Genomic DNA, 130,214 nt, shown 5'->3' on the forward strand with positions numbered 1-130,214 from the left:
GTTCCCATAGCCAACCCATATTAACTCTGGTTCCCATAGAAACCCATATTAACTCTGGTTCCCATAGGAACCCATATTAACTCTGGTTCCCATGGCCAACCCATATTAACTCTGGTTCCCATGGCCAACCCATATTAACTCTGGTTCCCATAGCACCCCATATTAACTCTGGTTCCCATGGCCAACCCATATTAACTCTGGTTCCCATAGCACCCCATATTAACTCTGGTTCCCATAGAAACCCATATTAACCCTGGTTCCCATAGGAGCCCATATTAACTCTGATTTCCATAGCCAACCCATATTAACTCTGGTTCCCATAGAAACCCATATTAACTCTGGTTCCCACAGAAACCCATATTAACTCTGGTTCCCATAGCAACCCATATTAACCCTGGTTCCCATAGCCAACCCATATTAACCCTGGCTCCCATAGAAACCCATATTAACTCTTGCTCCCATAGCAACCCATATTAACTCTGGTTCCCATGGCCAACACATATTAACTCTGGTTCCCATAGAAACCCATATTAACTCTGGTTCCCATAGCCAACCCATATTAACTCTGGTTCCCATAGAAACCCATATTAACTCTGGTTCCCATAGCCAACCCATATTAACTCTGGTTCCCATAGAAACCCATATTAACTCTGGTTCCCATAGAAACCCATATTAACTCTGGTTCCCATAGAAACCCATATTAACTCTGGTTCCCATAGCAACCCATATTAATTATGGTTCCTATAGCAACCCATATTAACTCTGGCTCCCATAGAAACCCATATTAACTCTGGCTCCCACAGAAAGCCATATTAACTCTGGTTCCCATAGCAACCCATATTAACTCTGGCTCCCATAGAAACCCATATTAACTCTGGTTCCCATAGAAACCCATATTAACTCTGGTTCCCATAGCAACCCATATTAATTATGGTTCCTATAGCAACTCGTATTAACTCTGGCTCCCATAGAAACCCATATTAACTCTTGCTCCCACAGAAACCCATATGAACTGTGGTTCCCATAGCAACCCATATTAACTCTGGTTCCCATAGAAACCCATATTAACCCTGGTTCCCATAGGAACCCATATTAACTCTGGTTCCCATAGCCAACACATATTAACTCTGGTTCCCATAGAAACCCATATGAACTCTGGTTCCCATAGCAACCCATATTAACTCTGGTTCCCATGGCCAACCCATATTAACTCTGGTTCCCCTAGCACCCCATATTAACTCTGGTTCCCATAGAAACCCATATTAACCCTGGTTCCCATAGGAAGCCATATTAACTCTGGTTCCCATAGCCAATCCATATTAACTCTGGTTCCCATAGAAACCCATATTAACTCTGGTTCCCATAGCCAACCCATATTAACTCTGGTTCCCATAGAAACCCATATTAACTCTGGTTCCAGTAGAAACCCATATTAACTCTGGTTCCCATAGAAACCCATATTAACTCTGGGTCCCATAGCCAACCCATATTAACTCTGGTTCCCATAGAAACCCATATTAACTCTGGTTCCCATAGCAACCCATATAAATTATGGTTCCTATAGCAACCCATATTTACTCTGGCTCCAATAGAAACACATATTAACTCTGGCTTCCACAGAAACCCATATTAACTCTGGTTCCCATAGAAACCCATATGAACTCTGGTTCCCATAGCAACCCATATTAACTCTGGTTCCCATGGCCAACCCATATTAACTCTGGTTCCCCTAGCACCCCATATTAACTCTGGTTCCCATAGAAACCCATATTAACCCTGGTTCCCATAGGAAGCCATATTAACTCTGGTTCCCATAGCCAATCCATATTAACTCTGGTTCCCATAGAAACCCATATTAACTCTGGTTCCCATAGCCAACCCATATTAACTCTGGTTCCCATAGAAACCCATATTAACTCTGGTTCCAGTAGAAACCCATATTAACTCTGGTTCCCATAGAAACCCATATTAACTCTGGGTCCCATAGCCAACCCATATTAACTCTGGTTCCCATAGAAACCCATATTAACTCTGGTTCCCATAGCAACCCATATAAATTATGGTTCCTATAGCAACCCATATTTACTCTGGCTCCAATAGAAACACATATTAACTCTGGCTTCCACAGAAACCCATATTAACTCTGTTTCCCATAGCAACCCATATAAACTCTGGTTCCCATTGCACCCCATATTAACTCTGGTTCCCATAGCCAACCCATATTAACCCTGGTTCCCATAGGAACCCATATTAACTCTGGTTCCCATAGCACCCCATATTAACTCTGGTTCCCATGGCCAACCCATATTAACTCTGGTTCCCATAGCACCCCATATTAACTCTGGTTCCCATAGAAACCCATATTAACCCTGGTTCCCATAGGAGCCCATATTAACTCTGATTTCCATAGCCAACCCATATTAACTCTGGTTCCCATAGAAACCCATATTAACTCTGGTTCCCACAGAAACCCATATTAACTCTGGTTCCCATAGCAACCCATATTAACCCTGGTTCCCATAGCCAACCCATATTAACCCTGGCTCCCATAGAAACCCATATTAACTCTGGTTCCCATAGCCGACCCATATTAACTCTGGTTCCCATAGAAACCCATATTAACTCTGGTTCCCATAGCCAACCCATATTAACTCTGGTTCCCATAGAAACCCATATTAACTCTGGTTCCCATAGAAACCCATATTAACTCTTGTTCCCATAGAAACCCATATTAACTCTGGTTCCCATAGCAACCCATATTAATTATGGTTCCTATAGCAACCCATATTAACTCTGGCTCCCATAGAAACCCATATTAACTCTGGCTCCCACAGAAAGCCATATTAACTCTGGTTCCCATAGCAACCCATATTAACTCTGGTTCCCATAGCCAACCCATATTAACTCTGGTTCCCATAGAAACCCATATTAACTCTGGTTCCCATAGGAACCCATATTAACTCTGGTTCCCATGGCCAACCCATATTAACTCTGGTTCCCATGGCCAACCCATATTAACTCTGGTTCCCATAGCACCCCATATTAACTCTGGTTCCCATGGCCACCCCATATTAACTCTGGTTCCCATAGCACCCCATATTAACTCTGGTTCCCATAGAAACCCATATTAACCCTGGTTCCCATAGGAGCCCATATTAACTCTGATTTCCATAGCCAACCCATATTAACTCTGGTTCCCATAGAAACCCATATTAACTCTGGTTCCCACAGAAACCCATATTAACTCTGGTTCCCATAGCAACCCATATTAACCCTGGTTCCCATAGCCAACCCATATTAACCCTGGCTCCCATAGAAACCCATATTAACTCTTGCTCCCATAGCAACCCATATTAACTCTGGTTCCCATGGCCAACACATATTAACTCTGGTTCCCATAGAAACCCATATTAACTCTGGTTCCCATAGCCAACCCATATTAACTCTGGTTCCCATAGAAACCCATATTAACTCTGGTTCCCATAGCCAACCCATATTAACTCTGGTTCCCATAGAAACCCATATTAACTCTGGTTCCCATAGAAACCCATATTAACTCTGGTTCCCATAGAAACCCATATTAACTCTGGTTCCCATAGCAACCCATATTAATTATGGTTCCTATAGCAACCCATATTAACTCTGGCTCCCATAGAAACCCATATTAACTCTGGCTCCCACAGAAAGCCATATTAACTCTGGTTCCCATAGCAACCCATATTAACTCTGGCTCCCATAGAAACCCATATTAACTCTGGTTCCCATAGAAACCCATATTAACTCTGGTTCCCATAGCAACCCATATTAATTATGGTTCCTATAGCAACTCGTATTAACTCTGGCTCCCATAGAAACCCATATTAACTCTTGCTCCCACAGAAACCCATATGAACTGTGGTTCCCATAGCAACCCATATTAACTCTGGTTCCCATAGAAACCCATATTAACCCTGGTTCCCATAGGAACCCATATTAACTCTGGTTCCCATAGCCAACACATATTAACTCTGGTTCCCATAGAAACCCATATGAACTCTGGTTCCCATAGCAACCCATATTAACTCTGGTTCCCATGGCCAACCCATATTAACTCTGGTTCCCCTAGCACCCCATATTAACTCTGGTTCCCATAGAAACCCATATTAACCCTGGTTCCCATAGGAAGCCATATTAACTCTGGTTCCCATAGCCAATCCATATTAACTCTGGTTCCCATAGAAACCCATATTAACTCTGGTTCCCATAGCCAACCCATATTAACTCTGGTTCCCATAGAAACCCATATTAACTCTGGTTCCAGTAGAAACCCATATTAACTCTGGTTCCCATAGAAACCCATATTAACTCTGGGTCCCATAGCCAACCCATATTAACTCTGGTTCCCATAGAAACCCATATTAACTCTGGTTCCCATAGCAACCCATATAAATTATGGTTCCTATAGCAACCCATATTTACTCTGGCTCCAATAGAAACACATATTAACTCTGGCTTCCACAGAAACCCATATTAACTCTGGTTCCCATAGAAACCCATATGAACTCTGGTTCCCATAGCAACCCATATTAACTCTGGTTCCCATGGCCAACCCATATTAACTCTGGTTCCCCTAGCACCCCATATTAACTCTGGTTCCCATAGAAACCCATATTAACCCTGGTTCCCATAGGAAGCCATATTAACTCTGGTTCCCATAGCCAATCCATATTAACTCTGGTTCCCATAGAAACCCATATTAACTCTGGTTCCCATAGCCAACCCATATTAACTCTGGTTCCCATAGAAACCCATATTAACTCTGGTTCCAGTAGAAACCCATATTAACTCTGGTTCCCATAGAAACCCATATTAACTCTGGGTCCCATAGCCAACCCATATTAACTCTGGTTCCCATAGAAACCCATATTAACTCTGGTTCCCATAGCAACCCATATAAATTATGGTTCCTATAGCAACCCATATTTACTCTGGCTCCAATAGAAACACATATTAACTCTGGCTTCCACAGAAACCCATATTAACTCTGTTTCCCATAGCAACCCATATAAACTCTGGTTCCCATTGCACCCCATATTAACTCTGGTTCCCATAGCCAACCCATATTAACCCTGGTTCCCATAGGAACCCATATTAACTCTGGTTCCCATAGCACCCCATATTAACTCTGGTTCCCATGGCCAACCCATATTAACTCTGGTTCCCATAGCACCCCATATTAACTCTGGTTCCCATAGAAACCCATATTAACCCTGGTTCCCATAGGAGCCCATATTAACTCTGATTTCCATAGCCAACCCATATTAACTCTGGTTCCCATAGAAACCCATATTAACTCTGGTTCCCACAGAAACCCATATTAACTCTGGTTCCCATAGCAACCCATATTAACCCTGGTTCCCATAGCCAACCCATATTAACCCTGGCTCCCATAGAAACCCATATTAACTCTGGTTCCCATAGCCAACCCATATTAACTCTGGTTCCCATAGAAACCCATATTAACTCTGGTTCCCATAGCCAACCCATATTAACTCTGGTTCCCATAGAAACCCATATTAACTCTGGTTCCCATAGAAACCCATATTAACTCTGGTTCCCATAGAAACCCATATTAACTCTGGTTCCCATAGCAACCCATATTAATTATGGTTCCTATAGCAACCCATATTAACTCTGGCTCCCATAGAAACCCATATTAACTCTGGCTCCCACAGAAAGCCATATTAACTCTGGTTCCCATAGCAACCCATATTAACTCTGGTTCCCATAGCCAACCCATATTAACTCTGGTTCCCATAGAAACCCATATTAACTCTGGTTCCCATAGGAACCCATATTAACTCTGGTTCCCATGGCCAACCCATATTAACTCTGGTTCCCATGGCCAACCCATATTAACTCTGGTTCCCATAGCACCCCATATTAATTCTGGTTCCCATGGCCAACCCATATTAACTCTGGTTCCCATAGCACCCCATATTAACTCTGGTTCCCATAGAAACCCATATTAACCCTGGTTCCCATAGGAGCCCATATTAACTCTGATTTCCATAGCCAACCCATATTAACTCTGGTTCCCATAGAAACCCATATTAACTCTGGTTCCCACAGAAACCCATATTAACTCTGGTTCCCATAGCAACCCATATTAACCCTGGTTCCCATAGCCAACCCATATTAACCCTGGCTCCCATAGAAACCCATATTAACTCTTGCTCCCATAGCAACCCATATTAACTCTGGTTCCCATGGCCAACACATATTAACTCTGGTTCCCATAGAAACCCATATTAACTCTGGTTCCCATAGCCAACCCATATTAACTCTGGTTCCCATAGAAACCCATATTAACTCTGGTTCCCATAGCCAACCCATATTAACTCTGGTTCCCATAGAAACCCATATTAACTCTGGTTCCCATAGAAACCCATATTAACTCTGGTTCCCATAGAAACCCATATTAACTCTGGTTCCCATAGCAACCCATATTAATTATGGTTCCTATAGCAACCCATATTAACTCTGGCTCCCATAGAAACCCATATTAACTCTGGATCCCACAGAAAGCCATATTAACTCTGGTTCCCAAAGCAACCCATATTAACTCTGGCTCCCATAGAAACCCATATTAACTCTGGTTCCCATAGAAACCCATATTAACTCTGGTTCCCATAGCAACCCATATTAATTATGGTTCCTATAGCAACTCGTATTAACTCTGGCTCCCATAGAAACCCATATTAACTCTTGCTCCCACAGAAACCCATATGAACTGTGGTTCCCATAGCAACCCATATTCACTCTGGTTCCCATAGAAACCCATATTAACCCTGGTTCCCATAGGAACCCATATTAACTCTGGTTCCCATAGCCAACACATATTAACTCTGGTTCCCATAGAAACCCATATGAACTCTGGTTCCCATAGCAACCCATATTAACTCTGGTTCCCATGGCCAACCCATATTAACTCTGGTTCCCCTAGCACCACATATTAACTCTGGTTCCCATAGAAACCCATATTAACCCTGGTTCCCATAGGAAGCCATATTAACTCTGGTTCCCATTGCCAATCCATATTAACTCTGGTTCCCATAGAAACCCATATTAACTCTGGTTCCAGTAGAAACCCATATTAACTCTGGTTCCCATAGAAACCCATATTAACTCTGGGTCCCATAGCCAACCCATATTAACTCTGGTTCCCATAGAAACCCATATTAACTCTGGTTCCCATAGCAACCCATATAAATTATGGTTCCTATAGCAACCCATATTTACTCTGGCTCCAATAGAAACCCATATTAACTCTGGCTTCCACAGAAACCCATATTAACTCTGGTTCCCATAGCAACCCATATAAACTCTGGTTCCCATTGCACCCCATATTAACTCTGGTTCCCATAGCCAACCCATATTAACCCTGGTTCCCATAGGAACCCATATTAACTCTGGTTCCCATGGCCAACCCATATTAACTGTGGTTCCCATAGAAACCCATGTTAACTCTGGTTCCCATAGCACCCCATATTAACTCTGGTTCCCATGGCCAACCTATATTAACTCTGGTTCCCATAGCACCCCATATTAACTCTGGTTCCCATTGAAACCCATATTAACCCTGGTTCCCATAGCAACCCATATAAACTCTGGTTCCCATTGCACCCCATATTAACTCTGGTTCCCATAGCCAACCCATATTAACCCTGGTTCCCATAGGAACCCATATTAACTCTGGTTCCCATGGCCAACCCATATTAACTGTGGTTCCCATAGAAACCCATGTTAACTCTGGTTCCCATAGCACCCCATATTAACTCTGGTTCCCATGGCCAACCTATATTAACTCTGGTTCCCATAGCACCCCATATTAACTTTGGCTCCCATAGCAACCCATATTAACTCTGGTTCCCATAGAAACCCATATTAACCCTGGTTCCCATAGGAAGCCATATTAACTCTGGTTCCCATAGCCAACACATATTAACTCTGGTTCCCATAGAAACCCATATGAACTCTGGTTCCCATAGCAACCCATATTAACTCTGGTTCCCATAGAAGCCCACATTAACTCTGGTTCCCATAGCCAACCCATATTAACTCTGGTTCCCATAGAAACCCACATTAACTCTGGTTCCCATAGCCAACCCATATTAACTCTGGTTCCCATAGAAACCCATATTAACTCTGGTTCCCATAGAAACCCATATTAACTCTGGTTCCCATAGAAACCCATATTAACTCTGGTTCCCATAGAAACCCATATTAACTCTGGTTCCCATAGGAACCCATATTAACTCTGGTTCCCATGGCCAACCCATATTAACTCTGGTTCCCATAGAAACCCATATTAACTCTGGTTCCCATAGCACCCCATATTAACTCTGGTTCCCATGGCCAACCCATATTAACTCTGGTTCCCATAGCACCCCATATTAACTCTGGTTCCCATGGCCAACCCACATTAACTCTGGTTCCCATAGCACCCCATATTAACTCTGGTTCCCATAGAAATCCATATTAACCCTGGTTCCCATAAGAGCCCATATTAACTCTGATTTCCATAGCCAACCCATATTAACTCTGGTTCCCATAGAAACCCATATTAACTCTGGTTCCCACAGAAACCCATATTAACTCTGGTTCCCATAGCAACCCATATTAACCCTGGTTCCCATAGCCAACCCATATTAACCCTGGTTCCCATAGCCAACCCATATTAACTCTGGTTCCCATAGCAACCGATATTAATTATGGTTCCTATAGCAACCCATATTAACTTTGGCTCCCATAGAAACCCATGTTAACTCTTGCTCCCATAGCAACCCATATTAACTCTGGTTCCCATGGCCAACCCATATTAACTCTGGTTCCCATAGAAACCCATATTAACTCTGGTTCCCATAGCAACCCATATGAACTCTGGTTCCCATAGAAACCCATATTAACTCTGGTTCCCATAGAAACCCACATTAACTCTGGTTCCCATAGCCAACCCATATTAACTCTGGTTCCCATAGAAACCCATATTAACTCTGGTTCCCATAGCCAACCCATATTAACTCTGGTTCCCATAGAAACCCATATTAACTCTGGTTCCCATAGAAACCCATATTAACCCTGGTTCCCATAGGAACCCATATTAACTCTGATTTCCATAGCCAACCCATATTAACTCTGGTTCCCATAGAAACCCATATTAACTCTGGTTCCCACCGAAACCCATATTAACTCTGGTTCCCATAGCAACCCATATTAACCCTGGTTCCCATTGCCAACCCATATTAACTCTGGTTCCCATAGCAACCCATATTAACTCTGGTTCCCATGGCCAACACATATTAACTCTGGTTCCCATAGAAACCCATATTAACTCTGGTTCCCATAGCCAACCCATATTAACTCTGGTTCCCATAGAAACCCATATTAACTCTGGTTCCCATAGGAACCCATATTAACTCTGGTTCCCATGGCCAACCCATATTAACTCTGGTTCCCATAGAAACCCATATTAACTCTGGTTCCCATAGCACCCCATATTAACTCTGGTTCCCATGTCCAACCCATATTAACTCTGGTTCCCATAGCACCCCATATTAACTCTGGTTCCCATGGCCAACCCATATTAACTCTGGTTCCCATAGCACCCCATATTAACTCTGGTTCCCATAGAAACCCATATTAACCCTGGTTCCCATAGGAGCCCATATTAACTCTGATTTCCATAGCCAACCCATATTAACTCTGGTTCCCATAGAAACCCATATTAACTCTGGTTCCCACAGAAACCCATATTAACTCTGGTTCCCATAGCAACCCATATTAACCCTGGTTCCCATAGCCAACCCATATTAACCCTGGCTCCCATAGAAACCCATATTAACTCTTGCTCCGATAGCAACCCATATTAACTCTGGTTCCCATGGCCAACACATATTAACTCTGGTTCCCATAGAAACCCATATTAACTCTGGTTCCCATAGCCAACCCATATTAACTCTGGTTCCCATAGAAACCCATATTAACTCTGGTTCCCATAGCCAACCCATATTAACTCTGGTTCCCATAGAAACCCATATTAACTCTGGTTCCCATAGAAACCCATATTAACTCTGGTTCCCATAGAAACCCATATTAACTCTGGTTCCCATAGCAACCCATATTAATTATGGTTCCTATAGCAACCCATATTAACTCTGGCTCCCATAGAAACCCATATTAACTCTGGCTCCCATAGAAACCCATATTAACTCTGGCTCCCACAGAAAGCCATATTAACTCTGGCTCCCATAGAAACCCATATTAACTCTGGTTCCCATAGAAACCCATATTAACTCTGGTTCCCATAGCAACCCATATTAATTATGGTTCCTATAGCAACTCGTATTAACTCTGGCTCCCATAGAAACCCATATTAACTCTTGCTCCCACAGAAACCCATATGAACTGTGGTTCCCATAGCAACCCATATTAACTCTGGTTCCCATAGAAACCCATATTAACCCTGGTTCCCATAGGAACCCATATTAACTCTGGTTCCCATAGCCAACACATATTAACTCTGGTTCCCATAGAAACCCATATGAACTCTGGTTCCCATAGCAACCCATATTAACTCTGGTTCCCATGGCCAACCCATATTAACTCTGGTTCCCCTAGCACCCCATATTAACTCTGGTTCCCATAGAAACCCATATTAACCCTGGTTCCCATAGGAAGCCATATTAACTCTGGTTCCCATAGCCAATCCATATTAACTCTGGTTCCCATAGAAACCCATATTAACTCTGGTTCCCATAGCCAACCCATATTAACTCTGGTTCCCATAGAAACCCATATTAACTCTGGTTCCAGTAGAAACCCATATTAACTCTGGTTCCCATAGAAACCCATATTAACTCTGGGTCCCATAGCCAACCCATATTAACTCTGGTTCCCATAGAAACCCATATTAACTCTGGTTCCCATAGCAACCCATATAAATTATGGTTCCTATAGCAACCCATATTTACTCTGGCTCCAATAGAAACCCATATTAACTCTGGCTTCCACAGAAACCCATATTAACTCTGGTTCCCATAGCAACCCATATAAACTCTGGTTCCCATTGCACCCCATATTAACTCTGGTTCCCATAGCCAACCCATATTAACCCTGGTTCCCATAGGAACCCATATTAACTCTGGTTCCCATGGCCAACCCATATTAACTGTGGTTCCCATAGAAACCCATGTTAACTCTGGTTCCCATAGCACCCCATATTAACTCTGGTTCCCATGGCCAACCTATATTAACTCTGGTTCCCATAGCACCCCATATTAACTCTGGTTCCCATAGAAACCCATATTAACCCTGGTTCCCATAGGAACCCATATAAACTCTGATTTCCATAGCCAACCCATATTAACTCTGGTTCCCATAGAAACCCATATTAACTCTGGTTCCCACAGAAACCCATATTAACTCTGGTTCCCATAGCAACCCATATTAACCCTGGTTCCCATAGAAACCCATATTAACTCTGGTTCCCATAGCAACCCATATTAATTATGGTTCCTATAGCAACTCGTATTAACTCTGGCTCCCATAGAAACCCATATTAACTCTTGCTCCCACAGAAACCCATATTAACTTTGGCTCCCATAGCAACCCATATTAACTCTGGTTCCCATAGAAACCCATATTAACCCTGGTTCCTATAGGAACCCATATTAACTCTGGTTCCCATAGCCAACACATATTAACTCTGGTTCCCATAGAAACCCATATGAACTCTGGTTCCCATAGAAACCCACATTAACTCTGGTTCCCATAGCCAACCCATATTAACTCTGGTTCCCATAGCCAACCCATATTAACTCTGGTTCCCATAGAAACCCACATTAACTCTGGTTCCCATAGCCAACCCATATGAACTCTGGTTCCCATAGCAACCCATATTAACTCTGGTTCCCATGGCCAACCCATATTAACTCTGGTTCCCCTAGCACCCCATATTAACTCTGGTTCCCATAGAAACCCATATTAACTCTGGTTCCCATAGGAACCCATATTAACTCTGGTTCCCATGGCCAACCCATATTAACTCTGGTTCCCATAGAAACCCATATTAACTCTGGTTCCCATAGCCAACCCATATTAACTCTGGTTCCCATAGAAACCCATATTAACTCTGGTTCCCATAGAAACCCATATTAACTCTGGTTCCCATAGGAACCCATATTAACTCTGGTTCCCATGGCCAACCCATATTAACTCTGGTTCCCATAGAAACCCATATTAACTCTGGTTCCCATAGCACCCCATATTAACTCTGGTTCCCATGGCCAACCCATATTAACTCTGGTTCCCATAGCACCCCATATTAACTCTGGTTCCCATGGCCAACCCATATTAACTCTGGTTCCCATAGCACCCCATATTAACTCTGGTTCCCATAGAAACCCATATTAACCCTGGTTCCCATAGGAGCCCATATTAACTCTGATTTCCATAGCCAACCCATATTAACTCTGGTTCCCATAGAAACCCATATTAACTCTGGTTCCCACAGAAACCCATATTAACTCTGGTTCCCATAGCAACCCATATTAACCCTGGTTCCCATAGCCAACCCATATTAACCCTGGCTCCCATAGAAACCCATATTAACTCTTGCTCCCATAGCAACCCATATTAACTCTGGTTCCCATGGCCAACACATATTAACTCTGGTTCCCATAGAAACCCATATTAACTCTGGTTCCCATAGCCAACCCATATTAACTCTGGTTCCCATAGAAACCCATATTAACTCTGGTTCCCATAGCCAACCCATATTAACTCTGGTTCCCATAGAAACCCATATTAACTCTGGTTCCCATAGAAACCCATATTAACTCTGGTTCCCATAGAAACCCATATTAACTCTGGTTCCCATAGCAACCCATATTAATTATGGTTCCTATAGCAACCCATATTAACTCTGGCTCCCATAGAAACCCATATTAACTCTGGCTCCCACAGAAAGACATATTAACTCTGGTTCCCATAGCAACCCATATTAACTCTGGTTCCCATAGCCAACCCATATTAACTCTGGTTCCCATAGAAACCCATATTAACCCTGGTTCCCATAGGAACCCATATTAACTCTGGTTCCCATGGCCAACCCATATTAACTCTGGTTCCCATGGCCAACCCATATTAACTCTGGTTCCCATAGCACCCCATATTAACTCTGGTTCCCATGGCCAACCCATATTAACTCTGGTTCCCATAGCACCCCATATTAACTCTGGTTCCCATAGAAACCCATATTAACCCTGGTTCCCATAGGAGCCCATATTAACTCTGATTTCCATAGCCAACCCATATTAACTCTGGTTCCCATAGAAACCCATATTAACTCTGGTTCCCACAGAAACCCATATTAACTCTGGTTCCCATAGCAACCCATATTAACCCTGGTTCCCATAGCCAACCCATATTAACCCTGGCTCCCATAGAAACCCATATTAACTCTTGCTCCCATGGCCAACCCATATTAACTCTGGTTCCCATGGCCAACACATATTAACTCTGGTTCCCATAGAAACCCATATTAACTCTGGTTCCCATAGCCAACCCATATTAACTCTGGTTCCCATAGAAACCCATATTAACTCTGGTTCCCATAGCCAACCCATATTAACTCTGGTTCCCATAGAAACCCATATTAACTCTGGTTCCCATAGAAACCCATATTAACTCTGGTTCCCATAGAAACCCATATTAACTCTGGTTCCCATAGCAACCCATATTAATTATGGTTCCTATAGCAACCCATATTAACTCTGGCTCCCATAGAAACCCATATTAACTCTGGCTCCCACAGAAAGCCATATTAACTCTGGTTCCCATAGCAACCCATATTAACTCTGGCTCCCATAGAAACCCATATTAACTCTGGTTCCCATAGAAACCCATATTAACTCTGGTTCCCATAGCAACCCATATTAATTATGGTTCCTATAGCAACTCGTATTAACTCTGGCTCCCATAGAAACCCATATTAACTCTTGCTCCCACAGAAACCCATATGAACTGTGGTTCCCATAGCAACCCATATTAACTCTGGTTCCCATAGAAACCCATATTAACCCTGGTTCCCATAGGAACCCATATTAACTCTGGTTCCCATAGCCAACACATATTAACTCTGGTTCCCATAGAAACCCATATGAACTCTGGTTCCCATAGCAACCCATATTAACTCTGGTTCCCATGGCCAACCCATATTAACTCTGGTTCCCCTAGCACCCCATATTAACTCTGGTTCCCATAGAAACCCATATTAACCCTGGTTCCCATAGGAAGCCATATTAACTCTGGTTCCCATAGCCAATCCATATTAACTCTGGTTCCCATAGAAACCCATATTAACTCTGGTTCCCATAGCCAACCCATATTAACTCTGGTTCCCATAGAAACCCATATTAACTCTGGTTCCAGTAGAAACCCATATTAACTCTGGTTCCCATAGAAACCCATATTAACTCTGGGTCCCATAGCCAACCCATATTAACTCTGGTTCCCATAGAAACCCATATTAACTCTGGTTCCCATAGCAACCCATATAAATTATGGTTCCTATAGCAACCCATATTTACTCTGGCTCCAATAGAAACCCATATTAACTCTGGCTTCCACAGAAACCCATATTAACTCTGGTTCCCATAGCAACCCATATAAACTCTGGTTCCCATTGCACCCCATATTAACTCTGGTTCCCATAGCCAACCCATATTAACCCTGGTTCCCATAGGAACCCATATTAACTCTGGTTCCCATAGCACCCCATATTAACTCTGGTTCCCATGGCCAACCCATATTAACTCTGGTTCCCATAGCACCCCATATTAACTCTGGTTCCCATAGAAACCCATATTAACCCTGGTTCCCATAGGAGCCCATATTAACTCTGATTTCCATAGCCAACCCATATTAACTCTGGTTCCCATAGAAACCCATATTAACTCTGGTTCCCACAGAAACCCATATTAACTCTGGTTCCCATAGCAACCCATATTAACCCTGGTTCCCATAGCCAACCCATATTAACCCTGGCTCCCATAGAAACCCATATTAACTCTTGCTCCCATAGCAACCCATATTAACTCTGGTTCCCATGGCCAACACATATTAACTCTGGTTCCCATAGAAACCCATATTAACTCTGGTTCCCATAGCCAACCCATATTAACTCTGGTTCCCATAGAAACCCATATTAACTCTGGTTCCCATAGCCAACCCATATTAACTCTGGTTCCCATAGAAACCCATATTAACTCTGGTTCCCATAGAAACCCATATTAACTCTGGTTCCCATAGAAACCCATATTAACTCTGGTTCCCATAGCAACCCATATTAATTATGGTTCCTATAGCAACCCATATTAACTCTGGCTCCCATAGAAACCCATATTAACTCTGGCTCCCACAGAAAGCCATATTAACTCTGGTTCCCATAGCAACCCATATTAACTCTGGTTCCCATAGCCAACCCATATTAACTCTGGTTCCCATAGAAACCCATATTAACTCTGGTTCCCATAGGAACCCATATTAACTCTGGTTCCCATGGCCAACCCATATTAACTCTGGTTCCCATGGCCAACCCATATTAACTCTGGTTCCCATAGCACCCCATATTAACTCTGGTTCCCATGGCCAACCCATATTAACTCTGGTTCCCATAGCACCCCATATTAACTCTGGTTCCCATAGAAACCCATATTAACCCTGGTTCCCATAGGAGCCCATATTAACTCTGATTTCCATAGCCAACCCATATTAACTCTGGTTCCCATAGAAACCCATATTAACTCTGGTTCCCACAGAAACCCATATTAACTCTGGTTCCCATAGCAACCCATATTAACCCTGGTTCCCATAGCCAACCCATATTAACCCTGGCTCCCATAGAAACCCATATTAACTCTTGCTCCCATAGCAACCCATATTAACTCTGGTTCCCATGGCCAACACATATTAACTCTGGTTCCCATAGAAACCCATATTAACTCTGGTTCCCATAGCCAACCCATATTAACTCTGGTTCCCATAGAAACCCATATTAACTCTGGTTCCCATAGCCAACCCATATTAACTCTGGTTCCCATAGAAACCCATATTAACTCTGGTTCCCATAGAAACCCATATTAACTCTGGTTCCCATAGAAACCCATATTAACTCTGGTTCCCATAGCAACCCATATTAATTATGGTTCCTATAGCAACCCATATTAACTCTGGCTCCCATAGAAACCCATATTAACTCTGGCTCCCACAGAAAGCCATATTAACTCTGGTTCCCATAGCAACCCATATTAACTCTGGCTCCCATAGAAACCCATATTAACTCTGGTTCCCATAGAAACCCATATTAACTCTGGTTCCCATAGCAACCCATATTAATTATGGTTCCTATAGCAACTCGTATTAACTCTGGCTCCCATAGAAACCCATATTAACTCTTGCTCCCACAGAAACCCATATGAACTGTGGTTCCCATAGCAACCCATATTAACTCTGGTTCCCATAGAAACCCATATTAACCCTGGTTCCCATAGGAACCCATATTAACTCTGGTTCCCATAGCCAACACATATTAACTCTGGTTCCCATAGAAACCCATATGAACTCTGGTTCCAGTAGAAACCCATATTAACTCTGGTTCCCATAGAAACCCATATTAACTCTGGTTCCCATAGCCAACCCATATTAACTCTGGTTCCCATAGAAACCCATATTAACTCTGGTTCCAGTAGAAACCCATATTAACTCTGGTTCCCATAGAAACCCATATTAACTCTGGGTCCCATAGCCAACCCATATTAACTCTGGTTCCCATAGAAACCCATATTAACTCTGGTTCCCATAGCAACCCATATAAATTATGGTTCCTATAGCAACCCATATTTACTCTGGCTCCAATAGAAACCCATATTAACTCTGGCTTCCACAGAAACCCATATTAACTCTGGTTCCCATAGCAACCCATATAAACTCTGGTTCCCATTGCACCCCATATTAACTCTGGTTCCCATAGCCAACCCATATTAACCCTGGTTCCCATAGGAACCCATATTAACTCTGGTTCCCATGGCCAACCCATATTAACTGTGGTTCCCATAGAAACCCATGTTAACTCTGGTTCCCATAGCACCCCATATTAACTCTGGTTCCCATGGCCAACCTATATTAACTCTGGTTCCCATAGCACCCCATATTAACTCTGGTTCCCATAGAAACCCATATTAACCCTGGTTCCCATAGGAACCCATATAAACTCTGATTTCCATAGCCAACCCATATTAACTCTGGTTCCCATAGAAACCCATATTAACTCTGGTTCCCACAGAAACCCATATTAACTCTGGTTCCCATAGCAACCCATATTAACCCTGGTTCCCATAGAAACCCATATTAACTCTGGTTCCCATAGAAACCCATATTAACTCTGGGTCCCATAGCCAACCCATATTAACTCTGGTTCCCATAGAAACCCATATTAACTCTGGTTCCCATAGCAACCCATATAAATTATGGTTCCTATAGCAACCCATATTTACTCTGGCTCCAATAGAAACCCATATTAACTCTGGCTTCCACAGAAACCCATATTAACTCTGGTTCCCATAGCAACCCATATAAACTCTGGTTCCCATTGCACCCCATATTAACTCTGGTTCCCATAGCCAACCCATATTAACCCTGGTTCCCATAGGAACCCATATTAACTCTGGTTCCCATGGCCAACCCATATTAACTGTGGTTCCCATAGAAACCCATGTTAACTCTGGTTCCCATAGCACCCCATATTAACTCTGGTTCCCATGGCCAACCTATATTAACTCTGGTTCCCATAGCACCCCATATTAACTCTGGTTCCCATAGAAACCCATATTAACCCTGGTTCCCATAGGAACCCATATAAACTCTGATTTCCATAGCCAACCCATATTAACTCTGGTTCCCATAGAAACCCATATTAACTCTGGTTCCCACAGAAACCCATATTAACTCTGGTTCCCATAGCAACCCATATTAACCCTGGTTCCCATAGAAACCCATATTAACTCTGGTTCCCATAGCAACCCATATTAATTATGGTTCCTATAGCAACTCGTATTAACTCTGGCTCCCATAGAAACCCATATTAACTCTTGCTCCCACAGAAACCCATATTAACTTTGGCTCCCATAGCAACCCATATTAACTCTGGTTCCCATAGAAACCCATATTAACCCTGGTTCCCATAGGAACCCATATTAACTCTGGTTCCCATAGCCAACACACATTAACTCTGGTTCCCATAGAAACCCATATGAACTCTGGTTCCCATAGCAACCCATATTAACTCTGGTTCCCATAGAAGCCCACATTAACTCTGGTTCCCATAGCCAACCCATATTAACTCTGGTTCCCATAGAAACCCACATTAACTCTGGTTCCCATAGCCAACCCATATTAACTCTGGTTCCCATAGAAACCCATATTAACTCTGGTTCCCATAGAAACCCATATTAACTCTGGTTCCCATAGAAACCCATATTAACTCTGGTTCCCATAGAAACCCATATTAACTCTGGTTCCCATAGGAACCCATATTAACTCTGGTTCCCATGGCCAACCCATATTAACTCTGGTTCCCATAGAAACCCATATTAACTCTGGTTCCCATAGCACCCCATATTAACTCTGGTTCCCATGGCCAACCCATATTAACTCTGGTTCCCATAGCACCCCATATTAACTCTGGTTCCCATGGCCAACCCACATTAACTCTGGTTCCCATAGCACCCCATATTAACTCTGGTTCCCATAGAAATCCATATTAACCCTGGTTCCCATAAGAGCCCATATTAACTCTGATTTCCATAGCCAACCCATATTAACTCTGGTTCCCATAGCAACCCATATTAACCCTGGTTCCCATAGCCAACCCATATTAACCCTGGTTCCCATAGCCAACCCATATTAACTCTGGTTCCCATAGCAACCGATATTAATTATGGTTCCTATAGCAACCCATATTAACTTTGGCTCCCATAGAAACCCATGTTAACTCTTGCTCCCATAGCAACCCATATTAACTCTGGTTCCCATGGCCAACCCATATTAACTCTGGTTCCCATAGAAACCCATATTAACTCTGGTTCCCATAGCAACCCATATGAACTCTGGTTCCCATAGAAACCCATATTAACTCTGGTTCCCATAGAAACCCACATTAACTCTGGTTCCCATAGCCAACCCATATTAACTCTGGTTCCCATAGAAACCCATATTAACTCTGGTTCCCATAGCCAACCCATATTAACTCTGGTTCCCATAGAAACCCATATTAACCCTGGTTCCCATAGGAACCCATATTAACTCTGATTTCCATAGCCAACCCATATTAACTCTGGTTCCCATAGAAACCCATATTAACTCTGGTTCCCACCGAAACCCATATTAACTCTGGTTCCCATAGCAACCCATATTAACCCTGGTTCCCATTGCCAACCCATATTAACTCTGGTTCCCATAGCAACCCATATTAACTCTGGTTCCCATGGCCAACACATATTAACTCTGATTTCCATAGCCAACCCATATTAACTCTGGTTCCCATAGCAACCCATATTAACCCTGGTTCCCATAGCCAACCCATATTAACCCTGGCTCCCATAGAAACCCATATTAACTCTTGCTCCCATAGCAGCCCATATTAACTCTGGTTCCCATGGCCAACACATATTAACTCTGGTTCCCATAGAAACCCATATTAACTCTGGTTCCCATAGCCAACCCAAATTAACTCTGGTTCCCATAGAAACCCATATTAACTCTGGTTCCCATAGCCAACCCATATTAACTCTGGTTCCCATAGAAACCCATATTAACTCTGGTTCCCATAGAAACCCATATTAACTCTGGTTCCCATAGAAACCCATATTAACTCTGGTTCCCATAGCAACCCATATTAATTATGGTTCCTATAGCAACCCATATTAACTCTGGCTCCCATAGAAACCCATATTAACTCTGGCTCCCACAGAAAGCCATATTAACTCTGGTTCCCATAGCAACCCATATTAACTCTGGCTCCCATAGAAACCCATATTAACTCTGGTTCCCATAGAAACCCATATTAACTCTGGTTCCCATAGCAACCCATATTAATTATGGTTCCTATAACAACTCGTATTAACTCTGGCTCCCATAGAAACCCATATTAACTCTTGCTCCCACAGAAACACATATGAACTGTGGTTCCCATAGCAACCCATATTAACTCTGGTTCCCATAGAAACCCATATTAACCCTGGTTCCCATAGGAACCCATATTAACTCTGGTTCCCATAGCCAACACATATTAACTCTGGTTCCCATAGAAACCCATATGAACTCTGGTTCCCATAGCAACCCATATTAACTCTGGTTCCCATGGCCAACCCATATTAACTCTGGTTCCCCTAGCACCCCATATTAACTCTGGTTCCCATAGAAACCCATATTAACCCTGGTTCCCATAGGAAGCCATATTAACTCTGGTTCCCATAGCCAATCCATATTAACTCTGGTTCCCATAGAAACCCATATTAACTCTGGTTCCCATAGCCAACCCATATTAACTCTGGTTCCCATAGAAACCCATATTAACTCTGGTTCCAGTAGAAACCCATATTAACTCTGGTTCCCATAGAAACCCATATTAACTCTGGGTCCCATAGCCAACCCATATTAACTCTGGTTCCCATAGAAACCCATATTAACTCTGGTTCCCATAGCAACCCATATAAATTATGGTTCCTATAGCAACCCATATTTACTCTGGCTCCAATAGAAACCCATATTAACTCTGGCTTCCACAGAAACCCATATTAACTCTGGTTCCCATAGCAACCCATATAAACTCTGGTTCCCATTGCACCCCATATTAACTCTGGTTCCCATAGCCAACCCATATTAACCCTGGTTCCCATAGGAACCCATATTAACTCTGGTTCCCATGGCCAACCCATATTAACTGTGGTTCCCATAGAAACCCATGTTAACTCTGGTTCCCATAGCACCCCATATTAACTCTGGTTCCCATGGCCAACCTATATTAACTCTGGTTCCCATAGCAACCCATATAAATTATGGTTCCTATAGCAACCCATATTTACTCTGGCTCCAATAGAAACCCATATTAACTCTGGCTTCCACAGAAACCCATATTAACTCTTGCTCCCACAGAAACCCATATTAACTTTGGCTCCCATAGCAACCCATATTAACTCTGGTTCCCATAGAAACCCATATTAACCCTGGTTCCCATAGGAACCCATATTAACTCTGGTTCCCATAGCCAACACATATTAACTCTGGTTCCCATAGAAACCCATATGAACTCTGGTTCCCATAGCAACCCATATTAACTCTGGTTCCCATAGAAGCCCACATTAACTCTGGTTCCCATAGCCAACCCATATTAACTCTGGTTCCCATAGCCAACCCATATTAACTCTGGTTCCCATAGAAACCCATATTAACTCTGGTTCCCATAGAAACCCATATTAACTCTGGTTCCCATAGAAACCCATATTAACTCTGGTTCCCATAGAAAGCCATATTAACTCTGGTTCCCATAGAAACCCATATGAACTCTGGTTCCCATAGCAACCCATATTAACTCTGGTTCCCATAGAAGCCCACATTAACTCTGGTTCCCATAGCCAACCCATATTAACTCTGGTTCCCATAGCCAACCCATATTAACTCTGGTTCCCATAGAAACCCATATTAACTCTGGTTCCCATAGAAACCCATATTAACTCTGGTTCCCATAGAAACCCATATTAACTCTGGTTCCCATAGAAACCCATATTAACTCTGGTTCCCATAGGAACCCATATTAACTCTGGTTCCCATGGCCAACCCATATTAACTCTGGTTCCCATAGAAACCCATATTAACTCTGGTTCCCATAGCACCCCATATTAACTCTGGTTCCCATGGCCAACCCATATTAACTCTGGTTCCCATAGCACCCCATATTAACTCTGGTTCCCATGGCCAACCCACATTAACTCTGGTTCCCATAGCACCCCATATTAACTCTGGTTCCCATAGAAATCCATATTAACCCTGGTTCCCATAAGAGCCCATATTAACTCTGATTTCCATAGCCAACCCATATTAACTCTGGTTCCCATAGAAACCCATATTAACTCTGGTTCCCACAGAAACCCATATTAACTCTGGTTCCCATAGCAACCCATATTAACCCTGGTTCCCATAGCCAACCCATATTAACCCTGGTTCCCATAGCCAACCCATATTAACTCTGGTTCCCATAGCAACCGATATTAATTATGGTTCCTATAGCAACCCATATTAACTTTGGCTCCCATAGAAACCCATGTTAACTCTTGCTCCCATAGCAACCCATATTAACTCTGGTTCCCATGGCCAACCCATATTAACTCTGGTTCCCATAGAAACCCATATTAACTCTGGTTCCCATAGCAACCCATATGAACTCTGGTTCCCATAGAAACCCATATTAACTCTGGTTCCCATAGAAACCCACATTAACTCTGGTTCCCATAGCCAACCCATATTAACTCTGGTTCCCATAGAAACCCATATTAACTCTGGTTCCCATAGCCAACCCATATTAACTCTGGTTCCCATAGAAACCCATATTAACTCTGGTTCCCATAGAAACCCATATTAACCCTGGTTCCCATAGGAACCCATATTAACTCTGATTTCCATAGCCAACCCATATTAACTCTGGTTCCCATAGAAACCCATATTAACTCTGGTTCCCACCGAAACCCATATTAACTCTGGTTCCCATAGCAACCCATATTAACCCTGGTTCCCATTGCCAACCCATATTAACTCTGGTTCCCATAGCAACCCATATTAACTCTGGTTCCCATGGCCAACACATATTAACTCTGGTTCCCATAGAAACCCATATTAACTCTGGTTCCCATAGCCAACCCATATTAACTCTGGTTCCCATAGAAACCCATATTAACTCTGGTTCCCATAGCCAACCCATATTAACTCTGGTTCCCATAGAAACCCATATTAACTCTGGTTCCCATAGAAACCCATATTAACTCTGGTTCCCATAGAAACCCATATTAACTCTGGTTCCCATAGCAACCCATATTAATTATGGTACCTATAGCAACCCATATTAACTCTGGCTCCCATAGAAACCCATATTAACTCTGGCTCCCACAGAAAGCCATATTAACTCTGGTTCCCATAGCAACCCATATTAACTCTGGTTCCCATAGCCAACCCATATTAACTCTGGTTCCCTTAGAAACCCATATTAACTCTGGTTCCCATAGCAACCCATATTAACTCTGGTTCCCATAGCCAACCCATATTAACTCTGGTTCCCATAGAAACCCATATTAACTCTGGTTCCCATAGAAACCCATATTAACGCTGGTTCCCATAGCAACCCATATTATCTCTGGTTCCCATAGAAACCCATATTAACTCTGGTTCCCATAGCAACCCATATTAACTCTGGTTCCCATAGCCAACCCATATGAACTCTGGTTCCCATAGAAACCCATATTAACTCTGGTTCCCATAGCCAACCCATATTAACTCTGGTTCCCATAGAAACCCATATTAACTCTGGTTCCCATACATTCCATTGTACTTTTCTATTGTTTTGTTTCTGACTGATAGGTCCTGTGAGGGGCACTTGTTTCGAAACATCTCCTCCACATAACAGAGAATACATTCCAAATGACACCCCATCTCCTAGTGGATTACTTGTGATCAGAGCCCTATGGTCCCTGGTCAAAAGTAGTGCACAATATAGAGAATGGGGTGCCATTTGGGACACAAGCACACAGAGAGAGTTCTTGCGGTCTGACTAAATGAAGTCTCTGGGTAATTTACTGGGTTGTAGTGCGAGGCTGAGGTTTGGCACTGGGCTAATAATGTGGATGTGTCTACGGGTTGCCTCCTTGAGCCCCGGAGAGCACATCCTGTTTGTCCTGCTGGTTGTCTGTATGTCTCTCCCTGCACTTCCTGTTTGTCCTGCTGATTGTCTGTATCTCTCTCCCTGCACTTCCTGTTTGTCCTGCTGGTTGCCTGTAAGTCTCTCCCCCCTCTCTCTCTGTCTCTCTCTCCCCCCTCCTCTCCCCTCTCTCTCTCCATCTCTCTCTCCCCCCTCTCCCCCACTCTTCTCTCCATCTCTCCCCCCCTCTCTCTCTCCCCTCTCCTTTCCCTCCCCTCTCCCTCTCCCTCTCCCCTCTCTCTCGCTCTCCATCTCTCTCTCCCCCCTCCTCTCTCTCTCTCTCTCTCTCCATCTCTCCCCCCTCCTCTCTCTCTCTCTCTCCATCTTTCCCCCCTCCTCTCTCTCTCCCTCTCCATCTCCATCTGGTTCTGCTGCAGCTCCCAGTCTGGAAGTCATTTTTCCAAATAGTCCTTCTATATACAGGTAACTGCCAAAATAAAGGAAACACCAACACCAAGTGTCTTCATAGGGAGATGGCCCACCAGCAGCTAGAACAGCTTCCGTGCACCTTAGCATTCAATCTACAAGTGTCTGGAACTCTATTGGAGGGATGTGACACCATTCTTCAACTAGAAGTCCCATCACTTGGTGGTTTGTTGATGGTGGTGGAAAACACTGTCGCCACTCCAGAATCTCCCATACGTGTTCAATTGGGTTCTTGTGGCTACGAGATGGCATATGGTTTACATCATTTTCATGTTCATCAAACCATTCAGTGACCTGTGGGTGGGGGCATTATCACCCTATGGGGGCATAGCCATCGTAGCCAAAATAATGGCCTAACCAGCATTATGGGATACATGGGATGTTAATTGCTTACTTATCTCAGGAACCACACTTATGTGGAAGCACCTGCTTTCGATATACTCTCGATATATTCCCGAGTGGCGCAGGGGTCTAAGGCACTGCATCTCAGCGCTTGAGGCGTCACTACAGACACCTTGGTTTGATTCCAGGCTATATCTTAACTGGCCGTGATTGGGAGTCCCATAAGGCGGCGCACAATTGGCCGGGCATCATCCGGGTTTGGCTGGTGTAGGCTGTCATTGTAATTAAGAATTTGTTCTTAACTGATTTGCCAGGTTAAATAAAGGTTACATTTTTTTTTTTTTTTTATTTAAAAAAAATGTACTCAAGTGTTTCCTTTATTTTGGCAGTTACCTGGACACAGTGCATTCGGAAAGTATTCAGACCCCTTCCCTTTGTCCACATGTTGTTACATTACAGACTTATTCTAAAATGGATTAAATACATGTGTTTCATCATCAATCCACAAACAATACCCCATAATGACAAAGCGAAAACAGGTTTTAATAATTTTTTGCAATGTTAGTACAAATAAAAAACAGAAATACCTTATTTACATAAGTATTCAAACCCTTCGCTATGAGACTCGAAAATGAGCTCAGGTACATCTTGTTTCCACTGAATATATTTTATGTTTTTACAACTTTAAAAAATAAAATTAATTGGACATGATTTGGAAAGGCACACACCTGTCTATATAAGGTCCCACAGTTGGCAGTGCATGTCAGAGCAAAAAACAAGCCATGAGGTCGAAGGAATTGTCCGTCGAGCTCCAAGACAGGATTGTGTTGAGTCACAGATCTGGAGAAGGGTACCAAAAAAGTTCTGCAACATTGAAAGTTCTCAAGAACAAAGTGGCTTCAATCATTCTTATTAAATGGATGAAGTTTGGAACCACCAAGACTCTTCCTAGAGCTGGCCGCCCGGCCAAACTGAGCAATCGGGGAGAAGAGCCTTGGTCAGGGAGGTGACCAAGAACCTTTGATGGTCATTCTGACAGAGTTCTGGAGTTCCTCTGTGGAGATGGGAGAACCTTCCAGAAGGATAACCATCTTCGGCCTGAATGTCAAGCATCACGTTTGGAGGAAACCTGTCACCATCCCTACGCAAAGTACAGAGAGATCCTTGATGAAAATTTTATGAAAGTTATGAATACATTCCAGAGGCTGTGTGTGTGTGCGTGTGTGCGTGTGTGTGTGCGTGCGTGCGGGCGGTACCAGTCCAAAGTCTCATCCAAGGGTTGTTCTTTATTTGTACTATTTTCTATATTGTAGAATAATAGTGAAGACATCACAACTATGAAATAACACATATGGAGTCATGTAGTAACCAAAAAAAGTCTTAAACAAATCAAAATATATTTTATATTTGAGCTTCTTCAAAGTAGCCACCCTTTGCCTTGACGACAGCTCTGCACACTCTTGGAATTCTCTCAACCAGCTTCATGAGGTAGTCACCTGAAATGCATTTAAATTAACAGGTGTGCCTTGTTAAAAGTTAATTTATGGAATTTCTTTCCTTCTCAATGTGTTTGAGCCAATCAGTTGTGTTGTGACAAGGTAGGGGTGGTATACAGAAGATAGTGCTATTTAGTAAAAGACCAAGTCCATATTATGGCAAGAACAGTTCAAATAAGCAAAGACAAACGACAGTCCATCAATACTTTAAGACATGAAGGTCAGTCAATACGGAAAAATGGTTGAATTACTGCAAAGAAACCACTACAAAAGGACACCAATAATAAGAAGAGACTTGCTTGGGCCAAGAAACACAAGCAATGGACATTAGACCGGTAGAAATCTGTCCTTTGGTCTGATGAGTCCAAATTTGAGATTTTTGGTTCCAACAGCCGTGTCTTTGTGAGACACGGAGTAGGTGAACAGATGATCTCCGCATGTGTGGTTCCCACCGTGAAGGATGGAGGAGGAGGTGTGATGGTGCCTTGCGGGTGACACTGTCAGTGATTTATTTATAATTCAAGGCACACTTAACCAGCATGGCTACCACAGCATTCTGCAGCGATACGCCATCCCATCTGGTTTGCGCTTAGTGGGACTATCATCTGTTTTTCAACAGGACAATGATGACACCTCCAAGCTGTGTAAGGGCTATTTGACCAAGAAGGAGAGTAATGGAGTGCTCCATTAGATGACCTGCCTTCCACAATCACCTGACCTCAACCCAATTGAGATGACTTGGGATGAGTTGGACCACAGAGTGAAGGAAAAGCATCCAACAAGTGCTCAGCATATGTGGGAACTCCTTCAAGACTGTTGAAAAAGCATTCCAGGTGAAGCTGGTTGAGAGAATGCCAAGAGTGTGCAAAGCTGTCGTCAAGGCAAAAGGTGGCTACTTTGAAGAATATGAAATATATCAAATATTTTGATTTTGTTTTACACTATTTTGGTTACTACATGATTCCATATGTGTTATTTCATAGTTTTTGATGTCTTCACTATTATTCTACAATGTATAAAATAATACAAATAAAGGGAAAACCCTGGAATGGGTAGGTGTCCAAACTTTTGACTGGTACTGTATATATATCATTTGTATTTATTTATCAAATATTCTGTATATTAACCAGATGTATTGCAGTGACTACAGGGAAAAACAGACAAAGGCCATAGAAACGGGCTCACTGACACTTCAATCTGTCTCTTATACACATTTAATTGTTCGGTCACTACTACCACCTGTGAGTTGAATTGATACACAACTCTCACTCACGGGTGCAACAAAATTGTTGTATTTTTCAAGGCGTGCTTTAAAACATTGTAATAAATCAGAAACAACAACACTGTGCACCCACTAGTGGTCAAAAGGTTTTTGGCGCTCCAGATTTACCGTACTTACTGCATTCCCTGGAGTCGAATTACGCTCCCATTTGGAAACCAATGAAACCAAGGTTTCATTGGAACTGACGGTAATCATTCACCAGTTACATCTAAAATCTCCCAGAGTGCATTGCGAAATGCAGCAATTTACTGTAAATAATGAATATGTTACATTGCTGTTATTTTTATTGTATATGAAAAACAAGATTTTAGCCCCAAGCAACAGTACCATATCTTTGGAGCACCAAAAACCTTTTGACCACTAGTGGTATTGGTATTATTGTTTCTGGCTCATTGTCATATTTTAAGGCGTGCCTTGTAAAAAGCAACCATTTTATGGGGCCTGTGAATAAGAGTTTGGGTATCAATGCAATTTATAGGTGGTATTAGTGCCCCAAAGATGAAATGCCTATGGTCAGCCTGGAGAGGTAGCACATTTACCATGTCCTTGGTGTGTTTTGCCTGTCGTCACTGCAAGTTTGGAAGCCTTTGTTAAGGCCTCTCGAAGTGCAGGTGATTCATACCTATTCAGTGTATATACAGTATATAATTGATATCCATCATGTGAACAGGTTTTATCCTCCTATCTCCCTCCCTTTAATAGGACACATGTTCTGCTCTTTCTGGGCATCATTATTTTTTAACCTTTATTTAACTAGGCAAGTCAGTTAAGAACTAATTCTTATGTTCAATGACGGCCTAGGAACAGTGGGTTAACTGGCCTAGGAACAGTGGGTTAACTGCCTTGTTCAGGGGGCAGAACGAAAAGATCTTTACCTTGTCAGCTCGAGAATTTGATCTTGCAACCTTTCAGTTATTAGTCCAACCGCTTTAACCACTAGACTACCTGCCGCCTCTGATAATAATAGCCTATAGTATATCATATTTGGTTGTTTCAATTATGTTGTTTATTGAGCTACACCCAGAACGAAATGTTACTAGCCTTAGCCCAAGAAGTCTGACTGTGACGACATAATGTTAGGTTATTGAGTCCTAATATATAAAGAAAACAATGAAACAAAACCCACCTGTGATTTGTTTATAATAGGTTATAAACAATAATGTTCTACAAAAACGCCATAGAAGCTCTCTCTTTATTTATTCTCAACATCAAGCTGATGCAGTTCTATGAACATGTGATACTAGTTATCCATTTGCATCAGTATCCTAGAGCCCCCTCGGACTGCTGTTCATTGCGGATGTATACAACCCGTATTGTCTGAGTGCCGTGCCTGGTCCGTTAATGACGCAAGCCCGACTGGCGACAGTCAGTCTAGAAGTTTGACATTTTCACAGTTTACAGCAACTGCTGTGGAACTTAACAATACTTCCAATTTTAAGCGCATCCATTTCGAGAAAGATCCTCTCGAACCATATTTGTCGGGACTCTGATGGATCGTGTCCAGAGCGTAGTGTGGAAAAGTAGTCAGGAGACCTGTCACACTGGTTGAATCAATGTTGTTTCCACTCATTTCAATGAAATGAAATTGAACCAACGTGGAATATACGTTTAATTGACGTCTGTGCAGAGTGGGCCGTGACTCAAGGTACCTACATCCAACCCGCTCACGGAGAAGCGCTAAGCACGCAGTGAATGTGTGTTTCTATCATCCCCAGTATCAAACAGTTCACAAATATTTCTGGTCCTTCCTCATCCCTCTTTTGCGTAGAAACAAGGCTATTTAAGATTCAAATTGGGTACAGAAGTACACTGACTAATAAACTGACTAGGCTAAACCAATCCTTTCAGACACTTGTAGAATACATGAGAAAGCACATTGAAGCTGTTCTGGTGGTTCGTGGTGGCCCAACCCCCTATTAAGACTCTTTATGTTGGTGTTCCCTTCGTTTTTGCAGTTACCTGTATACCATATACATAGAGCGGTAAGAGTACCGGGTTTATCTTCTGGATTCAGGTTCACTCAAACATCGTTTTAAGCTTTGTTTTAATATTGAAAGTCACGGCTGATTTCTTGCATTTATATCGATTTGTTCTCCTTAAATATGATGTATTCGTTTCAGTGTCTGAATTTCTTTAATCAAACCGTTTGCCGACAGCTCCCGAGATCCAGGCATAAAAACTACAATCTGTCCTGAATTAGCATAGTTCGCATGTGCGCCGAGCTATATCCTGTCCCCGGTTTTCCTTGGCAAAAGTAGTTGGCTAGCTGAACTATGCTCGTTTTCGTCCTCATTGCCTAACTTCATAAATACTCCACCCTCAACTTCCAAACCCATTTGCTAGTTATACAATAATTTAACTAAGAAATTCACTTGAAAATGTGTTGTTTTTATTGAACAGTCATGACTGGTTCGAGCTATCTGTCACTCGTGTCATAAGACAAAAGTGGCAAATTATTTTATTTATGTTTTTATTCAACTAGGCAAGCCAGTTAAACAAGAACAAATTCTTATTTACTATGATGGCCGAACCAAGATGACACTGGGCCAATTGTGTGCCACCACTACGGGACTCCCAATCACAGCCTGTTGTGATACAGCAGAGGATTGAACCAGGGTGTCTGTAATGACTCCTGTAGCACTGAGATGCAGTGCCTTAGACCGCTGTGATACAGCCTGGATTTGAACCAGGGTGTCTGTAGTGAGATGCAGTGCCTTAGACCGCTGGATTTGAACCAGGGTGTCTCTAGTGACGCCTCTAGCACTGAGATGCAAAGCCTTAGACCGCTGTGATACAGCCTGGATTTGAACCAGGGTGTCTGTAGTGAGATGCAGTGCCTTAGACCGCTGCACCACACAGGAAGGAGCCTAAGTGTTAAGGATTCAAGTTCAGTTTTGAGATTCACAGGCGTTGCTGGACGTTTCTAGTCGTTTGACTCAATAGGACATGTAGTGATTTTGACAACACAGCCAGATACAGTGCATGACCAAAAGTATGTGGACACCTGCTCATCGAACATCTCATTCCAAAATCATGGGCATTAATATGGAGTTGGTCCCCCCCTTTTGCTGCTATAACAGCCTCTACTCTTCTGGGAAGGCTTTCCACTAGATGTTGGAACATTGCTGCGGGGACTTGCTTCCATTCAGCCACAAGCATTAGTGAGGTCGGGCACTGATGTTGGGTGATTAGGCCTGGCTCACAGTCGGCTTTCCAATTCATCCCAAAGGTGTTTGATGGGGGTTGAGTTCAGGCTCTGTGCAGGCCAGTCAAGTTCTTCAACACCGATCTCGACAAACTATTTCTGTATGGACCTCGCTTTGTGCACGCGGGCATTGTCATGCTGAAACAGGAAAGGGCCTTCCCCCAAACTGTTGCCACAAAGTTGGAAGCACAGAATTGTCTAGAATGTCATTGTATGCTGTAGTGTTAAGATTCCCTTCATTGGAATTAAGGGGCCAAACCCGAACCATGAAAAACAGCCCCAGCTTTGTGTGGCCTACCACTTTGCGGCTGTGACGTTGTTGCTCCTAGACGTTTCCACTTCACAATAACAGCACTTACAGTTGACCGGGGGCAGCTCTAGCAGGGCAGAAATTTGATCTAACTGACTTGTTGGAAAGGTGGCATCCTATGACAGTTTCAACATTGAGAGTCACTGAGATCTTCTACTGCCAATGTTTAGTCTATGGAGATGACATGGCTGCGTGCTCGATTGTATACACCTGTCAGCAACAGGGTGTGGCTGAAATAGCGGAATCCACTCATTTTAGGGGGTGTCCACATACTTTTGTAAATATAGAGTATGTACATTCCTGTACCCTTTAACCTTCTTAGTTGTTGATTAAATCTGACTTTATCGATTGACAATAGAAAACTCAATGAAAATAGAAACTCTACAGGAGGCCAATGGCTACAATGAATGACTAAATAACTTCTTTGTCTAGTTAAATAAAGGTAAAATAAATAAAAAATTACTGTAAAGAAAACACTGCATTTTTGAGAATTTTCTTTTTTTACAGGAGGATTCCAATTACACTTAAATAGCCATATTTGACCCATAATGCAATGCAATCTACAACATTAATTCTATGGTACCCATTTAAGGTATTTTTACTGTTGAAATGAAAGTGTTTCCAGTGCACACATGCTGTGGTGCTCTCTAGCCAACACCTTCTATTTATTTTACCTTTATTTAACTGGGCAAGTCGGTTAAGAAGAAAAACGTATTTTAAATGACGGCCTAGGAACAGTGGGTTAACTGGTCTAGGAACAGTGGGTTAACTGGTCTAGGAACAGTGGGTTAACTGGTCTAGGAACAGTGGGTTAACTGGTCTAGGAACAGTGGGTTAACTGGTCTAGGAACAGTGGGTTAACTGGTCTAGGAACAGTGGGTTAACTGGTCTAGGAACAGTGGGTTAACTGGTCTAGGAACAGTGGGTTAACTGGTCTAGGAACAGTGGGTTTAACTGATCTAGGAACAGTGGGTTAACTGGTCTAGGAACAGTGGGTTAACTGGTCTAGGAACAGTGGGTTAACTGGTCTAGGCACAGTGGGTTAACTGATCTAGGAACAGTGGGTTAACTGGTCTAGGAACAGTGGGTTAACTGATCTAGGAACAGTGGGTTAACTGGTCTAGGAACAGTGGGTTAACTGGTCTAGGAACAGTGAGTTTAACTGATCTAGGAACAGTAGGTTAACTGGTCTAGGAACAGTGGGTTAACTGGTCTAGGAACAGTGGGTTTAACTGATCTAGGAACAGTGGGTTAACTGGTCTAGGAACAGTGGGTTTAACTGATCTAGGAACAGTAGGTTAACTGGTCTAGGAACAGTGGGTTAACTGGTCTAGGAACAGTGGGTTTAACTGATCTAGGAACAGTGGGTTAACTGGTCTAGGAACAGTGGGTTAACTGGTCTAGGAACAGTGGGTTAACTGGTCTAGGAACAGTGGGTTAACTGGTCTAGGAACAGTGGGTTAACTGGTCTAGGAACAGTGGGTTAACTGGTCTAGGAACAGTGGGTTAACTGGTCTAGGAACAGTGGGTTAACTGGCCTAGGAACAGTGGGTTAACTGGTCTAGGAACAGTGGGTTAACTGGTCTAGGAACAGTGGGTTAACTGGTCTAGGAACAGTGGGTTAACTGGTCTAGGAACAGTGGGTTAACTGTTCTAGGAACAGTGGGTTAACTGATCTAGGAACAGTGGGTTAACTGGTCTAGGAACAGTGGGTTAACTGGTCTAGGAACAGTGGGTTTACTGGTCTAGGAACAGTGGGTTTACTGGTCTAGGAACAGTGGGTTAACTGGTCTAGGAACAGTGGGTTAACTGGTCTAGGAACAGTGGGTTAATTGCCTTGTTCAGGGGCAGAACAACAGATTGTTTTACCTTGTCAGCTCAGGGATTCGATCTTGCAACCCTTTGGCTACTAGTCCAACACTCTAACCACTAGGCTACCTGCCTCTAACCACTAGGCTACCTGCCTCTAACCACTAGGCTACCTGCCTCTAACCACTAGGCTACCTGCCTCTAACCACTAGGCTACGTGCCTCTAACCACTAGGCTACCTGCCTCTAACCACTAGGCTACATGCCTCTAACCACTAGGCTACGTGCCTCTAACCACTAGGCTACCTGCCTCTAACCACTAGGCTACATGCCTCTAACCACTAGGCTACCTGCCTCTAACCACTAGGCTACCTGCCTCTAACCACTAGGCTACGTGCCTCTAACCACTAGGCTACATGCCTCTAACCACTAGGCTACATGCCTTGACCCACTAGGCTACCTGCCTCTAACCACTAGGCTACATGCCTCTAACCACTAGGCTACGTGCCTCTAACCACTAGGCTACCTGCCTCGAACCACTAGGCTACCTGCCTCTAACCACTAGGCTACCTGCCTCTAACCACTAGGCTACATGCCTCTAACCACTAGGCTACATGCCTTGACCCACTAGGCTACCTGCCTCTAAGCACTAGGCTACATGCCTTGACCCACTAGGCTACCTGCCTCTAACCACTAGGCTACCTGCCTCTAACCACTAGGCTACATGCCTCTAACCACTAGGCTACATGCCTCTAACCACTAGGCTACATGCCTCGAACCACTAGGCTACCTGCCTCTAAGCACTAGGCTACATGCCTTGACCCACTAGGCTACCTGCCTCTAACCACTAGGCTACCTGCCTCTAACCACTAGGCTACATGCCTCTAACCACTAGGCTACATGCCTTGACCCACTAGGCTACCTGCCTCTAACCACTAGGCTACCTGCCTCTAACCACTAGGCTACATGCCTCTAACCACTAGGCTACGTGCCTCTAACCACTAGGCTACCTGCCTCTAACCACTAGGCTACCTGCCTCTAACCACTAGGCTACCTGCCTCTAACCACTAGGCTACATGCCTCTAACCACTAGGCTACATGCCTTGACCCACTAGGCTACCTGCCTCTAAGCACTAGGCTACATGCCTTGACCCACTAGGCTACCTGCCTCTAACCACTAGGCTACCTGCCTCTAACCACTAGGCTACATGCCTCTAACCACTAGGCTACATGCCTCTAACCACTAGGCTACATGCCTCGAACCACTAGGCTACCTGCCTCTAAGCACTAGGCTACATGCCTTGACCCACTAGGCTACCTGCCTCTAACCACTAGGCTACCTGCCTCTAACCACTAGGCTACATGCCTCTAACCACTAGGCTACATGCCTTGACCCACTAGGCTACCTGCCTCTAACCACTAGGCTACCTGCCTCTAACCACTAGGCTACATGCCTCTAACCACTAGGCTACATGCCTCTAACCACTAGGCTACATGCCTCGAACCACTAGGCTACCTGCCTCTAAGCACTAGGCTACATGCCTTGACCCACTAGGCTACCTGCCTCTAACCACTAGGCTACCTGCCTCTAACCACTAGGCTACATGCCTCTAACCACTAGGCTACATGCCTCGAACCACTAGGCTACCTGCCTCTAACCACTAGGCTACCTGCCTCTAACCACTAGGCTACCTGCCTCTAACCACTAGGCTACCTGCCTCTAACCACTAGGCTACATGCCTCTAACCACTAGGCTACATGCCTCTAACCACTAGGCTACCTGCCTCTAACCACTAGGCTACCTGCCTCTAACCACTAGGCTACCTGCCTCTAACCACTAGGCTACCTGCCTCTAACCACTAGGCTACCTGCCTCTAACCACTAGGCTACATGCCTCTAACCACTAGGCTACATGCCTTGACCCACTAGGCTACCTGCCTCTAACCACTAGGCTACCTGCCTCTAACCACTAGGCTACATGCCTCTAACCACTAGCCTACATGCCTTGACCCACTAGGCTACCTGCCTCTAAGCACTAGGCTACATGCCTTGACCCACTAGGCTACCTGCCTCTAACCACTAGGCTACCTGCCTCTAACCACTAGGCTACATGCCTCTAACCACTAGGCTACATGCCTCTAACCACTAGGCTACATGCCTCTAACCACTAGGCTACATGCCTCGAACCACTAGGCTACCTGCCTCTAAGCACTAGGCTACATGCCTTGACCCACTAGGCTACCTGCCTCTAACCACTAGGCTACCTGCCTCTAACCACTAGGCTACATGCCTCTAACCACTAGGCTACATGCCTTGACCCACTAGGCTACCTGCCTCTAACCACTAGGCTACCTGCCTCTAACCACTAGGCTACATGCCTCTAACCACTAGGCTACATGCCTCTAACCACTAGGCTACCTGCCTCTAACCACTAGGCTACCTGCCTCTAACCACTAGGCTACCTGCCTCTAACCACTAGGCTACCTGCCTCTAACCACTAGGCTACCTGCCTCTAACCACTAGGCTACATGCCTCTAACCACTAGGCTACATGCCTTGACCCACTAGGCTACCTGCCTCTAACCACTAGGCTACCTGCCTCTAACCACTAGGCTACATGCCTCTAACCACTAGGCTACATGCCTCTAACCACTAGGCTACATGCCTTGACCCACTAGGCTACCTGCCTTGACCCACTAGGCTACATGCCTTGACCCACTAGGCTACCTGCCTCTAACCACTAGGCTACCTGCCTCTAACCACTAGGCTACATGCCTCTAACCACTAGGCTACATGCCTTGACCCACTAGGCTACCTGCCTCTAACCACTAGGCTACCTGCCTCTAACCACTAGGCTACATGCCTCTAACCACTAGGCTACATGCCTCTAACCACTAGGCTACATGCCTCGAACCACTAGGCTACCTGCCTCTAAGCACTAGGCTACATGCCTTGACCCACTAGGCTACCTGCCTCTAACCACTAGGCTACCTGCCTCTAACCACTAGGCTACATGCCTCTAACCACTAGGCTACATGCCTCGAACCACTAGGCTACCTGCCTCTAACCACTAGGCTACCTGCCTCTAACCACTAGGCTACCTGCCTCTAACCACTAGGCTACCTGCCTCTAACCACTAGGCTACCTGCCTCTATCCACTAGGCTACATGCCTCTAACCACTAGGCTACATGCCTTGACCCACTAGGCTACCTGCCTCTAACCACTAGGCTACATGCCTCGAACCACTAGGCTACCTGCCTCGAACCACTAGGCTACCTGCCTCGAACCACTAGGCTACCTGCCTCTAACCACTAGGCTACCTGCCTCGAACCACTAGGCTACCTGCCTCGAACCACTAGGCTACCTGCCTCGAACCACTAGTCTACCTGCCTCGAACCACTAGGCTACCTGCCTTGACCCACTAGGCTACCTGCCTCGAACCACTAGGCTACCTGCCTTGACCCACTAGGCTACCTGCCTTGACACACTAGGCTACCTGCCTCGAACCACTAGGCTACCTGCCTTTACCCACTAGGCTACATGGCTCGAACCACTAGGCTACCTGCCGCCCCACTAGGCTACCTGCCTCTAACCACTAGGCTACCTGTCTCTAAACACTAGGCTACCTGCCGCCCCTCCACTCTAACCACTAGGCTACCTGCCGCCCCACTAGGCTACCTGCCTCTAACCACTAGGCTACCTTTCTCTAACCACTAGGCTACCTGCCGCCCCTCCACTCTAACCACTAGGCTACCTGCCGCCCCACTAGGCTACCTGCCGCCCAACTAGGCTACCTGCCGCCCCACTAGGCTACCTGCCGCCCCACTAGGCTACCTGCCGCCCCACTAGGCTACCTGCCGCCCCTCTCCTAATAACCTGAAGTAGAATAATAGGATATGAAGTTGTTATGTTGTGCATTTCAGACATCAACATTACACGACATAGAGTGACAGATATTTGAAAAGTGGAAAAATAATGTTTTGAAACATTTTCATAATTCTGAGCCGATCAATGTCAGTTAAATGAAGGTTAAATAAATAAAAAAATATCCTCCTACCTTATACTCAGCCTACCCAACCATACATATTCACTCTGCTAGGTTCATTCATTCATGTATTCATAGTGGGGCTATTAATTCTGTAAGAGCAATATAATTCCAAATAGTTTTGCAGTGTTGTCAATCATGACTTTAGGATGAGCTGCAAACAGAGACCGAGAGAGACAGAGAGAGACAGAGAGAGAGAGAGACAGAGAGAGAGAGAGAGAGACAGAGAGAGTCACCACTGTGACTGACCCAAAATTAAGGAAAGCTTTGACTATGTACAGACTCAGTGAGCATAGCCTTGCTATTGAGAAAGGCCGCCGTAGGCAGACATGGCTCTCATGAGAAGACAGGCTATGTGCACACTGCCCACAAAATGAGGTGGAAACTGAGCTGCACTTCCTAACCTCCTGCCCAATGTATGACCATATTAGAGAGACATATTTCCCTCAGATCACACAGATCCACAAAGAATTCGAAAACAAATCCAATTTTGATAAACTCCAATATCTACTGGGTGAAATTCCACAGTGTGCCATCACAGCAGCAAGATTTGTGACCTGTTGCCACGAGAAAAGGGCAACCAGTGAAGAACACACACCATTGTAAATACAACCCATATTTATGCTTATTTATTTTATCTTGTGTCCTTTAACCATTTGTACATTGTTAAAACACTGTATATATATATATATAATATGACATTTGTAATGTCTTTACTGTTTTGAAACCTCTGTATGTGTAATGTTTACTGTTAATTTTTGTTGTTTTTCACTTTATATATTCACTTTGTATGTTGTCTATCTCACTTGCTTTGGCAATGTTAACACATGTTTCCCATGCCAATAAAGCCCTTGAATTGAATTGGAAAAAAATTGAGAGAGACAGAGAGAGAGCACACCGCTGCTGTCTGTCTGAATCTTTCTCGAATCCTGGGAAAGTTCCAGGGGCAGGCTGGCTGGCGGAGGGATCTGGCACGCAGGCACTGCGGCTCCAGCCTGGCTGACGCCGGAGTTGTGGCGCTCCGCTCGGCTCGTGGAGGCTCAAGGGCTCCTAGCAAACACGCTCCCCACCTTGCTCTATCCGCGCCACGCTCAACTGGGCAGCCAGACATCACACGCAGGAACAGAGGGACAGGAATTGCCCTCGTCTTTCACAACAGTGAAGCGCTGTAGTGAATGGACATCACACAGCAGAGGTGAGAGATTAAAAATGTACCTTTTTTAAAGGATATTAATAACTTTGTGTGGGTCTTCTAGGGGGTTATTGTAGGCTATCACTTACATGTTGTTTAAGGGTACAGTGTAATGGAAAATGGTAAATGATACGGTCATTTTGGGTATTATCAACAGTAAAATACTCTCAAACGTTTTACTGCGGCATACTGTACATTATGGTGCATTGTGGGAAAATGTTGTGGGTGGGAATGGAATTGCTGTATTTTGAACAGTACTGTAATTCCACCCCGCAGAATACAGTACCATACTGTATTTTTGGAGTGACAAAAACCTTTTGACCACTAGTGGGTGCACGGTATTGTTGATTCTGGCTCATTAACATATCTAGAGGCGTGCTCTACATGTTGCACCCCTGAGTGAGAATGCTGTACCAATTTAACTCCTATATGCTTATAGAGCCCCTTCAATGTGTGTAGGAGACCAATTGTAGTCGCAGCAAGTCTTAAACCTTAAAAGGGTTGAGCATTTTTACCATGTAGTCACTGCCAGTTTGGAAGCATTTGTTAAAGGCCTTTAGAAGTGCCACTGATATAAAACACCAAAAATATGAATTAATATACGTTAATACGGCTCGCAACAATCATATGTCATTATTACAGTATAAGACGTGGGAAATAAAACCCCTCACCTCAATAAATTTCAAACATCCATTAATTCATTCAGATTACTGAAGAATGTTTTTACTGTATTTTACTGTGTGTACTTGCTTTGATACTGTATTAATCTGACAGAAGGTGTGCTGTAATATGAAATACAGCATTTTACTGTATTTGCCTGTAAGCTGCTGTCAAATTCACAGTAACCCTTTTACAGTGTAGGTATGTGAAATAATATCAGCATGAGGACTGTTGAACAGCATGACAAACATTTTCAAATGTCTGATTAGCTTTATTTTATCTCAAACTTTTTTTATTTCACCTTATATTTAATAATGATCTTAGGTTATTGTGTGTTCATAGGAAGTTAATGTGCCGTTTAAAAGCGTGGTTGGCTTTTTGGCTATAGTGGGAAACAACATTGTGAAATAGTAGGAAGAAATTGTCATGCATATGTAACCTACGACTTTGCGGAAAGCGGTTACCTTGTCGCTCTGTGATAGTGTGTAACTGTGCAGAGGGCTGGGGAGGGGACCTCGTCCTCAACATGTCATGTACAAAAGAAAAAAAAACGTTCTCGTAGTAAAGGGAAACTGGTGTGTTTACCTTCGGGGTTGTGTGCTGATGATAAAGCATTAGGTAATTAAGCCTATCTCAGCCCGTAGACTGAGTGACGCCAGCTTCAGAAAGGAGTCAACGCAGGCAGAGCGGAACAGACGCGCTGGTGCCGCGCTGCCGCATTCAAGTGCAGTGGGCGTTGAGCGCCTGTAGTGCGCACCACATTTAGCCAAAATACAAACCTACGCTGTTATTATAGGCTACTTTTCCAACTAACATATAAACTAAATATGTGGTGTCAGATGATTGAATTTCTTAATTGACCGTGACTGACTGAACTGAAGAACAGATAAGAGTTTCTGTCCTGTAGCCGATCGAACTGAGTGCTGCGCGTCGGCACAGCATAACTCACGTGTCTGCTGCTGAATTATAGTGATGCTTGCTCACGGCATGTTTGGCATTCCTATGTTCCCCAGGCTAGTACATTATTTATATGTGGTATGGATTTTAATCCAGATATATCATGATTATAACAATACATTCGTTTTGTTGTCATCTCAGTCCAAGAGAGGTTCATGGTTCATGAAGAGCAACAGATCATAAACAGTAGGCAGGGTTTTTCAGGAGAAAACGTAGGACTGAAAATCACAAGAATCACTCTTTTACAAGGCCACATAAACGACTCAACTACCGGACTACTCTGTGTAGGTTTCCTTAGACTGTTTTACAATGGAATAAATATCCCCTCTTTTTGTATGGGAGAAGGAGAGAGAGAGAGAAAGGATGCTGTCACATTAAAGTTGTTTATTTAAAGCAAATATTTGAGTTCTTCCATCTACCAGTACAGTAGCTTATGAATAGCACATTAGGTAATGTTGTAGTCAGCCTGACTACAAGACAGAGAGAGGGAGCTAGAGAGAGAGAGAGAGAGAGCAAGCTAGAGAGAGAGAGAGAGAGCAAGCTAGAGAGAGAGAGAGAGAGAGAGAGCTAGAGAGAGAGAGAGAAAGCAAGCTAGAGAGAGAGAGAGAGAGAGAGCAAGCTAGAGAGAGAGAAAGCTAGAGAGAGAGAGAGAGAGAGAGAGAGAGCAAGCTAGAGAGAGAGAGAGAGAGCAAGCTAGAGAGAGAGAGAGAGAGAGAGCTAGAGAGAGAGCAAGCTAGAGAGAGAGAGAGAGAGCAAGCTAGAGAGAGAGAGAGAGAGAAAGCTAGAGAGAGAGAGAGAGAAAGCATGCCTGTCTGGATCCGAATGTTTCCGTTTCCATGCCGTCTGTCTGTCTGTCCATCTGTGAGTGGTGTGACCTATGCTGTCTGTCCGTCCATCTGTGAGTGGTGTGACCTATGCTGGCCAGACTGTGGGGCTCCTCGCTATGAGACAGAGGGATGTACACTGAGTCCAAACTTTGTAGAAGCACCTTTGGCGGCGATTACAGCTGTGAGTCTTTTTTTTGGTTGAGTCTCTTGAGAGCTTTGCACATCTGGATTGTACAATATTTGCCCATTATTCTTTAAAGAATTCTTCAAGCTCTGTCAAGTTGGTTGTTGATCATTGCGAGACATCCATTTTTATGTCTTGCCATAGATTCTCAAGCTGATTTCACTCAAAACTGTAACTAGGCCACTCAGGAACATTCAATGTATTCTTGGTAAGCAACTCCAGGGAAGATTTGGCCTTGTGTTTTAAGTTATTGTCTTGCTGAAAGGTGAATTAGTCTCCCAGTGTCTGGTGGAAAGTAGACCAGGTTTTCCTCTGGGACTTTGACCTGTGCTTATAGCTGTATTCGGTTTCTATTTGTCCTTAAAAACTCCCCTTGTCCTTGCCGATGACAAGCAGACCCATAACATGATGCAGCCACCACCATGCTTGAAAATATGAAGAGTGGCACTCAGTGATGTGTTGTTTTGGATTTGCCCCAAATATAATGGTTAGTATTTTGGACAAAAAGTTTATTTCTTAGCCACATTTTTGCAGTATTACCTAAGTGACTTGTTGCAAACAGGATGCATGTTTATATATTTTATTGTATACAAGCTTCTTTTCACTCTGTAAATTAGATTAGTATTGTGGAGTAACTAGAATGTTGTTGATCCAACCTCAGTTTTCTCCTATCACAGCCATTAAACTCTGTAACTGTTTTAAAGTCACCATTGGCCTCGTCAAATCAAATCAAAGTTTATTTGTCACGTGCACAGAATACAACAAGTGTAGACCTTACAGTGACATGCTTACTTACAGGCTCCAACCAATAGTGCAAAAAGGTATTAGGTGAACAATAGGTAAGTAAAGAAATAAAACAACAGTAAAAAGACAGGCTATATGCAGTAGAGATGCTATAAAAGTAGCGAGGCTACATACAGACACTGGTTAGTCAGGTTGGTTGAGGTAGTATGTACATGTACATATGGTTAAAGTTACTATGCATATATGATGAACAGAGAGTAGCAGTAGCGTAAATGAGGGGTTGGCGGGTGGTGGGACACAATGTAGATAGAAATCCCTGAGCAGTTTCCTGCCTCTCCGGCAACTTCTAAAAACATGTTTTCACTTTGTCACTATGGGGTATTGTGATGTCATTATGGGGTATTTTGACGTCATTATGGGGTATTGTGGCGTCATTATGGGGTATTGTGACGTCATTATGGGGTATTGTGACGTCATTATGGGTCATTGTGTGTAGATGGGTGAGAGAGTAAAAAATCAATTGAATTCAGGCTAATGTGGAATTTGTCAAATGGGTATGAAGACTTTCTGAAGGTCATATACATCCCTATAGTCCCCATAGACTTGATTCAGTGTCCTAGTCCTAATTCTCTCCTAAGTCTTCTGTTGTATTTAACCTCTGGTTCATATGACTCACAGCCCTGCTGAACAGCTCTTTGTTTCTGTTAAATCAGCGCCTAATTTCATCTCTCTCTTCTCTGGTCAGATGACTGAAAGCTGACCTGCACGAGGAATAACATTCATGACCGGAGGCTACCATTCTGACCAGACCGTATTTCTGCTGAGAGAGAGAGGGAGAAAGAGAAAAATAAGATATTTGGGATTATTCCAACATTCCCACCTCCGTTCCAGACCTTCCTCCCTACTCCTGGTCTCTTCAGGAAGCACCAACGGAACTAATGAACCCCAGTTTCTGTTTACATAGACTCCTCACACTCCTCTTCGAGCTCCATCCCTGATCCCTCGTTCTTGCTCTCCTTTAGCCATCTGGGAAACAATCCATCCATCACGCTCCTCTTCTATCTCTCTGTCCCACCCCTCTCTCTCACCTCCTCTCATCACATTCCCTCCCTCTTTCACCCGAAGTGGTGGTTCTCCTCCCTCCCTCCATCCATCTCTATCTCTACATAGCACCATCCCTCCCTCCATCCATCTCTACATAGCATCATCCATCCCTCTATCCATCTCTACATAGCACCCTCCCTCCCTCTATCCATCTCTACATAGCACCATCCCTCCCTCCATCCATCTCTACATAGCATCATCCATCCCTCTATCCATCTCTACATAGCACCCTCCCTCCCTCTATCCATCTCTACATAGCACCATCCCTCCCTCCATCCATCTCTACATAGCACCATCCCTCCCTCCATCCATCTCTACATAGCACCCTCCCTCCCTCTATCCATCTCTACATAGCACCATCCCTCCCTCCATCCATCTCTACATAGCACCCTCCCTCCCTCTATCCATCTCTACATAGCACCATCCCTCCCTCCATCCATCTCTACATAGCACCATCCCTCCCTCCATCCATCTCTACATAGCACCATCCCTCCCTCCATCCATCTCTACATAGCACCATCCCTCCCTCCATCCATCTCTACATAGCACCCTCCCTCCCTCTATCCATCTCTACATAGCACCATCCCTCCCTCCATCCATCTCTACATAGCACCATCCCTCCCTCCATCCATCTCTACATAGCACCATCCCTCCCTCCATCCATCTCTACATAGCACCATCCCTCCCTCCATCCATCTCTACATAGCACCATCCCTCCCTCCATCCATCTCTACATAGCACCCTCCCTCCCTCTATCCATCTCTACATAGCACCATCCCTCCCTCCATCCATCTCTACATAGCACCCTCCCTCCCTCTATCCATCTCTACATAGCACCATCCCTCCCTCCATCCATCTCTACATAGCACCCTCCCTCCCTCTATCCATCTCTACATAGCACCATCCCTCCCTCCATCCATCTCTACATAGCATCATCCATCTCTACATAGCACCCTCCCTCCCTCATCATGCATTCCTCCACCTCCATCACGTCCCTCTTCTCCTTCACCAGCCCTGCAGTGAAGAGGCTTCTGGGATGGAAACAAGGGGATGAAGAGGAGAAGTGGGCAGAGAAGGCTGTGGACTCTCTGGTCAAGAAACTAAAGAAGAAGAAGGGAGCGATGGAGGAGCTGGAGAAGGCCCTCAGCTGTCCCGGACAGCCCAGTGAGTAACCCCGTCTGATCAAATCACACTTTATTTGTCACATGCGTTGGTGTAGACTAACAGTGAAATGCTTACTTACTCAGGGCCTTTCCCAACAATGCAGAGAGAAAGAAAATAGAGACACAATAGAAAAGAAATAACAGGGAAAAAATAAATTCACAATGAGTAACGATAACTTGGCTGTATACACGGGGTACCAGTACTGAGTCAATGATAACTAGGTTATATACAGGAAGTAGCAGGTAATAACTTGGCTGTATACACGGGGTACCAGTACTGAGTCAATGATAACTAGGTTATATACAGGAAGTACCAGGTAATAACTTGGCTATATACACGGAGTACCAGTACTGAGTCAATGATAAGTAGGTTATATACAGGAAGTACCAGGTAATAACTTGGCTACATACCCAGGGTACCAGTACCTAGTCGATGTGCAGGGGTATGAGGTAAGTGAGGTAGATATGAACATAATATTTATGTTATAGGAATAAAGTTAGCGATAGTAAACAGTAGCAGTAGCGTATGTGATCAGTCAAAAAGGTTAGTGGGTAGTTAGTTATTGGTTAACTATTTAACTAAATATACTGAACAAAAATATAAACGCAACATGTAAAGTGTTGGTCCCATGTTTCATGAGCTGAAATAAAAGATCCCAGAAATGTTCCATATGTGAAAAAAGTTTATTTCTCTCAAATGCTGTAAACACAAATTTGTTTACATCCATGTTAGTGAGCATTTCTCCACTGCCAAGATAATCCATCCACCTGACAGGTGTGGCATATGAAGAATCTGATTAAACAGCATGACCATTACAGAGGTGCACCTTGTGCTGGGGACAATAAAAGGCCACTCTAAAATGTGAAGTTTTGTCACACAACACAATGCCACAGATGTCTCAAGTTTTGAGGAAGCGTGCAATTGGCATGCTGACTACAGGAATGTCCACCAGAGCTGGAGAAAAATCCACCAGGGGAAAATTAATGTTCATTTCTCTACCAAACAATACAGTAAGCCACCTCCAACGTCGTTTTAGAGAATATGGCAGCACTTCCAACAGGCCTCACAACCTCAGACCACATGTAACCACGCCAGCCCAGAACCTCAACATCCGGCTTCTTCACCTGTTAGATTGTCTGAAACCAGCCACCTGGGCAGCTGATGAAACAGGAGTATTTCTGTCTGTAATAAAGCCCTTTTGTGGGGAAAAACTCATTCTGATTGGTTGGGCCTGGCACCCTAGTGGGTGGGCCTATGCCCTACCAGGCCCACCTATGACTGAGTGAAATCCAAGATTAGGGCCTAATGCATTTATTTCAATTGACTGATTTCCTTATTTCCTTACTGAAGCTTTGTAAAATCGTTGAAAAACTTGCATGTTGCATTTATATTTTTGTTCAGTATATTTAGAAGGCTTATGGCTTGGGGGGGTAGAAGCTGTTCAGGGTCTTGATAGTTCCAGACTTGGTGCGTTGGTACCGCTTTCCGTGCTGTAGCAGAGAGAAAGGTCTATGAATGGGGTGGCTGGAGTCTTTGACCATTCTTAGGGCCTTCCTCTGACACCGCCTGGTATAGAGGTCCTGGATGGCAGGGAGCTCAGCCTCAGTGATGTACTGGGACGTACGCACTACCTTCTGTTGCACCTTGCGGTCGGATGCCAAGCAGTTGCCATACCAACCAGTGATGCAGCCAGTCAAGATGCTCTCGATGGTGCCGCTGTAAAACATTTTGAGGATCTGAGGGGCCCCATGCCAAATCTTTTCAGCTTCCTGAGGGGGGAGAGGCTTTGTCGTGCCCTCTTCACTGCTGTGTTGGTGTGTTCGGACCATGTTAGATCCTTAGTAATGTGGACACAGAGAAACTTCAAGCTCTCGACTCGCTCCACTACAGCCCTGTCGATGTAAATGGGGGTCTGCTCGACCCCTTGTTTCCTGTAGTCCACGATCAGCTCCTTGGTCTTGCTGACGTTGAGGGAGAGGTTGTTATCCGGGCACCACACTACTAGGTCTCTGACCTCCTCCCTATAGGTTGTCTCATCACCGTCGGTGATCAGGCCTACCACTGTTATGTCGTCAACAGACTTAATGATGGTGTTGGAGTTGTGCTTGGCCACGCAGTCGTGGGTAAACAGTGAGTACAGGAGGGGACTGAGCACTCACCCCTGAGAGGCCTCTGTGTTAAGGGTCAGTGTGGCGGATGTGTTGTTACCTACCTTTACTACCTGGGGGCTTCCCGACAGGATATCCATGATCCAGTTGCAGAGGGAGGTGTTCAGTCCCAGGGTCCTTAGCTTGGTGATGAGCTTGGAGGGCACTGTGGTGTTGTATGCTGAGCTGTAGTCAGTCAATGAATAGCATTCTCAGGTAGGTGTTCCTTTTGTCCAAGTGGGAAAGGGCAGTGTGGAGGGCGATTGAGATTGGATCAGTTGGGGCGGAATGTGAGTTGGAGTGAGTCCAGTGCGTCTGGGATTGTGGTGTTGATGTGAACCAGGATCAGCTTTTCAAAGCATTTCATGGCCACAGATGTGAGCACTACGGGGCGTTAGTCATTTAGACAGGTTACCTTGGTGTTCTTGGGCAGAGGGGCTATGGTGGTTTGCTTGCAACATGTTGGTATTACAGACTGGGGTCAGGGAGAGGTTGAAAATGTCAGTGAAGACACTTGCCAGCTGGTCAGCGCATGCTCTGAGTACTCATCCTGGTAATCTGTCTGGTCCTGCGGTCTTGTGAACGTTGACCTGTTTAAAGGTCTTACTCACATCGGCCACGGAGAGTGTGACCACACAGTCGTCCTAAACAGCTGGTGCCTTCAAGCATGGTTCAGTGTTGCTTGCCTCTAACTGAGCATAGAATACATTTAGCTCGTCTGGTAGGCTTGTGTCACTGGGCAGCTCGCGTCTGGGTTTCCCTTTGTAACCCGTAACAGTTTTCGAGCCCTGCCACATCCAACAGGTGTCAGAGCCGGTGTAGTAGGATTCAATCTTAGTCCTGTATTGATGTTTTGTATGTCTTATAAACATCCGGGTTCGTGTCCCACTCTTTGAAAGCGACAGGTCTAGCCTTTACCTCAGTACGAATGTTGCCTGTAATCCATGGCTTCTGGTTGGGATATGTACGTACGGTCACTGTGGGGATGACTCCGTCGATACACTTATTACTGAAGCCAGTAATTGATGTGCCTGTTTGAGTTTTTGCTTGTCTGTATGAATCAGGAGGATAGAGTTATGGTCAGTTATGCCAAATGGAGGGCGAGTGAGAGCTTTGTATGCATCTCTGTTTTTGGAGCAAAGGTTTTTTTCGCCTCCAGTTGCACAGGTGACATGCTGGTAGAAATGAGGTAAGACGGATTTCAGTTTTCCTGCATTGAAATCACCGGCCACTAGGAGAACGGCCTCTGGATGGGCATTTTCTTGTTTGTTTATGGTCCTATACAGCTCGTTGAGTGCCGTCTTAGTGCCAGAATCGGTTTTGGTGGTAAATCAACAGCTACGAAAAATATAGATGAGAACTCTCTTGGTAAATAGCATAGTCTACAGCTTATCAATGAGGTATTCTGTCTGAGGTGAGCAGAGATCCTTCATGTTAGAGATGTTAGACCTCCACCCTTGTAATAATGCCGTTCTGTCCTACCGATGCACAGGAAAAAAAAACAGCTAGATGTATATTATCCAAGTCCTTGTTTAGCCACGACTCCCAGGAAGCGTAGGATGTTACAATTCTTCAGGTCCAGTTCATAGGATGGTCTCGAACGGATCAGTTCGACGCGTCGTCGTAGTTTCATCAGGGCGGCCGCACGTCGGCCTCTATGTCGCCCATCTCTTTTCGCTTCCGGGTCTCGGGGATTTTAGGGCCTGGATTAGGATGAGCAGGAAGTCCTGCGTTGTCGACCTGTTGAAAGTAGAAATGTTCAACCAAACCGAGATTAGTGATCTCTGTTCTGATGTCCAGAAGATCTTTTCATCACAGGAAACGATGACGGGAACATTATGTAAGAAAAAAAAAAAAACGACTTAAAAGTTATGAGGAGCTCAAAAAATATCAGAACTGGTCAGGAGCACGTAAAACAGCCGCTAAACAATTCAGCGCCATTACACACGTGAGTGTATGTGTGTGTGTGTGTGTGTGTGTGTGTGTGTGTGTGTGTGTGTGTGTGTGTGTGTTTCTGTGTGTGTGTGTGTTTCTGTGTGTGTGTGTGTGTGTGTGTGTGTGTGTGTGTGTGTTTCTGTGTGTGTGTGTGTGTGTGTGTGTGTGTGACTAGATAAAGAGTGTTTATCCAGAGATTATGTCACAACTAGGACCAGGAAACACGCCACTCCCCAGTGTCCATAACAGACAGGAAGTACACATCCATGGGATCCAACCTGTTCCTAAACTGTTCCCTTCACCTTTTTTGTAGCTTATTCTGAAACACCTCTGATCCAATCTCTCTCTCTACCTCCTCCAACAGGTAAGTGTGTGACCATCCCTCGGTCTCTGGACGGTCGTCTCCAGGTGTCTCACAGGAAGGGTCTCCCCCACGTTATCTACTGCAGAGTGTGGAGGTGGCCCGACCTACAGTCTCATCACGAACTCAAGGCCTTGGAGTGCTGCGAATTCGCCTTCGGATCCAAACAGAAAGACATCTGTATCAACCCCTACCACTACAGACGGGTAGAGACACCAGGTATGAAGATATATTAACCTCTACAGACACCAGGTATGAAGCTATATTAACCTCTACAGACGGGTAGAGACACCAGGTATGAAGCTATATTAACCCCTACAGACACCAGGTATGAAGCTATATTAACCCCTACAGACACCAGGTATGAAGCTATATTAACCCCTACAGACGGGTAGAGACACCAGGTATGAAGCTATATTAACCCCTACAGACGGGTAGAGACACCAGGTATGAAGCTATATTAACCCCTACAGACGGGTAGAGACACCAGGTATGAAGCTATATTAACCCCTACAGACGGGTAGAGACACCAGGTATGAAGCTATATTAACCCCTACAGACGGGTAGAGACACCAGGTATGAAGCTATATTAACCCCTACAGACACCAGGTATGAAGCTATATTAATCCCTACAGACGGGTAGAGACACCAGGTATGAAGCTATATTAACCCCTACAGACGGGTAGAGACACCAGGTATGAAGCTATATTAACCCCTACAGACGGGTAGAGACACCAGGTATGAAGCTATATTAACCCCTACAGACACCAGGTATGAAGCTATGTTAACCCCTACAGACACCAGGTATGAAGCTATATTAACCCCTACAGACGGGTAGAGACACCAGGTATGAAGCTATATTAACCCCTACAGACACCAGGTATGAAGCTATATTAACCCCTACAGACACCAGGTATGAAGCTATATTAATCCCTACAGACACCAGGTATGAGGCTATATTAACCCCTACAGACGGGTAGAGACACCAGGTATGAAGCTATATTAACCCCTACAGACACCAGGTATGAAGCTATGTTAACCCCTACAGACACCAGGTATGAAGCTATATTAACCCCTACAGACGGGTAGAGACACCAGGTATGAAGCTATATTAACCCCTACAGACACCAGGTATGAAGCTATATTAATCCCTACAGACACCAGGTATGAGGCTATATTAACCCCTACAGACGGGTAGAGACACCAGGTATGAAGCTATATTAACCTCTACAGACACCAGGTATGAAGCTATATTAACCCCTACAGACACCAGGTATGAAGCTATATTAATCCCTACAGACACCAGGTATGAAGCTATATTAACCCCTACAGACACCAGGTATGAAGCTATATTAACCCCTACAGACACCAGGTATGAAGCTATATTAACCCCTACAGACACCAGGTATGAAGCTATATTAATCCCTACAGACACCAGGTATGAGGCTATATTAACCCCTACAGACGGGTAGAGACACCAGGTATGAAGCTATATTAACCTCTACAGACACCAGGTATGAAGCTATATTAACCCCTACAGACACCAGGTATGAAGCTATATTAATCCCTACAGACACCAGGTATGAAGCTATATTAACCCCTACAGACACCAGGTATGAGGCTATATTAACCCTTACAGACACCAGGTATGAAGCTATATTAACCCCTACAGACACCAGGTATGAAGCTATATTAATCCCTACAGACACCAGGTATGAAGCTATGTTAACCCCTACAGACACCAGGTATGAAGATATATTAACCTCTACAGACACCAGGTATGAATCTATATTAACCACTACAGACACCAGGTATGAGGCTATATTAACCCTTACAGACACCAGGTATGAAGCTATATTAACCACTACAGACACCAGGTATGAAGCTATATTAACCCCTACAGACACTAGGTATGAAGCTATATTAACCTCTACAGACACCAGGTATGAGGCTATATTAACCTCTACAGACACCAGGTATGAAGCTATATTAACCACTACAGACGGGTAGAGACACCAGGTATGAAGCTATATTAACCACTACAGACACCAGATATGAAGCTATATTAACCCCTACAGACACCAGGTATGAAGCTATATTAACCCCTACAGACACCAGGTATGAAGCTATATTAACCCCTACAGACACCAGGTATGAAGCTATGTTAACCCCTACAGACACCCGGTATGAAGCTATGTTAACCCCTACAGACACCAGGTATGAAGCTATATTAACCACTACAGACACCAGGTATGAAGCTATATTAACCCCTACAGACACCAGGTATGAAGCTATATTAACCCCTACCACTACAGACGGGTAGAGACACCAGGTAAGAAGCTATGTTAACCCCTACAGACTCCAGGTATGAAGCTATATTAACCACTACAGACACCAGGTATGAAGCTATATTAACCCCTACAGACACCAGGTATGAAGCTATATTAACCCCTACAGACACCAGGTATGAAGCTATATTAACCCCTACCACTACAGACGGGTAGAGACACCAGGTATGAAGCTATGTTAACCCCTACAGACTCCAGGTATGAAGCTATATTAACCACTACAGACACCAGGTATGAAGCTATATTAACCCCTACAGACACCAGGTATGAAGCTATATTAACCCCTACAGACACCAGGTATGAAGCTATATTAACCCCTACAGACACCAGGTATGAAGCTATATTAACCCCTACAGACACCAGGTATGAAGCTATATTAACCACTACAGACACCAGGTATGAAGCTATATTAACCCCTACAGACACCAGGTATGAAGCTATATTAACCCCTACAGACACCAGGTATGAAGCTATGTTAACCCCTACAGACACAAGGTATGAAGCTATATTAACCCCTACAGACACCAGGTATGAAGCTATATTAACCCCTACAGACACCAGGTATGAAGCTATATTAACCCCTACAGACACCAGGTATGAAGCTATATTAACCCCTACAGACACCAGGTATGAAGCTATATTAACCCCTACAGACACCAGGTATGAAGCTATGTTAACCCCTACAGACACCAGGTATGAAGCTATATTAACCCCTACAGACACCAGGTATGAAGCTATATTAACCACTACAGACACCAGGTATGAAGCTATATTAACCCCTACAGATAGGTACAGACACCAGGTATGAAGCTATATTAACCCCTACAGACGGGTAGAGACACCAGGTATGAAGCTATATTAACCCCTACAGACACCAGGTATGAAGCTATATTAACCACTACAGACACCAGGTATGAAGCTATATTAACCCCTACAGACACCAGGTATGAAGCTATATTAACCCCTACAGACACCAGGTATGAAGCTATATTAACCCCTACAGACACCAGGTATGAAGCTATATTAACCCCTACAGACACCAGGTATGAAGCTATATTAACCACTACAGACACCAGGTATGAAGCTATATTAACCCCTACAGACACCAGGTATGAAGCTATATTAACCCCTACAGACACCAGGTATGAAGCTATATTAACCACTACAGACACCAGGTATGAGGCTATATTAACCCCTACAGACACCAGGTATGAGGCTATATTAACCTCTACAGACACCAGGTATGAAGCTATATTAACCCCTACAGACACCAGGTATGAGGCTATATTAACCCCTACAGACGGGTAGAGACACCAGGTATGAAGCTATATTAACCCCTACAGACACCAGGTATGAAGCTATATTAACCCCTACAGACACCAGGTATGAAGCTATATTAACCCCTACAGACACCAGGTATGAAGCTATATTAACCCCTACAGACACCAGGTATGAAGCTATATTAACCCCTACAGACACCAGGTATGAAGCTATATTAACCACTACAGACACCAGGTATGAGGCTATATTAACCCCTACAGACGGGTAGAGACACCAGGTATGAAGCTATATTAACCCCTACAGACACCAGGTATGAAGCTATATTAACCACTACAGACAGGTAGAGACACCAGGTGTATTACAATACGGGATGATATCATACTAGACTCTTCTAACCTTTTACTGATTGCATACCTTTTTTTACTATGTACAGTATGTAAATCAGAGATGGAAATCAGAGATGGGACTCAGTGGACAGTCCTGTGTTATCTAACCCAGTCTTGAGTCATGATTGGCACCCTATTCAATAAATAGTGCACTACTGTTGACCAAGGCCCTCATAGGGAATAGGGTGCCATTTCAGACACATCTCGGGTGGTCTGTCTGTCTCTCTATTGTTCCTGTGTTTTAATTATCTGAGATAAAGGTCAGTAGAGGGATGTGGGACGAAACCTGATCTCAGCCGTACTGTGTTCTGTTCAGAGACAAACTGGATTTACAGTTATTTGATATGAGAAGAACTGTACTGACTGATCAATCTCTCTGTCTCTGTCTCTCTCTTTCTCCGTCTCTCTCTCTCCCTCTCTCTCCCCTCTCTCTGTCTCTGTCTCTCTCTTTCTCTGTCTCTCTCTGTCTTTGTCTCTCTCTCCCTCTCTCTGTTTCTCTCCTCTCTCTCTCTGTTTGTCTCTCTCCTCTCCCCTCTCTGTTTCTCTCCTCTCTCTCTCTCTTTGTCTCCCTCTCTCTCCCCTCTCTCTGTTTCTCTCCTCTCTCCTCCTCTCTTTGTCTCTCTCCTCTCCCTCTCTCTCCCCTCTCTCTGTTTCTCTCCTCTCTCTCCTCTCTCTGTTTCTCTCCTCTCTCTCTCTGTCTCTCTCCTCTCGCTCCTCTCTCTCTCTCTGTCTCTCTCCTCTCCCTCCTCTCTCTCTTGCTCTCTCTGTCTCTGTCTGTCTGTTTGTCTCTCCCTCGCTCTCCCCCATTCTCTGCCTGTCTGTCCATTTCACTGTCGATCTCTCTCTCTTTTTCTCTCTCTCCACCTTTCTCTGTCTCTCCCTTTCTTTGTCTCTCCCTTTCTCTGTCTTGTCTGTCTCTCTGTCTGTCCCCTCCCCCTGTCAGTGCTTCCCCCAGTGTTGGTCCCCCGTCACAGTGAGTTTAACCCACAGCACAGTCTACTGGCTAAATTCCGGAACGCCTCGCTCCACAACGAGCCCCTGATGCCCCAGAACGCTACATACCCGGACTCCTTCCCTCCTCTCCCCTGCGCCTCCTTTTCCTCCCCCTCCTCATCCTCTCTCAACCAGTCCCCCACCTCCGCCAGCTACCCCAACTCTCCCAGCAGCTCAGCCGAACCTACCAGCCCCTACCACATCACAGGTACACCTAATAAATGCATACGTATACTTAAAACTACAAAACTACTACTACTACAGTCCCATACCACATTATAGGTAGAAATGCGATGACTGTATTGCTTTAGGCTGCTATTATCTCTATTGAGCTTATTACTGCAATGTAGCCCAAATGCCAGCAGGTGGCGATATTGAGTTATTTCCATCTTACCATGCAAATGGCCGGCAATGCACTCTTATCTCCCTTGTACCGGTTCATACCTGAAACATTCTCAATTCAGGCTGCAAAGGCGTCGATTTCACCCTAAACTAGATTTAATTGGTGACAAGGCTGGGGGAAAAAACGCTGAAAAATATGCGTTCTTTCTCTTATGAAACACAATTTTTCACCACCTTGTCTAGGAAATGGCTAATGGCTAATGTCTAGGAAATGCTAGTCCTAGTTTGTTGTTTACCCCTGTCTGAACGCAGGGTGCAACATCAGGAAGTAGCGTTAACCACTAACATGGTGATGCGAAACAGTGTTTCATGAAGAAAGTACGCATATTTTCCCTGTTCCCCCCCCCCCACCTTCATCCCATTAAATTTAGTTCAGGGGGAAATCAACGCCTTTGCAGCCTGAATGGAGAATGCTGTAGTTAAGTACCGGTACAAGGGTATTGCCGACTGGACGGTAAGATGGAGCCATCGATACCAGAACAATATTTAGGCTAACTTCAATGGCACTAGTACTACTACTAATATTGTAATACAGTACTACTACTAATATTGTAATACAGTACTACTACTGATAGTGTAATACAGTACTACTACTAATATTGTAATACAGTACTACTACTAATATTGTAATACAGTACTACTACTGGTAGTGTAATACAGTACTACTACTGGTAGTGTAATACAGTACTACTACTGGTAGTGTAATACAGTACTACTACTAATATTGTAATACAGTACTACTACTGGTAGTGTAATACAGTACTACTACTGGTAGTGTAATACAGTACTACTACTAATATTGTAATACAGTACTACTACTGGTAGTGTAATACAGTACTACTACTGGTAGTGTAATACAGTACTACTACTAATATTGTAATACAGTACTACTACTGGTAGTGTAATACAGTACTACTACTAATATTGTAATACAGTACTACTACTGGTAGTGTAATACAGTACTACTACTAATATTGTAATACAGTACTACTACTGGTAGTGTAATACAGTACTACTACTAATATTGTAATACAGTACTACTACTGATAGTGTAATACAGTACTACTACTAATATTGTAATACAGTACTACTACTAATATTGTAATACAGTACTACTACTGGTAGTGTAATACAGTACTACTACTGGTAGTGTAATACAGTACTACTACTGGTAGTGTAATACAGTACTACTACTAATATTGTAATACAGTACTACTACTGGTAGTGTAATACAGTACTACTACTGGTAGTGTAATACAGTACTACTACTAATATTGTAATACAGTACTACTACTGGTAGTGTAATACAGTACTACTACTGGTAGTGTAATACAGTACTACTACTAATATTGTAATACAGTACTACTACTGGTAGTGTAATACAGTACTACTACTAATATTGTAATACAGTACTACTACTGGTAGTGTAATACAGTACTACTACTAATATTGTAATACAGTACTACTACTGGTAGTGTAATACAGTACTACTACTAATATTGTAATACAGTACTACTACTGGTAGTGTAATACAGTACTACTACTAATATTGTAATACAGTACTACTACTGGTAGTTTAATACAGTACTACTAATAATATTGTAATACAGTACTACTACTACTGGTTGTGTAATACAGTACAACTACTAATATTGTAATACAGTACTACTACTGGTAGTGTAATACAGTACTACTACTGGTAGTGTAATACAGTACTACTACTGGTAGTGTAATACAGTACTACTACTGGTAGTGTACTACAGTACTACTACTGGTAGTGTAATACAGTACTACTACTAATATTGTAATACAGTACTACTAATAATATTGTAATACAGTACTACTACTAATATTGTAATATAGTACTACTACTGGTAGTGTAATACAGTACTACTACTAATATTGTAATACAGTACTACTACTGGTAGTGTAATACAGTACTAGTACTGGTACTGTAATACAGTACTACTACTAATATTGTAATACAGTACTACTACTGGTACTGTAATACAGTACCATTGCAGTAATCATCTTAATAAAGATCAAATAGTAATTTGTCCTATTAGTATAATCCTTTTGTTGCTATGTATATATTTTTTTACTTTTGATGTGTTGTAATTTCTCTTCCTCCCCCCTCTGCTCCCTCCTCCCCCTTCTGTTCCCCTCCGCCCCCCCTCTGTTCCCCTCTGCCCCCCCTCTGTTCCCCTCCGCCCCTCTCTATTCCCCTCCACCCCTCTACTCCCCCTCTGTTCCCCTCCACCCCTCTACTCCCCCTCCATGTTCCCCTCCACCCCTCTATTCCCCCTCCATGTTCCCCTCCACCCCTCTACTCCCCCCTCTGTTCCCCTCCACCCCACTACTCCCCCCTCTGTTCCCCTCCACCCCACTACTCCCCCCTCTGTTCCCCTCCACCCATCTACTCCCTCCATGTACCCCTCCACCCCCTCTGTTCCGCTCCACCCCTCTGCTCCCTCCTCCCCCTCTGTTCTTCTCCGCCCCCCTCTGTACCCCTCCACCCCTCTACTCCCCCCTCTGTTCCCCTCCACCCCACTACTCCCCCCTCTGTTCCCCTCCACCCCACTACTCCCCCCTCTGTTCCCCTCCACCCATCTACTCCCTCCATGTACCCCTCCACCCCCGCTGTTCCGCTCCACCCCTCTGCTCCCTCCTCCCCCTCTGTTCTTCTCCGCCCCCCTCTGTACCCCTCCACCCCTCTACTCCCCCCTCTGTTCCCCTCCACCCCTCTACTCCCCCTCCATGTCTCTACTCCCCCCTCTGTTCCCCTCCCCCCCATGTTCCCTTCCTCCCAGCAGAGACCCCACCTCCCCCTTATAGCATGATGGAGACAATTCCAACTGAGGATGTCAAGCCTGGAGACTCCACACACAAGCTCACCTTCTCAGCTCCGCACATAGGTAAAAAAAATAATATATATATATATCCTTAAACTAATCCTAGCACTTGTCTTTTCCTACTACTACTGGCTCTGCTGATATCGTCTTTATTGAAGAAACATGTACTTACTATGACTGTGAAATGTGGTTGTCCCACCGAGTGCATTCGGAAAGTATTCAGACCCCTTGACTTTTTACACATTTTGTTACATTACAGCCTTATTCTAAAATTGATTAAATTGTTTTTTTCCCCCCTAATAATTATAGACACAATACCCCATAATGACATCACAATACCCCATAATGACATCACAATACCCCATAATGACATCACAATACCCCATAATGACAAAGCATAAACAGGTTTTTAGACAATTTTGCAAATGTATTCAAAATAAAAAAACTGAAATATGACATTTACATAACTATTCTTACCGTTTCCTCTGTACTTTGTTGAAGCACATTTGGCAGTGATTACAGCCTTGAGTCTTCTTGGGTATGTCGCTACAAGCTTGGCACACCTGTATTTGGAGAGTTTCTCCCATTCTTCTCTGCAGATCCTCTCAAGCTCTGTCAGGTTGGATGGGGAGCGTCGCTGCACAGCTATTTTCAGTCCGGGCTCTGGCTGGGCCACTCAAAGACATTCAGTGACTTGTCCCAAAGCCACTCCTGCGTTGTCTTGGCTTTGTGCTTACGGTCGTTGTCAATTTGGAAAGTGAACCTTCGCCCCAGTCTGAGGTCCTGTGTGCTCAGGAGCAGGTTTTCATTAAGGATCTCTCTGTACTTTGCTCCGTTCATCTTTCCCTCGACCCTGACTAATCTCCTAGTCCCTGCTGCTGAAAAACATTCCCAATGGGGAATGCTGCCACCACCATGCTTCCCCGTAGGGATGGTGCCAGGTTTCCTCCAGACATGATGCTGCCACCACCATGCTTCACTGTAGGGATGGTGCCAGGTTTCCTCCATGACATGATGCTGCCACCAACATGCTTCACCGTAGGGATGGTGCCAGGTTTCCTCCAGACATGATGCTGCCACCACCATGCTTCACCGTAGGGATGGTGCCAGGTTTCCTCCAGACATGATGCTGCCACCACCATGCTTCACCTTAGGGATGGTGCCATGTTTCCTCCAGACATGATGCTGCCACCACCATGCTTCACCGTAGGGATGGTGCCAGGTTTCCTCCAGAAGTGACGTATGGTATTCAGGCCAAAGAGTGGAGTCTTGGTTTCATCATACCAGAGAATCTTGTTTCCTTGAGTCCTTGTTTTGGTACCCTTCCCCAGATCTGTGCCTCGACACAATCCTGTCTCTGAGCTCTACGGACAATTCCTTCAACCTCAAGGCTTGGTTTTTGCTCTGACATGCACTGTCAACTGTGGGACCTTATATAGACAGGTGTGTGCTTTTCCAAATCATGTCCAGTCAATTAAATATACCACAGGTGGACTCCAATCAAATTGTAGAAACATCTCAAGGATGATCAATGGAAACAGGATGCACCTGAGCTCAATTTCGAGTCATAGCAAAGGGTCTGAATACCTGTTTCAGTCAGCATGCTTCAGTCAGCATGCCTCAGTCAGCATGCTTCAGTCAGCATGCCTCAGTCAGCATGCTTCAGTCAGCATGCCTCAGTCAGCATGCCTCAGTCAGCATGCCTCAGTCAGCATGCCTCAGTCAGCATGCCTCAGTCAGCATGCCTCAGTCAGCATGCTTCAGTCAGCATGCCTCAGTCAGCATGCTTCAGTCAGCATGCCTCAGTCAGCATGCCTCAGTCAGCATGCCTCAGTCAGCATGCCTCAGTCAGCATGCTTCAGTTCGGCTGCCGAACCGAACAAGTGTACTCGCATACTCCCTTAAAAAACGAGAAAAAACGCGCGGCAATAGTACTGTTTGTCCATCTTGAGACGCCGTAGCCAGTATACACTTCCTAGTCATACTTAATCAAAGATAACTCAAGAAATATGTCGTTAATGTTGATGTTTTTTTTTTTTGCCGTGGAGATCTTAGTCACACAATTGTACATCTAACTAAGAGATTTGGTGCATAATTTTTCAACTGTTTGGTCCTGGAAGCATGTGGACGCCTTAACCCTTTCCTCTCTGTATAGATCTGCGGCCTGTGTGTTATGAGGAGCCAGAGTACTGGTGTTCAGTGGCGTACTACGAGCTGAATAATCGTGTTGGAGAGACGTTCCACGCCTCGTCCCGTAGCGTCCTGGTGGACGGCTTCACCGACCCCTCCAACAACAAGAACCGCTTCTGTCTCGGCCTGTTGTCTAACGTCAACCGCAACTCAACCATCGAACACACACGCAGGCACATAGGAAAAGGTGAGAAGGCACACGCAAAGGCGGAAAGCACACACACACACACACACATACAGAGGCACACAGGCAAAGGAACATAGTGAAAATGACCCATTTTAAATAAAGTGTTCATTCATTATGAGTGTTTGTTTCACAATGTAAACAACTAGTCATCTGCCACTGTGCCTCCCCAATGGTACTCAATTCCTTATATAGTGTATTCCTTTTGACCCAGAGACCTCTGGGAGCCATAGGAAGTGATAGGGAGCCAGTTGAAGCCATAGGAAGTGATAGGGAGCCATTTGAAGCCATATGAAGTCATAGGGAGCCATAGGAAGCGATATGGAGCCAGTTGAAGCTATAGGGAGCGATATGGAGCCAGTTGAAGCTATAGGGAGCGATATGGAGCCATTTGAAGCCATAGGAAGTGATAGGGAGCCAGTTGAAGCTATAGGGAGCGATATGGAGCCATTTGAAGATATAGGGAGCGATAGGGAGCCATAGGAAGCTATAGGAAGTCATAGGGAGCCATAGGAAGCGATATGGAGCCATTTGAAGCCATAGGAAGCGATATGGAGCCAATTGAAGCCATAGGAAGCGATATGGAGCCATTTGAAGCTATAGGGAGCGATAGGGAGCCATAGGAAGCTATAGGAAGTCATAGGGAGCCATAGGAAGCGATATGGAGCCATTTGAAGCCATAGGAAGCGATATGGAGCCAATTGAAGCCATAGGAAGCGATATGGAGCCATTTGAAGCTATAGGAAGTCATAGGGAGCCATAGGAAGCCATTTGCAATGCAGACATTGTAACATGTCTTCTTCTTTTATTAAAGAGAGTTCAGTAACAGAGGAAAAGTCCTGCTGGTCTCTCACTTAGACTGGCGACAAACCATGTACCTTGGCTGTTGTAGGTCTCTCTCTGTGTGTGTGTGTGCGTGTGTGTGTGTGTGAAGTGTGTGCGTGTGTGTGTGCGTGTGTGTATGTGTGTGTTAGTGAAAGAGGCCCATATGACCTGGGACAGCCTGGCCTTTTGGCTTTTCTCATGGTGTCAGATCGTAGGTGCCGTGCCAACATTGGATAAAGATAAAACGTTGCCATGGGCTGCTGTCAAAAACATGTGTGGTGTGGTGTTGGGAACTGGGAGAGGTCGGAGGGGTGGGAGAGGAGGGAGAGGAGCCAAGTTTGGGCCTCCTCCCACATCCCTCAGTCCCCCTATTACACACACACACACACACACACACACACACACGCACACGCACACGCACACGCACACGGGATCAGACACAAGTGAAGTGAATCTATCCAGACACGATAGATTAGCTTTGGAGACATTACACTAAGAAACTCTGCTAGGAACCAGGGAGTGAACCATAAATATAGTCCGTTTTCAAAGACGCAAACTGTTATTGTAGGCTACTGCTAGAAAATAATGATATTATTGGAGTGATTTTATTTTCTACTTATTCGTGTCTCTCCGTACGGCCACTTCTCTGCCAAGACGATAGCAGATAGCAATGAGCTCAAGGAGTTTAACCCTTCTGGCTCTCTCCTCCCCCCTCCAGGTGTCCATCTCTACTACGTGGGTGGTGAGGTGTATGCCGAGTGTCTCAGTGACAGCAGTATCTTCGTCCAGACTCCTAACTCTCCTCTCTCTCTCTCTCTCTCTCCCCCTCTCTCTCCCTCCCTCCCCCTCCAGGTGTCCATCTCTACTACGTGGGTGGTGAGGTGTATGCCGAGTGTCTGAGTGACAGCAGTATCTTCGTCCAGACTCCTAACTCTCTCTCTCTCTCTCTCTCTCTCTCTCTCTCTCTCTCTCTCCCCCTCTCTCTCCCTCCCTCCCCCTCCAGGTGTCCATCTCTACTACGTGGGTGGTGAGGTGTATGCCGAGTGTCTGAGTGACAGCAGTATCTTCGTCCAGACTCCTAACTCTCTCTCTCTCTCTCTCTCTCTCTCTATCTCTATCTCTCCCCCTCTCTCTCTCCTCCCCCCTCCAGGTGTCCATCTCTACTACGTGGGTGGTGAGGTGTACGCCGAGTGTCTGAGTGACAGCAGTATCTTCGTCCAGAGTCGTAACTGTAACTATCAGCATGGTTTCCATGCCACCACCGTGTGTAAGATCCCCAGCGGCTGTAGTCTGAAGATCTTCAACAACCAGCTGTTCGCCGAGCTGCTCTCTCAGTCCGTCAACCACGGCTTCGAGGTGGTCTACGAACTCACCAAGATGTGTACTATACGCATGAGCTTTGTCAAGGTAACTGGGGTTAGAGGTCAGATGGTGAAGGGTCAGGTATTAGAGGGTGGGGTTAGAGGTCAGGGGTGAAGGGTCAGGTGTTAAGAGGGTGGGGTTATGAGAGAGTCTGCATGGGCAGTGAATGTAGCACTGAAACTCACATTTAAACAGATGTCTGTGAGCGAAGAGACGAGAACTGAGATGTCTACGTTGTTTCCACGGTAACTCAACACCATGTTATTCTGATACTTGGCTCTGTAGAAACGACATTGTTTAGGAGCTTCAAGGAAGAATGATGTAATAGTTAACAGCCTACAAACTTCAGATGGCATTCAATATCTTTTTTTTATGTTTGCCAAATATTTCTAAATGGTTTTATGATTTGTACAAATTTGAAAGAAGTCATTATGTTGAAAGCGTTGTTTCCACGGTAACTCAACACCATGTTGTTCTGATATTTGGCTCCCGCCTGGAGTGAGAGTGTTCCAAGACCACTACACACACACATATTGGTCACGGTCGTATCTTGTTACACACACGTACACCAACACACACATATTGGTCACGGTTGTATCTGGTTACACACACACACACCCGTACCTGCACGTATATACGCAAATGTGTACACAAGATTCTCAAGTTGCCACACATACACACATCAAAGTCATAATCACTACGCACCAAACAGAAGAAAACGGACAGGGGGGGGAGACTACAGGGGGAACACAGGGAGGAACTACAGGGAGGAACTACAGGGAGGGACTACAGGGAGGAACTACAGGGGGGGGACTACAGGGGGGGGGGGGGGCTACAGGGAGGAACTACAGGGAGGGACTACAGGGAGGAACTACAGGGAGGAACACAGGGAGGAACTACAGGGAGGAACTACAGGGAGGGACTACAGGGAGGGACTACAGGGGGGACTACAGGGAGGGACTACAGGAGGGGACTACAGGGAGGGACTACAGGGAGGAACTACAGGGGGGGACTACAGGGAGGAACTACAGGGAGGAACACAGGGAGGAACTACAGGGAGGAACTACAGGGAGGAACTACAGGGGGGAACTACAGGGAGGGACTACAGGGAGGAACTACAGGGAGGGACTACAGGGGGAACTACAGGGAGGAACTACAGGGAGGGACTACAGGAAGGAACTACAGGGAGGGACTACAGGGGGGAACTACAGGGAGGAACTACAGGGAGGGACTACAGGGAGGGACTACAGGGGGGACTACAGGGAGGGACTGCAGGAGGGGACTACATGGGGGGACTACAGGGGGGGACTACATGGGGGAACTACAGGGGGGAACTACAGGGAGGGACTACAGGAGGAACTACAGGGGGGGACTACAGGGGGAACTACAAGGGGAACTACAGGGGGGAACTACAGGGGGGAACTACAAGGGAGACTACAGGGGGGACTACAGGGGTGGACTACAGGGGGGAACTACAGGGGGGACTACAGGGAGGAACTACAGGGAGGGACTACAGGAAGGAACTACAGGGAGGGACTACAGGGAGGGACTACAGGGAGGGACTACAGGGGGGGACTACAGGGAGGGACTACATGGGGGGACTACAGGGGGGAACTACAGGGGGGGACTACAGGGAGGGACTACAGGGGGGAACTACAAGGGGAACTACAGGGAGGGACTACAGGGGGAACTACAGGGAGGGACTACAGGGAGGGACTACAGGGGGGACTACAGGGAGAACTACAGGGGGGGACTACAGGGGGGAACTACAGGGGGGGACTACAGGGGGAACTACAGGGAGGGACTACAGGGGGAACTACAAGAGGGGAACTACAGGGGTAACTACAGGGGTGGACTACAGGGGGGAACTACAGGGAGGGACTACAGGGGGGACTACAGGGGGGGACTACAGGGGGGAACTACAGGCAGGGACTACAGGGGGGAACTACAGGGAGGGACTACAGGGGGAACTACAGGGGGAACTACAGGGAGGGACTACAGGGGGAACTACAGGGGGGACTACAGGCAGGGACTACAGGGGGGAACTACAGGGAGGGACTACAGGGGGAACTACAGGGGGAACTACAGGGAGGGACTACAGGGAGGAACTACAAGTGGAACTACAGGGAGGAACTACAGGGAGGGACTACAGGGAGGAACTACAAGTGGAACTACAGGGAGGAACTACCTGAACTTGTTCAATAAGAAACTTTTTTCGTTTTCTGTTGCCAAACCCTTGTGCGATGTTTTGCTACAGTGTGCACTAATCTATACGACCCATCTGGGCCACATTCAATTGCCAAACGTTATCGAATGTTGCACATAGAAATTCCATGAATAGAGCAGATGTGATACTTGGTCTGAGAGGCATGTTTGTTCTACATAACATATTTCTATCCGAACGTTCCAAAACGTCCGGGTTGAACACGTCTCTGAAAACGTTGTGTTTACTTCCTCTTCTTCTATGCAGGGCTGGGGTGCAGAGTACCACCGTCAGGATGTCACCAGCACCCCCTGCTGGATAGAGGTGCACCTGCACGGCCCTCTGCAGTGGCTGGACAAAGTCCTCACACAGATGGGCTCTCCTCATAACCCCATCTCCTCCGTGTCCTAACACATACACACACACACAGATGGGCTCTCCTCATAACTCCATCTCCTCCGTGTCCTAACACATACACACACACACAGATGGGCTCTCCTCATAACCCCATCTCCTCCGTGTCCTAACACATACACACACACACACAGATGGGCTCTCCTCATAACCCCATCTCCTCCGTGTCCTAACACATACATACACACACACACACACACACACACACACACAGATGGGCTCTCCTCATAACCCCATCTCCTCCGTGTCCTAACACATACATACATACACACACACACACACACAGATGGGCTTTCCTCATAACCCCATCTCCTCCGTGTCCTAACACATACATACACACACACAGATGGGCTCTCCTCATAACCCCATCTCCTCCGTGTCCTAACACATACATACACACACACACAGATGTGGTCTGTCCTAAAACACACACACACACACACACACACATATCCTCTGTATCCTGACACACACACATCTTAATGGATCTATGCTTATCTCGACTGACGCTATTGAAATAGCAGCTTTTTCTTCCCGACAGGAATCAACCGCCATTTAACATTACGAATGTTATTGAAGTTGATGTCAATCAATCAATCAATAAATCAATCAATCATACAGAAGTTACTGTAGCTTTCAGTTAGTCAATGTACAATGTGTCAGTGAGACAGATGCATATTGTATTGTTTTAGCTACTCTGCTGTCTAGTTTTACTGTAAGGGACAGTCGCTATCCAGCGACAACGGACATCGCAATATCCGTTTGATTGTGTTTTTATTTGTTTAGGTGATGTCAGAGGTGTGTAACTGTGATGGGAGCTGTCGAAAAAAATCGATTTGTAACGAAATAACACGTCTTTAATAAAAATCCCACCGGCGTTAGAAGTTCAGAACGAGAAAAGTGTGTAGGCTGTAGTTGAAATAATAATAACACGCAAATGAAGCAATTATAAGGATTTTTACATCAGCCAATCGGGGCGTAGATTACAACACGCAATCCAGTGTTCCGACTTGAAACACAGCTACATGACGTCATTACTAACGCATCCAATGGCAATGTCCTGCTCAGGTACAACACCGGGAGCCCTTTGCTGCTTCGGCAGCTCCAACGCGGTACACCTCTCCCACAACGCCTAAACAAAGAACAATGGTGCTGCTAGGCAGTTGTGGGTTATCGCGGGTTAAGGCAGAACTGATTGAATCGTGCCCTTCAGTGTCATTAGACTATGGTTTCAACTATCATTCAATCACCTTTTTGTTCACTGTAATCTACAGATACTGTATTCAACCACACATAGCTCTTGTTTAAATAACCCTTTAACTCGCTCAAAGACAGTGTTGTTCGTCCCTATATAGTGCACTACTTTAGACCAGAACCCTATGGCACCCTATTCCCTATATAGTGCACTACTTTAGACCAGAACCCTATGGCACCCTATTCCCTATATAGTGCAGTACTTTAGACCAGAGGCCAATGGCACCCTATTCCCTATATAGTGCACTACTTTAGAACAGAGCCCTATGGCACCCTATTCCCTATATAGTGCAGTAGGGTACCATTTGAGATCAAAGGAAACAGTAGTTACTAATAGAGACGTATATATGTCAGTGTATAAAATGGTGTTTTACGTGTTGGAAACATTATAAACATGTATTTACTGTTGTTTCTGACTGCGATTCTGATTATTTCATTACATATTTTTTTTTAGAATTGAAAGGATTTTGTTTTGTAGTATATTTACAATACATGAAGTAGTTTTATGTGTAGTATATTTACGATACATGAAGTAGTTTTATGTGTAGTATATTCACGATACATGACGTAGTTTTATGTGTAGTATATTTACAATACATGAAGTAGTTTTATGTGTAGTATATTCACGATACATGACGTAGTTTTATGTGTAGTATATTCACGATACATGACGTAGTTTTATGTGTAGTATATTTACGATACATGAAGTAGTTTTATGTGTAGTATATTTACGATACATGACGTAGTTTTATGTGTAGTATATTTACGATACATGAAGTAGTTTTATGTGTAGTATATTTACGATACATGAAGTAGTTTTATGTGTAGTATATTTACGATACATGACGTAGTTTTATGTGTAGTATATTCACAATACATGAAGTAGTTTTGTGTAGTATATTTACGATACATGAAGTAGTTGTGTAGTATATTTACGATACATGAAGTCGTTTTGTGTGTGGTATATTTACGATACATGAAGGAACTGTGCTCATAAACATATGACATCTGTAATAGCATTCTCGGTGAATAAATCCGGGATTCCATCTGATTGCGCGACGTAGCTCACTTGACATTTAATTCATGGTAACTTCCGATCTGACATATCCACCAACAGTGGAATATTGCTTTTAAAGAGGTGCAATCGTAGCCTAATTGTGCAACTGGATTGAATCCCTGCCTACATGTATTTATTCAGAGAAAGCTATACTAGATGTTGCACTAGTGCTTCTTAAAAAAGCACAGTTAACCAGACAAACTCGACACATAGTCAAAACACAGTGTTTAATAGACATTACATAGGCACAGCCTGATGAGAGGAGTACCATCATGTGGTAGGTAAGATGCCAGATTGAAGTTGACCCTATAACCACTGATCCAAAGTCAGATGTTACCAGTAGATGACTATAAGGGAAACTTCAACCGTACTAACCACTGATCCAAGGTCAGATGTTACCAGTAGATGACTATAAGGGAAACTTCAACCGTACTAACCGCTGATCCAAGGTCAGATGTCATTCCATCCTAACTTATACTCTACGCAAGAATGCAAAGCAAGAAAGCAATTAGCTACGCAAAATGGCCGCTCTTCGTACTTGCGCAACAAAAATACGCAAATGTGTCTAGACCTGCAATTTGTCTCTACTCATCTATGAAGGATAACCATTTTTGCTTCGCTAATTGCCTTTGGTATTAATCAGGTTTGGGGTCAATTCCAAATCAATTCAGAAAGTAAACCTAATTCCAAACTTTACTCATTGAAGAAAATTGGCATTTCATTTTACTTTGTGAATGGAGTTGAAATGGAATTGACCCCAAACCTGGTATAAATAGGCCTTAATGGTTAAGGATCGGTTCATAGGGTAATCTGATCCTAGATCTGCGGTTAGGGTTGCAGGTTCTACCCCAAACTACAGATTACACATCACAACAAATAGATTATACCAAGATTATACCAAGGTTGTGGTTAATCCCATTTCAATTCAGGAAGTAAATTGAAAATTCCAATTCTCTTAGGAACTAGGTTTACTTCCTGAATTGACCCCAACCTTGATTTAAAAACCGAGCAGACAGTCACATAGTAGCTCTTTAGCACCCTGCCCCCTCCCCTCCCCTTCAAACATCACGCTATGCCCCCCCCACACACACACACACACCGAAGCATGATTGTCATTGTCACATGTAATCACAGAAAAATGGATAGCAATCCTATACAGTGAATTCAGACTTGATACATCTTGTCATCTAACAACAACAACCACACAATGCTACCTAATTATTAAAACAGACGTTTTGGTATAAAATGATATTCTTTATGACATCTACTACCTGTTTACGACAGTCTTGTTTTCTAAATCGAATCTAAAAATTGGGCCAAAACGTCAGTTTAACACAGCAGACAAAACAAAATAAAAAAACATTAAAGCAAGTGAGTTCCTTCTTCTTCTTCTAGCTGACAGCGAAATTTAAAGCATGTGGTTTGTTTACCAACTACATGAATTCTATTTAACAGATTGATTGATGAATGGATTGATTGATGAATGGATTGATTGATGAATGGATTGATTGATGAATGGATTGATTGATGAATGGATTGATTGATGGATGAATGGATTGATTGATGGATGAATGGATTGATTGATGAATGGATTGATTGGAAGCACAGTTGATGTTGATAAGAATCCATTCGGTCTTTACTACTCCGGTAAACGAGCCTGCATATCTTTTCGCTGCGTGTCACTAGATGGCCATGCTGTATCACCTCACCGGATGGGCAGTACAGTACATTAGGATTTCAGTTTCTGTATGTTTTTTTGGGGGTATAGGCCCACATGATTCATCGCGTAAGAAAGCAGGGAGGGAAAACCACGTGAGAACGGCTGCTCCGAGGTTTTTGGCCTAGTCCTGCACCAGTCCGAGCGGTGCACTTGGACAGTTTGTGTATATATCAAGTGAACGGGTCATAAGATAGTAAGGGTAATGTCAGGGTTGTGTTAAGGTTAGGGGTTAGTTAACCCTTATGAGTTAGATAGGTACTAACAACTGTGTCCTCCTGCCACCGTGATAGATGGAATAGTTCCAGAATGACTTAGCATAATTCCAGAACATTCTACATTCTAGAACCCGTGTCTGGAGGTGGACACACAGAGTGGCTGGCCCCTCCCCTGTTGTCCTGTTAGCAGCCCTGGAAGTCAGGCTGCGATTGGCTGTGACTTTGGGTGGTCAGGAGACGCTGCTGCTGCTGTAGAAACCTGATGACCTCAGGACTCCTCAGCAGAGACTGGGAACAAAACACACACACGTGTGACGAAATGCATTGTTTGAATTCACGGTACTGGTAGGTGCCATTACAGGGACTGAAAATATGCTGCACATTTCAACAACCTAAGATGTGTTAACTGCCGTGTCTATACGTGTCTGTCTGTGTGACCCACCAGTCTCTTCTGGTTGAGCACCTGTTCGATGAGGGAGGGTCTGGCCGGACGGTCCCCCACGGTGCCAAGACGCTGCTTGTTTACAGACACAGGCCTCTCCTCCAAGCTCTCCTGATCAACACACACACACAGTACAGTTCAACATATAACCATCACACATATCCCTTTAGACTAGAGCAGTATTCTTCAGTCCTAGTCCTGAGAAACCACACCAGGGTTTTGTCCCAGCCCTATCGTAACAAACCTGACTCAACTGATGATGAGTTGGATCAGATGTATTCAGCACTGGGCTGGAACCAAACCCATGCACATATTGTGGATTTCCTGGACTATGATAGAAAAACAGATGAAAGAATTACACCCGGTGTGTGTTTGCGTGTTTGTCTGTCGGCTAGGTAAACTCTTACATCTTGTTTCCCGCTGGACATAGCCTGGTCACTTTTCTTCTTCTTGTACTTGTCTTTGTACATCTTGTTACGGTGCTTCTTACACATCCAGGGTTTCCGCTGCTTGGCTACCTGGGTCGTGGTCTCCGTACAACCGTCGTACGTGCACGTTTTCGACACGTTCTCGTTCTCCCCGAATCCGTCTTCCTCGTTGAGCTCTTCGGGACTCGCGGCGCTGTCACGGGGGTCCGAGGTGTCTAGAACATCGCTCTCCTCGTCGGCATCGTCCATGTCGTACGAGAACATGTTATTGTCCGATTCTTGCGGCGTGACTACATTTCTGCAGTCGACAACACCGCTTTTGTCAACGTAGTACGTCTGTCCGTCCTTGGTTAGTAGGAGCGAAATGCTCGAGTCCTTGTTGTTACCCGTTGAGGTGGAACTCTCCTCTTCACTCATGATTTAGATCAAATAATTTTGTAGAAAATGGGATACCGTAAAACAGTTGCCCAGAGAAGTGGCCTGTCCCGTAATCTATTGATGTAACGTTAGGCTGTAGCTGGCAAGGTGTTGTGAGTTAACTCGCATGTAATTGGAAGCTAACTGGTCGACTAGCTTGACATTTCATTCACTTCCCTCTCATAGATCTGAGTGAAGTCTCTGCACGAAACGATGGATCACGCTAATTAAATACTACGGTTATTAAATAATACGGTCTAAAGCAACATCATATAATTAACTGAGGAAATTATTTATAAATACCCCACAAACGTTTAATCTGTAGGCTTGATGCTTCCCCTCCTCTCACACAACAAAAACAAACGAGGACAGTCCGCCGAGAGAGAGCAGGACAGGGAGGAGTTCTTCTGCAGGCTGCCCTCTGCTGGTCATATATGGAATTATCTCTCACACACACACACACACACACCTGCATGAAATAGATTTGTGGCACACCTGGAAATGCTCAGACAAAATGAAATGTGAAAGTTATCGTGTTATATTGATGTTGATGATATAAACAGCATATATATATTTTTTATCATGTTTTTTTCAATGCAAAACATATGAATACAAAATACAGTTTGTCAAGTCAAGAGACATACATTTTCATTCAGTAATTTTACAAATCAATTTCCATATACATCAGAACAGGGATATTTCAAAACGTCATCATCTTATCTGTACAAACCTCTCCAGCTGCAGTCAGAGGGGGTTATGGGGGTGTATCAATATGTGTCTCTGTTGTGGGTGAGGTGGCTAAGCAGGGCTGTACCTACCTAATATACTGTAAGGCTGTACCTAAATGACGTGTTTTCAATGGGGCTTTCTCTATTCTGATTGTTTTATACTGTTCAATCAAACTTCAATCGAAAGTTTATCTCATTTGAGATCATATTCTCACTGCCACGTAGGGCTGCACGATTTTGACATCAAATCAACGCTTTATTTTTTAACCAAGTATTTCAACTGCGATTTCACTTGAGATTTAGATCAAAACACTGGCGAACTGTTGGAATCATGGAAATATAATAACCAATCAAACTCTATAGCCTAGTTGGAATGTAATCGTGGGCACTTTGAATACAGCGTTGTTTGAATTCATAGAATAAGCAATTGGAATAGTAATAGGATCTCTATAGAGGTGTTGTTGTAACGGGGGTAGGGACCAAAGTGTTGGTCAGTTGTTTCCCAGGGGAGTGGGACCCTATAATCAATGTTCAATGTTTCCTCTTACAAAAAATAAGGCCTAGATTTGTTGTCAAAATCGTGCAGCCCTACGTGACACTGTGGAAATTGGGGTGGCAGTTAGCCCAGTGGTTAGAGCATTGGACCAGTAACTGGAAGGTTGCTGAATAGAATCCCTGAGCTGACAAGGTAAAAATCTGTCGTTCTGCCCCCTGAACAAGGCAGTTAACCCACTGTTCCTAGGCCGTCATTGTAAATAAGAATTTATTCTTAACCCACTTGCCTAGTTAAATAAAGGTTAAAATAAAATGTAAAAAAATAACCTGTTTAACCTGACAAAAGAACACTGTGGCGTTAGTGGCGATAATAGTCACTGAGGTGTCAGGATAAAACTCTAGGTAGAGGGGCTCAGTGAATGTTGTGTGGAATGTGTACAGGTGGGTCAGCGTGTCAGAGATGACTCTGTAGTAGGACAGTGTTCCAGCCAACCAGTCCAGAAACACTGCTACTCTGTGTGAGCGGGAGGAGGAAGGGACAGATATTAAAGTGCTCTCCTTATTATAAAAAAACTTGATTATGAGAGTAATTGAAGCAGGACAGTATCCAGGACTTGTCAACGTATCCAAACTCTGTCATCAAGGCAAAGGGTGGCTATTTTAACACTTCACTGTTGTTATACATGATTCCATGTGTTATTTCATAGTGTTGATGTCTTCACTGTTGTTCTACATGATTACATGTGTTATTTCATAGTGTTGATGTCTTCACTGTTGTTCTACATGATTCCATGTGTTATTTCATAGTGTTGATGTCTTCACTGTTGTTCTACATGATTCCATGTGTTATTTCATAGTGTTGATGTCTTCACTGTTGTTCTACATGATTCCATGTGTTATTTCATAGTGTTGATGTCGTCACTGTTGTTCTACATGATTCCATGTGTTATTTCATAGTGTTGATGTCTTCACTGTTGTTCTACATGATTACATGTGTTATTTCATAGTGTTGATGTCTTCACTGTTATTCTACATGATTCCATGTGTTATTTCATAGTGTTGATGTCTTCACTGTTGTTCTACATGATTCCATGTGTTATTTCATAGTGTTGATGTCGTCACTGTTGTTCTACATGATTCCATGTGTTATTTCATAGTGTTGATGTCGTCACTGTTGTTCTACATGATTCCATGTGTTATTTCATAGTGTTGATGTCTTCACTGTTGTTCTACATGATTCCATGTGTTATTTCATAGTGTTGATGTCGTCACTGTTGTTCTACATGATTCCATGTGTTATTTCATAGTGTTGATGTCGTCACTGTTGTTCTACATGATTCCATGTGTTATTTCATAGTGTTGATGTCTTCACTGTTGTTCTACATGATTCCATGTGTTATTTCATAGTGTTGATGTCGTCACTGTTGTTCTACATGATTCCATGTGTTATTTCATAGTGTTGATGTCTTCACTGTTATTCTACATGATTACATGTGTTATTTCATAGTGTTGATGTCGTCACTGTTGTTCTACATGATTCCATGTGTTATTTCATAGTGTTGATGTCGTCACTGTTGTTCTACATGATTCCATGTGTTATTTCATAGTGTTGATGTCGTCACTGTTGTTCTACATGATTCCATGTGTTATTTCATAGTGTTGATGTCTTCACTGTTATTCTACATGATTCCATGTGTTATTTCATAGTGTTGATGTCTTCACTGTTATTCTACATGATTCCATGTGTTATTTCATAGTGTTGATGTCGTCACTGTTGTTCTACATGATTCCATGTGTTATTTCATAGTGTTGATGTCTTCACTGTTGTTCTACATGATTCCATGTGTTATTTCATAGTGTTGATGTCTTCACTGTTGTTCTACATGATTCCATGTGTTATTTCATAGTGTTGATGTCGTCACTGTTGTTCTACATGATTCCATGTGTTATTTCATAGTGTTGATGTCGTCACTGTTGTTCTACATGATTCCATGTGTTATTTCATAGTGTTGATGTCTTCACTGTTGTTCTACATGATTCCATGTGTTATTTCATAGTGTTGATGTCTTCACTGTTATTCTACATGATTCCATGTGTTATTTCATAGTGTTGATGTCGTCACTGTTGTTCTACATGATTCCATGTGTTATTTCATAGTGTTGATGTCGTCACTGTTGTTCTACATGATTACATGTGTTATTTCATAGTGTTGATGTCGTCACTGTTGTTCTACATGATTACATGTGTTATTTCATAGTGTTGATGTCTTCACTGTTATTCTACATGATTCCATGTGTTATTTCATAGTGTTGATGTCTTCACTGTTATTCTACATGATTCCATGTGTTATTTCATAGTGTTGATGTCTTCACTGTTATTCTACATGATTCCATGTGTTATTTCATAGTGTTGATGTCGTCACTGTTGTTCTACATGATTCCATGTGTTATTTCATAGTGTTGATGTCTTCACTGTTGTTCTACATGATTCCATGTGTTATTTCATAGTGTTGATGTCGTCACTGTTGTTCTACATGATTCCATGTGTTATTTCATAGTGTTGATGTCTTCACTGTTATTCTACATGATTCCATGTGTTATTTCATAGTGTTGATGTCGTCACTGTTGTTCTACATGATTCCATGTGTTATTTCATAGTGTTGATGTCTTCACTGTTGTTCTACATGATTCCATGTGTTATTTCATAGTGTTGATGTCGTCACTGTTGTTCTACATGATTGCATGTGTTATTTCATAGTGTTGATTGATATCTTCACTGTTGTTATACATGATTCCTGCTGCTGTGGTACTCTTCCCCCTACCCTCACATTAGTGCCACAAACTAAAAAAAAGATGATGTGCAGGTTGGCGGTAGAAATTTGAGTATAAAATGTTTAATTAAAGCATTATTTAATTTGTTATTATTCTTTTGCCATTTATTCTGTTACCAGTCATTTTTACATGTAAATGTTATATTTGGATTAATATAAGTATGTCTTATTTTGGAACTAAATGCTAACTATTATCTTCCAAAATGTATGTAATGACATCCCTGTCTGTCCGATCTCAGGCTCTGATGGTATGGCTTGTCCTGCACTGTGTTTACAGGCCAGAGTGTATAGAGTAGCACAGAATGAGTCATAATACCCATGAAACCTTGCAGTCAAACAAGGAAATGGTTCCAATTATTTTTCCACCATTCATGTTTCCCATGGAGGGATTTTAGAAACACTTAAAATAAGGGCAGTGTTTCATGTAAATGTACCCTGGTGTGACATTTTGATAACCATGTAAATCCCTCTAGGACAAGGTGACTTTTATCAGAACGTCATGCCAGGGTAAGCCTAAATGAAACACAGACCTTATTTTAAGTTTCTAAAATCGCCCATGGGGAAACATGGGGAAACGATTGGAAAATCGTTTTTCCGCCATACATTTTTTCCCATGGGCGATTTTAGAAACTTAAAATAAGGTCTGTGTTTCTATTTGACCACTAGGTTTTCTGGGTATTATAACGGCCCTGGGTTTATAAGCGCGGAAATCATCCCTGCCGCGCGAGCATGCTTTTGCAGCACAGTCGATAGCGCGCCGGACCTTGGGCTATAGAAGGTCGAGGGTTCGTGACCTGCTCCCTGCCGGTTTCATTACAGTATTATGGCCCCTACTGTGGTACTCTATATGATGACCAGTGGTTGTAGTGAAAGCGATTCAGCTAATTGGGCAGATTTGTTGCCACTCAAGACCTTTTTTGCGTGGCTGATTGGGCTGTACGACGAGTCGACACCTGTTCAAATGTGTACTGCACGGGTGTATGAGCTGCTTGTAGTATCACGGTGCGCCCACGGTAGCTAACGTGGCCTTTTTCCCTCCACTGTGGGGCTCTATTGAGTTAATGTTGGAAAAATATCTTGGTTATTTTCTAAATATAGCACTGCAAATGCAAAGAGGACTCAGATCACAAACATGTTGAAGTGAAGTGGTAAGAGGGCAAGGGAAGTGTGAATAGACAGGGAACTTATGTTGCTTTTTTTTTTACCCCAGAGTTAACTTTAAAGAGGACTGAGATCGGTTCTTTTAAAGAGGACTATATGTGAAAACACCCTTAAAGTCATCATTGGCCTCATGGTGATATCCCCGAGTGGTTTACTTCCTCTCCGGCAACTGAGTTAGAAAGGACACCTGTATCTTTGTAGTGACTGGGTGTATTGATACATCATCAAAAGTGTAATTAATTATTTCACCATGCTCAAAAGGGATATTCAATATCTGCTTTTTTTGCCAATCGGTGCTCTTCGTTGCGAGGCATTGGAAAACCTACCTGGTCTTTGGTTGAATCTTTATTTGAAAAATGCTAAATTCTCCAACTCCCAATCACCCCCCAGCCATACTCACTAACTTTAGAATGTGGAGTAATAAGTAGGAATCTGTTTGCTTTTGATAAAAAAAAAACGCTTCATCTGCCTTCCCAATGAGAACTAATTAGAACATTCCGAGATATAGCTTATGGAAAAGAGAAGTTGCATTGCTGCTTGGTTGACAACCTGACCCGAGCAGGGTGCATCTCCCTCACCGGTTTTAAGCTCGATCACGTGACGGATCATTGCCCGGTTCAACCGGGTGCCAGTTTAATAGAAACCCTAAATGAGTCTGGCTAGCCAGGCAAATCTTTTTCCCTCTCTGAAACACTAATAGATTTTGATCATAAAAATATCAATGATCATTCAGTTCATGGCAACGTTTTCTTTTGAGATTGTAGACTAATATTGCTTGTAAACATACGCACGCAGCGCGCAAACTATGAGCGTCTTCACGTTGCTATGGAAACGTCACCACGTGGGCTCGTCGTCGGCTGTGATTGGACCGCGCAACCGAGATAGTCTTCACGTTGCTATGGAAACGCCACCACGTGGTCTCGTTGTCGGCTGTGATTGGACCGCGCGACTGAGAGCGGTTCGGACTTCGATTGATATTTGTGTAAATCAGAAACAGCTGAGTTTTACACAGTAACATCTGAAACAGCTGAGTTTTACACAGTAACATCTGAGTTTTACACAAGCAACAGCTGGAACAGCTGATCAGTGCGTTCATCCGAATGAGACAAACCTGCATGCACAGGCCAATATAAACCGCTGGGAGGTAGCTAGTCATACAACGACAAAATCATTTTAATAGGATTTTGTCTTCTCTAGTTTGTACATCATCGGCTGTGTAACACGCAACTAAGGTTTGTGGCATTTATATGTAAAATATCAATTGAAACTGTTCAATTGCAAGCTACCTTAAAGCCAAACATTTGAAGCGTTGGCTAACATCGTGCACACACACACACTTTTTTTAAATATATTTTTTATGTATATATTTTTAACTTTGTTTTGTTTGTCTTTGCGATAATAGCTTAGCTAACCAGCCAGCTGAACTTGTATTTGTGTATAATAATTCAAGGCGACCTGCGAACGTGTTAAACCCCTCCGGTAGTCATGGCAGCCAGTTTATACAGATCCACTAGGTACATTTAGGTTTGTTTTTACCCTCCTGATGTATAATACCCTCTACTTATAGTTTAACTTATTTTTATTTTATAAAGATGAACTTCAGCTCTGTCGCCCGTCTTAGTAGCCAAGAAAATGTTCTGGCCTCAAATAGGATGGATTCATCCCGTATGGACAGGGCTAAACAGAGGACTATACTCGGCGTTTTAACAGAAAACGAACAACACAGTCGATCTTTTGGTCAGGTGAGTAGTTTTGAGTTTGTTTTTTTTATGCGTCCAAAGTCTCTTCATATTGGCTAATCACTGTTTTGCTGTTTTTTAGGGAGTTATTTTTTCCAAACGTGGCTCTATTTTGGACAACTCCCACACCAATCTCCTGGGTTGTCCCTCAAGCTCTAGCGCTGACATCTATGTGGATGAGCCATGTGAGGTCGTCATCCCAGCCTCTGGTGAACTAGTGGCTGCAGAGCCTCAGGTGGTGGATGAGGAAACTGCTGCTATGCAACATAGAGATTTGCGTCTCTTCCTGGACCTGAGCTCAGGTGAGGTCGGCCTTTGGTGCCATTACACTACACACCAAGGGCGCAACGACTCATCACCATGTCAACTTTCACTTCACGTTCACAGCACCGACTCATTTAATAGTAAACTTTTGTTTTGCAGGGTCATGCATGGACACCTCTATGCAGTCGCTTCCAGATAACGAGGCTCTCACCACTCAGAATGCCATGTGTCTGGCAGAATATTCTGAGGACATCCACAAACACTTACGCAAGAGTGAAGTGCGCACTCGTTCAAGCAATACGGCTACTAGTTTAAATGTCTTCTATGCCTTTGACTTAAGGGCATCTGTTAAATGAAATGCACTGTTCACCCCCCAAATACCTGGATCAGGCACGGCAGCCATTGTGGCTTCCCACGCCAGCACTCTAGTTGTAGCTTGGCTGGCTTTCTGTATATATTTACTTTATCCTGCTGTTAACCTCACACCAGCTACATATAAATGTTCTTTAGATTTGCCTGTTTTTAAATTGCTCTAACTGAAGGTGGCGGTGAAGTCTCTTTCTAACCCTCTGTTCCAGATTAAGTGCCATCCGAAGTCTGGCTACATGCGGAAGCAGCCGGATATCACCAACTGCATGCGTGTCATCCTGGTGGACTGGCTGGTGGAGGTCGGCCAGGAGTACAAGCTGTGTGGTGAGACGATCTACCTGGCTGTCAACTACATGGACCGCTTCCTCTCCTGCATGTCTGTACTCCGGGGCAAGCTGCAGCTGGTGGGCACCGCTGCACTGCTGCTGGCTGCGTAAGTCACCTTACAAATTCAGTAGAATTTTTGTAAACAAACTCTTTGTCTGTTTTACAATACTAGTTCTGGCGTAGTCCTGCCACGAGTAATCTGTAGGAAAGGTGGTTCATTTTCAGCTGTGGTAAATGGGCCTTTTTTTAGTGTTAACCCTTTTCTCTGGTAGTAAATACGAGGAGATCTACCCTCCGGAGGTGGATGACTTTGTGTACATCACAGATGACACTTACACCAAGAAGCAGCTGCTTCGTATGGAACACTTCCTGCTGAAGGTGTTGGCCTTTGACATGACCGCCCCCACCACACACCAGTTCCTCCGCCATTTCCTCACCATCCAAGCAGTTTGCTTCAAGACTGAGAGCCTTGCCCTGGTACTTACAGAGAACTGGATACTCATGTCTGACTGCTTGATAGCTGTGCCATGTTTTTGAAATGTGCCTTTAGGCTAGCAGCGTGGTGTATCGGTGTACATGAGTCAATACTCTGACCCAAGTGTTCAATCGTTTAGTCACTCTTGTGAGAATGTGTTCTCACCTGGTTAAATAAAACCCAATGAGTTAACCCTGTAGGGAGACCCAAGTCCTCGGGGGTCCCGATTGGTGAAACACTTTCGCCCCAGAACACACTTGACTCAAATCAACTAATCATGATCTTCAGTTAAATGCAATGTGTTTGCTGGGGGAGAGTGACACAAATCAGGCCCCTGAGAGCTGGAACTGCCCAGGCCTGATGTGAAATGTAGTTCACCCCAGTTGACTAAATGGCTTATCAACATTATTCATTTAATGTGCAGGAGTGTTTTGTTGCAGTTAACAAGTGTTTTGGTTTTGTTAATGTTACTCTACTCTCAGTATGTGGCAGAGCTGAGCATGTTGGAAGTGGATCCATTCCTGCACTACTTCCCCTCTATGGTGGCGGCTGCTGCTTTCTGTCTGGCCAACTACACCCTCAACAGGTCCCTCTGGGTAAGACATTCCTGTCCGCTGACTGTTGCATCATCACTCGGGGTAAGACATGCCTGTCTGCTGTACTCCGATGGCCATTGGTCTTATGCTGACTGTTGCATCATCCCTCTGGGGTAACCCCCCCCACCACCTAGAACTAGTGCCTGTTCTGACATTAAATCAAGAATACCAACTCATATATGCATTTTATCCTGGTGTGGTAATCACATTCCTGATATCAGAGTAATCTCCCTTTTAGACATTGTTCTTATAAGTAGGCTATATATAGACGTCAAAAAAAATAACGTCCTCCCTGTCAACTGCGTTTTATTTTCAGCAGACTTCATGTGTAAATATTCGTATGAATGTAACGAGATTCAACAACTGAGACATAAACTGAACAAGTTCCACAGACATGTAAATAACAAATTGAATAATGTGTCCCTGAACAAAGGGGGGGTCAAAAGTAAGTCAGTATCTGGTGTGGCCACCAGCTGCATTAAGTACTGCAGTGCATCTCCTCCTCGTGGACTGCACCAGATTTGCCAGAACTTGCTGGGAGATGTTACCCCAGTCTTCCAACAAGGCACCTGCATGTTCCTGGACATTTCTGGGGGGAGTGTACTTGGCCCTCACCCTCTGATCCAACAGGTTCCAGATGTGCTCAATGGGATTGAGATCCAGGCTCTTCGCTGGCCATGGCAGAACACTGACATTCCTGTCTTTCAGGAAATCACGCACAGAATGAGCAGTATGGTTGGTGGTATTGTCATGCTGGAGGGTCATGTCAGGATGAGCCTGCAGGAAGGGTACCACATGAGGGAGGAGGATGTCTTCCCTGTAACACATAGCATTGAGACTGTCTGCAATGACAACCTGCTCAGTCCGATGATGCTGTGACCCCCCCCCCCATGACGGACCCTCCACCTCCAGATCGATCCCGCTCCAGAGTACAGGCCTCGGTGTAACGCTCATTCCTTCAAAGATAAACACAAATCTGACCATCAGCCCTGGTGAGACAACCACGACTCGTCAGCAAAGAGCACTTTTTGCCAGTCCTGCCTGGTCCAGTGACAAGTAGGTTTGTGGCCCATAGGCACCGTTGTTGCTGGTGAGGACCTGCCTTACAACAGGCCTACAAACCCTCTGTCCACAATAGGCTGGACTGTCTGAGCACTGGAGGGATAATGCGTTCCTGGTATAACTCGGGCAGTGGTTGCCATCCTGTACCTGTCCCGCAGGTGTGAGGTTTTGGCTGTACTGATCCTCTGCAGGTGTTACACGTGGTCTGCCACTGCGAGGACGATCAGCTGTCCATCCCGTCTCCCTGTAGCGCTGTCTTAGGCGTCTCACAGTACAGACATGGCAATTTATTGCCCTGGCCACATCTGCAGTCCTCATGCCTCCTTGCAGCATGCCTAAGACTCATTCAAGCAGATGAGCAGGGACCCTGGGCATCTTCTTTTTTTTTTTTTTTTTTTTCAGTCAGTAGAAAGGCCTCTTTAGTGTCCTAAGTTTTCATAACTGTGACCTTAATTTCCTACCGTCTGCAAGCTGTTAGTTTCTTAATGACCGTTCCACAGGTGCATGTTCATTAATTGTTTATGGTTCATTGAACAAGCATGAGAAACCGTGTTTAAACCCTTTTACAATGAAGATCTGTGAAGTTACTTGGATTTTTATATATTATCTTTGCAAGACCGGGTCCTGAAAGGGATGTTTTTTGTGTTTTTGCTGAGTTTAGAAAGTCCTACACCAGGTGGGAGCAGTGACCTGTTTGACTGTCAGTCCTAGTATGGATGCAAGTTAGGGTGGAGTTCCTTGCTCAAGGGCACATGGGCATATTTTTCACCTTGTCGGCTCGGGTGTTTGCAAAGCGTCCTTACGGTTAATGCCCATTACTCTAACTGCTAGGCTACCTGATTCCCTAGTTAGACTGGTTTGACTCGCTTAACTCACCGTGTGGCATCTGTTTTTTCCAGCCTGACGCCCTGTACACCTTCACTGGCTACACCCTGGCAGAGATTGTACCCTGCCTCAAGGACCTCCACAAGATGTACCTCAGTGCCTACAGTCGCCCCCAACAGGCCATCAGGGAGAAGTACAAGGGCTCAAAGTGAGTTGGTAATCTGTACAATTTTTTTTTTTTACTAATAATTCCTTAACCATGGTGTCTAACCTTTAACCATGTCTGTCTTTAGCCAGAGCAATACTCCTGGGTTGTGTTCACTACCTGAACCTGTCCAGTAACACTTGTTTCCTGTTGCCAAACTTATAGCTTTTTTTTTTTTAATACTACCATGAACATCTGCTGATTGGCTCTCCTCTCTGCAGGTTTGGCAACGTGTCTATGCTAAGTCCTCCTGGGGATCTGCCTTTTTACTGAAGTTGCTGGGAAATGACTGACAACACAGCTCTTAGCTCCCTCAGTAGATGCCTACTGGATAACTTATTTGTATTGCTTTTAATCCTTTTTAAATGAATTTATCTTATTAACACTTTGTTCTAGCTAGCTATTTGTGTAGGTAGCTATCAAGTAAACCCAATGATAATAGTAACTTGTTGACTTAACTCTAGAATGCCTACTTCAAGTGTTTTAGTACTAGTCTGTAAGCTCAGGATTTAACCTAGACCTTTTTTTATTTTTCTAAACGGGTGGTTGAATCTTTGTTTTTACTGTACGAAGTCATTTTTTTGCTTTTGGTCACTGCCACACAATCATGGACCTCTGGCTGCATCTTGTATGTTGCATCATGTGATTAAAGGAAACAAGTTGCCTACAGTTTGGCCTCGGCATTGCATTACTCCGCTTCTCAATCCTCAGCCTTGACACTGGGAGCTTTCGTGTGTTTTTTTGCCATGCTTCCCTTCTCTCAGTTTGGTCATGGCTGTGGGCTCTTTCCACTGCTCTGGGGATTTAGTTGTATTATGTTTAGCTACGTTCATAATTGGTAAGAGAAGAACATAAAATGAATCTTCCTAGGCTGCAATATTGAACGTGGAGCATAGAAACGGTTTCACAGCATCCTCACTTGTCTGCCATACTGTAACTGTCTCCCTATAGATGGCTGCAGCCCACTACAGTATGAGCCGTAACCCAGCGGGCCAATGGGGAAATTGTTCCAACCGTTTTCCCACAGGGGATTTTTGACAATCAATGGCCGTTTTCATGTAGACTTGCTCTGACTGAACTCTCGGACAAGACGACTAATCAGTATTTGCCTGTATTTAACCCACATCTAATGTGGCTCAGAACTACATATGCCATTACTGCAGACTCAAGTCAATGGACTCTGGATGACCTGTTACCTAAATTTGAACACTTCTAAACTGTAGCTTTTTGGTTTTTTTGACAATACCTGTTAGTAGAGGTGTCAGCTGAAGATGGCTAGCAGGGATTTGTAGTCTAGCATGTCTAATTTGACGCTAAGCAATTTTGAATATACGTAGCTCAGACTACGTTAAAACACCTTGTCTGGAAAATATTTACGTGGTTATCAAAACGTCATACCAGGCTTGGCCTACACAATACGTGACAGCTATACGACAATACAGTAAGTGCTATACGGCGGTCGTCACTGCAGTAGTTACCACAGCCACAAAGTCTAAATTATCGATCATTAAAAAGGAATGAAAACGACGCGCTCGTAGAAAGAACTGCAAAAGCTCCATCAGAACTGGAGTCGTGGATATCTTTCTGTTTTCCCCTGATAAGATGGCGTATTTGTCCGACTGTAATGAAAAGCAAAGAACAATTAGTTGCGTGTCTTCATATCGCCCACCACACCTGTTTTATTTGAAACCTCTAGCCATAGTTGAACATAACATTGACATCAGTCAATATGTACTTGGTGTAGACTACCAGGGTCAGACTGGGACAAAAAGCCAACCCTGGCATTTTAGCCATATCACATCTGAGCCGTCTCTGCTAAGCCTAGCATCCTTTCCCACAGCACTGGTACCCGGAGACCAGGGGAACCACGCTTCCTGTCAGAACGATGCCGGGACTAGTTTATGTAGATGCAGATTTCCAGCGTTGTGCTTCGTTTGACACATTAATAAACCATTTACTAATCATGAGTAAAGTAATTTTGCAGTCCCTAATGTGAGTGCTGTTTATACTTTATAAATGCTTTGAGGGCCGCGCGCGTATGCTTATCTTTCTGCCAAGAAGTGACAGGCCTCTCAGCGACTGAAATAAGAGGGAAATAGGCAGGACTTTTTAGCCTTCAGTGGCTATGGAATGTAATCCGACACGAGTCACTTCGTTAAAACAGCTCATAAACCCGCTCGCTGGACGGAAGAAACGGATTCAGAAGCGAATAAACATTTATAAAACAATTAAAATACTCAGTCCCCGATTTGACCATTGTAATACATGAAGGCTCGTGTTAAATAAAAAGCACTGTATAAATGTCTAGTAGATGGCTATTACCTTAAGTATGTGTGATAAAAGACAATTTAACGATTTATTAGGCTATATTGCACGTAGCCTAGTATCTAAATGTTCTCCTGATTCCCCCCCTTCCCTAATTAGTATATTTCATACACTGCAGTCGTGGACAAACATTTTGAGAATGACACAAATATTAATTTAATAATATTAAATACTATTAATACTGCCTCAGTTTGTATTATGGCAATTTGAATATACTCCAGAATGTTATGAAGAGTGATCAGATGAATTGCAATTAATTGCAAAGTCCCTCTTTGCCATGCAAATGAACTAAATCCCCCAAAAACATTTCCACTGCATTTCAACCCTGCGGCAAAAGGACCAGCTGACATGTCAGTGATTCACTCCTTAACACAGGTTTGAGTGTTGACGAGGACAAGGCTGGAGATCACTCTGTCATGTTGATTGAGTTCGAATAACAGATTGGAAGCTTCGAAAGGAGGGTGGTGCTTGTTCTTCCTCTGTCAACCATGGTTACCTGCAAGGAGACACGTGCCCACATCATTGCTTTGCACAAAAAGGGCTTCACAGGCAAGGATATTGCTGCCACTAAGATTGCACCTACATCAACCATTTATTGGATCATCAAGAACTTCAAGGAGAGTGGTTCAATTGTTGTGAAGAAGGCTTTAGGGCGCCCAAGAAAGTCCAGCAAGCGCCAGGATCATCTCCTAAAGTTGGTTCAGCTGCGGGATAGGGAAACAACCAGTACAGAGCTTGCTCAGGAATGGCAGCAGGCAGGTGTGAGTGCATCTGCATGCACAGTGAGGCGAAGACTTTTGGAGGATGGCCTGGTGTCAAGAAGGGCAGCAAAGAAGCCACTTCTCTCCAGGAAAAACATCAGGGACAGACTGATATTCTGCAAAAGGTACAGGGATTGGACTGATGAGGACTGGGGTAAAGTCATTTTCTCTGATGAATCCCCTTTCCGATTGTTAGGGGCATCCGGAAAAAAGCTTGTCCGGAGAAGACAAGGTGAGCGCTACCATCAGTCCTGTGTCATGCCAACAGTAAAGCATGCTGAGACCATTCATGTGTGGGGTTGCTTCTCAGCCAAGGGAGTGGGCTCACTCACAATTTTGCCAAAGAACACAGCCATGAATAAAGAATGTTACCAACACATCCTCCGAGAGCAACTTCTCCCAACCATCCAGGAACAGTTTGGTGATGAACAATGCCTTTTCCAGCATGATGGAGCAACTTGCCATAAGGCAAAAGTGATAACTAAGTGGCTCAGGGAACAAAACATCGATATTTGTGGTCCATGGCCAGGAAACTCCCTAGACCTTAAATCCCATTGAGAACTTGTGGTCAATCCTCAAGAGGCGGGTGGACAAACAAAAACCCACAAATTCTGACCAACTCCAAGCATTGATTATGGAAGAATGGGCTGCCATCAGTGGCCAAAAAGTTAATTGACAGTATGCCAGGGTGGATTGCAGAGGTGTTGAAAAAGAAGGGTCAACACTGCAAATATTGACTCTTTGCATCAACTTCATGTAATTGTCAATAACAGCCTTTGACGCTTATGAAATGCTTGTAATTATACTTCAGTATTCCATAGTAACATCTGACAAAAATATCTAAAAGACACTGAAGCAGAAAACTTTGTGGAAATTAATACACGACTGTATACAGCCTAGAATGAGCAGATGGAGAATTAGCAGATGGAGAATGAGCAGATGGAACAGATGGAGAATGAGCAGATGGAGAATTAGCAGATGGAGAATGAGCAGATGGAGTAGATGGAGCTAAGCAGATGGAGCAGATGGAGAATGAGCAGATGGAGAAGATGGAGCTAAGCAGATGGAGCAGATGGAGAATGAGCAGATGGAGAATTAGCAGATGGAGAATGAGCAGATGTAGAAATGCGCCATCCTGAATGCGCAGGATGTGCTGTTCCATCTTATGGTCAGAAAATCCTGGAATTGTAATATTGTGTTTTTCCTTTTTAAATATAGTATCAATTACTTAATAAAATCTACATTTCAGCCATGATCAGAATTAGGCGTATCCTTCAGCGAGTCTCTCTGTGTGCAGCATCTGCATGTGTACAGCAGGTAGCCTATATAATGATATACTAGCTATATAGCCAATTCAAAACATACAGTTGAAGTCAGAAGTTTACATACACCTTAGCCAAATACATTTAAACTCAGTTTTTCACAATTCCTGACATTTAATCCTAGGAAACATTCCCTGTCTTAGGTCAGTCATGATCACCACTTTATTTTAATGATGTGAAATGTCGGAATAATAGTAGAGAGAAGGATTTATTTCAGCTTTTATTTCTTTCATCACTTTCAAAGTGGGTCAGAAGTTTACATAAACTCAATTAGTATTTGGTAGCATTGCCTTTATATTGTTTAACTTGGGTCAAATGTTTCGGGTAGCCTTCCACAAGCTTCCCACAATAAGTTGGGTGAATTTTGGCCCATTCCTCCTGACAGAGCTGGTGTAACTGAGTCAGGTTTGTAGGCCTCCTTGCTCGCACACGCTTTTTCAGTTCTGCCCACAAATGTTCTATAGGATTGAGGTCAGGGCTTTGTGATGGCCACTCCAATAGCTTGACTTTGTTGTCCTTTAGCCATTTTGTCACAACTTTGGAAGTATGCTTGGGGTCATTGTCCATTTGGAAAACCCATTTGCAACCAAGCTTTAACTTCCTGACTGATGTCTTGAGATGTTGCTTCAATATATCCACATCATTTTCCTCCTCATGATGTGATCTATTTTGTGAAGAGCACCAGTCCCTCCTGCAGCAAAGCACCCTCACAACATGATGCTGCAACCCCCGTGATTCATTGTTAGGATGCTGTTCTTCGGCTTGCAAGTCTCCCCCTTTTTCCTCCATTATGGCCAAACAGTTATATTTTTGTTTCATCAGACCAGAGGACATTTCTCCAAAAAGTACCATCTTTGTCCCCATGTACAGTTGCTTTTTTTATGGCGGTTTTGGTCTTCCTTGCTGAGTCGATATAGGACTCGTTCTACTGTGGATATAGACACTTTTGTACCTTTTTCCTCCATTATCTTATAAATTCATAAAAAATCTTACAATGTAATTTTCTGGATTTCTTTTCTCATTTTGTCTGTCATAGTTGAAGTGTACCTATGATGAAAATTACAGGCCTCTCTCATCTTTTTAAGTGGGAGAACTTGCACAATTGTTGGCTGACTAACTACTTTTTTGCCCCACTGTATAACCACGCCAGCCCAGGACCTCCACATCCGGCTTCTTCATCTGCGGGATCATCTGAGACCAGCCACCCAGGCACCTGATGAAACTCAGGAGTTTTTCTGTCTGTAATAATAACCTTTTGTGGGCAAAGACTCATTCTGATTGGCTGGGCCTGGCTCCCCAGTGGATGGGCCTATGCCTTCCCATGCCCACCCATAGCTGTGCCCCTGCCCAGTCATGTAAAATCCATAGATTAGGTCCTAATTCATTTATTTCTATCGGCTGTTGTCCTTATATGAACTGTAGCTCAGTAAAATAGTTGAAATTGTTACATGTTGTGTTTACATTCAGTTTTTTTAGCTGTAGGCCTAAGTATTAATTCCATTGACTCATTGTCACCGTTCTATAAAACAAATATTCTCAGAATAGCCTAGTTGACAAATAACTTCCATGCTGTGCATAGATCTCCCCTGAAACATGCATATTTTAGTCTTGTAAAGTTATAGATAACATGTCTTAGTTAGCTACCTTCCTTTGAAGTAGCCTACCGTATCCATTGAATCCCTGATTCATAGAATGAGTGAATAACTGTATAAAGACATACAAGTATTTGGTTAATGTGATAACCTTTCATTTCAGGGGTGGCCAACCGTCGTCCAGGAGACCTACTGGATGTGCAGGCATTCCAGCCCTGCTCTAACACTCCACACTGTAGCCTAAACATCAGCCCTGGTCTATCTCACCACACTGTAGCCTAAACACCAGCCCTGGTCTATCTCACCACCCTGTAGCCTAAATATCAGCCCTGGTCTATCTCACCACACTGTAGCCTAAACATCAGCCCTGGTCTATCTCACCACACTGTAGCCTAAACATCAGCCCTGGTCTGTCTCACCACACTGTAGCCTAAACATCAGCCCTGGTCTATCTCACCACACTGTAGCCTAAATATCAGCCCTGGTCTGTCTCACCACACTGTAGCCTAAACATCAGCCCTGGTCTAATACTCCACACTGTAGCCTAAACATCAGCCCTGCTCTATCTCACCACCCTGTAGCCTAAATATCAGCCCTGGTCTATCTCACCACACTGTAGCCTAAACATCAGCCCTGGTCTATCTCACCACACTGTAGCCTAAACATCAGCCCTGGTCTAATACTCCACACCGTAGCCTAAATATCAGCCCTGGTCTATCTCACCACACTGTAGCCTAAATATCAGCCCTGGTCTATCTCACCACCCTGTAGCCTAAACATCAGCCCTGGTCTATCTCACCACACTGTAGCCTAAACATCAGCCCTGGTCTATCTCACCACACTGTAGCCTAAACATCAGCCCTGGTCTATCTCACCACACTGTAGCCTAAACATCAGCCCTGGTCTATCTCACCACACTGTAGCCTAAATATCAGCCCTGGTCTGTCTCACCACCCTGTAGCCTAAATATCAGCCCTGGTCTGTCTCACCACACAGTAGCCTAAACATCAGCCCTGGTCTAATACTCCACACTGTAGCCTAAACACCAGCCCTGGTCTGTCTCACCACACAGTAGCCTAAACATCAGCCCTGGTCTAATACTCCACACTGTAGCCTAAACATCAGCCCTGGTCTAATACTCCACACTGTAGCCTAAACATCAGCCCTGGTCTATCTCACCACACTGTAGCCTAAACACCAGCCCTGGTCTGTCTCACCACACAGTAGCCTAAACATCAGCCCTGGTCTAATACTCCACACTGTAGCCTAAACATCAGCCCTGGTCTAATACTCCACACTGTAGCCTAAACATCAGCCCTGGTCTATCTCACCACACTGTAGCCTAAACATCAGCCCTGGTCTATCTCACCACACTGTAGCCTAAACATCAGCCCTGGTCTAATACTCCACACTGTAGCCTAAACATCAGCGCTGGTCTATCTCACCACACTGTAGCCTAAACATCAGCCCTGGTCTATCTCACCACACTGTAGCCTAAACATCAGCCCTGGTCTGTCTCACCACACTGTAGCCTAACCATCAGCCCTGGTCTATCTCACCACACTGTAGCCTAAACATCAGCGCTGGTCTATCTCACCACACTGTAGCCTAAACATCAGCCCTGGTCTATCTCACCACACTGTAGCCTAAACATCAGCCCTGGTCTAATACTCCACACTGTAGCCTAAACATCAGCGCTGGTCTATCTCACCACACTGTAGCCTAAACATCAGCCCTGGTCTATCTCACCACACTGTAGCCTAAACATCAGCCCTGGTCTGTCTCACCACACTGTAGCCTAAACATCAGCCCTGGTCTGTCTCACCACCCTGTAGCCTAAACATCAGCCCTGGTCTGTCTCACCACCCTGTAGCCTAACCATCAGCCCTGGTCTAATAGTCCACACTGTAGCCTAAACATCAGCCCTGGTCTAATACTCCACACTGTAGCCTAAACATCAGCCCTGGTCTGTCTCACCACACTGTAGCCTAACCATCAGCCCTGGTCTAATAGTCCACACTGCAGTTACTGCTAACATTTCTCCTGAACACAATACAATAGAGGCAGGGTACTTGTCTACATTATTAATTATGTATTTAATGTGGCAAAAAATGACATTAACTCATTTTTCGACCAAATGAGCAGTTACTGCTTTTTTGCTTGGTAGGGCAGAGCAGCCTTCTAGTGTCAATAAGACACATATGCTGACTTTTTAATGTAGGCTATATAGAGACAACACTAATTATTGGTCACGGAGAAGTCATGAAATTCCATCTGCCAAAATGTCTATGAACCCTTAACAGGGAATAATCGCATGCCTCTATAGCATAATGTCATTTTGTGTGTGAATACAGTCTACTGGGCGTTTTTCATCCCATGTCAAGCATTAGTGTTAGACAGCAGTGTGGTTAAGGTCAGGGTTGAGGTTAGGGTTAAGTTTTAAATCAGATTTGAAGAAGATACAATTGTATAAATAGGCGGGGTTTATGACTTTGTGGCTGTGGTAACTAGTGACGACCCTCAACCTGTCAGCGTTTCGCGAATTTTAGATATGCGTATGTTTGGGGACAGCGAGACACAGCAGGATAGGCGCACGTTGATCCGAGAAAGAAAAACGTATTTTTGATAAATGGCTACAATGTTACTTCTCATTAACTAACATTGTCGTCTTATTTCCATTTCTGGAGTAGTTTGAAATCACGGGTTTGCCGCTAAAGGTAGGTTTATTTGGGGTTCGACTGTCCGTAAAGTTGAGTAGTTATGTAGACAACAGTAGCCTACTCGGTCGTTATTTGACCCTAAGAAAACTGCATTTTTTTTTTGTTGTCAAAATGACAAGAACTAGTCTACATAACTATTCAAAGAGTTTTCATTATTGTTGAAAGAAACATCACGCTTTAAAAACATCTGTTGAATGTTGTCATACAGGTGGAACCAGCCAGACAAACCCCCTAAAAGCATAGCTGAGAGATTTGGAGGAAAAAGCTGTCACGATTACTTCCTAAACAATTTGAAACTGTAATGTCTAGTTATAATACCTAATAACGTGTTGCATGTGTTGGATTGTTTTTATTTTAATATCAAATTAGAGATTTGAATATTGTGTGGTCTTAATAGCACCTAATGTCATTCTCTTTGGGAGTGTATTTGACAACCGGTTTCACTAACATGGTCTCAGAGCATTTCGTATTATTGTGTATGTAAAACACCCGATACACTCCATTTAGAATGATATGTTGAGTTTCATATGGTACTGTAGGTATTCATTTGTGGATGTCCGTCACCCATTTCGTATGATATGTTACAAATTACAATTTGTATTAAATGTCCAGAATTTGTGAAACGTAAAATATGTTACGAATTCTAGCTAGGTGGCTAACGTTAGCCAGGCTAGAGGTTAAGTTTTCGATTTAGGTTAAAGGTTTAGGGGAAGGGTTAACTAACGTGCAAAGTAGCTAAAAAGTAGTAAATCGTTGCTAAAGTTGTCCGTAATGACATTCGGACTCGCAACCTTTGGCTTGCTAGACGTTTGCGTTATATGCCCACCCATCTACCCCGGCAAAACACCCTATTTTAATTGTTGCCTTTTAATTGTTGTCTTGTGTAACCAAACCAAACGTAACATATCACTATGCTACGTCTAGTCTATGAGAGCAGGCTGGTTTCACAGAGATACAAAACAGTAATAGTGACAATTGGCCTTCTTGATTGATTTCCTTCTTCCCCTCACCTCTCCTCTATCCCCCTCTTCTCTCCCCTTCTAATTCCCCCTCTCCATCCTCCCATCCTTTGCCCTCATCTCACCAACTCTTTTTTTCTCTTTTTTTCTCCTCTTTTCTCACATTGCGCTGTCTTCCCTCCCATGTTTCTCCTCTCATCCCTGTCTCATCCTTTTCTCCTCCCTCTCATTTTCCCTCTCTTCCTCTCCTCATCCCCCTCTCCTTTCCTCTGTCTAGATCTCCAGCCTGCAGTAAGACATGTCGTTGGCAGAGCCAGCAGAGTTGCTGCTGATAAGGGACCAGTATGACCGTGCGTTGGAGTGTCTGACCAGGGGCCTGGCGGCTGACCAGGCAGGGCAGGGGGCCCAGGCCCTGGAGCTGTACAGGAGGGGCCGGCAGCACCTAACCCTGGGCCTGGAGGTCCCTACCAGGGGGCCACAGAACCAGGGAGCCCCCTGGGACACGGCCAGGCAGTTGCAGCAGAAGATGAGGGAGACTCTAACTAACATCAGCACCCGACTAGCAAACATGGAGACAGCAGGGGTGGGGACGGCGGGCCAGGGAGGCCCAGCGTTGGTGGATCTAGTGGATCTCTCTTCCCAGTGCCTCTATCCCACCCTGGGGCCATTGGTGCCCCCTATGCCGCTGCCTGGTTCCTCCAACCCCCTCCCCCATCTCTACCCCACACTGCCACCCGGGGCTACCCCAACAGACAGCCTCTCTGCCGGGGCTACAGGCATCACCATGGCCCCCTCCCTGCCCATCCTCCCTGCCCTGCCCCTGGGGCTCCCAGGAGAGCAGCCCCCAGCCTACACCCCCCAGCCCACCGACGGGCACCACAGCCTGGCTTATAGCCCAGCCGGAGGAGGGGGTCTGGGGCTGGGGGGGCAGAGGGTGGGGGGACCTCCACAGCCCAAGGGAGGGGTAGGGGGGGACGGAGAGGAGCTTTTGTTCCTCCCTCGGGGGGTGCAGATGTTTTTCGTGTCGTCGGATGGCCAGGTGAGCGCCCCATCGTACCCGGGTTATCTACGCATCATCAGGTTCAGCAGCCAGCTCAAAGACATGGCCAACGGAGGAGCATCAGCCTTCCTACACGTAAGGAAACCACTGTGTGTGTATGAGAGAGAGGGTGAGGGTGGGTGTTGGCTTGTGTGTGTGTGTGTGTGTGTTTAAAATACCAATAGAAAATAGTATATTGTCTCCAACACACCTGTATGGAGAGTAACTGCATAATGAATTGAAAAGCAACTCCTGTTTGTAGAAGAGCAGTAGAGAAAAGGGTTGAGGGTAACTGTGGTTGTGGCAGCTTGAGGTAGTTTCATCTAACTGTTTTAGGCTGGATGTCGTCTGGATTCAGTCTTGTTCAGGGTTGTGTTCATTAGGCACCCAATGGTCTGAAACCTCATATTTATACGTTTTTCAAAAAGTTTTGGTACTTTGTGCCCTACTGAATATGCCCCAGATCTCTATCTCCAGATAAGATCTGTTGTTTACAGATGAAGTTGTTTCCCCTTGTCTCAGAACAAGCACCATCATAGACCATATCTTATTCCAGATGAGTGAGACTAACCGAAGTGTAGCCATATCTCTTAGTTCAGGATTAGTGAGACGAATGGCAGATGCCATAGATTGATACCGTGTCAACCCAGTGCTCAAGCATTTCACAGACAGACAGACACGTGGGATGGTCTACCATAGTTTTATTGTCATGTGTTGTTTTACAAGCCATAGCAGTATAGCACCCCAGGAGCAAATTAGTGATAAGGGCCTTGCTCAAGGGCACGTCAACATATTCTCCACCTTGTCAACTTGGGTATTAGAACCAGTGACCTTTCAGTTACTGGGCCAACCCTCTAACCGCTAGGCAACCTGCCGTCCATTTCTCTTTGTTTGGTGTTGCTATGACAACGAAGAATTCCCAGACCTAAATGGAATTCTAGAATTCTCTCCCAGTGGTGAGGTCACAATGCATGCATCTCCTCCATTAGGCAGATGAGAGGAGGATGGTGGGAGGTTCTACTGAATGAGAAGTCTTTCTCTTTCCACTCGTGGAACCAATTACACAGTAAAAACTATTGATCGCTAAATCCGGAGAAATTACGGACCTTGAAAAAAACTAAATCCGGTTACAAGGACCATGTAAAAACATACAGTACCAGTCAAAAGTTTGGACACACCTACTCAAGGGTTTTTCTTTATTTTTTACTATTTTCTACATTGTAGAATAATAGTGAAGACATCAAAACGATGAAATAACACAAAAGTGTTAAACAAATCAAAATATATTTTATATTCTTCAAAGTAGCCACCCTTTGCCTTGGTGACAGCTTTGCACACTCTTGGCATTCTCTCAACCAGCTTCATGAGGAAGTCACCTGGAATTGTGAGTGTTACACTCTCACCTGGAGTTCCCACAAATGCTGAGCACTTGTTGGCTGCTTTTCCTTCACTCTGTGGTCCAACTCATGCTAAACCTTCTCAATTGGGTTGAGGTTGGGTGATTGTAGAGGCCAGGTCATCTGATGCAGCACTCCATCTCTCTCCTTCCTGGTCAAATAGCCCTTGCACAGCCTGGAGGTGTGTTTTGTGTCCTTGTCCTGTTGAAAAATAAATTATAGTCCCATTAAGCGCAAGCCAGATGGGATGGCGTATCGCTGCAGAATGCATCACTGACAGTGTCACTAGCAAAGCATCATCACACCTCCTCCTCCATGCTTCACGGTGGGAACCACACTTGCAGAGATCATCCGTTCACCCACACCGCATCTCACAAAGACACGGCAGTTGGATCCAAAAATCTCAAATTTGGACTCATCAGACCAAAGGACAGATTTCCACCTGTCAAATGTCCATTGCTCGTGTTTCTTGGCCCAATCAAGTCTCTTCTTATTATTAGTGTCCTTTTAGTAGTGGTTTCTTTGCAGAAATTCGACCATGAAGGCCTGATTCACACAGTCTCCTCTGAACAGTTGATGTTGAGATGTCTGTTACTTGAACTCTGTGAAGGATTTATTTGGGCCTCAATTTCTGTGGCTGGTAACTCTAATGAACTTATCCTCTGCAGCAGAGGTAACTCTGGGTCTTCCTTTCCTGTGGCGGTCCTCATGAGAGCCAGTTTCATCATAGTGCTTGATGGTTTTTGTGAATGCACTTAAAGAAACATTCAAAGTTCTTGGAATTGTTCCGTTTTGACTGACCTTCATGTCTTAAAGTAATGATGGACTGTCGTTCCTCTGCTTATTCAAGCTGTTCTTACCATAATATGGACTTGGTATTTCACCAAATAGGGCTATCTTATGTATACCACCCCTGCCTTGTCACAACACAATTGTTTGGCTCAAACCCATTAAGAAGAAATTCCACAATTGAACTTTTAACAAGGCACACCTGTTAATTGAAATGCATTCCACATGAAGCTGGTTGAGAGAATTCCAAGAGTGTGTAAAGCTGTCATCGAGGCAAAGGGTGGCTACTTTGAATGAGTTGTTTAATACTTCTTTGATTACTACATGATTCCAAATGTGTTATTTCATATTTTTGATGTCTTCGCTATTATTCTACAATGTAGACAATAGTACAAATGAAGAAAAACCCTTAAATGAGTAGGTGTGTCCAGACTTTGGACTGGTACAGTATGTGTACATGAATAAATGGCAATTACACTTACAACATGTCTATAAAGAGCTATAAACACAGCATCAATATAAACATAAACTTAAACATTCACTTCTTGGAGAGAGAAACAAATTACTTGGATGGATAAAGGGTCAAGATTTATGTCTCTCTCTCTCTCTCTCTCTCTCTAGCACTTATGGCAGTACAGAGTAATACTACATACGATAAACAATAGGATTGGCATCTCTAACATTTTAAAATAATAGTAACAGCCACGCAATAGAATATATGGCTGAAACTTGAAGTAATTAGTGGTTATTACACAGCATGTAACCCCCGCCCCCCCCTTCATGTAAAAGCATGTAACTACCAGGGAACAGTGGGTTAACTGCCTTATTCAGGGGAACAGTGGGTTAAACTGCCTTGTTCAGGGGCACAGTGGGTTAAACTGCCTTGTTCAGGGGAACAGTGGGTTAAACTGCCTTGTTCAGGGGAACAGTGGGTTAAACTGCCTTGTTCAGGGGAACAGTGGGTTAAACTGCCTTGTTCAGGGGAACAGTGGGTTAAACTGCCTTGTTCAGGGGAACAGTGGGTTAAACTGCCTTGTTCAGGGGAACAGTGGGTTAAACTGCCTTGTTCAGGGGAACAGTGGGTTAAACTGCTTTGTTCAGGGGAACAGTGGGTTAACTGCCTTGTTCAGGGGAACAGTGGGTTAACTGCCTTGTTCAGGGAACAGTGGGTTAACTGCCTTGTTCAGAACGACAGATTTGAACCTTGTCAGCTCGGGGATTTGATCTTGCAACCTTTCGGTTACTAGTCCACCGCTCTAACCCTTATGTAGGGAATAGGGTGCCAGTTGGGATGTGATCTAGTCAGACGTGTTAAACCCAGGCATGTGTGTTGACTGGCCTGTGGTGTCTCACTCTAACCCTGTTATGTTCTGGGTAGCTCAGTGTCCCAGCAGTACAATAGGGGCCAGTTAACAGATGACTCTGCTGTTCTGTTGTGTTGCAGGCTGTGGTAATGTACCATGGATAGGGTCTGAATGAACAAATAGCAGTTTCCCAGCCCTGACCATGCCAACTGCCAACCAGTGATATAGTCTACGTTCTGTTTGGCGTACATGTTGTTGTTTTGGTTGTACCCTGACGAGGGTCACACTGAATACCTCTGTAATCCTAGTAACCCCAGTGCTCCTTCCTAACGTGTGCGTTTTTATTTAAATGTATTTATTTTCACCTTTTATTTAACCAGGTAGGCCAGTTGAGAACACCTTTATTTAACCAGGTAGGCCAGTTGAGAACACCTTTATTTAACCAGGTAGGCCAGTTGAGAACACCTTTATTTAACCAGGTAGGCTAGTTGAGAACACCTTTATTTAACCAGGTAGGCCAGTTGAGAACACCTTTATTTAACCTTTATTTAACCAGGTAGGCTAGTTGAGAACACCTTTATTTAACCAGGTAGGCCAGTTGAGAACACCTTTATTTAACCAGGTAGGCTAGTTGAGAACACCTTTATTTAACCAGGTAGGCCAGTTGAGAACACCTTTATTTAACCAGGTAGGCCAGTTGAGAACACCTTTATTTAACCAGGTAGGCCAGTTGAGAACACCTTTATTTAACCAGGTAGGCTAGTTGAGAACACCTTTATTTAACCAGGTAGGCCAGTTGAGAACACCTTTATTTAACCAGGTAGGCCAGTTGAGAACACCTTTATTTAACCAGGTAGGCCAGTTGAGAACACCTTTATTTAACCAGGTAGGCCAGTTGAGAACACCTTTATTTAACCAGGTAGGCCAGTTGAGAACACCTTTATTTAACCAGGTAGGCCAGTTGAGAACACCTTTATTTAACCAGGTAGGCTAGTTGAGAACACCTTTATTTAACCAGGTAGGCTAGTTGAGAACACCTTTATTTAACCAGGTAGGCCAGTTGAGAACACCTTTATTTAACCAGGTAGGCCAGTTGAGAACACCTTTATTTAACCAGGTAGGCCAGTTGAGAACACCTTTATTTAACCAGGTAGGCCAGTTGAGAACACCTTTATTTAACCAGGTAGGCAAGTTGAGAACACCTTTATTTAACCTTTATTTAACCAGGTAGGCCAGTTGAGAACACCTTTATTTAACCAGGTAGGCCAGTTGAGAACACCTTTATTTAACCAGGTAGGCCAGTTGAGAACACCTTTATTTAACCAGATAGGCTAGTTGAGAACAAGTTGTCATTTACAACTGTGACCTGGCCAAGATAAAGCAAAGCAGTGCGACACAAACAACAACACAGAGTTACACGTGGAATAAACAAACATACAGTCAATAACACAATAGAAAAAGTCTATATACAGTGTGTGCAAAGGAGGTAAGATAAGGGAGGTAGGCAATAAATAGGCCATAGTGGCGAAAAAATTACAATTTAGCAAATAACACTGGAGTGATAGATGTGCAGATGAGGATGTGTGTGTGTGTGTGTGTGTGTGTGTGTTGCAGGTGTCTGACTGGTTGTACCCTCTGACGCCAGACACCCTGTGCTCCTTCCTAACGTGTGTGTGTGTGTGTGTGTGTGTGTTGCAGGTGTCTGACTGGTTGTACCCTCTGACGCCAGACACCCTGTGCTCCTTCCTAACGTGTGTGTGTGTGTTACAGGTGTGTGACTGGCTGTACCCCCTGACTCCAGACACCCCAGTGCTTCTGTCTACCTCTGGGATCTTTATGTTTCCTGACACCATGGCGGGGATACCCGGGTCCTACGTAGGGGTTGTGCTGTCCTCTGAACTGCCTGCAGCAGACAGACATGCCTTTCAGGACCTCCTCTCACAACTCACTGAGCTACGGGTACAGGTGAGGTTAAACACACACACACACACAGTAACACACACAGTAAAACACTCTCACAGCCAGCTCCTAGTTTGTCAGTGATCCACCAGTAGCAGTAACAATAAATCATATGGATTACAACAGTGTTCTACTGGGGAGGACTAGAGTTCACTGACTGAACTACAACAGTGTTCTACTGGGGAGGACTAGAGCTGACTGACTGAACTACAACAGTGTTCTACTGGGGAGGACTAGAGCTGACTGACTGAACTACAACAGTGTTCTACTGGGGAGGACTAGAGCTGACTGACTGAACTACAACAGTGTTCTACTGGGGAGGACTAGAGCTGACTGAACTACAACAGTGTTCTACTGGGGAGGACTAGAGCTGGCTGAACTACAACAGTGTTCTACTGGGGAGGACTAGAGCTGACTGACTGAACTACAACAGTGTTCTACTGGGGAGGACTAGAGCTGACTGACTGAACTACAACAGTGTTCTACTGGGGAGGACTAGAGCTGGCTGAACTACAACAGTGTTCTACTGGGGAGGACTAGAGCTGGCTGAACTACAACAGTGTTCTACTGGGGAGGACTAGAGCTGGCTGAACTACAACAGTGTTCTACTGGGGAGGACTAGAGCTGACTGACTGAACTACAACAGTGTTCTACTGGGGAGGACTAGAGCTGACTGACTGAACTACAACAGTGTTCTACTGGGGAGGACTAGAGCTGGCTGAACTACAACAGTGTTCTACTGGGGAGGACTAGAGCTGACTGACTGAACTACAACAGTGTTCTACTGGGGAGGACTAGAGCTGACTGACTGAACTACAACAGTGTTCTACTGGGGAGGACTAGAGCTGGCTGACTGAACTACAACAGTGTTCTACTGGGGAGGACTAGAGCTGACTGACTGAACTACAACAGTGTTCTACTGGGGAGGACTAGAGCTGACTGACTGAACTACAACAGTGTTCTACTGGGGAGGACTAGAGCTGGCTGACTGAACTACAACAGTGTTCTACTGGGGAGGACTAGAGCTGGCTGAACTACAACAGTGTTCTACTGGGGAGGACTAGAGCTGACTGACTGAACTACAACAGTGTTCTACTGGGGAGGACTAGAGCTGGCTGACTGAACTACAACAGTGTTCTACTGGGGAGGACTAGAGCTGGCTGACTGAACTACAACAGTGTTCTACTGGGGAGGACAAGAGCTGGCTGACTGAACTACAACAGTGTTCTACTGGGGAGGACTAGAGCTGACTGACTGAACTACAACAGTGTTCTACTGGGGAGGACTAGAGCTGATTGACTGAACTACAACAGTGTTCTACTGGGGAGGACTAGAGCTGGCTGACTGAACTACAACAGTGTTCTACTGGGGAGGACTAGAGCTGGCTGACTGAACTACAACAGTGTTCTACTGGGGAGGACAAGAGCTGGCTGACTTAACTACAACAGTGTTCTACTGGGGAGGACTAGAGCTGACTGACTGAACTACAACAGTGTTCTACTGGGGAGGACTAGAGCTGATTGACTGAACTACAACAGTGTTCTACTGGGGAGGACTAGAGCTGACTGACTGAACTACAACAGTGTTCTACTGGGGAGGACTAGAGCTGACTGAACTACAACAGTGTTCTACTGGGGAGGACTAGAGCTGACTGAACTACAACAGTGTTCTACTGGGGAGGACTAGAGCTGACTGAACTACAACAGTGTTCTACTGGGGAGGACTAGAGCTGACTGACTGAACTACAACAGTGTTCTACTGGGGAGGACTAGAGCTGACTGAACTACAACAGTGTTCTACTGGGGAGGACTAGAGCTGGCTGACTGAACTACAACAGTGTTCTACTGGGGAGGACTAGAGCTGGCTCACTGAACTACAACAGTGTTCTACTGGGGAGGACTAGAGCTGGCTGAACTACAACAGTGTTCTACTGGGGAGGACTAGAGCTGGCTGAACTACAACAGTGTTCTACTGGGGAAGACTAGAGCTGACTGAACTACAACAGTGTTCTACTGGGGAGGACTAGAGCTGGCTGAACTACAACAGTGTTCTACTGGGGAGGACTAGAGCTGGCTGACTGAACTACAACAGTGTTCTACTGGAGAGGACTAGAGCTGACTGAACTACAACAGTGTTCTACTGGGGAGGACTAGAGCTGACTGAACTACAACAGTGTTCTACTGGGGAGGACTAGAGCTGACTGAACTACAACAGTGTTCTACTGGGGAGGACTAGAGCTGGCTGACTGAACTACAACAGTGTTCTACTGGGGAGGACTAGAGCTGGCTGAACTACAACAGTGTTCTACTGGGGAGGACTAGAGCTGACTGACTGAACTACAACAGTGTTCTACTGGGGAGGACTAGAGCTGACTGACTGAACTACAACAGTGTTCTACTGGGGAGGACTAGAGCTGACTGACTGAACTACAACAGTGTTCTACTGGGGAGGACTAGAGCTGACTGAACTACAACAGTGTTCTACTGGGGAGGACTAGAGCTGACTGAACTACAACAGTGTTCTACTGGGGAGGACTAGAGCTGGCTGACTGAACTACAACAGTGTTCTACTGGGGAGGACTAGAGCTGACTGAACTACAACAGTGTTCTACTGGGGAGGACTAGAGCTGGCTGACTGAACTACAACAGTGTTCTACTGGGGAGGACTAGAGCTGACTGACTGAACTTCAACAGTGTTCTACTGGGGAGGACTAGAGCTGACTGAACTACAACAGTGTTCTACTGGGGAGGACTAGAGCTGGCTGAACTACAACAGTGTTCTACTGGGGAGGACTAGAGCTGACTGAACTACAACAGTGTTCTACTGGGGAGGACTAGAGCTGGCTGACTGAACTACAACAGTGTTCTACTGGGGAGGACTAGAGCTGGCTGAACTACAACAGTGTTCTACTGGGGAGGACTAGAGCTGACTGACTGAACTACAACAGTGTTCTACTGGGGAGGACTAGAGCTGACTGACTGAACTACAACAGTGTTCTACTGGGGAGGACTAGAGCTGACTGACTGAACTACAACAGTGTTCTACTGGGGAGGACTAGAGCTGACTGACTGAACTACAACAGTGTTCTACTGGGGAGGACTAGAGCTGACTGAACTACAACAGTGTTCTACTGGGGAGGACTAGAGCTGACTGAACTACAACAGTGTTCTACTGGGGAGGACTAGAGCTGGCTGACTGAACTACAACAGTGTTCTACTGGGGAGGACTAGAGCTGACTGACTGAACTTCAACAGTGTTCTACTGGGGAGGACTAGAGCTGACTGAACTACAACAGTGTTCTACTGGGGAGGACTAGAGCTGGCTGACTGAACTACAACAGTGTGCTACTGGGGAGGACTAGAGCTGGCTGAACTACAACAGTGTTCTACTGGGGAGGACTAGAGCTGACTGAACTGCAACAGTGTTCTACTGGGGAGGACTAGAGCTGGCTGACTGAACTACAACAGTGTTCTACTGGGGAGGACTAGAGCTGACTGACTGAACTGCAACAGTGTTCTACTGGGGAGGACTAGAGCTGACTGACTGAACTACAACAGTGTTCTACTGGGGAGGACTAGAGCTGACTGAACTGCAACAGTGTTCTACTGGGGAGGACTAGAGCTGGCTGACTGGAATCTGTGGGGTCAATGTCCCCATACAAATTTTTCAAAGGCTGGAATTCAAATGAAATCCACCACATTAGCAATGCTTACGAAGTGTCTTTGTTCACAAGTTACTGTGTAGTCACATACACACGCACCAGTTTTTACATATATATTTTTTAAGTAACCAAAACTAATTAGTGGTTTTAAGTCAACATAAAACGCAGCTAACTATTGCAGGCCTATAGTGAAGGCTGGTGCACTGTGTTCTTAGGAGACATATTTCTCTTGTTTCTGTCTCACCACTCATCACCAAATGCTTGTTATTGTGTTGTGGGTGGAAACACACTGGTTCTCCTCAGTTACCTACTGTAGTCTACTACAGCTCACAGGAATGTGTCCAGGCTGGCGTGAGCTGGAATGGGGTTGGAATTTATTTTAATATCATTACAAAAAAATGTTACCTTTTTTATTTAACTAGGCAAGTCAGTTAGGAACAAATTCTTATTCTCAATGGCATTCTCGTTTGTCAGCTCCGGGATTCGATCTTGCAACCTTTCGGTTACTAGTCCAACGCTCTAACCATTAGGCTACCTGTCGCCCCGGAATGGGGTGGGGCTGGAATGGGCTGGGCTGGGCTGGGGTGTAGTGGGTTTGGAATGGGCTGGGCTGGGGTGGAGTGGGGCTGGGGTGGAGTGGGGCTGGGGTGGAGTGGGGCTGGGGTGGAGTTGGGCTGGGCTGGAGTGGGGTTGGAATGGGGTGGGGTTGGAATGGGGTGGGGCTGGGGTGGAGTGGGGTTGGGATGGGGTGGGGCTGGGGTGGAGTGGGGTTGGAATGGGGTGGGGGGGAGTGGGCTGGAGTGGGGGTTGGAGTGGGGTGGGGTTGGGTTGGAGTGATGTGGGGTTGGAATGGGGTTGGAGTGGGGTGGGGTTGGAATGGGGTGGGGTGGAGTGGGCTGGAGTGGGGTGGGGTTGGAATGGGCTGGGGTGGACTGGGAAGTCCTAGATCAGCACTTCTCTGAGATGCTTTATGGACTCCGGCCCAGATCAGGTGTGTTCTGTGATCAGGATAAACTTCTGCTCTACATACTAAAAGTTGATATCTATTCCATGACCTCATTTCCTGTCTGTTAGGCTCCAGAGGAGGGGGCAGGGTCAGAGATCATGAACCTGAGTGAGAAGGTTCCCATTGGTCCCCCTGTGGAGGTGGCGGGAGCAGGGACAGGGGAGGAAGAACTCCCCCTACCTGAATGGAGCGAGAAGATGTCCCAAGGCATCCTGGCAGGTAGGGGTGTCTGTGTGTGTGTGTAGGTGTATATGTATTTGAACATGCAGTCTGTCTGTACATCCCACCCTCCCTGCAGGTGCATCGTGGCTGAGTAAAGGGTTTGTGCGTGGAGCGGAGGCCACAGGTAAGGCCATCCAGAAAGGAGCGTCTAAGCTGAGAGAACACATCACCCCAGAGAACGTCCCGGCTGAGGTCAGCCCTGGCGTTACCAAGGGCCTGCACCACGCAAAACAGGCCACCGGGGGTGCTGTTCGCGTCAGTCAGTTCCTGGGTAAGGATATGGAGGAGGGTACAAAACAAACATGATATCTCTATGGGATGGAGGGGGCATATAAAGATCACCAAAACGTGTGTGTGTGTCTACTAACACTCTTGTAAACTTGTGTTTTGTGTGTTTGCAGTGGACGGAGTGTGTACCGTAGTAGGCTGTGTGGGGGAGAAGCTGGCTCCGCATGTAAAGAAACATGGCAGTAAACTTATCCCTGAGTCCATGAAGAACACTAAAGATGGCCGCTCCAACCTGGATGGCGCTATGGTGGTGGCAGTCAGCAGCATAAAGGGTATGGAGAGAGAAAGACGCATAGTAGCGACCTCGATCCACACACAGAATATGTTGATTATCATCAGAGTATTTCTGAAAGTTATTTGAATGGTAGATATGCAGATTCTGTTAATAGGCCTAGCCACCTGTACTAGAGTGACCTACCTGTCTGATAATCAAACTATTCTCCTGTCTATCTCTGTCTAAGGTCTCTCCGCTATGTGGACTGGTTTGGAAACTGGAGCTAAGAACATCGGCAAGAGTGTCACCTCTGAGACGGTCATGACCGTGAAGCATAAGTAAGTCCCTCTCTTTCCTTCTCCTCCCCCTTCTCCCCCTCCTCCCACTCCTCCCCCTCCCCCTCCTCCCCCTCCTCCCCCTCCTCCCACTCCTCCCCTCCTCCCCCTCCTCCCACTCCTCCTCCTCCCCCTCCTCCCACTCCCACTCCTCCCCCTCCTCCCACTCCTCCTCCTCCTCCCCTCCTCCCCCTTCTCCTTCTCCTCCTCCCCTCCTCCCCCTTCTCTTTCTCCTCCTCCCCATTCTCCTTCTCCTCCTCCCCCTTCTCCTTCTCCTCCTCCCCCTTCTCCTTCTCCTCCTCCCTCCTCTCCTCCCCATTCTCCTCCCCTCCTACTTGCCCTCTCTTCTTCTCCCCCTCCTCCTCCTCCTCCCCTCCTCCTCATCTCCTCCCCATTCTCCTCCCCATTCTCCTCCCCTCCTACTTGCCCTCTCTTCTCCTCCCCCTTCTCCTCCTCCTCCCCTCCTCCCCCTTCTCCTCCCCTCCTACTTGCCCTCTCTTCTCCTCCTGTGATCTTCAATCACTCTATTTTAAGGGGCTATGCTTTCCTCTTCTCTTTGTTTCACCCCTTTCATCATGATCTTGGTGGGTCTGGGTGCCAGCTAGTGTCTTCTTTAGCCCACTAGGTGCTGTCATGATCTTGGTGGGTCTGGGTACCAGCTAGTGTCGTCTTTAGACCACTAGATGCTGTCTTTGGCAAGGTAACAATGTAGTGTTATTATAGGGAGAAACACACTGGCAGGATGAGCAGGAGCTTTGGGGAAATAATATCTTTCTTTCGTTCTTTCCACACCTCTCCTTTCCTTCACTCTCGCCCTTTATCTTCTTATTTTCCAGATTTCGGGGTCTAGAAGGTCTTTTAGACAACCCCTCTAACTGACGGGGTGACTGACTGGTCGGGGAGTGAAGACGGACACCTTTTGAATTGTAACCTTTTGACCTTTGTGACTGAATACTGACTGAATGCCTATGTGAATAACTCTGGTCTGGTCTGAGAACGACCCCTGATCCCTAGCCCCTGATCCCTAGCCCCTAGTCATAGTCTTGTGTTGATCTAACCCAACATGGCTGCAGCAAATCCATTGAAAGGCTTGGTGGTGGAAGGTGTAAATCATCCATCCTCATATTATTCACACCTGTCCTCGGATCAAAGCAATGGAAAGGATTACGGGTTGTTTTCAGACAGGCAGGGGTCCTGACAGGCCTGTGTGTCTGTGTCCAGGGCAGCTAAATGCCTGTGTGTATTGGGTGGTGGTGGTGGTGACATTCTTATGTGAAGACTCTTTCCTGATTTGTTACTAATAAACCTAATATGAAATCAAATAATGTCAGTGTCTCTCTCTGTCCTCTCACATCTGTGTCCCATGTGACAGACTATTCCTTATATAATGTACTACTGGTGACCAGGTCCAATATGAGAGACTATTCCTTATATAATGTACTACTGGTGACCAGGTCCAATATGAGAGACTATTCCTTATATAATGTACGACTGGTGACCAGGTCCCTTCCCTACACCTCCCTCCCTACACTCCCTCCCTCCCTCCCTCCCTACTCCTCCCTCCCTACACTCCCTCCCTCCCTCCCTACACCTGCCTACCTCCCTCCCTACACTTTCCTCCCTCCCTACACCTTCCTCCCTCCATACTTCTCCCTCCCTACTCCTCTCTCTCACCTCCCTACTCCTCTCTCTCACCTCCCTACTCCTCTCTCACCTCCCTACTCCTCTCTCTCTCTCCCTATTCCTCTCTGCCTTCTCCCTATTCCTCTCTCTCTCTCCATATTCCTCCCTGCCTACTCTCTACTCCTCTCTCTCTCCCTATTCATCCCTGCCTTCTCCCTACTCCTCTCTCTCCCTACTCCTCCCTGCCTTCTCCCTACTCCTTTCTCCCCTCCCTCCCTACTCCCTCTTCTCCCTCCCTACTCCTCTCTCTCTCCCTATTCATCCCTGCCTTCTCCCTACTCCTCTCTCTCCCTACTCCTCCCTGCCTTCTCCCTACTCCTTTCTCCCCTCCCTCCCTACTCCCTCTTCTCCCTCCCTACTCCTCTCTCTCTCCCTATTCCTCCCTGCGTTCTCCTTTCTCCCCTCCCTCCCTACTCCCTCTTCTCCCTCCCTACTCCTCTCTCCCTCCCTACTCCCTCTTCTCCCTCCCTACTCCCTCTTCTCCCTCCCTACTCCTCTCTCCCTACCTACTCCCTCTTCTCCCTCCCTCCCCTCCCTACCTACTCCCTCCTCTCCCTCCCTACTCCCTCTCTCCCTCCCTACTCCTCTCTCCCCTCCTCATGCCTTCCACTAAACCCACCCACTTCTACTCATCCTATGATGAAGGTACGGCGATGACGTGAGCAAAGCCACGGACACGGGCATCCAATCAGTGATCAACGTGGGCGTGGCCGCGTTCAACGTGGACAACTTGGGTATCAAGGGTGTCCTGAAGACCGCCGGAAAACAGACCGCTAAAGCTGTGGTCAGAGAGCGAAACGATACCCCGCAGGTTGCAGTCGGAGACCACAACCACAACGGAGGACCAGAGGAGAAAGAGATGTGGGAGAGGAAGAAGGATGAGGATGACAAGAAATAGATGTCATACTCATTTATGTGGCTCTTGTCTATTTGGCCCCTATACATTTTAGCCCCGATCTTTTTAAGCCCCTCTCTGTGTTCATTTATATCTTAAGAACCACTCTGTGTGCTAATAGGCTGCTATATCTTTTGGCCCCTCAGTGTGTCAATAGGCCCCTATATCTTTTGGCCCCTCTCTGTGTTCATAGGCCCCTATGTTTTATAAGCCCCTTTGTGTCAATAGGCCCCTATATATTTTATCCCCTCTCTGTGCTAATAGACTCATATATTTTGGCCCCTCTCTGTGTTCATAGGCCCCTATATATTTTGGCCCCTCTCTGTGTTCATAGGCCCCTATATATTTTGGCCCCTCTCTGTGCTAATAGACTCATATATTTTGGCCCCTCTCTGTGTTCATAGGCCCCTATATATTTTGGCCCCTCTCTGTGTTCATAGATCTGAATGGGGTAAATGCTGTACATGTAAGAATCATGGTGATAGCTCTTCACTGCCTCCAGTTTGCAAAAAGGAGCTTGCATCATATTGTTTTTAAATCTATCCAGACCTTTCGCTGACGGGAGAAGTTGCCCCTAAAAGCTGATCTTGGGTGCTGTTTTGTATCCCCCCCCCCCCCCCCCCCCTCTTCTAATGGTTAAGGTCAGGATTGGGGGATGGAACTGAAGAGCTCACATGGAACCTGTCCATTGTGTTCCATCTCACCTTACTGTATGTAGACTACTTAACTGTTCATTCCTCTGAATGTTGGAGCCATATTAAATGACGGATATGTTTCATAGAATGTGTAATATATATATATATATATAACATATTTGTATCTGTGGCAAAATATACCAATATATCAATGACACTGTTGTTGATTTTTCTCTGTGCGGTTTGTAATTCAACTGTCTATTTTATTATTCAGTCATTTGTTATGAAATTATTTTCTGTGACGTTATTGTTGCTTCATGCCCTTGATTGATTGTCAGATCAGATGGATCAGAAATAGCAGAATCGACTCACAAATAATAATAATACTTGGTTTATTTGAACTGAAACGCATGCAAGCGTGCCGTCGTTTTTGAAAACGCAGGTGACGCGCGACTCCTTCAGATCCTCTGAAGTCAACTTCCGACAACGTGCAGGACACGACTGTCTCCATTGGCAACGAGGAGAACAAACTTTTGAGTTGATGGCAACTTTGAGAAGAACAACATGGGAGATGCGGACTTCAGCAAATACGATTTAGCACGTTTACAGGACGAGTTGGCGCAGGAGAGAGAGATGAAGTAAGTGCAACGTGTATTGTAAGGGAATATATTTATAGTGAGGGATACCTGAAGAAAATAGGACCTCTGAAATAGAAATGGATGGCCAACCATTCAGTAAAGTATATTTTTACCCGACCCTCCCTGAACGCTCACTCCCCTATACCCCAAATAATAATTTCAACAAAGTCGCTAGCAGAGATCCCGTCTAGACAGGGGTCAAGTGAACCGACAATCACCAAATGCAGTCAAGCCATTCGCTCTTTAGTTTCCGCCTGAATATTTATGCGCGAATACACTACACGGTAATGCGTGTTTTTCTGGAAACGGAGTCATATACACAGACGTTTTACATGTATTTTGTTTAAATCGACAAGTCATCTCTGTGCTCTTCCTCTACAGCTGACCAGGACGTCAGTAGGCCTGGTAAACGTGTACAGATATTATTTTTTTTGGGGACAAATACATTTTATTTTCGTGATGAAGCCTTTGACTCGCCTGCTGAAGTACCACCGTACACAGCACAGACATTGGTCAGGCAGCACAAATTAGCACGAGCCGGGCCGGGGATCATGATTGGGAACGTCTATCCAATGCAGTGTAGCCTAGTTTTATATACACCATCCCAGCAGCTCCAAAATTTGGAAAGAAAGTGCATTTTCTTACAAATATAACTTTGCCCTGTCAATCAAATGTATTTATAAAGCCCTTTTTACATCAGCCGATGTCACAAAGTGCTGTACAGAAACCCAGCCTAAAACCCCAAACAGCAATGCAGATGTAGAAGCATGGTGGCTAGGAAAAACTCCCTAGAAAGGCCAAAACCTTGAGAGGAACCAGGCTCTCCGAGCATGCTCTTGGTATATCCTAGGCTTGCAGCCTATAGTATAGGTTAAGGATAATTTGATAGCGACTACACAAGGCCGTACTTGATATTGCGCGCCCAGCAGAGAATCAGGGATGAGGGGCCAAGATACAATAAAGCAACTAATTCTCAATGACTAAGCAATATGACATTTTATCGATTGTAAATTACATGACCCTCTCCTGGAGTGAAACATCAAGAAATACTAAACCCTCCCCATGACTGAAATTGAAAAAGCATGACCCTCCCCCATTTCCCCCGGGTCACACTTGTGTAAATTTGGTAGTTATACTATCACCAATCCACATTAAATGCCCATCTCTCTCTCTCTCTCTCTCTCTGTCTCTCTCTGTCTCTCTCTCTCATCTCTCACTCCTGCCTGTAGAGAGATGCTGCAGGAGTCTGTGTGTGATCTGGGGAGCACTATGACAGAGTTGGAGGAGAGACTAAACAGTGTGAACCTTGAGGGTGAGTCTGTATGGTGTGTGTGAACTTTGAGGTTAACCAAACAGCTTATTTTCTTATTTTCTTATTATCAATTTCTTTCTTTAAATGCAAATTTCCTGCAATTCTACACATTTACGTGCGTTCAAATGATGTCAGGAGTCTAATCCCCGCCCCCAAAAATGTTTTGAGTTTTACTATTGACTGGCCTAGGTGGTTAGTAGTGTTGCTATGGTAGCCGAAGCATGGCTCCATGTGTGAAGGTCACGTCCATGTTCAGTGAACTAATGGAATAAACACACAAGCCTGTTCACTTGATTAAATATGATGTAGCAACATATCACACAGTATGTTACATTAAACATGCGTTACATCGTGTAGTGTAATGCACGTTGAGTGTGGGGATGTGTATCCTCCTGTCAGGTAACGAGTGGAAGACCCGGTACGACACGCAGGTGGAGCTGAACGGTCGGCTGGAACGTCAGATAGCACTTGTTCACGAAAAAATGGAGGACCTGCGGAGAAACCCCATGGGTAATATAAAGGACATGTTAAACACACACGCACACTAAACACACACACACACGCACACTAAACACACACATACACACGCACACTAAACACACACATACACACGCACACTAAACACACACGCACACTAAACACACACACACACTAAACACACACACACACACACACACACACACACACACACAAGGGAAATTATTTTGTGGATTTTTAGGGTGCTTTTGAGGTGACCCCACATGTTTTCTATGTGTCTTTGCAGATCGATTAGCCTCAATACGATCCTATTATGAGGTCCCAGTGGTGAGTTCTGACATATATTGGACTGTGTATTTTATGGTATATTATATACTGTATATTATATACTGTATATTTTATGGTATATTATATACTGTATATTATAGATATTATATTATATACTGTATATTTTATGGTATATTATATACTGTATATTATAGATATTATATTATATACTGTATATTTTATGGTATATTATATACTGTATATTATATATATTATATTATATACTGTATATTTTATAGTATATTATATTATATACTGTATATTTTATGGTATATTATATACTGTATATTATAGATATTATATTATATACTGTATATTTTATGGTATATTATATACTGTATATTATAGATATTATATTATATACTGTATATTTTATGGTATATTATATACTGTATATTATAGATATTATATTATATACTGTATATTTTATGGTATATTATATACTGTATATTATAGATATTATATTATATACTGTATATTTTATGGTATATTATATACTGTATATTATATATATTATATTATATACTGTATATTTTATAGTATATTATATTATATACTGTATATTTTATGGTATATTATATACTGTATATTATAGATATTATATTATATACTGTATATTTTATGGTATATTATATACTGTATATTATATATATTATATTATATACTGTATATTTTATAGTATATTATATTATATACTGTATATTTTATGGTATATTATATACTGTATATTATAGATATTATATTATATACTGTATATTTTATGGTATATTATATACTGTATATTATAGATATTATATTATATACTGTATATTTTATGGTATATTATATACTGTATATTATAGATATTATATTATATACTGTATATTATAGATATTATATTATATACTGTATATTTTATGGTATATTATATACTGTATATTATAGATATTATATACTGTATATTTTATGGTATATTATATACTGTATATTATAGATATTATATTATATACTGTATATTTTATGGTATATTATATACTGTATATTATAGATATTATATTATATACTGTATATTATAGATATTATATTATATACTGTATATTTTATGGTATATTATATACTGTATATTATAGATATTATATTATATACTGTATATTTTATGGTATATTATATACTGTATATCATAGATATTATATTATATACTGTATATTATAAATATTATATTATATACTGCATATTATTGATAGTATTATATACTGCATATTATAGATATTATAATATATTCTGCATATTATAATATAATTTTATATACTGTATATTTTATGGTATATTATATACTGTATATTATAGATATTATATTATATACTGTATATTATAGATATTATATTATATACTGTATATTTTATACTGTATATTATAGATATTATATTATATTCTGTATATTTTATGGTATATTATATACTGTATATTATAGCTATTATATTATAAAATGTATATTATAGATATTATATTATAGATATTATATTATATACTGCATATTATAGATATTATATACTGTATATTATATATATTATATACTGCATATTATATATATTATATACTGCATATTATAGATATTATATACTGCATATTATATATATTATATTATATACTGCATATTATAGATATTATATACTGTATATTATAGATATTATATACTGCATATTATAGATATTATATTATATACTGCATATTATAGATATTATATTATATACTGCATATTATAGAAATTATATTATATGCTGTATATTATAGTTATATTATATACTGCATATTATAGATATTATATTATAAACAGTGCGTTCTGAAAGTATTCAGACCCCTTCAGTTTTCCACATTTTGTTTTCCTCATCAATCTACCCACAATACTCCATAATGACAAAGCAAAAACATGTTTTTAGAAATGTTTGCAAATGTATAAAAAAGTTACAAACAGAAATACCTTATTTTCGTAAGTATTCAGACCCTTTGCTATAAGACTCGAAATTTGAGCTCAGGTGCATCCTGTTTCCATTGATCATATTCTTGAGATATTCTTGAGATTCTTGATATGTGACCTGATCAGACCAGATCAGGCCGGACCAGATCGGACCAAGCCAGACCAGATCAGACCAGACCAGCTGCCACTTTAGATAACTGTGCTGATGTAGACAGAATAAACCTGACTTTAATCACAGCTCAGTAATCACTGGATTACACACTAAATCAGAGAACACACTCCTTATTGTTTGTGTGTGTGTGTGTGTGTGTGTCTGTGTCTCTGTGTGTGTGTGTGTGTGTGTGTGTGTGTCTGAGCACGCCTGGCAGATGGTAATTAGTATATCTGGGGAGGGTGAATGTGATCTGCATGAGTGTCGGGGAAAGAGAAAAGGAGAGAGAGAGAGAAGAGGGGGAGAGAGAGAAAGAGGAGGGGGGAGAGAGAGGGAGAGAGTGACAGGAGAGAGAGAGAGACAGAGATAGATATATACAGGCCTTAGGGAGAGAGAGAGACAGAGCGAAAGAGAGAGGGATATACAGGCCTAGAGACAGAGAGACAGAGAGACAGAGAGAGAGAGAGGAGTAACAGGCCTAGAGAGAGCGAGACAGCGACAGTGTGACAAGAATGTAAAGACCTACAGAGTTGTAGAGTGGAGAGAGAATAACAACTTTCCTTTCAAATTTAAGGGAGATATAGAGAGGGTTATACATTCCACCTGCTATTCCACCTGCTAGTCAGAATAACAGTTGTTTGTTAGTTAGTGCTAACAACAGAAGGTTAAAGATGTCCTCCAGCCATTTAAATAAGATAAAAAAATAACGATAAGCCAAGTATAAATACAGTAAAGTTCACACACTAAATACATTCAAGTATAAATACAGTAAAGTACACATAATAAATACTTTCAAGTATAAATACAGTAAAGTACACACACTAAAAAATGGACGTCTTACAGTGGGATCAGACCATAATGTCTGCGCTGTGTTCTCTAGTCTAGTGGTGCGATGCTAACTAGCCTCACTGACCTCTTTCTGTTCTCTAGTCTAGTGGTGCGATGCTAACTAGCCTCGGAGACCTCTTTCTGTTCTCTAGTCTAGTGGTGCGATGCTAACTAGCCTTGGAGGCCTCTTTCTGTTCTCTAGTCTAGTGGTGCGATGCTAACTAGCCTCGGAGACCTCTTTCTGTTCTCTAGTCTAGTGGTGCGATGCTAACTAGCCTCGGAGACCTCTTTCTGTTCTCTAGTCTAGTGGTGCGATACTAACTAGCCTCACTGACCTCTTTCTGTTCTCTAGTCTAGTGGTGCGATGCTAACTAGCCTCACTGAACTCTTTCTGTTCTCTAGTCTAGTGGTGCGATGCTAACTAGCCTCACTGACCTCTTTCTGTTCTCTAGTCTAGTGGTGCGATGCTAACTAGCCTCGGAGACCTCTTTCTGTTCTCTAGTCTAGTGGTGCGATGCTAACTAGCCTCGGAGACCTCTTTCTGTTCTCTAGTCTAGTGGTGCGATGCTAACTAGCCTCACTGACCTCTTTCTGTTCTCTAGTCTAGTGGTGCGATGCTAACAAGCCTCACTGACCTCTTTCTGTTCTCTAGTCTAGTGGCGCGATGCTAACTAGCCTTGGAGGCCTCTTTCTGTTCTCTAGTCTAGTGGTGCGATGCTAACTAGCCTCGGAGACCTCTTTCTGTTCTCTAGTCTAGTGGCGCGATGCTAACTAGCCTCACTGACCTCTTTCTGTTCTCTAGTCTAGTGGCGCGATGCTAACTAGCCTCACTGACCTCTTTCTGTTCTCTAGTCTAGTGGTGCGATGCTAACTAGCCTCGGAGACCTCTTTCTGTCTCTAGGCTAGTGGCGCGATGCTAACTAGCCTCGGAGACCTCTTTCTGTTCTCTAGTCTAGTGGCGCGATGCTAACTAGCCTCACTGACCTCTTTCTGTTCTCTAGTCTAGTGGCGCGATGCTAACTAGGCTCGGAGACCTCTTTTTGTTCTCTAGTCTAGTGGCGCGATGCTAACTAGCCTCAGAGACCTCTTTCTGTTCTCTAGTCTAGTGGTGCGATGCTAACTAGGCTTGGAGACCTCTTTTTGTTCTCTAGTCTAGTGAAGCGATGCTAACTAGCCTCGGAGACCTCTGGGCCCTGTACATGACTAGACCAGGAGTTACCCTGGACAGGGAAACCTCTGGGCCCTGTAGTTGTAGTTCTAGTTTATAACTGGGACCTGTAGTTGTTCCTGGTCAGGTGGTCATGCTGTGTCTGACTCTATTTCCCAGGATGCACTGAGGCAGAGGCTGAAGGTCCTGACCAATGAGAAGGCAGCGCTGCAGGGTCAGCTGTTAGACTGCAGACTGAGGATCGAACAGGAGGGGAAGGTCTGTTTGTATCTGTTTCTCTCTCTGTTTCTCTCCCTGTTTCTATGTTTCTCTCTCTTTCTGTTTCTCTTCCTGTTTTTCTCTCTGTTTCTCTCTGTTTCTCTCTCTCTGTTTCTCTCTCTGTTTCTCTCTCTTTTTCTCTCTCTGTTTTTCTCTCTGTTTCTCTCTCTGTCTCTGTTTCTCTTTCTTTCTCTGTTTCTCTCTCTCACTCTCTCTCTCACTCTCTCTCGTCTGACTGTTTATCCATTTGTTTATTTGTTTATGGTTTTGTCCGATCAGATTACGGCGTGTCACGTTTATGAGAATAAGGCTAAAATCGGCCAGTATTAGCACCTACTAATCTATAATCCCTTTCTGTTTTTCATCAATATAGCCACACAGCACACTGACCATCCCATGTGGAATCTGTTTTTCATCAATATAGCCACACAGCACACTGACCATCCCATGTGACATTTTATCTTCGGTAATCGTGAGACAGAACAACATGTCCTCGTGACTAACATTCCCCGACATGTAGCAAACAAAAGTCAACGCATCTCAGCCCTCACACCTAACGTCCATTTGGAGAGCATAAACTGGGAAGTTTTGACTCGTTCAGTCAGAGTTTCCTCTTGATTGCTAACAATAGCATCAATTCTTAGTTTCACAGTGTTATCTGACAAAGGTATTGATGTGAGTTTCTGTGCCTCTGCCTCCCAACACATTGTTTTCACCATATCAACCGGTAATATCATAGTCTCTGCGATAGTGTGTGGTTTCACAGCGTAGAGAGCCGAGCCGGTCACCATGGGAAAGATTCAAGTGCAACAGTTAAATTCAGCCTTTTCTCATGATCTAAGTCTGCTCACTGGTTACATTTGATCTTTTAGATTTTAATTATTTTCATTTAGACTTTTAAGGTCAACCACATTTTATATATCATTTTTTTGTTAGTCATATCAGGCGACCCCGCACGGGGTTGCGATCCCTAGTTTGGGAACCACGTCTTTATGGTGTAAATACCTAGACCCTCTAATCTGAAAGACCTGTTGGTGTAGATATCTAGACCCTCTAATCTGAAAGACCTGTTGGTGTAGATACCTAGACCCTCTAATCTGAAATGCCTGTTGGTGTAGATATCTAGACCCTCTAATCTGAAAGACCTGTTGGTGTAGATATCTAGACCCTCTAATCTGAAAGGCCTGTTGGTGTAGATATCTAGACCCTCTAATCTGAAAGACCTGTTGGTGTAGATATCTAGACCCTCTAATCTGAAAGACCTGTTGGTGTAGATACCTAGACCCTCTAATCTGAAAGACCTGTTGGTGTAGATATCTAGACCCTCTAATCTGAAAGACCTGTTGGTGTAGATATCTAGACCCTCTAATCTGAAAGACCTGTTGGTGTAGATATCTAGACCCTCTAATCTGAAAGACCTGTTGGTGTAGATATCTAGACCCTCTAATCTGAAAGACCTGTTGGTGTAGATATCTAGACCCTCTAATCTGAAAGACCTGTTGGTGTAGATACCTAGACCCTCTAATCTGAAAGACCTGTTGGTGTAGATATCTAGACCCTCTAATCTGAAAGACCTGTTGGTGTAGATATCTAGACCCTCTAATCTGAAAGACCTGTTGGTGTAGATATCTAGACCCTCTAATCTGAAAGGCCTGTTGGTGTAGATACCAATACCCTCTAATCTGAAAGACCTGTTGGTGTAGATATCTAGACCCTCTAATCTGAAAGACCTGTTGGTGTAGATATCTAGACCCTCTAATCTGAAAGACCTGTTGGTGTAGATATCTAGACCCTCTAATCTGAAAGACCTGTTGGTGTAGATACCAAGACCCTCTAATCTGAAAGACCTGTTGGTGTAGATATCTAGACCCTCTAATCTGAAAGACCTGTTGGTGTAGATATCTAGACATACCATCAGTTCATCTGATTAGTCTGACTCTTACCATGCACTCATTAAAAGAAGTGCGCTTGCAATACTCTGACTTACTCTCATTCTTTCATGTCTCACTGTCTCTTCTTTTAATTCCCAGGCCTTTTATAAAGCCAACGCGGTGAGGCGTGTGTATCTGTCAGAAATAGCTAAGGTAAGCATCGTCCTCTCACATCGGTCCTTCCTCCTATGAGGCAGAACTGCTGGCAAAGACCAGAGAACGACACGCACGCACGCACGCACGCACGCACACACACACACACACACACACACACACAGTCCTATTGACTGACTGCCACTATGAAATATAGCAGCTATATAGAGAGAGAACATTGTGCAGTTGGAGAGGTGGTGTGTGTGTGCGTGTGTGTGTGGTGTCTGTGAGTCTGTCTGTGTGTCTGTCTGTGAGTCTGTGGGTCTGTCTGTCTTGTCTGTGTCTGTCTGTGTGTGTGTCTGTTCTCAGCCCTACTTTCTCATTCACCCTCTAGAGTTCCCTCTCCAATGATGCAGTGCTCTTGGTCTCCCTCCTTCCCTCCCTCCCTCCCTCCCTCCCAAACACACACACACTCATATATATATAAATACACACACACACACACTCATACAGTGCTGTTGGTCTCCCTCCCTCTTTGTCACAAACACACACACACACAGAGGAGAGAGGAAAGAACTGAGTCAAGGACTTTCAGCCTTGTTTTCTTTCAGACACACACACACACACACACACACACACACACACACACACACACACACACACACACACACACACACACACACACACTCACCCAGACATGTACTCATGTACAGGTATTCAAATCTATTCAGATTATAAGGAAGCTACATCAATGTCTGTGTGATAGAAAATCTGTTTTGCTGTGTCACAGTTGTCATCAACCCTGGATGTCACCAGGCGTCAATACCAGGTCCAGCCACAGAGGGAGAGGGCGCCAGAGAGCCAGCAGTACCCTGTCCAGCCACACAGGGCACCAGAGAGCTATATGAGGAAGTGAGTTCGTGCAGCCTCGAACCACAGATCTAGGATCAGTTTACTAGCCCATCCAATCCTAAAAGTCACCATGATATGGGGGTGGAATTATATCTGATCGTGGACCAGTAGTTATTTAAGGACATTTCTGACTTAATACAAACATGTCTAGTCATCTGTGCTCTCTCTCACTCTCATAACTACATTCTGTAGTAGGGGCCCAATATTATAACTACATTCTGTAGTAGGGGCCCAATATTATAACTACATTCTGTAGTAGGGGCCCCATATTGTATAACTACATTCTGTAGTAGGGGCCCCATATTGTATAACTACATTCTGTAGTAGGGGCCCAATATTATAACTACATTCTGTAGTAGGGGCCCAATATTATAACTACATTCTGTAGTAGGGGCCCCATATTGTATTCTGTGTGTGTGTGTGTTTAATAATCCACCAGCAGACCTTAATTCGACAGACACTGTCTGGAAGGGAGGGAGGGAGACCAACAGCACTGCATCATTGGAGAAGGAACTCTAGAGGGTGAATGAGAAAGTAGGGCTGAGAACAGACACACACACACACACACACACAGACAGACAGACAGACAGACAGACAGACAGACAGACAGACAGACAGACAGACAGACAGACAGACAGACAGACAGACAGACAGACAGACAGACAGACAGACAGACAGACAGACAGACAGACAGACAGACAGACAGACAGACAGACAGACAGACAGACAGACAGACAGACAGACAGACAGACAGACAGACAGACAGACAGACAGACAGACAGACAGACAGACAGACAGACAGACAGACAGACAGACAGACAGACAGACAGACAGACAGACAGACAGACAGACAGACAGACAGACAGACAGACAGACAGACAGACAGACAGACAGACAGACAGACAGACAGACAGACAGACAGACAGACAGACAGACAGACAGACAGACAGACAGACAGACAGACAGACAGACAGACAGACAGACAGACAGACAGACAGACAGACAGACAGACAGACAGACAGACAGACAGACAGACAGACAGACAGACAGACAGACAGACAGACAGACAGACAGACAGACAGACAGACAGACAGACAGACAGACAGACAGACAGACAGACAGACAGACAGACAGACAGACAGACAGACAGACAGACAGACAGTGTCTGTCAAATTAAGGTCTGCTGGTGGATTATTAAACACACACACACACACATTTCAACTACACAGATGAAGAGATATCATTGGGTGTGTAACTGTGATGGGATGTGAATGACTTTGAACTGCACTCTACATGTTTTGAGTTGACAGCTCAGAAGAATTCCGTCAAGGCAGCTAGCTTGAGTTGTCAAAGTCAGAATATGTTATGAAATCAACTTCTCAAGGCCAGTTATTTCGTTATGTAAGGTAGTACTTTTATCATAAAATTGTTTTTTTAAATCCTCTGATATCATCTTTATAATTTATCAAATCTGAAAATGATTAAGATTTTGATGTTTCATTTGTATGTTTGTTTATTCATAAAATATATCCATCCATCCATATGTTCCATCCATCTCTCTCTCTCTCTCTCTCTCTCTCTCTCTCTCTCTCTCTCTCTCTCTCTGTCTCTCTGTCTCTCTGTCTCTGTGTCTGACAGGGGGAAGCAGACCAGTAAGCAGTCAGGAAGAGGAAGAGGAGGAGGAAGAGAGGGAGGAAGTGACAGAGGAAGTGAGGAAGGAAGAGGAAGAGGAGGAGGAAAAGAGGGAGGAAGAGGAGTCAGGAAGGCTGAGTTGGGGAGCAGGTTACCCATACTGAAACACTGAGTCACCTCTCATATATATATATATATATGCAACAATGCTGGTTTGATTTGTGTAATAAAATTGTCTCACTGATAATGTGGTGTGTATTTATACCCTAATGTTCTTTTTTGAGATCTGTGGGGACGACAGGCTTGAATTGAAGAAAAAAAGAGAGTTGTAGCATGGAGGAGTGGGAAAGAGAAGAGAGGAAAGAATGGAAGGAAATAGGAAGTGGAGAGGAGAAGTGATGAGGAGGGGATAGAGGAGAGGAGACGGGATGAAGAGGGGATAGAGGAGAGGAGAAGGGATGAAGAGGGGATAGAGGAGAAGGGATGAGGAGGGGATAGAGGTGAGGGGACGGGATGAGGAGATGGGACGGGATGAGGAGAGGGGACGGGATGAGGAGGGGACAGGATGAGGAGGGGATAGAGGAGAGGGGATGGGATGAGGAGAAGGGACGGGATAGAGGAGAGGGGACGGGATGAGGAGAGGGGACGGGATGAGGAGGGGATAGAGGAGAGGAAAACGAATGAGGAGGGCATAGAGGGGAAGGGATGAGAAGGGACCAGAATTGAATAGTCCTGATGTAGGGTTGTGGGCCTTATTTACATATTTCCCAGGGTACCTTTCGGCTTGAATTTTCTCGTTTCCAGTACACCCATGACTGTTTCCTAGTGATAGAGAAATGGTTGTCGCATTCGTTCATTTTCAGTCCTGTGACCTGAACCAAGTGAGTGAACATGATGCCATTGAACTTTAATTATTTAAGATAAATCAATACATATTTCATAAGGCCATCTTTTGAGAGTTTTACCCTAATGCAATGGCATGAAACGTCTGGTTTACAGGCCACAGCAGGCCTGGAAATCACATTATGCTGGCTTGCAAAGTGTTGTGTATCCCTCCAGCCAGAGTGGGTATATCCAACATTTGGAGAAAAACATTTACCCGCAACCTGCATTCAGAATGACTGCCTGGGTTGGGAAGACTAAGACATGAGACTAACTTAAACATCTAAAGTGAAACAAACACTTCATTAGCGCGTGCAATAAGTCCAAGTAAAAGATTAGAATAGTAAAAAAATATATATATTTATGATTTTCATATTTGAGCAGCATGAGATGAATTAATCAATCAATGTGCATGCCAAAACACAGACATTGAAACAAACCATTACAAAAAGAGCATGCTGGGAAATATGATAATGATTGGTGGTTATTAACACCAACAGTGGGGTTATTTTACACCACTAAGTGGTAATTTAACTCTTTACAGTGTTAAATTAACTCTCGAATCAACACTGGAAATGTTACACTGAAAAATCAACACTAGTTAATTAACACTGACAAATTTGCTGTGTGCTCTGAAAGGGACACAGCTGTAGGCTTCCATACATTTAAACAACCCCCTCCCACACACACGCACACACTTAACTCAAAGGTTCTTTATCGGACAAGAGTTTCCCAGGAAACCTTAAGAGCTGAGGGAGAATCAGTTAAGAACATTAATTTCTTTCAGTGTACTACCTCCTACACACACACACACACACACACACACACACTGCGTATACTACCTCCTACAGCCTCTTGCATTACATAAACCATACTGGATCATTGTCACAAACATTTGAATATTTGAATATCTAAACCAAACGGCCAAATGTCCAACTCAAACTACGACAAATTATGACTGTAAGCATTCTCAGCTGCTATATCTTCCCAAAATACAGAGTTGTTGCTGTTCCTTATTTTCCGAAGGTACTGTCCAACTGTCTACAATAGTTACTGTAGAAAGCTCAATGTCCAACTGTCTATAATAGTTCCTGTAGACAGCCCAGCCCAATGTCCAACTGTCTACAATAGTTACTGTAGACAGCCCAATGTCCAACTGTCTACAATAGTTACTGTAGACAGCCCAGCCCAATGTCCAGCTGTCTATAATAGTTACTGTAGACAGCCCAATGTCCAACTGTCTATAATAGTTACTGTAGACAGCCCAGCCCAATGTCCAGCTGTCTATAATAGTTACTGTAGACAGCCCAATGTCCAACTGTCTATAATAGTTACTGTAGACAGCCCAGCCCAATGTGCAGCTGTCTATAATAGTTACTGTAGACAGCCCAATGTCCAACTGTCTATAATAGTTACTGTAGACAGCCCAATGTCCAACTGTCTACAATAGTTACTGTAGACAGCCCAATGTCCAACTGTCTACAATAGTTACTGTAGACAGCCCAATGTCCAACTCTGTCTACAATAGTTACTGTAGACAGCCCAATGTCCAGCTCTGTCTACAATAGTTACTGTAGACAGCCCAATGTCCAACTATGTCTACAATAATGTTACTAATCTCTCCTTTCTCCCAAAGTGTGCACTTGTTCACTTGCCTCCATGTATTTGAAAGGAAAAGTCTGGCAAATGGAAACTCCTTCTAGCCTGTGTCTACACCAATCCAATGCTTTTACATTTGTGGGAAGTAGTGAATGAGTGCACACTTCAGGAAGAAGGAGAGATAATTAGGACGCAGGCAATCGAGAGCTTGGGACTAGAAGGTTCTATTTGGGGGAAAAAGGAAGATTCTAAAATAATTGGCTATGAAGTTTTGAAGCCTCATTGGTTTGAAATGGTGCCAGCAATTTTTATTTTTTTATACCTCTACTGCAGAGCATAAGTTCATTTGAGTTTTAACTGCACCTCAGACTGCAGCCCAAATAAATGCTTCACAGAGTTCAAGTAACAGAACACATCTCAACATCAACTGTTCAGAGGAGTCTGGGTGCAGTTAAATAGTCTGGTGGCCATTTGATTAATTGTTCAGCAGTCTTATGGCTTGTCATACACGGCTGTTCATTTAAAGAGACTATGGTCGGAGTAACCTGTCAATCAAGACTGTTCATCTAAAGAGACTATGGTTGGAGTAACCTGTCAATCAAGTTCATTTAAAGAGACTATGGTTGGAGTAACCTGTCAATCAAGTTCATTTAAAGAGACTATGGTTGGAGTAACCTGTCAATCAAGTTCATTTAAAGAGACTAGGATTTGAGGCATGGGTTTAGGTCAGAGACAGTAAATGAACTGATTAGTTGAGTCTTCATTTTCCTGTATAACAAGGCTACAATAAATGGGGCAACAATAGATGTCAGTTGAAGTACAGGACGACCACCTCTACAGTATGGATCTCTATTATTAAAGGGGACAGAGTTTGATTCCCTGGCATGCTAAGATAAACACTGGACTACTTCTTTATCAGGTAGCTCTACTGTTTGTTTCATATGTGTAGCTTAACTAATATATTTATGAAACATAAAGACACATCAGTGAATATACAGTACAGGGGTAAACAGGAGGGGGGGGGGGGCGTCAGGTAGCCTAGTGGTTAGAGCGTAGGGCCAGTACCCGAAAGGTTGGTGGATTGAATCCCTGAGCTGACAAGGTAAAAATCTGCCGTTCTGCCCCCTGAACAAGGCAGTTAACACACTGTTCCCCAATAGGCCGTCATTGTAAATAAGAATTTGTTCTTAACTGACTTGCCTAGTTAAATAAAGGTTAAATTAAAAAAATAACCTATATCTGACAGAACCAGGCTGATTATCTTACCTATAACTGACAGAACCAGGCTGAGTATCTTACCTATATCTGACAGAGCCAGGCTGAGTATCTTACCTATATCTGACAGAACCAGGCTGAGTATCTTACCTATATCTGACAGAGCCAGGCTGAGTATCTTACCTATATCTGACAGAACCAGGCTGAGTATCTTACCTGTATCTGACAGAACCAGGCTGAGTATCTTACCTATATCTGACAGAACCAGGCTGAGTATCTTACCTATATCTGACAGAACCAGGCTGAGTGTCTAACCTATATCTGACAGAACCAGGCTGAGTATCTTACCTATATCTGACAGAACCCGGCTGAGTATCTTACCTATATCTGACAGAACCAGGCTGAGTATCTTACCTATATCTGACAGAACCCGGCTGAGTATCTTACCTATATCTGACAGAACCCGGCTGAGTATCTTACCTGTATCTGACAGAACCCGGCTGAGTATCTTACCTATATCTGACAGAACCCGGCTGAGTATCTTACCTATATCTGGCAGAACCAGGCTGAGTATCTGACAGAGCCAGGCTGAGTATCTTAGAACTAAAGTCATTACATAAATAGAATAGACTAAAAATAAGAGTGTGACGATGCTCCGGTATTGTTTATGTAATGCGGGAGGTTGTAGGAGGTAGTATGCGCAGTGTGTGTGTGTGTGTGTGTGTGTGTGTGTGTGTGTGTGTGTGTGTGTGTGTGTGTGTGTGTAGGAGGTAGTATACGCAGTGTGTGTGTGTGTGTGTAGGAGGTAGTACACTAAAACAAATTAATGTTCTTAACTGATTCTTCCTCAGCTCTTAAGTTTTCTTGGGAAACTCTTGTCCGATAAAGAACCTTTGAGTTAAGTGTGTGTGTGTGTGTGCGTGTGTGTGTGTGTGTGTGTGTGTGTGGGGGGGGGGGGAAATGTATGGAAGCCTGCAGCTCATAGCACACAGCAAATTGGTCAGTGTTAACTAGTGTTGATTTTTCAGTGTAAAATTTCCAGTGTTGATTCAAGAGTTCAATGGACACTATAAAGAGTTAAATTGATGTAAAAGAACCCCACTGTTGGTGTTAATAAACCAGTTGAACGAAAACCACGCTCATCATTATCATATTTCCCAGCATGCTCTATTGTAGGTTGCTTTTTATAATTGTTGGTTTCAATGTCTGTGTTTTGGCATGCACATTGATTGATTAATTCATCTCATGCTGCTCAAATATGAAAATCATAAATATATATATTTTTTTACTATTCTAATCTTTTACTTGGACTTATTGCACGCGCTAATGAAGTGTTTGTTTCACTTTAGATGTTTAAGTTAGTCTCATGTCTTAGTCTTCCCAACCCAGGCAGTCATTCTGAATGCAGGTTGCGGGTAAATGTTTTTCTCCATATGTTGGATATACCCACTCTGGCTGGAGGGATACACAACACTTTGCAAGCCAACATAATGTGATTTCCAGGCCTGCTGTGGCCTGTAAACCAGACGTTTCATGCCATTGCATTAGGGTAAAACTCTCAAAAGATGGCCTTATGAAATATGTATTGATTTATCTTAAATAATTAAAGTTCAATGGCATCATGTTCACTCACTTGGTTCAGGTCACAGGACTGAAAATGAACGAATGCGACAACCACTTCTCTATCACTAGGAAACAGTCATGGGTGTACTGGTAACGAGAACATTCAAGCCGAAAGGTACCCTGGGAAATATGTAAATATGTAAATAATCATTTCTGCTTTTAGATTTTTGTATGGATGTTCAAAGAACCATCCCATCTATGGTTCCTCAGACACCCTAAAATGGTTCCTCAGACACCCTAAAATGGTTCCTCAGACACCCTAAAATGGTTCCTCAGACACCCTAAAATGGTTCCTCAGACACCCTAAAATGGTTCCTCAGACACCCTAAAATGGTTCCTCAGATACCCTAAAATGGTTCCTCAGACACCCTAAAATGGTTCCTCAGACACCCTAAAATGGTTCCTCAGATACCCTAAAATGGTTCCTCAGACACCCTAAAATGGTTCCTCAGATACCCTAAAATGGTTCCTCAGATACCCTAAAATGGTTCCTCGATGGCATCGCTCTCAAGAACCTTATTTGGTTCCAACTTGAAACTTTGTTTTTTATTAAGATTGTAGTGTGCGTGTGCGTGTGTGTGTGTGTGTGTGTGTGTGTGTGTGTGTGTGTGTGTGTGTGTGTGTGTAAGAGAACGGCTGGTTAGGAACACTGTACATGTCAGACTCAGCAGGTTTGTTGCACATGGATCTAGAACTAGATGGTGTTAATTCTACTCCTCCTCCTCCTCCTCCTAACCCCTCTCTTGCTCTAGTCCACACATACTCCTCCTCTCACCTGCTCACTCCTCCTCCTCCTGCTCACTTCAATTCAATTCAATTCAATTCAAGGGCTTTATTGGCATGGGAAACATGTGTTAACATTGCCAAAGCAAGTGAGGTAGACAACATACAAAGTGAATATATAAAGTGAAAAACAACAAAAATTAACAGTAAACATTACACATACAGAGGTTTCAAAACAGTAAAGACATTACAAATGTCATATTATATATATATATATATATACAAATGGTTAAAGGACACAAGATAAAATAAATAAGCATAAATATGGGTTGTATTTACAATGGTGTGTGTTCTTCACTGGTTGCCCTTTTCTCGTGGCAACACGTGGCACTTCTCCTACTCCTCCTCCTCCTGCTCACTCCTCCTACTCCTCCTCCTCCTGCTCACTCCGCCTACTCCTCCTCCTCCCCCTTTTCACTCCTCCTCCTCCTCCCCCTTTTCACTCTTCCTCCTCCTTCTCCTCCTCCTCCTCCTGCTCACTCCTCCTCCTGCTCACTCCTCCTCCTCCTCCTCCTCCTCCTCACTACTCCTCCTCCTCCTCCTCCTGCTCACTCCTCCTCCTCCTCCTCCTCCTCCTCCTCCTCCTCCTCCCCCTTTTCACTCCTCCTCCTCCTTCTCCTTTTCCTCCTCCTACTCCTCCTCCTGCTCACTCCTCCTCCTCCTACTTCTCCTCCTCCTCCCCCTGCTCCCTCCTCCTCCTCCTGCTCACTCCTCCTCCTCCTACTTCTCCTCCTCTTCTTCCTACTCTTCTGCTCCACCTCCTCCTGCTCCACCTCCTCCCCCTGCTCTTCCTCCTGTTCCCGTTGCTCTAATCCACCCACCCCTTTGATAAATAATGATTGAGGTAAATGCCTCTCAAAGCTGTACCCCCCCCCCCCCCCTCACACACACACACACAAAAACATACTAGTATTCACTGTAGTGTTTTTGTGGACTTTACTGTAGTATACTGTAGTATTTATACTGTTGTAAAATAAAACTGTACTGTACTATAGTAATTAATGTAGTGTCTTTGTGGATTGCAGTATACTGTAGTATTTATCATAGTGTTTTTTTATTTTATTATCTTTGACATAAAGTGGAAGTTTTCTCCTTCAGGAAACCTACTGGAGAAATAGTAAAAGAGCAGAAGTTTCATAACCAGGAAGGTCGAACTCTTGTCTGAACAGACAGCTCAGAGCTTCTGCTTTTTTTTCTGCAAATTTGTATGGAACACAGTAATGGTCTATATTTGGGATGTTCTGTAGGTTTCTCACTTATGGGTGGCATAAAGTGGGATATGGGGCAGGGTATATTAAATACTGTAGTATTTACTATGGTTAAAAATGTTGCCATGTTTTTTGTGGACTGTAGTGTTTTAGCTGATAATACTGCAGTATTCACTATAGTATTCTATAACATTATATAGTAAGTACTACACATGCTCGAGGGATACTACATTCTGTTCTATAGTGTAGTATACTACAGTATACTAAACAGTATACTACAGTTTGATACAGAATTTTATAGTAAGTACTGTAGTAGTATTCTATAGTAAGTATTGTAGTAGTATTCTATAATAAGTACTGTAGTAGTATTCTATAGTAAGTACTGTAGTAGTATTCTATAGTAAGTATTGTAGTAGTATTCTATAGTAAGTACTGTAGTAGTATTCTATAGTAAACTGTAGTATATTTTTGTGGGACCTGACAGCTCAGGGTGTCTCGTGGGCTGGGGGGAATGCTGCGTGTGAGGTGGGGGATGCTGGTCTGTAGCACGAGCCCGAGGTGTGGGACTGAATCACAATGAGTGACGGCTCAATGATAATCACGGCACGACAGAAGAGAGGGAGGGGAGGGAGGAGAAGAGAGAGAGGAGAGGGAGGGAGAGAGGAGAAGAGAAAGAGGAGAAGGAGGGAGAGAGGAGAAGAGAGAGAGGAGAGGGAGGGAGAGAGAGAGGAGAGGGAGGGAGAGAGGAGAAGAGAGAGAGGAGAGGGAGGGAGAGAGGAGAAGAGAGAGAGGAGAGGGAGGGAGAGAGGAGAAAAGAGAGGAGAGGGAGGGAGAGAGGAGAAGAGAAAGAGGAGAAGGAGGGAGAGAGGAGAAGAGAGAGAGGAGAGGGAGGGAGAGAGGAGAAGAGAGAGAGGAGAGGGAGGGAGAGAGGAGAAGAGAAAGAGGAGAAGGAGGGAGAGAGGAGAAGAGAGAGAGGAGAGGGAGGGAGAGAGGAGAAGAGAGGAAGGGGAGGGAGGGAGGAGAAGAGAGGGAGGGGAGGGAGGGAGAGAGGAGAGGGAGGGGAGGGAGGGAGAGAGGGAGAGAGAGGAGAGGGAGGGAGAGAGGAGAAGAGAGGAAGGGGAGGGAGAGAGGAGAAGAGAGGGCGGGGAGGGAGGAGAAGAGAGAGAGGAGAAGAGAGGGAGGGGTATAGAGCGAGCAGCTGCTGCCAAGCCTAGCCCAGCCCAGCCCAGCCTCCACGCACCCTCTCTCGCTCTCTCTCTCTTTCTCTCTCTCAAGCACACACACGCTCACTGGTAGTGGTGGTGGAGGAGAGATCCACGGGACAACAAAGAAGGTCTGCGCTGTTCTGCTTAAACTGCGGTTTCTGATCGCCATCAGGGAAAGAGGAAAAAGGTCCTGAGTCTACACTACACTGGCTACTGTTTACTGAAACCCATTCTTCAGTTCTCTGGGGTGGGGTGGGGGGGTGGGGGGGGAATACACGCAGCAAGACTGGAGGTGACAGAATCCTTAGTGTACCTCTTAGGTAAGCAAACTATGGAAAACTATCCTTTACTGTAGGGACATAAGCAAAAGTCGGTGCGCGTCAATCCATCTCTCTGTTTCAATTCAAGGGCTTTATTGGCATGGTAAACATATGTTAACATTGCTAAAGCAAGTGTTTCTCTGTCTCTCTTTTCTATGTGGCTATTATTGGAAATATGTCATTCACAGCCCTGTCTCTGTTTGTGGAAAACCGTTGTTTATTTATCGATATGACTGATGCTGATCAGATCGATCGATACCGTGGAAAGTGTTCTACGTGCATGTATTGACCTATTTTGAAACCCCTTTATATTGTCAGTTGGATACAATAACACAAGCAAACAGATTTTTCCAGATAAGAAATTCAGTTTCTTGAATCTTTTACACATTTTTCTGCATTTGTTTGAATTGTAAACGAGGAGAACATGTCGGTGTGAGCAATGGGCTAGTTAGTGTGTGAACTGCATTACTCAGCCAAAAAAAATACGTTCTGTAACTTTAACACTGTGGGTGTTCAATTTCACACTTTACAGGTGTTTATAGGAGAACCACCAAAAATGTGTTGAATTTACACTTTTTAAAGTGTTGCCCTTTTGACACCGGGGCTTTCCAACACCAGCGGCATTAACATGCAAGACTAACTCATTGTTGAAGTTGCACTGTTATGGGGTTCACTAATACCTTGTATTAAACACTTCAGAATTACGTGTTTACAATAGGTCAGTGTTAAATGTACACTGTTATGGTGTTCCCCGAGTCCTTCACAGCAAATTCTCCAGTGTTAAATCAACACTGATAGTGTTACATTTAACACCGGTCCAGTGTTTATACAGTTCCACACTTTTCAGTTTTAAATTTATACGCCTCTTAGTGTAAAGCCTTTTTTTGTTGCATATTTCCCACAGTGCCTTGCCCTTTGAGTGAATTCTAAGCTAATATATTATCATTCAAATTAAATTCTTTAGCACATACAACACATCATTCATAAGGCCTTATTTAGAGGGCCCAGTCTGACCCTAATACAGTGGCCTGAAACTCATGGTTTACATGCAAAATAAGGCCTGCGAGTCACAGTATGCTGTCATTCCTATTGGAATCCAGCCAGAGTCGGGATATCCAACATTTAGATTTTTTTTAATGACCTACATTCAGATTGACTGCTGGGTTGGGAAGACTAAAACATGAGACTAGGCATCTTAACTGGAACAAACATTTAAGATATAACAGATTGGATTAGTTTAGAATTGTATTTATATTTAATTAGCATACATTTAATTAATCAGAACATTCGGGAAAGTATTCTGACCCTTTCAAATGTTGTTAAATTACAGCCTTATTCTAAAATGGATTAAATTAAATGTTTTCCTCATCAATCTACAGACAATACCCCATAATGACATCACAATACCCCATAATGACATCACAATACCCCATAATGACAAAGCGAAAAACAGTTTTTTAAAAATGTTTGCAAAAACCCCCAGAAATACCAGATTTACATAAGTATTCAGACCTTTTGCTATGAGACTCGAAATTGAGTTCAGGTGTATCCTGTTTCCATTGATCATCCTTGAAATATTCCTACAACTTGATTGGAGTCCACCTGTGGTAAATTCAATTGATTGGACATGATTTGGAAAGGCACACACCTGTCTATATACAGTAAGGTCCCACAGTTGACAGTGCATGTCAGAGCAAAAACCAAGCCATGAGGTCAAAGGAATTTTCCCCAGAGCTCCGAGACAGGATTGTGTCGAGGCACAGATCTGGGGATGGGTACCAAAAACAAATCTGCAGCATTGAAGATCCCCAAGAACACAGTGGCCTCCATCATTCTTAAATGGAAGAAATCACCAAGAGTCTTCCTAGAGCTGGCCACGCTGCCAAACTGAGCAATCGATGGAGAAGGGCCATGGTCAGGGAGGTGACCAAGAACCTGATGGTCACTCTGACAGAGCTCCAGAGTTCCTCTGTGGTGATGGGAGAACTTTCCAGAAAGACTACCATCTCTGCTGCACTTCGCCAATCAGGCCTTTATGGTAGAGTGGCCAGACGGAAGCCACTCCTCAAAAAAAGGCACATGACAGCCTGCTTGGAGTTTGCCAAAAGGCACCTAAAAGACTCTCAGACCATGAAAAACAAGATTCTCTGGTCTGATGAAACCAAGATTGAACTCTTTGGCCTGAATGCCAAGTGCCACATCTGGAGGAAGCCAGACACTGCTCATTACCTGGCCAATACCATCCCTATGGTGAAGCATGGTGGTGGCAGCACCATGCTGTGGGGATATTTTTCAATGGTAGGGACTGGGAGACTAGTCAGGATCGAGGGAAAGATGAATGGAGCAAAGTACAGAGAGATCCTTGATGAAAACCTGGTCCAGAGCACTCAGGAACTCAGGCTGGGGCAAAGGTTCACCTTCCAACAGGACAACAACCCTAAGCACACAGACAAGACAACACAGGAGTGGCTTCGGGACAAGTATCTGAAGCCCGGACTTGAACCTGATCGAACATCTCTGGGTAGACCTGAAAATAGCTGTGCAGAAACGCTCCCCATCCAAACTGACAGAGCTTGAGAGGATCTGCAGAGAAGAATGGGAGAAACTCCCTAAATACAGGTGTGCCAAGGTTGTAGCATCATACCCCAGAAGACTCGAGGCTGTAATCGTTGCCAATAACAAAGTGCTGAGTAAAGGGTCTGAATACTTATGTCAATGTTATGTTTCTGTTTTTTGTCCTCAAAAAAATACGTGTTTTTGCTTTGCCATTATGGAGTATTGTGCCTAGATTTAAGAGAGAAAAACAACTATTTAATCCATTTTTTAGAATAAGCTGTAAATGACATTTTTGGGGGGAAAAAGTGAAGGGGTCTGAATACTTTCCGAATGCACTGTTAATATGCAAAAACATAGAGTTTGAAGCAAACAATTCAAAAAATCTACCTGACGTATCTCCCTGGCTCCCGAGTGGCGCAGCGGTCTAAGGCACTGCATCTCAGTGCTAGAGTTATCACTACAGACACCCTGGTTCAAATCCAGGCTGTATCACAACCGGCCGTGATTGGGAGTCCCATAGGAATTTTAAAAAATAAATAAAAATGAAATAGAGCATGCTGGGAAATATGCTAATAATGGGTGTGGTTTTTGTTTAACACCAGTTCTTAACAACAACACTGGAGCAGTTTTACACCAACGAGTGTTAATTTAATACTTACAGAGTTAATTTAACATCTGAATTAACACTAGAAATGTCACGTTGAACAATCAACGCTAGTTAACCCTGGCCATTTTGACACCCTGATTGAACAACAGTATTTTTTTTTTTAACATGATAGCTTAAAAAGCAACACACGCTGGCATTTTATTCCGTTCATAGGTTACACAAAGTAACACTACATCAACACCACAACTGCTTAAACCAGGATATGAAGACTGACGATTTAGCTGTGTTTGAATCTCGGGACATCGTGTGCGTTGGCCTCTCTGTGTGTGCGCATCTTTTATATATACACTGCTCAAAAAAATAAAGGGAACACTAAAATAACACATCCTAGATCTGAATGAATTAAATACTCTTATTAAATACTTTTTTCTTTACATAGTTGAATGTGCTGACAACAAAATCACACAAAAAATTATCAATGGAAATCAAATTTATCAACCCACGGAGGTCTGGATTTGGAGTCACACTCAAAATTAAAGCACACTACAGGCTGATCCAATTTTGATGTAATGTCCTTAAAACAAGTCAAAATGAGGCTCAGTAGTGTGTGTGGCCTCCACGTGCCTGTATAACCTCCCTACAAACGCCTGGGAATGCTCCTGATGAGGTGGCGGATGGTCTCCTGAGGGATCTCCTCCCAGACCTGGACTAAAGCATCCGCCAACTCCTGGACAGTCTGTGGTGCAACGTGGCGTTGGTGGATAGAGCGAGACATGTCCCAGATGTGCTCAGCAGAACGTTCTCCACGGCGTCTCCAGACTCTGTCACGGGCTCAGTGTGAACCTGCTTTCATCTGTGAAGAGCACAGGGCGCCAGTGGCGAATTTGCCAATCTTGGTAAGCACAACCCCCACCTGTGGACATCGGGCCTTCATACCACCCTCATGGAGTCTGTTTCTAACCATTTGAGCAGACACATGCACATTTGTGGCCTGCTGGAGGTCATTTTGCAGGGATCTGGCAGTGCTCCTTCTTGCACAAAGGCGGAGGTAGCGGTCCTGCTGCTGGGTTGTTGCCCTCCTACGGCCTCCTCTACGCCTCCTGATGTACTGTCCTGTCTCCTGGTAGCGC

The 130,214-nt window shown here is 44.0% G+C and overlaps 6 protein-coding genes and 1 long non-coding RNA gene across 13 annotated transcripts in view; 5 read left to right on the forward strand and 2 right to left on the reverse strand.

The window, feature by feature from the left end:
• Positions 1–25,351: 25,351 nt before the first annotated feature.
• Positions 25,352–31,203, reverse strand: LOC149970329 (uncharacterized). Its single transcript, XR_016493186.1, has 2 exons — positions 28,734–31,203; positions 25,352–25,970 (listed from the first exon to the last, which is right to left on the reverse strand). It is a non-coding gene; the product is annotated as an uncharacterized LOC149970329 (long non-coding RNA).
• Positions 31,204–37,840: 6,637 nt separating this feature from the next.
• On the forward strand, positions 37,841–65,353 carry smad9 (SMAD family member 9). Of its 6 annotated transcripts, none has more exons than XM_090226438.1 (8): positions 37,841–38,170; positions 42,285–43,807; positions 48,254–48,469; positions 53,209–53,466; positions 56,471–56,575; positions 58,668–58,889; positions 60,862–61,118; positions 63,544–65,353. In XM_090226438.1, the coding sequence occupies exons 2-8, from the start codon at positions 43,612–43,614 to the stop codon at positions 63,685–63,687; spliced, it is 1,398 nt and encodes a 465-aa protein (XP_090082564.1). In that variant the 5' UTR covers positions 37,841–38,170; positions 42,285–43,611; the 3' UTR covers positions 63,688–65,353. The 6 variants fall into 6 exon arrangements, with proteins under 6 accessions (XP_090082564.1, XP_090082565.1, XP_090082566.1 ...); XM_090226439.1 differs by having other exon boundaries at positions 56,474–56,575; XM_090226440.1 differs by lacking the exons at positions 60,862–61,118; positions 63,544–65,353 and adding an exon at positions 60,564–60,811.
• An 858-nt stretch (positions 65,354–66,211) lies between these two features.
• Positions 66,212–69,631, reverse strand: rfxap (regulatory factor X-associated protein). The gene is made up of 3 exons (XM_021591646.3): positions 68,786–69,631; positions 68,379–68,489; positions 66,212–68,224 (listed from the first exon to the last, which is right to left on the reverse strand). The coding sequence occupies exons 1-3, from the start codon at positions 69,221–69,223 to the stop codon at positions 68,120–68,122; spliced, it is 654 nt and encodes a 217-aa protein (XP_021447321.1). The 5' UTR covers positions 69,224–69,631; the 3' UTR covers positions 66,212–68,119.
• Positions 69,632–75,394: 5,763 nt separating this feature from the next.
• Positions 75,395–80,968, forward strand: ccna1 (cyclin A1). The gene is made up of 9 exons (XM_021591645.3): positions 75,395–75,669; positions 76,030–76,179; positions 76,259–76,478; positions 76,600–76,718; positions 77,019–77,242; positions 77,409–77,613; positions 78,094–78,207; positions 80,169–80,302; positions 80,521–80,968. The coding sequence occupies exons 2-9, from the start codon at positions 76,030–76,032 to the stop codon at positions 80,570–80,572; spliced, it is 1,218 nt and encodes a 405-aa protein (XP_021447320.3). The 5' UTR covers positions 75,395–75,669; the 3' UTR covers positions 80,573–80,968.
• A 7,827-nt stretch (positions 80,969–88,795) lies between these two features.
• Positions 88,796–105,620, forward strand: sparta (spartin a). Of its 2 annotated transcripts, none has more exons than XM_036967941.2 (8): positions 88,796–89,016; positions 90,256–91,113; positions 96,278–96,472; positions 101,202–101,352; positions 101,432–101,626; positions 101,757–101,915; positions 102,105–102,195; positions 104,521–105,620. In XM_036967941.2, the coding sequence occupies exons 2-8, from the start codon at positions 90,277–90,279 to the stop codon at positions 104,771–104,773; spliced, it is 1,881 nt and encodes a 626-aa protein (XP_036823836.2). In that variant the 5' UTR covers positions 88,796–89,016; positions 90,256–90,276; the 3' UTR covers positions 104,774–105,620. The 2 variants fall into 2 exon arrangements, with proteins under 2 accessions (XP_036823836.2, XP_036823837.1); XM_036967942.2 differs by lacking the exon at positions 104,521–105,620 and adding an exon at positions 103,029–103,514 and having other exon boundaries at positions 88,800–89,016.
• Positions 105,621–105,865: 245 nt separating this feature from the next.
• Positions 105,866–117,330, forward strand: ccdc169 (coiled-coil domain containing 169). Its single transcript, XM_090226444.1, has 8 exons — positions 105,866–106,043; positions 107,273–107,355; positions 107,755–107,865; positions 108,119–108,159; positions 112,420–112,518; positions 114,549–114,602; positions 115,333–115,454; positions 117,093–117,330. Exons 1-8 carry the CDS (start codon positions 105,970–105,972, stop codon positions 117,256–117,258), a joined length of 750 nt encoding a protein of 249 aa, XP_090082570.1. The 5' UTR covers positions 105,866–105,969; the 3' UTR covers positions 117,259–117,330.
• An 8,338-nt stretch (positions 117,331–125,668) lies between these two features.
• The window catches only part of dclk1a (doublecortin-like kinase 1a), a 192,430-nt gene continuing 187,884 nt past the window's right edge, over positions 125,669–130,214 (forward strand). Inside the window, exon 1 of the mRNA XM_036967389.2 lies at positions 125,669–125,921. The gene's annotated coding sequence lies outside the window, so the exon portion shown is untranslated. The remainder of the gene's footprint in view (positions 125,922–130,214) is intronic.

Source organism: Oncorhynchus mykiss, chromosome 29 (assembly GCF_057628025.1).
Source record: "Oncorhynchus mykiss isolate SJ-2025 chromosome 29, ASM5762802v1, whole genome shotgun sequence".
NCBI lineage: Eukaryota > Metazoa > Chordata > Actinopteri > Salmoniformes > Salmonidae > Oncorhynchus > Oncorhynchus mykiss.

Excerpts from the sequence above, each read along its gene's own strand:
- smad9 (XM_090226438.1), top strand. The coding sequence starts at position 43,612 with ATGCATTCCTCCACCTCCATCACGTCCCTCTTCTCCTTCACCAGCCCT. Across the intron at positions 43,808-48,253 it reads CAGCTGTCCCGGACAGCCCA|GTAAGTGTGTGACCATCCCT; the intron begins GTGAGTAACCCC and ends CTCCTCCAACAG. Across the intron at positions 53,467-56,470 it reads CAGCCCCTACCACATCACAG|CAGAGACCCCACCTCCCCCT; the intron begins GTACACCTAATA and ends CCTTCCTCCCAG.
- rfxap (XM_021591646.3), bottom strand. The coding sequence starts at position 69,223 with ATGAGTGAAGAGGAGAGTTCCACCTCAACGGGTAACAACAAGGACTCG. Across the intron at positions 68,490-68,785 it reads TGTCCAGCGGGAAACAAGAT|GAGAGCTTGGAGGAGAGGCC; the intron begins GTAAGAGTTTAC and ends TGTGTTGATCAG. Across the intron at positions 68,225-68,378 it reads TGCTCAACCAGAAGAGACTG|TCTCTGCTGAGGAGTCCTGA; the intron begins GTGGGTCACACA and ends TTTTGTTCCCAG.
- ccna1 (XM_021591645.3), top strand. The coding sequence starts at position 76,030 with ATGAACTTCAGCTCTGTCGCCCGTCTTAGTAGCCAAGAAAATGTTCTG. Across the intron at positions 77,243-77,408 it reads GCTGCACTGCTGCTGGCTGC|TAAATACGAGGAGATCTACC; the intron begins GTAAGTCACCTT and ends TTTCTCTGGTAG. Across the intron at positions 80,303-80,520 it reads GAGAAGTACAAGGGCTCAAA|GTTTGGCAACGTGTCTATGC; the intron begins GTGAGTTGGTAA and ends TCCTCTCTGCAG.
- sparta (XM_036967941.2), top strand. The coding sequence starts at position 90,277 with ATGTCGTTGGCAGAGCCAGCAGAGTTGCTGCTGATAAGGGACCAGTAT. Across the intron at positions 101,627-101,756 it reads TCGCGTCAGTCAGTTCCTGG|TGGACGGAGTGTGTACCGTA; the intron begins GTAAGGATATGG and ends GTGTGTTTGCAG. Across the intron at positions 101,916-102,104 it reads GGCAGTCAGCAGCATAAAGG|GTCTCTCCGCTATGTGGACT; the intron begins GTATGGAGAGAG and ends TCTCTGTCTAAG.
- ccdc169 (XM_090226444.1), top strand. The coding sequence starts at position 105,970 with ATGGGAGATGCGGACTTCAGCAAATACGATTTAGCACGTTTACAGGAC. Across the intron at positions 106,044-107,272 it reads GCGCAGGAGAGAGAGATGAA|AGAGATGCTGCAGGAGTCTG; the intron begins GTAAGTGCAACG and ends TCCTGCCTGTAG. Across the intron at positions 115,455-117,092 it reads CCAGAGAGCTATATGAGGAA|GGGGAAGCAGACCAGTAAGC; the intron begins GTGAGTTCGTGC and ends TGTGTCTGACAG.